This window comes from Ischnura elegans, chromosome 8, assembly GCF_921293095.1.
Source record: "Ischnura elegans chromosome 8, ioIscEleg1.1, whole genome shotgun sequence".
NCBI lineage: Eukaryota > Metazoa > Arthropoda > Insecta > Odonata > Coenagrionidae > Ischnura > Ischnura elegans.
This window is the reverse complement of record NC_060253.1, coordinates 32056324-32200502: the sequence shown is the minus strand read 5'-3', so window position 1 is coordinate 32200502 and position 144179 is coordinate 32056324. Positions and strand designations below refer to the sequence as shown.

The 144179-nt window shown below is 38.0% G+C and overlaps 5 protein-coding genes and 1 long non-coding RNA gene across 12 annotated transcripts; 3 read left to right on the top strand and 3 right to left on the bottom strand.

Moving 5' to 3' along the window:
• Positions 1-1682: 1682 nt before the first annotated feature.
• On the top strand, positions 1683-23585 carry LOC124163819. 2 transcript variants are annotated; one of them, XR_006865843.1, is made up of 4 exons: positions 1683-1763; positions 6624-7663; positions 12571-12836; positions 23182-23585. It is a non-coding gene; the product is annotated as an uncharacterized LOC124163819 (long non-coding RNA). The 2 variants fall into 2 exon arrangements; XR_006865842.1 differs by lacking the exon at positions 23182-23585 and having other exon boundaries at positions 12571-13256.
• A 5209-nt stretch (positions 23586-28794) lies between these two features.
• Positions 28795-34780, top strand: LOC124163938 (39S ribosomal protein L47, mitochondrial). Its single transcript, XM_046541058.1, has 5 exons — positions 28795-29240; positions 29328-29498; positions 29594-29808; positions 29987-30149; positions 34499-34780. The coding sequence occupies exons 1-5, from the start codon at positions 29119-29121 to the stop codon at positions 34641-34643; spliced, it is 816 nt and encodes a 271-aa protein (XP_046397014.1). The 5' UTR covers positions 28795-29118; the 3' UTR covers positions 34644-34780.
• A 2684-nt stretch (positions 34781-37464) lies between these two features.
• LOC124163290 (pleckstrin homology domain-containing family M member 2) lies at positions 37465-72169 on the bottom strand. The gene is made up of 12 exons (XM_046540090.1): positions 71955-72169; positions 71189-71405; positions 59579-59802; positions 53210-53431; positions 50768-52039; positions 49914-50132; positions 48646-48927; positions 47579-47823; positions 43711-43960; positions 41129-41359; positions 40259-40381; positions 37465-38974 (listed from the first exon to the last, which is right to left on the bottom strand). Exons 1-12 carry the CDS (start codon positions 72111-72113, stop codon positions 38819-38821), a joined length of 3600 nt encoding a protein of 1199 aa, XP_046396046.1. The 5' UTR covers positions 72114-72169; the 3' UTR covers positions 37465-38818.
• A 3011-nt stretch (positions 72170-75180) lies between these two features.
• On the bottom strand, positions 75181-93046 carry LOC124164537. Of its 5 annotated transcripts, none has more exons than XM_046541899.1 (15): positions 92597-93046; positions 92327-92519; positions 92120-92246; positions 91431-91575; positions 87164-87305; positions 86291-86387; positions 86132-86202; positions 85958-86037; positions 84731-84826; positions 84051-84429; positions 82974-83164; positions 81361-81678; positions 81011-81233; positions 75675-75842; positions 75181-75572 (listed from the first exon to the last, which is right to left on the bottom strand). In XM_046541899.1, exons 2-15 carry the CDS (start codon positions 92451-92453, stop codon positions 75406-75408), a joined length of 2331 nt encoding a protein of 776 aa, XP_046397855.1. In that variant the 5' UTR covers positions 92454-92519; positions 92597-93046; the 3' UTR covers positions 75181-75405. The 5 variants fall into 5 exon arrangements, with proteins under 5 accessions (XP_046397855.1, XP_046397857.1, XP_046397858.1 ...); XM_046541901.1 differs by having other exon boundaries at positions 92327-92504; XM_046541902.1 differs by having other exon boundaries at positions 92327-92492.
• An 874-nt stretch (positions 93047-93920) lies between these two features.
• LOC124164538 lies at positions 93921-94758 on the top strand. The gene is made up of 3 exons (XM_046541905.1): positions 93921-94100; positions 94224-94387; positions 94469-94758. Exons 1-3 carry the CDS (start codon positions 94046-94048, stop codon positions 94523-94525), a joined length of 276 nt encoding a protein of 91 aa, XP_046397861.1. The 5' UTR covers positions 93921-94045; the 3' UTR covers positions 94526-94758.
• Positions 94469-113945, bottom strand: LOC124164536 (exocyst complex component 1). Of its 2 annotated transcripts, none has more exons than XM_046541897.1 (14): positions 113422-113945; positions 113252-113347; positions 113067-113175; positions 110044-110252; positions 109700-109966; positions 108888-109130; positions 108421-108733; positions 106045-106454; positions 103662-103861; positions 102540-102780; positions 101818-101971; positions 99817-99962; positions 97689-97883; positions 94469-94950 (listed from the first exon to the last, which is right to left on the bottom strand). In XM_046541897.1, exons 1-14 carry the CDS (start codon positions 113668-113670, stop codon positions 94798-94800), a joined length of 2985 nt encoding a protein of 994 aa, XP_046397853.1. In that variant the 5' UTR covers positions 113671-113945; the 3' UTR covers positions 94469-94797. The 2 variants fall into 2 exon arrangements, with proteins under 2 accessions (XP_046397853.1, XP_046397854.1); XM_046541898.1 differs by having other exon boundaries at positions 106045-106286; positions 113422-113943.
• Between the last annotated feature and the right edge of the window lie 30234 nt (positions 113946-144179).

The window sequence follows — 144179 nt, the reverse complement described above, 5'->3', positions numbered from 1 at the left end:
CTACAAAATTTTTAGGGTTGAAATTAACTGAAAACCTTGATTGGCAATATCATATTGATGAGGATTTAGTTAGCAAAATGGCAACGGGAATATATATGATTCGCAAATTGGCTCCAACTACTTCATTAGAAATACTGAAATTGATATATTATGCCAAAATTCATTCTCACTTGGCTTATTGTATATGTAAGCCTACGAAGAAATTGTTATTCGTTGAGGTTTTCAAGAGGCTGGCAGAACACTATTCCAAGAAGAATAAAATGACTATCTTCAAAATAAATCACTTATATAAGTGGTAATATGTGGTAAATAATTATGTGGTATTGGATTGTTAAGTCGCAGGCTTTTTAGTTCACCGAACGTCTTACCATTTATAAGATACAAGTTCACCGAAGGAAATTATAGGAAACAATCGATAAAATAATATTCCGGACATTATCACTAGGCCACACGACGACTGAATGTGCAAAATAGTTTACTGATCATAAAATACTTGCTATTTAATCTGCGAAGAAATTGAACTGGTTGACATATGTTTGGATAGTTCAGTCAGATTAATTGTCATATGACAAGGATTTCCTTCAAAAGGATACTCATTCAAAGAATATTATCAAAAATCCGTAGGGTTCTTGGGATAAATATGCAGCGCTCTTGGGATACACGCCTGTTGCTTGCGCTCGTGCTTGCATCTCACGGGCGAATGCAGAACTTAATCAAAATAGTGATGCCACCTGACGGGCAAAGTCTGAACTTAATCTTAACGGTGCTGCCATCGGACGGGAAAAGAGAAAACTTAATCAGACGAGTACTGCCATCTATTATCCAAAAAACCTACCGAAATACAGAAAATTGATTTCGAAAGGCATCCGCGGAATTACAAAATATGCATTATACATGAATTCCCTTTATTACAACCCAACCCAACCCAACCCAACCCAACCCAACCCAACCCAACCCAACCCAACCCAACCCAACCCTACCCAACCCAACCCAACCCAACCCAACCCAACCCAACCCAACCCAACCCAACCCAACCCAACCCAACCCAACCCAACCCAACCCAACCCAACCCAACCCAACCCAACCCAACCATACCCAACCCAACCCAACCCAACCCAACCCCACCCCTTACCAACCATATGAAAACCGAGCGATCCGTCGTTAGTGGACAGCGCCCCTTTGGCAACATTGTAAACTGAAAACAAATGAGGTTTGTAATGCCCGCTTTTATGTCCCCTCGCGCCACCCCCGGCGACATTAGGAATTAAAAACAAATGAGTACTGAAACTCATCTTAACCCCTGGCGGCGACTTTTTAAACTTATGAAATATGAGAATCGTTTTTATTGCGCTTTAAGTGAAAAATATATTTACGACACCCAAGTACGTAACGAAGCGAATGCTATTTTCCAAAGGACGTGGATACGTAGAACCATCGTGGAACTGAGACAGTTAACACTCATCTATCAAATTTGATTTATTAAATGCGTTTAATGATAATAAATTCTGCAGAATCTTTCGACGGCTTCTTTTTTATCAAATTTTTTTTATTTTTGAAGTATGTATCATTTCTTCAAATATTTTTTTTGAAATTACTAGCAGTATTTAAAATTACGGTATTTTTTGTAGATTAAGCAGTAGAAATACTTCCATTAAATAGACATTCTTATGCATCTGGTAGATATTTAATGATACTTGCCATTCCATGTAAGATTCTTCCATGGCCACTCCAAGAAACGAGTTCCAGCCGACAGAAATTCCTAGGTGGGTTTCAAATCTTTTCTTTCATTTTGAACTCCGCTATTAATCCGGGATATCCTAGTAAATTGGTAATTTTACAAAGAGATTTCATATGTGAGCATCGATCGGTGGACGAATTAGTGTTGGTTTCTCGAAGAAATTCTTCGCGCGAGTGTATTTGGAGGTTGATTTTAATATTGTTTGTGTTATTGCTTCAATAATTAATAGTTTTAATTATTTCTCAATAAATTCTTACCATAGACTTATATGCTTTTGACATTCTCTCTCACCAACGCTAATGCAGTACACGGCGCATATCCTGGTTTGTTGTTACGAAAAGAACTTGATTTTTCGAGGGTATTAAATGAATTATTTTTGTACTTATAGTATATTGTGGAAGAATTTGAAACACTATGGATGAATAAATGACTACTTAGAAGGAAGAAAAACATGACCCGTGACTGGGTTAGCATTTTACATTGACGCTTGTTAATCTACCTACACAGCACAATAACTCGCGTATATAATGTATTTACCAAGGAAATTGATGTGTACTATACGTAATGTATTTTTTAACGTATTATTGCTGTATTACAGCGTTGTTATATGTAGGGATTTTCATTATGTATATTGGTGTATCCATACCGGTATAATGCATAAACCTGTGAGTTAATATTAGCGATCAAAAATATTCATGTAACATGTAGGAGAGTATACTGCCGAGGAAGATTATATTTGTGGATTAATATTCACTTTAAAAACTAATAATTGCCTATTTGCGCATTATCGGTTTTAATGAGTCAACTCATAAGATCATCATTGAGCGAAGTAGTCATATCCTTGAAACTACTACGTTGTGTACGAGTGAAGTTCGTTAAGTTTCACGAATTTTTAGGGATTTATGTGGTGTTAGTTGTTGAAAAGGATAGTGAATTTTCCTTTTTTCTTGAATTTCATTCGCTGGGCTTAAGAGACATGTGTTTGTGAGGTATTTTTGTGAAAAACGCCTTTAACGTGTTCAGTGCCGGTGTGCGTAGAAAACTCCAGGAGTGGACCCAAAGTTAAAGTTTTCAGCTCTCCAAAATATCTTGAGTTGGAGATCAAGTGGATTCGGCCGATCAGAAGAGACAATTCCACCTCCACGAAAAACAGTAAGGTATGTACTTACCCTTTCACGCTGTAATTATTTGGATGTAACCTCTATACTGTTTGATCACCGTGCTCTTCTTTTCTCGCTTGAGTCCTTGAACAAAACCTCTTAAAAAATCCCTCATCTTATCCATAAGAGAACTCTTGATGATGAATCAATCATTAACCTTGTAAATTCAATAGCTCTTGAAACCTGGGATGATAATTATGAAGCAGGACATGCAAAAGACAAATTTAAAAAATTCATTGATACCTTCACCATGTATTTTAATGCAGCTTTCCCCAAGAAATACCTTAGATGTAGACCGAAAGACTCCAAAAGAAAGCTCTACTCCCATGACCTAGTAGTTGAGAGTCGACGCCTACGAGAGCTTCATCAGGAAGCTAAATATGTTGATAATTGCCTAATGGCCTCTTACAAACAATCTCTTAAGGTCTTAAAAGAGCGAGTGAGGACACACCGCAAAATCAACAACGAGATGTACATCACTTCCTCGACCAATCCCATAAAATCAGCATGGGATGTTATTAAGTGCAACACCAAATCAGGTCAACATAATGCTATGCATGATAATATTAATGGTACCCTAACTACAGATCCTGTAATTATTGCTACCAATAACTCAACTTTCAGCAGAAAAACCACTGACTCCCCTCCCCCATACCCCTTACTCACCAAAAGCTCTCCATCCTTTAGGTCCTTTTTTCTTTTTCCCACTTGTCCCAAAGAGGTTCAAAAAGTCATAGAATCCTTTCCAAATACATGGTCCTCAGGTTTTGATGAAATCCCCATTCCAATCATCAAAGCAGCTAACAATTTCATATGCCATCCCTTGGCAGACATCATTAATTCCGCTTTTGACAATGGATATTTTCCCAACTATCTGAAGTTAGCCCACGTTACCCCTATTTACAAAAAGGGCTCCCGGTCAGATCCATACAACTATCGGCCTATATCCATTCTCTCATACTTCTCAAAAATTTTTGAAAAAATCTTATATAATCGTCTTGTAAGTTTTCTGGAACAACAAAAATTGCTTCATGAAAGTCAACATGGCTTCCGAAACAAAAAATCAACAATCAGTGCCATATTCCAACTACTAAACTATATCCACAAGGCTCTAGATAATAGAAATTCCACTGTTGGCATATTTTATGATCTTAGCAAAGCCTTTGACAGTATTGATCATGAAATTTTGTACTTTAAACTCTCGAGGCTGGGTATCAATGGTAATGCCTTACTCTGGATAAAATCCTTCCTTACTAACCGGCAGCAGCAAGTCAAATTTAACTATCATACTGCGAAAGGTCCCAAAATTACCCTGTCAGAGCCACTAGAAGTTCATCAAGGTGTGCCTCAAGGCTCAATACTTGGACCCCTGTTCTTCCTAATATTTGTAAATGACCTTCCCAACTCAATTACTCTTGGGAAACTGCTCCAATATGCTGATGATACGTCATGTCTGCTACAATAAAAAAACTCCACTGAACTTGGATACCTCTGCAGAACCGCTGTCTCTGAGGCCGTTTTCCAATCCACGTAGTATGCACTCATTCCCTTGATCCCTCTCTCCCTTGCACCCTGTTCCCTTACTAATGCTCTACTGGCGCCATAAAGTGTGAACGGAAATAATGCGAACTATTGGCAGTAACGAAATGTGACGCACGGGGTAGTGTTAGAATATCTGGTGGTTGATTTAAGAATCAATTTCGCCTTTATACTTATATTTTTGCATGCGAAGAGTAAGAATTCACAATGCCGATATAATATAACGTAGAAGAGCTCGAATAATAAACACACAATTACTTAAAATTCCAGTTCAAGATTTCTGAGTTTTCCATTGCCGCCATTTTGACGTCCACTTCCTACGAGGGGAAGGGAGCGAGGGAGCATCCGCGTTCCCTAGTTCACTTACCCTTCGTTCCCTTGCGCCCTCAACCGATTGGATCCACCCTTGCTGTCGTCACATCCGTAAGTTGACGATCGAAAAGTGCACGAAGGGTGAATAATTGCGAATTGGAAAACGGCCTGACATGAACGAGTGGTGCAGATCCAATGGTCTCACCATAAATTCCCTGAAATCCTTTCATCTTCAGTTCCATCACAAAAGAAGTCCTCCCTCTTCCAGCCTCCTACTCCGAGTAAGTGATAACCCCATCCTTCGTTCCCAAGCCATTAAGTTTCTTGGGTTAACAATCAATGAAAACCTGGATTGGTCTCACCATGTAAATAATGTTACAAAAAAATAACAGTTGGCATCTTCCTCATTAGAAGATTAGCTCCAATCGTCACCTTAGACACCTTGAAATTACTTTTTCAGGGTAAAATCCAATCCCACATCACCTATGAGATATTATTCTGGGGAAATGACTCTCTCTCCAGAAAGATCTTCTCTCTCCAAAAGCAAGCCCTAAAAGCTATCCTTCGCCTTCCCTCACGTACCCCTGGCAGACCCCTATTCAAAAAACTGTCAATTCTTACTGTTCCATCCCTCTACATTCTAAACTGCCCTATTTGTAAAGCAAAACCCAGAAGATTTCCCAGCTCACCACAAAGTACACTCCTACCACACTCGTAATCATAATAACATTCACTTGCCCCATTATTCTCTGTCCTCATCTCAGCACGGTCCACTTCACTCAGCTTCAGTCATCTACAATAGCTTACCACCGAGCATAAAATCCATTACATCCATATCCAATTTTAAAAAATGTCTAAAGGAGCTCCTAATTAAGAAAGCATACTACACCTTAGCAGAATATTTTGATAATGGCTGTGATTGTTGTAAAATGTGACCCTCTATTTTATGCCTTGTATATATTTATGTATGCATGTATACCTGACGATTTCTATGTTGCATAATGTAACCAACAGAAATAAAATTATATTATTATTATTATTATTATATTATGTAATTTCTAGCTAGATGTGGCTTGGGGATGTTGATGAATGTCTCCAATTCTAAAAGTGGTGATTTAAAATATTGTAGCAGCAATTTGACTGAAAATTCTTTTATTTTAATTGTTTCTTGTATTATTTCGTTCAGTAAACGTGTGGTTGAAGGAGTTACTGGGAATTATAATTTAGCAGCCAAGTTTATAGAATCGAATATTGTTTCTTAGCTTGCCCTTTGGTGTGTTATGCGTCTGAAACTCAGTACTCAGTTAAAAACACTTATTTAACTATTCATTCATAACCTAGAGTTGAAAAGCTGCTTGAATTATTTACGCCCTAAGTTATATAATCGGGTATTTTCAATGAAACTTATTGAGTCATTGTATTTTTGGCGTAGTACCGTATACTACGGGGAAAAGCACATACATTTTAAGGTATTCTTGCTTTCAAATTAACTTGAGCTTATGTATCATTTCGCAAGACCAATAATACTCACTTAATAAGTTGCATGGAAAGCAATGATGAGAAATTCATTGAGTCTCGTCAGAAACTTGTATATGTTATTAGTGTGTATGAACCGCCGTGAATGGAAATATGCGTTTTTCTATTACAATCGTGAGTGGTGCAATGAACCGGAATTTAACTGTGTCCGGCTTTCATCATCTCAAATTATCTTATGCTTATATCTAGTTTTATATAAAAAATCATTGAGGTATGTATAGTTATCTCCTATATTTGCCAGCCAAGTCATTAGATATATTTCTCGTTCAGAAATGCCTTAAATTGAAAATGAAATGACTAAGTAATTTAGTTGCTGTTTTCTTATTTATTAATTTTAGGTGTGTGAGCTGCACTTCACATCGAGTGATGTCAGAAAAGAATCTGTGGCCTTGCACGAGAAGATGGGGAGATAATTCGTGTTGAATTAAAGGTGCCGAGACTGGGGGAAGGCGCCATTTCTTCAGTTGCCAAACTATCATTCAGAAGACAGAAAGACAGTGGAATAAGTTCCATATATATAACAATGGTGGATGTGGATTTGTTTTTTTTTTTAAGTGGATGATGTGACGATGTGGCAATAGACATTCGTTGGAGAAACTATTGAAGATAGTTAGTATGGCTTCTGCCAATGCACTTAAAATAATTTTTGATCATAAGAGAAAGACAGTATTTGTTTCAGCAAAGTAGTTCATGGTAACAAGAGAGAATTGCTACTATTATTGTGATTGAATAATGACAATATAAAATATCTGTATTTTAATTCTGTGTTTTTTTCTTTCCTGCCACTAAAATTCATTGTGGTGATGTCTTCATGCATGGTAAGAGCTGAGATGTGATTTAAGAGATATCATATGCTTTATACATATTTTTATGCTGGTGATTTGGCAGGACTTTCAAATTTTTATTAGATTGATACATCTACTGAAGTGACATTGAAACTTACGGTAGTTATAACTACCGTTGTGTGCACAGAGAATCATTTAAGCCTTTTCTGGCGACATCGTTATCGGACGACGGTAATCTTCACTTGAAATACAGTTGTTTGTCTGTGTACCAATGAAATTATCTTTATTTTAAGGTGTTTATCCGGTTTTGCCTGGCTGAGGATGTGGTACATGAAACCTCCTACCTCGATGAGAAGTCAGGAAAACTAATGACCGGCCAAAAATGAAATATTACAGCCACATGCCAAGGGCCTTCCCCGTGGTGCCATATCCCAAGGGTCTTCCCCGATGTCCTTTACTTTTCCACTTCGAAGTAGACCAGGGAGGCGCCATCACTGAGGGAACAACTTCTTGAAAGTGCTGTTGTGGAAGATGCTTTAGCTGAGAGTTTGAAAACTAATGGAGCATATATGATGCTGTGGAAAAGACTTTCGGTAACGTAATTTCTATTGTGAAGTTAATAATACTCTTTATTTGCCTGGAGATCATTTCACAAAACAATTAGTTATGTACTATGGGGGAAAAAAGTATCCCGACAAAGTTTGTGCCGCCACTACCGCTCCGCGGGATAGTGGGTTCCTTTCCAGTGGGCTGTTATTCTTTGGTCAGTGAGGGAAATTCAAACAAGGCAAACCATTTCTTATCTTCGTCGTCCAAATACGCGACCGACTACCGAGTCTCCCGCAACCCAGAGCATGACTGGCGATGAACTCCGTAGAATTTGAGGCGCATTCGACGGCATCATGTGCGCGCATTGGAAACGCTCCTCTGAATTTTCCTTCGCATATCTCTTCGAAACGACAAAAATCACTATGGGCCATAGCAAGCTTTCCCTTAACGTAAACAAGGCAGTCAACGAGAATATTCGATGGGCCACGCATTTTAATGCAGTTGGTTTTGAAGAAGTTTTAGCTTTTCTGGAAGGACTGCCGTGCACATTGCCAGAACGCGTCGGAGAAGACCTCCACCTGAGAAGTGACCGGCTAGCTCCTAGGTTTACGACGGGAGATGTTGATGCGGACAATAATACATCAAACTGCTGCTGAGATTTCGAATTTAATAAAAGGAGAGACATTGTCCCAAGTGAAGTGTGAATTCATTGGAGTGTATTTTTCGTCCACATTAATTTAGATATTTTATTTGACCCTTATATATTGTCAAAAGTAATTTGACACCAACATAGCATGCAGTTTTAATTTTACAAAATTGGTTTCCCAATACAATAAAAAGAAAGTGAGGTATCAAATTGCAGAAAATAAAGTTTTTTTTACCACAGGCTAGGAAAAAATAATATGTTAATTTTGTTTTGCGATTTATGGAATTTAACTCGAAAAATTGTGTGTCTATTAAATTTGTAGCAATCATGTGCATATCATTGAGGAAATTTTCAACCGCAATTGACGCACTAAAACCTTTTAAAGTGATAATTGTCTAAGGCATATTTTTCAGATTCTTTCTATCAAAGTTAGTTTCTTTAGGACAGCTTAATGTACCGTATAAGCTTGTGTAAGAGGCGCACACGTGTAAGAGGCGCACCCCCATTTTGAGGATCGAAGCTATAAAGAAAAATAATTTTGCGACTTTTTTTATCCTATCGTGCGGTGTAGCAGACGTATGCCTGGAATTTCGACAGTTATCGAAATATCCTCTTTCAGTACTATTTGAAAAAGGAAATTTTGATAACTGCGGCGGCATAAGAAGGAGTAGAAAGAGTTCCGATCCTCTCTTTGCATACGCCATCGCTCTACGTTGCTTGTCCTACTCACGAACAATTTTGTTTAAAAGCTCTCGCAGGAGTATTGCAATAGAATTGCAGCCGTGGAAAATTTTAAGGCAAAACACGACAGGCAAATGGCATGAGCTTTCCCAAGAGATTGAACAACAATCGGGGCAATCTCAGCGCCGTAGGATAATAACCACGTCGTACATTTAAGGCCCCTTGCACACACACCGATTTTGGACGGCCGGTGAAATATCGGCCGTCCACATTCCAATAGTGAACAATGGGAGAGCATTGGAGCTTGCACACGTACCGACCACACCCCGGCACCAGCAAAATGCCGGTTAGCTGCCGGCTATTGTCACTGTGGATCGCCGGCGCCGGCTCAAAAACTTAGCAACGTATCGTTTGACCGGTAAAAATCCGGCGTGTGTGCAAGCATCGCTTCGCCGGTAAAATGTCGGCCAATATTTTACCAGCCGTCCAAAATCGGTGTGTGTGCAAGGGGCCTAACAGAACTACACTCGGCTCTCCATCAGCTAATGCCTCTGCCGTTTTTTTCCTTTCCGAGACTCCACAGCAAAATATGAAGTTACAGGGGAACAATGGAAACGTGTTTCATCCCTACCCCATTCCACCAACTGACCTTTTTCGGTCTACCAGGTTCAATTCCCCGAGTTTCTGGATGTCAAATGCTACATGAGTCACCTTCTGAGCTCAAAGATATCTCGATATCTTTCAGCAATTGTATGACACACACGAGGTTCTAAAAAGAATTAGACCTAACGCGACGTATATCTTACAGCATTTAAGTTTTTTGAGCTCTAATTGATTGACACAAAGATTTATAGCTAAAATAAGGCTACTAATATTCAACATAGTCCAAACAGCACAATTTCGGAAGAAACAAGCGTAGCATAAGCGCATTCAAACAAGACGAGACGGACTGGAAACTCAGGCAACGCAAACTGCGTATATCACATTGCTGCGCCTTCGCCCCTTCGCTTTAAAGGCAACGACGTCACATGCAAGATCGGACGTGTTCTTCCCTTGCTCCTTCGCTCGTAGCTTTAAATACGGAGGGGAGGGAGCCCTCTTCCCCTCGACCTCTCCTTCAGCGCTCTTCACTTATAAGCATTTCCGATTTCTTCTGTCCACCATTAAGTCCAACAATGAGCACACTCGTTCGAATTTTTTAAACCGCAGGTTTTGACACCAATATTACTATATGCAGTATAAATGCCGCGGGATGCCCACTCGTGTAAATACATTTAGCGCGCGCTCCGGAGCGAATCACCCCACGCGATCTTTTCAATGTTCACCTCTGGGGTACGGACGTGACGGCGCGATGCTTGCAAGAAATTCAAACAGGAGCATTTTAAAAATACGTCACTAAGGGAGAAACTCCCCTGCCTGCCGCTTGATTTTGACCCAGGGTTTCAGATGACTGACTCACGCTGAAAACCAAGGCCACTCAGTTCCCCTTGAACTTGCAACCGTGAAGGGGAGGGGGGGAAGATAAGAAGTTTGTGTAAGAGGCGCACCCCCATTTTCGGCTGCAATATCTGGGAAAAAAAGTGCGCCTCTTACACGCGCTTATACGGTATATTTTTGATTTTAAGAAAGTAGTAATTTAATTCATTTATGTATCGTGAGAAAGTGAGTGTGTATGAGAAAGTGTAAATAAAACTTTCCTGCCAAAACATGTTGTCCTACGATGTAATGCGTTCCTATTCTGTCAAGCTATGTTTAAAATTGTACTATCTTATCGTTTTGTTCAAAGCTATGCTGCATCAGCTGCAACTTCACATCAGCATGTGACCAGCTGTAGGAGCGAGAAGATGTTTGATTTCTCTTAAGGTAGTAGAAGATAGACTTTTGTTGTTCGCAAGAAATTACAGCTTATTACAACGTAATCGCTGAGAAGTGGCTTAGCTTTAATCAGAATTTAGGCATAGATAGTGCGTGAACCATCCTAATGACTTTTATTACGCATACGGTGAAATTACTTTTAAGGCTCAAAGGTGGAAAATTACTCCCTTTTTCAGACAGGACTATAAACTTTATTTTGACTGCCTGTTGGGTGGCCAAGATAAAGAATGGGATCCCCATGTGTTGTGTACCACCAATGTAGAGCTTCTTACTGGTTGGTCGAAGGGACTACGTCATAAGGAATTTGCCGTCCCCATAATTTCGCAGATCATTGTTCAGACTGTTATTTTTGTTGAAAAAATGAAAGGAATTACAGCGAAGTCAAAACACACTGTAAAAAATCCAGACGACTTTGAATCAGCGATACTACCGTTCCCTCACTCCGAAAATTTACAAGTGCCGAAACCAATGGAGTATGTTAATCCTAGAAAATATTCAGAAAGTAATCAAGAACATCATAATGAAGGATTCGGAAACTCGAAGGACCCAAATTTTGGACCGAGTAAATCTGCTGTACCTCGTTTTATGATGCAAGAGGACTTAAATGATCTACTTCACGATTTAAATTTTATCCTGAAAGCATGGTAAAATATTAGGATCACGATTTAAGGGTTGAAAATTGTTGGATCCAAATTCGAAACTTTTGATGTCCCGCTCTCGCCATGACGACTTTGATTTGGTTTCTTCACCAAAACAGATTTGCTTTTTGCAATGATGTTCTCTCTGTTATGGATACTCTTAATTTCGAATTAAACACAGATGATTAGCGTTTGCTCATTTATTCCACATAGGTTATTTTAAAGGCATACATAATGGCAATGAGCTCCCATCAATACTGTTAACTCATGAAACTGAAATGAAAGAATCTTACGAGAATATGCAGTTACTTTCAGAAAAAAATCACTACCGAAAATATACATGGAAAATTTGTGGCCACTTAAAATAATTGCAATGTTACTAGGATTACAGCTTGGCTATACGAAATGTTTTGCTTCATCTGCGAATGGGATATCAGGGACAGAAAAAATTGTTGCTTGAAAACAATGTGTCCATGGCCATTCCAAGAAACGAACTCCAGCCAACAAAAATTCCTAGGTGGGTTTCTATCCTTTTCTTTCATTTTGAACTCTGGGATTATTCAGGGATATTCTAGTAAATTGGTAATTTCAATCGTCATTAAAAGTGAATTACAAAGAGATTTCATGTAAGCATCGATCGGTGGGCGAATTGGTGTTGGTTTCTTGAAAAAATTCTACGCTCGATCGTATGTATTTGCAGGTTGATTTTAATACTGTTTGTGTTATTGCTTCAATAATTAATAGTTTTAATTATTTCTCAATAAATGTCTTACCATGGTCTGTGCACAGACTTAAATGCTTTTGAAATTCTCGCACACCAACGCTAATGCAGCACACGGCGCATATCCTGGTTTTATCAGGCGTTGTTACAAAAAGAACTTGATTTTTCGAGGGTATTAAATGAATTATTCTGGTACTTAGTATATTATGGAAGGATGTGGAACACTATGGATGAATGAATGACTTCTTATAAGGAAGAAAAACATGACCCATGACTGGGTTAGCATTTTACATTAAGCCTTTTTTCACGACATCCTTATCGGACGAAGGTAATCTTCACTTGAAATACAGTTGTTTGTCTGTGTACCAATGGAATTATCTCTATTTTAAGGTGTTCATCCGGTATTGCCTGGCTGAAGATGTGGTACATTAAAGCTCCTGCCTCGATGAGAAGTCAGGAAAACTACTGAACGGCCAAAACTGAAGGATGGTGCCATATCCCAAGGGCTTTCCCCGATGTCCTTTACCACTTCGAAGTAGACCAGGGAGGCACCATCACTGAGGGAACAACGTCTTGAAAGTGCTGTTGTGGGAGATGCTTTAGCTGAGATTTGGAAAAATAAGGGAGCATATGATGCTGAGGAAAAGACTCTTTCGGTAATGTAATTTCTATTGTGGAGTTAAATAAGCATTCAGCTATAAGGATTTTGGATGTGGTCGTTAAGGCTGCCCAGCTGAAAATTCTAACAACCGGTTTCGGTACCATCAAAGTGGGTGACTTATTGGGACAATTTTTGCATTCAAAACTCAAATTTTCTCTCCAATTTCAGTAAAAATTTTTGAAATCAGTATCATAGTGCAAGCTCTTGTCAGGAATAATTACAAACAAAATAAATTTTATTGGTCAATTATTTGCAGATTTATGAAGAAATTAGAACTGTCCCAAGTCACACCTCATGATGGGGTGACTTAATTGGGACACCCCCTGTAAATCACGTTAGATCCAAGTATGCAGTCCATTCGGGTGACTTATGTCTCTAATTTGTTTATCTTTTTAAATAAATGATTTATCAGAAAGATATAAACAAAAACTAAGTGATGTTGAATTAAAACTTGTGGGCTATGTCGCCGCGTCAGATTTTGGGTGGCCCCAACGTTTCCCGACCGATGCTGGTCGCTTTCTCAAGGGAATCTGAAGAGGTGGGATTTAAAATTGGTATATATAGGTATACGTGTCAGGTGGTGGGGGGAGGGGAGTGAGAGGTTGGAGGAGTAGGTTGTCGATTGTTTTTGCCGATTACGGGTCGCCAAGTACGGCTGATTTTAAGGCCAGTGTCTCTGTTAAAGTTGTTTTTCTCCTCTTTAGATATTTCTATTGCTTCTCTTACGAGTCTCTGTTTAAAGCCTTTCACTCTCGCCACAATTTTTGCTTCCTTAAGGTCGATTGTGTGGCCCAGCGCTGCGTGTTCGGCTACTGCGGACTTCGTTGACTGCCCCAGTCGAATTGCTCTCTCGTGCTCCTCTAGACGTGTTTTAACCGATCTGCCTGTTTCGCCGATGTAGTTCTTCCCACAGGTCTGGCAAGGAATTCGGTATACCCCTTCGACTTGTAATGGAGTTCTATCCTTGACGGTTTTCAATAGATGCTTTATCTGTACGTGAGGCGAGAATATTGTCCTTATCTGGAATTTGCGTAGGATATTTCCTATTCTGTCAGTCGTCCCCTTAATGTATGGCAGGAAGGCTTTCTTCTGGTCGCTGAGGTCATTAACAGAGGAGTTCGCTGCTTCTGCGGTGTTGATTTTGATCTCGTTGTTCTTTCTGATAACTTTATTGAATGTTCGAGAGATAACTCTGTCGTCGAATCCATTTGCCCGTAGAATGGCCTCTAGCTTCTTCCTCTCTTCGGCAAAGTTGTTCTGGTCGCTTATTTTGTAGGAGCGGTGAATTAACGTGTTGACCACTCCATTTATTTGCGCTGGATGATGGTGAGATAAGGCGTGCAGGTACCGATTTGTTGCTGTAGGTTTTCGATACACTGCATGCCCCAATGTTCCGTCCTTCTTCTTTTCCACGAGGACATCTAAGAATGGAAGTTTTCCGCCTTCCTCCACCTCCATTGTAAACTTTATGTTGCTGTTGATCCCGTTCAAATAAGTAAAAAATTCCTGAAGCTTTTCTTTGCCGTGCGTCCAAATGATAAAAGTGTCGTCGATATATCTCACCCAAATCTTCGGCTTGTAGGGGGCGTTCTGAATGGCTGTATCTTCTATGTGCTCCATGAATATATTTGCAATTGCTGGGGAGAGAGGGGAACCCATCGCTGCTCCAGACGTCTGTTGATAAAAATTATTCCTCCACCGGAAGAAAGTGCTCTTGAGGCAAATCTGCCGAAAATTCATAAGGAAGGAGTGCCCCTTAGACCCATAGTCAGCGCCATTGACTGACCAGCATATAAACTAGCGAAATATCTGGCACCGATCTTACAGCCCGCAGTAGAAGACGCTAAATCTTTCGTGAAAAACTCACAACATTTTCCTCAGATCATTAGTGGCGTCAAGGTCAAAGAAGAAGACATCCTAGTCAGCTTTGACGTAACATCGCTCTTCACAAATATTCCTTGTGACGAGGCGGTAAATATCATAAAAGACAGGTTCGGAGAAAACATCGCCAAGATGACAGAGATCCTTCCTTCTTATGACAGAGATTCTCCTTCCTTATGAATTTTCGGCAGATTTGCCTCAAGAGCACTTTCTTCCGGTGGAGGAATAATTTTTATCAACAGACGTCTGGAGCAGCGATGGGTTCCCCTCTCTCCCCAGCAATTGCAAATATATTCATGGAGCACATAGAAGATACAGCCATTCAGAACGCCCCCTACAAGCCGAAGATTTGGGTGAGATATATCGACGACACTTTTATCATTTGGACGCACGGCAAAGAAAAGCTTCAGGAATTTTTTACTTATTTGAACGGGATCAACAGCAACATAAAGTTTACAATGGAGGTGGAGGAAGGCGGAAAACTTCCATTCTTAGATGTCCTCGTGGAAAAGAAGAAGGACAGAACATTGGGGCATGCAGTGTATCGAAAACCTACAGCAACAAATCGGTACCTGCACGCCTTATCTCACCATCATCCAGCGCAAATAAATGGAGTGGTCAACACGTTAATTCACCGCTCCTACAAAATAAGCGACCAGAACAACTTTGCCGAAGAGAGGAAGAAGCTAGAGGCCATTCTACGGGCAAATGGATTCGACGACAGAGTTATCTCTCGAACATTCAATAAAGTTATCAGAAAGAACAACGAGATCAAAATCAACACCGCAGAAGCAGCGAACTCCTCTGTTAATGACCTCAGCGACCAGAAGAAAGCCTTCCTGCCATACATTAAGGGGACGACTGACAGAATAGGAAATATCCTACGCAAATTCCAGATAAGGACAATATTCTCGCCTCACGTACAGATAAAGCATCTATTGAAAACCGTCAAGGATAGAACTCCATTACAAGTCGAAGGGGTATACCGAATTCCTTGCCAGACCTGTGGGAAGAACTACATCGGCGAAACAGGCAGATCGGTTAAAACACGTCTAGAGGAGCACGAGAGAGCAATTCGACTGGGGCAGTCAACGAAGTCCGCAGTAGCCGAACACGCAGCGCTGGGCCACACAATCGACCTTAAGGAAGCAAAAATTGTGGCGAGAGTGAAAGGCTTTAAACAGAGACTCGTAAGAGAAGCAATAGAAATATCTAAAGAGGAGAAAAACAACTTTAACAGAGACACTGGCCTTAAAATCAGCCGTACTTGGCGACCCGTAATCGGCAAAAACAATCGACAACCTACTCCTCCAACCTCTCACTCCCCTCCCCCCACCACCTGACACGTATACCTATATATACCAATTTTAAATCCCACCTCTTCAGATTCCCTTGAGAAAGCGACCAGCATCGGTCGGGAAACGTTGGGGCCACCCAAAATCTGACGCGGCGACATAGCCCAAAAGTTTTAATTCAACATGACGAGCACCCGCGAAAGTTTTAACGAAGAAAAACTAAGTGACTATATGCCAATCATTTTACATTTTGATCAATTTTTTTACTATAATTTTCAAAACTTCAAACATTGAAACATAAAAGTTTCGGTAACTATAGTTACCGAAACTTTTATATATGTTTTTAGCTTATAAGCTGCTTTTTGAAACATGCTGCCGGGTTCAGTAGCTGAACCGAATGAATACTGAATTTAACTGGATTGGGTAGCTGATCCGAAAATATACTTTATTTAACTGGGTTTGACAACTGAACCGAAAACATATTGTATTTAACCGGGTTCGGTAGCTGGACTGAACATCTATAATAATAATAATAATAAATTTTTTATTTGTCCAAGGATCTTATGAATACAACATAGATATAAGACACGTCAAAGTAATCAACATAACACTTAAAAATGTAAAAATGGTCAGAGTTCATTTGTCATTTAAAAATTCATTTACACTGTAGTAGCACTTATTAATTAAAAATTTCTTTAAAGAAGATTTAAATTCCCTATTAGAATTAATCAAATTAATACTTTTGGGAAGGAAATTAAATATTTTTGATCCCATTGCAATGGGACTTTTTGCTGTTATGCGTTTTTTATGGAGGGTAACATGGATGTGGCGATGAGACCTAGTTAGGTGCTCATGTACATCATTATTAATTGGTAAATCATTAATATTCTCTTTTATCAGTAAACATAGTTGGTATATATATATACAAGGCACTGTTAACAAATTCAGTTCTTTGAATAAGGGTTTACAAGAATAAGTATAAGGCTTACTCATTATACATCTTATAATCTTTTTTTGCATCTTGAAAATTGTATCCAATAGCGTTACAGTTGATCCCCAGAATACAATACCATAAGTCACTCTACTTATAAAGTTGCAATGGTAAACTGACATCATCGCCTTGTGAGGTAAGGATGCTTTTAGGAACCTCACACTATACAGTACTCGGGACAATTTCGAACACAAGTCTTTTACATGGAAGGACCAGTTCCCAGTATTTTCAATTTGTAGCCCTAAGAATTTACAAGTTTTAGTTAGACTCAGTGTATGGTTGTTCAGTGTCAATGTTCCAAAATCTTTGGAATGATTCGGGTTAAACAGCATAGACTGAGTTTTTGCACTGTTTAATTTTAATTTGTTGGAAAGACACCAATTCCAGACTAAATCTAATATATGCTGACCATAGTGATGCACTTCATTGATGTCATTAGCTGAAATTAGGAAGTTTGTGTCATCTGCAAAGAGGACTGGTTTGACATGGATGCTATTAACAATCAAGGGCAAGTCGTTAATGAATATCAGGAAGAGTAGAGGACCCAAGATGCTACCTTGAGGGACACCTGACGTTATCTTGTTTTGGTTTGATTTACATAGTGTGTCACTAAGTCTCATTTCTACACATTGCATTCTATTGCTAAGGTATGATTTTAGCCACTCCAGTGCGACTCCTCTGATTCCATTTTGGTGACACTATACTGAACTCTACCAGTAGCTGAACCGTTCATGCAATGTATCCTGGCGGATTCAGTAGCTGAACGCTGAATAATTAGAGCAAAGCAAATGAAGTGGGGAATGTAGGACCTCGAAATACAATCCAAAGCTTGCATAAAAATGAAAAGTACTGCAAATAATCCCAAAAGAAGCTTGAAAATGCTTTCCAAATGACTCAAGAGCGCTTGCGGAACAGTGCAGTTTCATTGGCGTTCAACATATCCGTTCAGCCAACTACGGTTTGTAAACAGAGCTTCAACAGTTTCCCGATCAAACATTGGTGCTATTAAATCAACCTTTGATTGAAATTTTCATGACCTTGATTTTTTAATGATGATATAGGTCTCAGAATGAAATGCAAAATTGTTTGCCAAAGTTTTGATATATGTACTCCTTATATTTTCTACAGGGCTATGAATGATAATGGTTACATCAAATTAATACATGGCGGCATGAAAGATTATGACAAAAAATTTTACAATAGAAAATAAATAAAATAATTAAATTGTACAGAAATGGAAAATAGACGAACATTTTGTATTTCAAAACTTAATACTCTTTATATTTTATAGTATTTTATTGCAAAGAAAACATTGTTATAATCTTACATTTCTACATGATAAAATTTCATCTAGCCATTATCATACCATAGCCCTGACTAAGATATAAAGAATATATCGAAACTTCGGCAAATAATTTTGTACGTCAATCTCAGACCCACACTCCGGGAAGTTAATCATCAATGGTATTATTGTGAATGCTACCATACAGTTAGAGAATGCTTGATGAGCAGCTGGAAAACAGCTCAAGAACAGCTGGAAAATACCTCATTAACAACTTAATTGAACGGTTCATAATACGCAAATGGCCCAAAAATACAGTCTGTGAATGGTTACCTCCCTAGTAGCAATTGATAACCATACAATATCTATAATATCCAACTGCAACATCCGAACAATTTCCAACTTTTAATCCAATAATATTGCTTAGATATCCACATAATATCCGAAGTTGTCACCAAATGCCATCTATATAATATCCAACTTGGATATGTTTTTATTTAATACATTTATTAATGACCATGCGGCGGACATAGTTAAATCAAAATCATCTGGAACTCTCTTCTTCCGTCATACCTTGTGATCTGGTATTCGTCCGAAACTTTAGAGAAGCCGATAAAACCCCCAAAATAGACCACAGTGTCCTTATCAGGGTTGCTGAATAGATGACGTAGTGAGTCCAATGTGTTGTCTTGCGATGCACTCTCGTTGTCCTTTGCATTGTTGGTACAGCGGATTTCATGGTGATGCTGCTTGTGAGGTGCTGTGTTTTAAATAAATCGGAATTAGTCCACTACATTATAACATAACAAATTTACCGCTAGACTGGATAATTGCAAGCGTTACACCAATATTCAAAAAGGGAAACAGACACGACCCAGGCATCTACCGTCCAGTTTCATTAACCTCGAATGTAGGCAAGATACTTGAGCATATCGTCTTGAGCAATATCATGACTTTCTTGGACAGGGGTAACTTCCTCCATGACTGTCAGCACCGATTCCGAGAAGATAGATTGTGCGAAACACAGCTCGCGCTCTTTCTTCACTATGTTCTAAAATCTGGTTAATAGAAAAGACAAGTTGATACACTATTTCTAGATTTTAAGAAAGCTTTCGACACGGTACTTCACAGAAAATTTATAAAAATTACAGTCATGCCGATTAAACGAAACAGTGGTAAACTGGATGCGCGACTTTCTCAGTGACAGTGGCGGATACAGATGGGGGGGCGCATGGGGCGCGCGCCTTCCCCTTGCGGGTCCGGCTGTATTGCCGAACATTTCAAAACCGCAATTGTAACTTTTTTATATCATAAGATGGCATTGTCTTTTACATGTTTATAAACTTTTTAAATAAAATTTTCATATACTTTGCCTGTGACTTGATCATCTCTTATTAACGTAAAAGTTAAGACAACTCAAGATATGTTGCACCCCCCCCCTTGAGTTTTTTCTGTATCCGCCACTGCTCAGTGACCGTACACAAAAAGTAGTTCTTGACAAAATTAGCTCATGTAGTAAAGTTACATCATGTGTTCCATAAGGAAGCGTAATCGGCCCCCTTTTGTTCATTGTATACATTAATGATCTCTGCTCCCGCATTAGCAATAAAATACGTTTATTTTCTGACGACGCTGTCATCTATTGCGAAATTAGTGATCACTTTGACTGTGAAATTCTATCATCGGACTTAAGCAACGTTAATTAGTGGATCCAAGAGTGGGAACTTGAATTTCACCTGAGCAAATTCATAGCGGTACATTTCTTGCGGAATTCGTCCAACTATAGCCACGTTTATGCAGTAGACGGTATTATTATTAAGGCAGTAGACGAGGTGAAGTACCTGGGTGTTACGTCGAATCTCTCGTGGGGAACGCACATAAGGATTATTTGAGGCATAACCATGAAGAAATTAGGATTCGTCCAGCGTATTGTGGGAAGATTTTCAGATGAGAAAGTAAAAGAAAGGTGCTTTTTCGCTCTCGTCCGACCACACCTTGAATATGCAGCGAGCGCATGGGATCCAGTGCAGAAAGACATAATCCGTGAACTGAATAAAATACAACGGAATACTGCGTGTTTCGTCAAAAGCAGCTACGGGCGTACAGACAGCGTTCTGGGAGCCACTGGATATTCGGAGGCTGCGCGCTAGGCTTATATTGCGTGAACAATTGAGAATGGGTATTTTTAAGAGCGACATGGAGAACATAATATTAGAGCCACACTACATTTCCAGGTCTGATAGAAGCGATAAATTAAGAGAGATGTTTTGCCGAACGGGTAGATATGGGAATTCGTGTTTCCCCCGAACCATAAAGGACTTTAATAAATGCTAGTACCAACCTCGTTAGAGTACTTCATTTTTATGTGTAAGCGGATCCTAATCCCTACACTAACCCCCCTGCCACACGCCTCTTAGGCGGCTTGCGGGGTATTATGTAGGTGTAGATGAACACCTCTTTATGTTTGAAAAACTCGTAATTTTTGTTATAGGCAAGCTAATAATTACGCTTAGGTCATTGAGATAATTTGCAATATATATTTGAATTCAATGGTGGAGAAGAGTTCCCACAAGTTCTCATTGCCAAATCATTTTTTTAAAAGTTACACACCCGTTTTCAGGATGTAATTGAACATTAATTATGCGATTGAATCACGTATGCTCTCAACTAATGGACTTGGTAGTTAGAGAAGAAAAGAAGGACAAGATGCTGCTCAAGGAAGGTAGAAGGAGAGAAATACATGGTACCTAATGGGCGTAAGATGAAATTTATTATGATTAAATAAGGTAGGCTTTATGCTATTTCAAATTTGGAATTTTCAAAAGTATTTCATGTTATCGTATTATGCCTAGGTCGCGAAGGAATTTTCTTTCAGAAACATGTGGCAAATTCAACGATATTGAGAATGTTGGATTGATTTTGTCTCGAGTAACATAACACCCTGCATGTGATTCTAAAATGGCTTGATGTCCATTGAAGAATTACTAATAAAACATTAATTAAAACGTGTGAAAGGAAGTTACCTTAAATTTAAAGATGAAGTAGAGCTCAGATAGCCTGAGGATCATGGAATACTATCTGAAATTATAATTTGATGAAAACAAAGATTTCTCTTCATCTAAAACTTATGCAATAATAAGCGGTGATAGTAAATAATAGATAATGTAATAATGTATTGCAGTACTTGATACCACAGTTCATGGGTCAGGCCGCACACCCTCTTTCGAAATAATATGGCCGAGATAATTTACCTGTTCTAAGGCAAAGTGGCATTTTTCAAATTTTAATGAAAGTTTTGATTCCCTCAATTTTTCGAAAACTCGTCTCAATCTCTCGGAGTGTTCTGTAATTCCGCTACTGAATACAATAACATCATCTAAATATACTAAACACTGTAAGGGTTTTAATCCGCGGAGCACTCCGTCCATCATTCGCTGAAAGGTAGCTGGGGTATTTCACAAACCAAATGACATTCTAGTGTATTGGTAGTGCCCACTCTCGACTACGAAACCAGTTTAAGGCTGTGATTCAGGGTGCATTGGTATTTGATGATACCCGCTGGTCATGTCTAAGGTCGTGAAATATTTGCAACAGTACCATTCATGCCAGTTGCACCCTCAACGGTGATGGAAATGATCACATTATGGAAATCTACTCAGTATTTCTAGATCTGGTAAGAAACACCTGGGCTACGTTAGGCTTAACTCCTTATTGGAGATCCTTGCCCTAGACTCAGGAGAAGAATCCTTATGAATAGAGGTCAGCTTCAAACAGTGGTGGGCCAGCTTACCGGTAACTTTCACATAAGGAGACATCAGCACTTACTGGGAGTAATAGACTTGGATAAGGGTAGATGGGAGAAGAAACGACTTCCCGTCTAATATGCGAGTGCCCTGCAATCATGAGGACTCGATATAGACACCTGGGCTCACCTTTTATAGAGCCCAACTAGGCAAAAGATCCTTCTTCCCATTGGGGACCTCTTGTCCTTCGCTAAGGACATTGACCTCTATGGGTGATCAGTCATTGGTGGTTAGCACAGTGGACCAACAGGTCTAAGTGCCCTGGAAGCCTAGCCCCCCACTTCTTGTAATCAATCAATCAATTGACTGATCACTAAAGGACTAGTCCGTCTTCAACCCGTGTACTAGGAGTCTCGGAGACTTAATTGAGCAGTTATCAAAATGTGAATGATATATATAAAAAGTTTATAATTTTTTTCATCTACGAGAGATCAATGAGATTCTTTTGAATGATTAATTTTGGCATCCAAGCGCACAGTAATAGTGTGCCATTTTGATAAACATATGCAAATAACATTAAGCCTTACCATGTTACCATTGATACCAGCGGCATAACTAGGAATGTGCTTAGGGAGGGGGTGGAGGGTGACCCCTCCCCCCTCAGGCACAGGGGTCTGGGAAAATCTTTGAAAAGTGACTCACCTCAATGTCTCAAATGACTTCCTGCCATGATATTAATAAAAGATGTTTAACTTTCAGCATGTGCAGTTATTACATGTTAAAACTAGACAATAGTTGAAACTTTTTCTATTTTTCTGGGCTTTGGGGTGGGGGGATTCTATCCGCTCATCCTGCCCCAAACAGTTATGCCAATGATTGATACCCATAAGGTAGTATGTTGGGTCCAGAGAAGTGGCTCATGGCAAAATAGCCCCTTTTATAACGATGTTATTTAATTTTCACAAGTAAACCCCATGAGAAATTAATGCAGTTCTTACCCTTGCAATTTCGTGTCCATTGTGAGACGGTCTTTACAGTCAGAAGTGATACACTCTGTGATAAAAACAACTCAAACTTCTCTTCCGTTTGGGATCATGCCTTGTGGGTTGTGAACCTTACAATATTAGCACCTCTTCTTTCCTTTCCAGAATGGGGCGTTTGAGCCACTGCAGCTGTCCAAGGCTTCTGGCAGGATTGTCACTGATGATTTGCTCATAGAAAGAGTGCTGTTGCGACCAGTGGGGGAGTGCATTTTGGTTTTTGCAGTAGCGAGAGTCGCACAGTGCTGTGGTGATGATGTGATTGATGTTTTAGGATGGCTCATAAACATTGATCTTACGGAAAAAACTTAATTTTTCTTGATTCTCTGCAGATGAAAACATAAAGGAAATCCATTGATATGTAAATTTACATATCATTTTAATGATATATGTTAAAACCATAAATCCTCTGATTTCATTAGCAATAACATTTGACATTGTAATGTATAATTTGAGCAACAAAGGGGCCAACTTGAATATTGTTTTTCATTAAAGTTCTTCATCTGTAAAAATGTACTTTGGATAAAATTTGCAATAAGTAAGGTCCCAAAAGTACCTTAGGGTTGTATTTATATCAACGTAAATTGGGGGGATATCTTTTTATGCATAAGGAAATTGGTGAGAAGGCGAGATGAAACTGAACTTGTACGCGATTGCTTTTTTTGCGCTCAAATATATCTAATTGTAAGTTAAACCAAAACTAGTATTAACACAATAATGCTGATTCAATGCTCCAATAGTCAACGCGAGTTGATTTTGGAGCGTTTCAGTATAATATCAATATCACTTGGTTTAAAAATTAAACTGCAGGAGTGACATTAATCAACTATTTAATGGTGAATTCGAATTATTTTTGATGGCTTGTTTTATGTACCTCCACTTTTTGCAATTTGAGAAGGGCGCCACGGTTATTGAACCTTAGACCATTTAAGTAAGTAGACGTGCCATTCGGGCGGAACGCTGTGGCCAACATCGCACGGCGGGGAAGTGAGTGGGATGAGGGAGTGTGACGTCACGGTTGGGACTGCAGACGATATTCCGTATGCGCGCTTGAGATATTTTAACGCTCATTCGCTGCAAAGTCGCCGAAAAGTGACGATATTGGGCACGCAAAATGATTATACACTTAATAAATATATTTTCACGATGAACTAAGGCATTTTATAGCCTTGACTGTGCGCAAAAAGCTAAATAAATCAAGATAAAGGGAGAAGCGATCGTATTAAATAAATTGATTAAGAATGTCATATGTAAACATGGGCGTACCCAGCGAAGGCCAGGGGGAGCAGCTGTCCCCCTAGAAGCAAAAATCGCAAAAGTCTTTAAGCAAAATCGGTACTGAATTGAAACGAAAGTATTCAACAAATTTTCTTCAAACCAACGAAAAATGATGTGTATTAGTATAAGTTAAGTAACTGAAATAAAACTAGTTTTTCAAGGAAATAATCTCATAAACTAATAAAGCGCAGTTATAAGTTCTTATAATGTTGGTTTCATTAATCTTTTCCGTGCTAAAATGTCACAACTTGGCTTGCCCCCCCCTCCTAGACCATGGCTTCACCCCCTCTAGGTAAAAAGAAGGGGTTCTGGCAAGTATCACGTAATTTTTTCCGCAAAAACCAGTTTATTGCGATCTCGGTAATCTTCAATAAAAATAATTAAACAAATCGTTTTATTTATAAACCCAACAAAATGAAGCCTAGATTAACGTATTTACACTGAAAATACGCATTTTGAAAAATCCTACGTGAGATTAGAAAGAAGGCGTGGAGCAAAATCCCACGATATCTCACATAGGATGAAGGGAGGGGTCCATAAAAAGGCAAAATTATTTTAGAAATATTACTTATTACTAGTAGATTAACCTAACGGTGACATTCCTAGAAAATGAATATTAAGACTGTCCCAGCGGTCGTGTGTCATTTTTAACCCGTAATTTTAGTAACTTTGCATAGAGCAATATTCATGAAAATTGGCACACTAATATGGGGAAAGGTCCTAAGTTTTGTTGAGTTTAAGCAAAATTTTACAATTTTGACCTTTTGACCCCACAATGTGGGTCCAAACCAAAAATTTTAATTTGCCTTATGTGGTTTTAATGTAAAAAATCGAGATTGAAAAATGTCTGAATTTCATTGACCAAAATGTCAATTGTTGGGTTTTCTGACGCAAGAAACCCAAAAAAAAACACTTTCATTTACGAAAATTCAACCGTTGACCCAGTTAGGTCACAGTCAAGGTCGTAAGGGTGGCAAAAAGAATGGCATACCAACAAAGGTGTCGATCCATGGATTGTATAGGGCACCCAAGTCATTGGTATCGTCCAAAATACCCGTATTATTCACTAATTGACCTCCAAGGTTAATACGGAGGTCAAAGGTCATAGAGGTAAACGCCCGGCCATCGTGACACCCAGGTTTCGAACCATATGTTTTGAAGGGTGCCAAAGTCGATTTTTCATTTAATAGATCCGTATTGTTGATTTTTTGACCACCGAGGTCTCAATGGGGGTCAAATGTCATAGAGTTAAATGGCTGGCCATCATGACAACCAACGTGTCAAACCATAGGTTTTGAAGGGTGCCAAAGACGGTTACGCAGGTCATTCATCCGTACAACAATTTATATATAATGACCTCCGAAAGTCATAATGGGGGTCAAAGTCATAGAGATTTTAGTCGACCGCTTTGACTTTCTGACCGCTTTTGATTCAGATATTTTAAACTTCATTCGCTACTTCGATAACAAAATTTTATCACCCTCAATAACTTCAATAGCATTTTAAAAAAAGGTGATTGATTGTTTTTAAACTCTAGCTAAATTTGAGGATTCTTTTTCAAAACTCTCTTCTACAATTCTAGGACATTAAGCCCGATATAGAAAGTAGGAATTCATGGTGTAGTATAATTTAAAAACTCTATCTACAGCTGACGAAAGAGGTAACTAGCGCGTTTTACAGTAACCAAGTATTTTCTTATACATGCGACTTCCGCAGTTTCACAAAATTCTTTCAGCATTTGAAGACGCACAGTGTAATGTAGAAATAGAAATATATATTTTAATGACAAAATTTTCCACATCTGCGGGCAACAAAACAGCAGCTGTTTGAACGGTGTTGTGTATCCTGTGCGCTGCAAAACCGATTTGATAACTTGTGATGTACAGGCCTTAGATTTGAAGGAATGACTATGAAAAATGGCATGGAAAGACATCCTTCTGCTGATGCAAGTTTCTTTTCTTCGTTTTTATTATAAATCTCTGTATGTTGGAGGAAGATGCAGAAGTATTTAAATATCTTTTATGCTCTTGCGTCTCCAAGTGCTTCGAAATATCATTCCTACTGCCGTGAAAAATAGAAAATTACCCGTTACATTTCACACATTAGACAAAGTAATCGCTCCTGGATTTTTTTAATAAAATGAGATTCACTTCTTAGACGATATTTGAATTTGCATCCCCTTTTGTTACGCATTATGATAAAAATCTAAAAAATAAATCATGTCATAAATAGTTTTTAAATATTTAATTGAAAACTCTGTAAGTACATACGTACAAAATTACATAAAAAATATTTAATAAGTTATTCAATATATTAAATATAATTGATTGTTATAAAGAAAATTTATTTTTAAAATTATTTTAATCCAATCCTCTCTTTCTTTCTAATTATAAATATGTTAATAGGTATTATTTATTCCCAGAATTTTCCGTAGCGTACGTAAATCGTAGGTGTCACTTGCAAAGCCGGCGCTAGACCTTTTTCCACCATCGCAAAATTAAATAACTCGAGAGCTGTCTGCTAAGTAAAAAATTATGCATTTATGAAATAACTAAATTACTTACCTAAATAATATGAATGCAGATTTGTTGACATCGCTTTTTAGTAGTGCTAGCGCGCAGCTCAATTTGCATCGCATAATTGACCGTTTAAAAATTACTATATGCGAAGGCGTTGCCGCGTTACTTCGTGGACGACCGGCAAATTCTTTACACCATGACCCTTTTCCTCTCTAAAATTCACAACTTTAGTACAAGATTTCATGTTTTTATAACGATGTTCCGAATGATGCTAGATCGCTAACGAGATAAGAAAAAAATCTGCGGAAGTTTACAAAGGGCTTTGTCTTCATTTTACTGCCACAATATTTTTTCGTCGCTGCCAATGCCGAAAAATGCCAATCCAACAATGGCTGAGAGAATACTTCTCGTACATAACGCAATAAATATTAGTACTTTTAATTGAAAAATCGCGAAGAAAATGGTCAAAATACCGCAGTGATACAGTGAATACCCATTCGTAGCCATGCGCTACGACGATGAGCGTCCCAACCGTGACGTCACGCCGCTTTAAAAGTGGGCGGGGAAGGAAGGGAGCGGAGGGGAGATGTTGTCCACACGGCGAGACATGGGTAGGGGTGGGGAATGGCGGGTCTAAGTGCTAGCGTAAAGGAGTTTAAAGCCGTGTCCCAACTCGTTAGCCATTAGGCATCATGTATTTAGCCAGCCAGATTCTGGGCAGCCAACCACAAGGGAGCATGAATTGGGACATCCTTACGCAGGTGCTGCCATCTACTGGGCACTAGGCCAATGCAAAACAAGAGATAATCGGAATGATTTGTACAAATGATGAACAAAACCCACCCTAAATTGTTAAAATATGATGTGTCAAGTGATTTTGAGTATTAAATGTCAGAGAAGAGGATTTAATCATAATTTTAGTATCTTAGACAAACTTTTTGTAATAGTAAAGTAGGGGTATACTTTCAAATTCGTATTTTTAGTTCCGTATGGTTTTGTGAAAGAGGTTTTAGCTAAGTTTGTGGCGAAATGTTAGCGTATATTCCTTTTAATTGGTTTTTAATATTTCAATCGTCTCTCAACCAAGTACTTTTTCGAATTCCTTATATTTTAAAAATTTAATTTCTAGTTTTGTTATTATTAAGAACAGGTCTATTTCGTCTATTCAAACGGTTACCGTCTGACTTGGGAATTATTTTCAAAATTTATTTAAAGTATGGTTTACGCACATAAATCAGGTTTCGTTATCATATCTTATAATCACTATTGATTTTAAATGTTGTTACTTATTCCGATTCCAATTTCGGGACTTTGTCCAATAACATATAATAATAATTGTTTATTCTTACGGGTGTTAACCTAATGTACAAAAAGTGTTAAATAAGAATTTAGACATAGTGTTACATAATTAAGCATTATTTAACACGTTAAAAAAGTAAACGGTAGCAAAAGATAACACGTGATCGGTATAAAAAGTTATAAAATAACACATACATTCATAAGAAGCATACTAACATTAATTAGCATTAAAATTAACGCCACCTTCTCATTAACTAATTTCTCCGTAATTCTTACACTTCCATTAACGCAATTTCATTATTATAAACAAAATAAAAATTAATAATTATTCGAACAAGTCTCAAAATATCAACACTACTTGCAAACAAGTACTATCCCTTGTTGACAGCCATGATGCCCTTTCTCCTGAAGACGCTTTGCACGCTTTGAATCATGGGAAAAGTCGGGCGAAGGATGCACTCCTCGATGCCTAAATCTGGCGGCCGCGTTAGCTGCCTAAATTCCCTCCCTTATGCTGGCTAACGAGTTGGGACATCCTTCCAAGATGGCGTCATGGCTAAATCCTGGAATTGGCATAGCCAAATGGCCAATTGGGACACGGCTTTAGAGACCGTAAAGACAAATGAGTGTTGTAACGCGTTAGAGAAGAAGAGGCTGGAAACAAGCCGACAATCCTGGAAGTTATTAGTATTGTGAACCTATTTCGTATTAAATGATATGAATATGAAGAAAAAAGTTACGCGTGAATGCATCCATTTGTAAATTTTTACCAATTCGTACGGTACAACCACTGACCCGAAGTCCATTATTTCTAACCTTTGTGAATGTCTCCTTTCTTTGTGCTGTTGTTTCTCGAAGTGTGTGGTTAAAATGAAAGCCCCCACAAAAGACAATTTTGTGGTGTAAATAAAGTAGTACGGATTCTCGACCGTGGGATATCTTGGTAGTCATGGCTTTCTTAATGCGTGTGAAGACTTTGTATACCCATTCCAAGTTGGTGCTAAAGAACCATAGCTGTGATACAGTGCTTGGGAGAATATGGGAGAGACAGTTTGGAAAATCTTCAATGTTGTACGACATACGGCTTATATTCTTTGAATTGAAGAAATGTGACACTCGTTGTGATAAGCTAATAAGCTCATGTGATCCATTTTTCAGATGCAGTGACCAAACGCGTACAACAAATGTTAACTCTTCAGAGATTAATAAGAAATTGATGGAATTCTTCGATGATTCGAAGAATTGGGGGGAGGATGAAGTGAGGGTTGGCCGAGCCTGGTGCAAAGATGAATTGAGGATTAAAAGCAATTCCGATCTCCACAAATTATGGTTACTATTGGCTATAAATTGACACGGCTCTAATTTGTTCCTAGTTGTTTGTAATCTTGTGATTTAGATTTTTTTCGTAACACTGCCTTTTATAGGTTTGTTCTTCTTAAAGAAAAGAATATGCTTCTATCAATGGAGCATGAATCTAATGAAAGGATGAGGCTATTTCCAAGCCCAGAGAGGTTGGATAAAGTCCAAGAAAGTATGAATAATCTGGAAGAAGTTGTCCGTGAAAGAAACAGGGCTTATTACATGTTAGAGACGGGAGAGGACGGGGAGCGACCTGGGCGTCTTGCTATTAATCGTTTAGGTAAATGATAAAAAGTCATTTGAATTTATGTTTTAATATTTTCCTCTTATCAAGAATGACTACAAAAGCCAAATTCGGAAAATTATGATTCCGTCTTCTTTGAGCTATCTCCTTTACTGATGATGTATTCCAAAATATTTTGGTACCTTCTTAAATGGATTTTCTGTTACGCTTTTAGGATACAGGTTCTTCTACAAAATGAAGGAATATGCTGTTCCCTATCAAAGAAACCTGAGGTGGTGGAGAAGGCTTCCAATTGGATATGAAAACAGTGCATCTGTGAATAGCTTCCTGAGGCTATATAGAGAGCAACTTTACTTGTCTAAGAAGAAGCTTAGGACGTGAGTTTGATACTATATTATACTGATTTTTTCATTTCTTGGCTTCACTACGTAGTTTTATTTGCTACCTCTTAAGGTTGTAACTTTTTCTATGGCCATCATTAACATAAGTGCATAGGCGGATCCAGGGGGGGGGGGGCACGTGCCCCCTCCAGACCCTTAAAAATATGCTAGATTTTTAATACGGTCCCATTCTCATTACATTCGTTTTGTATAACGAGGTATCCTTGTGCCCCAGAACAAAATCCTGGATACGGCTGTGCTTGTGCCCCTCCCAGAAAGAAATCCTGGATCCGCCCATGCATAAGTGTGTTGGTATATGACTTCTAGCACGGCCTCAATGCACTTGTTAATGCTTCTTAAATTACAACTTTAAAATTTCGAGCTGATGTAATGTTTTTGTAAATCATGTTGAGGATATTATAAAATGACCAGCAACATGAGTAATATTCGGAGGTAAAGTTTTTCTAAAACGGATACCATTTCAATTGTGTATCTGATTGAGTTAACTTTAAGTATAGCATTTAATTAAGAAGGTAATATGATACATAATATTAAATCCTAAGGAGTGATGAAAAATTGTCGGATACCAAATCAAGTCTTCAGAATGATGTGTATTACAGTAAAACCTCTCTTAAACGAAACTCAAGGGACCGAAATTTTGCCGTTTCGTTGATCGGGAGTTCGTTCCCCGGAGGTGATGCGCACGTTGCATCATTCTAGGGGCTCGGAAATAGACGCAAGTCTGCATGCGTTATCTTCATTCTACCTTCGCATACTTCAAAACAGTGCTTATTTCTTCAGCTGCAATCAAATCGCGGGCAATAGACCACATTTAGGAAGCCTCAGTTCGTATTATTCAATCACTATGCGTGCTTTTTCATCGGTTTTCAAAAATGTATGCAACGTAGCGGTGAGTGCGAGGCCATCCCTTTATTCTTAATATTTGAAATAGAGTACATGTATTCGCGAAGTTTACACTGAAAAATTAAGAATTCGATAGATTTGACCATTACTAATATAAAGTTAAAGTAACAGCGCCAATTATAGCTGCATCATGAAATTAAGATCGCTCTACCATAACGGCGCGAGTGCGACTTTCGTCGACCCATTAAAGCTCAGTGGGTGGCAGCATTTCTTTATAGTAGTCGAATCCAGAATACTCCATAGCGATATTTGCGGTCGCGGGTTTCGTAAATAATTCATTGTACTAGCATCATTTCCATCGCATACCGGATAGACAACTGCCGATAAGAAAACATCTTGAAAGGCCCTATGCAGGAGTTCTCGAAGTAAAATACGTCACGATTTTGAAAAATGAGTTTTCGAGAAATTATATTCTGCAACCCTCAGTTCGCTGGCTTCGCGGATTACGAAATTTGAGTCTATTCTAGTTAACTCATCAAACGACCCTTCAATATTCATGACTTTTGAGAGACCCTGCCAGGATTCACGGCTTTCGTCATCACTCTCCATCGCGTGGTCGCAGTTGACTGCAAACCGGATTGACAACTCCCGATCAGAAAACAGCTTGGAAGGCCTCATGCAGGAGTTCTTGAAGTAAAATAAGTCACGATAATGATGCTGTTGACTGCAAACCCGGTTTTTGCAAAATAACTAAATATGGTGACAGGTGCGACACGCTTCCAAGCTTTGCAAAGCCCTTGCATTACCTGCAAAATGGTCCTCTTCAATTTCGCCGATCCCTTACATCCATTCGACAAACCAAAAACTCCACTAAAATCCGACGGTAATACCGCTTTGCCGCAGAAATGACCCCTCGGTCGAGAGGTCGCAACTTAGCTATTGCAGTTGGGGGGAAGAAAATAACACGCACATTTTTTATTGTTAGTCCTATGTTTGGGCCCGTGCAGCGATCGAGGAAGAAATCTACTTTCCCCATGAGTGCATCAACTCCCGCCAACCACCGCTGAATTAATCCCGCTGTCATTCATGGATTTTTGCTGCTACCACAGGGGTGAGGCATCACCATTGGCCCAGTCTAAACATGGCATGTTTAGACTGTGTCGTCTTCTTCATGCAACAATTGACGGCCGTCGCAAACCTTTTTCTCAGGAGAAAATCAACACCGCTTCACATCACGTTAGGACATCGCTACAATCGCCGACAGACAGAGACTGACCTTTAGTATAAAGCACTCAATTCAAGTAACGTCTAGATCAATGGGAAATGTTGGCTTTCGTGTCTTAAGTGCGAATATTTTTTATCCAAGATTGCGGCAAATGCAAAAGTTTCTCCTATTTTTTAGATGATGTTGAAATAAACAATGTGAATGAAACAAGAGTAACTACTGAGTCATATATTAAAGATAATTAAGAGATGCAAATTTTGGCTTTCATCTTCTAGCGCGCACATTGTATCTTCCGTAATTTAGTTATATTTTAAAGAAGTTATCCAAAATGGCGGCGAGTGAAAAAAATGCTTCTCGGAATTTACGCGTTGTAATTCTGTAAAGTATCTTAAACAACCGTCAAAAGAATGCGATCGAAGTACATAGCTCTAGATATCATATCTTTGAGCGTGTAAATATTGGGACACTGAGTTATTTACGAAAGTCAGCATTAATATTTTTCGCAATTCGCCGCGAGCCGCGAGTTGGGGTCGGCGGAAACACGCGACGGAAGGCTATGGTTACGGTTAATAATGACGATTCTGATTGGCTTATTCAGTGGAAGTCTCTGATTTGCCCTCCAACGCTACGAATATTAAATTATTCATATGAAAATAAAAATTTAACCGGAAAAATTGGTTATTGGGAGGTGAATTTCACTCGATCGCGCCGAAATTTCATTTCGTTGATCGGGAGTTTTCGTAAAAGAGGAGTTCGTTCATCGGGGTTTTTCACTAATGTGTTTACATAGGCAATTGGCCGGACCAATAGCATTTGTTCGTTGAACGGAGTTCTTCGTTTAGCGGGAGTTCGTTAAGGTGAGGTTTTACTGTATTATTTTTAAAGTATCACTATCCTAAGATTGCTCTACTGCAGTCCTCTCTTTCCTAAGCTATATCCTACAGTTCCCTGATTTTCTTCTTGTGTCCTTCTTAATGATCTGTCCCAAGATTTATATTTAGGCATTCTTCAGGGCTCTTATCTTTCCATTTTTACCTTATATACAATCCTCATGTAACTGCTATGCCTTATGACATGGCCTATCTTTCAGTGGTATATGGTACCCCACAGTTTCCTTCCTTCTCTTTGGCACACCTCTTTTCAAACTCAATCATTGCATTTGATATTGAGCACCCACTATCGGTAGTGCCAGGTCTCGAAGGCTTTAAGCATTTTCTGGTCACCTATTCTGATAGTCCAAGTCTGTGATTTGTTGGGGACCCATACGAACGTTCTCACTAAAATAGTATGTGTAGATGTTAAAAAGAACAACCAGTCCCATCGCAATACTCTGCCCTTTGGCATTAATGTGCATCTCATATCTTTGTCTTTTCCATTGCAATATAGACTGTTCTATAGTCTTTATTCTCAAGGTTCTCTGTAAAATGATGTTTCTTGATATGTCCATTCCACCATTTTTTCATATGTGCTTGTCTTCTGGAAGCTAAAACAATCTCTTAGTCTTCCTTGTGTACGTACCGATTTCATAATTTTCAGTTCTAATGGGTTGGGTATTATTTTAATCAGCTGTAAATTATCTTATCTCTGATAGAAACCATTAATTGTATTGAGGATAAATGTGGCTATATTTACGATTCCCATTGTAAGAATTCAGGTTACACCAATTACCTAAGTAATTCTTCCTTGATTCTTATTTGTATCAACTTTTTTTCCTTGATGTGGTATTTTTAAATCAAGCAACCTGAATGAGTGAACTGGAATGGCTTGGAATAAGGATATGTGTGGATGGAGTGAGCCTCTTAATTGGGTGTATTTTTGAAAACTGCTCTGACAAGGAGTGGGAAATTTCCTTTAATGAAGGATTTAGTACTACTGGTTTAGCATATGGCCTTATGATGCTGTTGTTAGCAATGGCAGTCACATAAAATCTTCCATCAGTAGGAGTTCATCCATGTGCTGCGATGAACTTACCACATCACCAAAAATCTTGATCACCCTATAAAATATATCCCCTGGCTGAATATACTAATTCCCGAGAAATAAAACTCATATATCTAAATGTGGGTTGACACAACCTTTATAATAGCAAATTTTCTCCCATCATGTTTTGTGCTGTCTTCTTTGTCATGTAACTTTAAAAAAAATATTGATTAGGCTAGATAGATCATTGTCATTCTCCAGGGAAGAATTTGCACTTCGTTTTTCCAAGTTACATCATTGTAACAGTGATTAATTGATATTTAAACCTTTTTTGCAGTCGAAATTTAAACCATGTTCAGCATTTGCTGCGAAGATTTCCTCATTTGGATTTGGAAGCAATTCGTAGGAGATATCCTGAAGTTGACATTGAGAAGGCTCGCTCACAAAGAAGAGCGGATGGTAGTCATGAGTTCAACTCCTGAATTCATATCTTCCTCTGAATTATAGTCCAGTTTACGAGTATTTTTCAGGAACTGAAATGCTGTTATTTTCCTGAGTCTCAGACAGGAGCTATGTGTGTCGCATTTTCCATTGGTTAAATAAAATGATTTATACATTATGATCTCCTTTTTTTGTATTTCGTGGTTCCTTCTACAAATTTTATTTCAGTTCATTCATTGCTGAAAATAAATTATTTAATAATGAACATCTCAATGTTGAATTCTATTGTGTAGTACGTATGATCTTTTATAGGCCACGGATAAATTTTTACAATGTGGCTGATTTTAAGTTTTTAGATGTATGTGATGGAAAGGTGTTGAATTTTCTACTTGATGTAAGATGCGAAACAAGAATAATGCTAGTGTTAAAAAAAAAACTAGCTGATTGGAGAATGGAGTGAAGAGCACAAACACAGCTTGTGTGTCGTCATGGCACACGGACTAATATTTGTGCTTCGAATATACATGTGCAGATAAATGCGTGGACAGTGTCTGCAAGCGACTGACCTTGAAATATGATAGACATTTTTTCTCATCGCGATTTTTCTCTTTTCCGTCAATCGTAGATCAACGATCAAGTTTGTGAGGTTTTTAAGGTTTTACGATGAATTTCATGGCTATTTCCAGGTTTTTTTCACGGTAGACTGCAGTCACGGTTTTAAGGTTTTCATGGTTGAGTGGGAACCTTGCAATGTTCTAATTGAGGGACCTACTCACAGCAGGGAATACATGTTGAAGTAAGGAAGAAATTCATCAGAACTTAAATCTAGAATTGCTTCTCTATGGTAATTGAGCATTGGTGATCACTGCAGCAGAGAAGTCAAGGTTGGAAGCTTTCAATATATGATGTTATGAAAGAAAAATGAAGATCAAATAGATAAATTCTGTGAGCATGCAGAAGTTTTAAGAAGAGTAGGGACAGAAGTCTTCTGAAAACCTCGGGCAACTTAATGTATCACATTCAGAGACAGGATGGCCTCGTGAAAACAAGTCTTGAAGAATACTTGGAAGGTAGGGATGGTTAAGGAAGGCCTTGGATGAGGTGTATGGGCCAGGTGATGTAAGATGTGAAACAAGAGTAATGCTAGTGTTAAAAAAAAAAAAAACTAGCGGATAGGAGAATTGAGTGAAGAGCTGAGTAAAATGAACGTATGGATTGCTGACTGATAATGATGTGGATGATAATAAATAATACATATACATGGTGTTTCAAGAGGTGGTAGGGGAGACAATTTTAAGCATTATTGTTTATAAACATATGGTCAAAACTCCTTAGTTACTGAGCTATGGCAATGCAAACATTTTTTGATGCACTTTAGAGTTACCATGAAAATGGTTTTCCTTGGGTATCCAGCCTTTGCGATATTTTATTTAATATTCTGGATTTTTAAGGAATTTTTGAATAATTAAAGTCCGATGAAAATGTGTGATTATAATTGTCTGAAACAATCTCAAAATGGGTATGATTGAGCAAGAGTACTGTTGATATTCGCTCAAAGCTCGTTTCATGGTATTGGGAAGTTCATGAAAAGTACATCCCACTCCATAACAGGCTTATGAATAACTGTACACTATTGAATATCAAAAACTTAACCTAGATTCCTGAATATTCAACCTCGAGTGAAAGTTTGGCTTCACGTTTCAACATGATAAGTCAAAACTCCAAAAATTGGTTTGATGTAGCTCTTCAACAGGGTTCCCACTCTAACTGAATGATAAAATTCACGGTTTTTCCAGGTTTTCACGGTCTATATTTCGTCAAATTCACGGTCTGTTTTTTTATTCTAGGAATAAATATTGATAATGTAAAAATCACCAGCCGCACGTTTTACTAAAAATTTAACGAACGCGATAAACGCCGGCAATGCAAATGCAGCAATGAAAGTGCTATTGTTTATATAATTGCCTATTGTTTGCATAATTTAGAGCCGGGTAAATGTTGTGGGTGAGAATGGAGGGTGACAGGGAAGTGAAGAGGTGTCTGATTTTTCGCAAAGATTAATGAGTACTTTTGTTACCAGTCTTCCAATCACAGGCAGGTCTGTGTCTCGTCATGGCACTCGGACCAATAATTGCACTTCGAATATACGTTGTAACACCTAATTTTGAGTGATTTGTTTTGGTTGTTGGTGTGACGAAATAAAAGCAATAATAAGCAGCAGAGGTGGAGTGAGGTAATTGTTGGGAAATGTTGGGCGGGAGGAGATGAAAAGGGAGGACTCGGATTGTGATAGTTATGGCGGACGGGTGTTCCCTCGCTCCCGAGTATGTATTATTTAAAGTGAAATAAAATGTTTGAAAGTAACGTGAAAACGAAGTGAAATTAATTGAAACGTTACAACGTGCACAGACAAATTCGTGGACAGTGCCTGCGAGTTACTGACCTTGAAACATGATCGATTTTTCTTTTGAACGGTCAATTGTAGTTCTACAATCAAGTTTGAGAGGATTTTAAGGTTTTATGATGAAATTCATGCCTATTTCCAGGTTTTTTCACGGTAGACGAAATTCACAGCTTATTCACGGTTAAGTGGGAACACTGTTCAATCTGCTCTTCTGTCAGATAACCTATTATTATTTGCAAATTACTTTCTTTTACATCCTGCAGGTGAAGTTACATGTCACCGGATGAGTCGCCACTGGTACTATTAGTAGCAACAGATCACAATGCGACCAAAAATCATACACTTCTACTTACTCAAATTACATCTCAACCACCTGGAAGATAAGGAAAAAAAAGACTAACAAAGGAGTTAATTTCTTTCCATGGAAAACATATGCAAATGAATAAAAAATGGTGGTATATAATATAAAAATTCATTGAAAACTTTATTGACAACTTAAATAAAAAATACTACAATAAAATATAACCAATTTATCTACAAAGTTGTATAAAATAAGCATCTATGAAAATGGTCACCTGTTAAATTCCAGGTGATGATTTAACAATTCAAGAAACAAATAACAGAGAATATCATTAAAGCTGTTGATCAGGAAAAGCTTGATTACACTATTAATGAATATGTCAAGTCATTAATGCTACACTAATGAAGTATTATGTCGAAGCCACTTTTTATAAATAACTTTTTAATTTCATAGGAAATCTACCAATAACTCAAAAACCCAGTCGAAACAGATTAGAATTCAACATGACTAGGAAACAGAGTGCTGGTAATTAGCAGCCAGTAAAAAAATGTGCTTTAGGGTAGGCTAAAGCTAAGTTACCAGGAAAGTGAGTGGTTTATATCCACCAATATGATTTCGATGATTTATATGAATTCATGATATCACAATGCAAATGTTTGATGTGATAATTAGCACATATCTGTGCTTAGGCTATGGTGTGTTAAAAATAACTGGTTACAGCACTTTTACTTATAAAATAATATGAATTGATGCAGTCAAGAATGTTGTTGATGATGAATATTTGATATAAAGGAGTATTTAATTTTTGTGCCCGGAGCTATATTAATCTCATGGTTAGATTGTATTTTATAGACATTTGTCATTAAAATTAGCACATTTTATGTTGAAATTATTGCACTGCATAATTTAATGTTAGTAATATTTTGATATAATTACGTGATTAAACTTTTAATACACAACTGTACCACTGCATAATATACACTGGACACAGACTAAATGAAGCTGCTCATAAATTATCCTACAAGACATTGGTTAATACAGCATTCCTAAAAACTTTCACATCCTCAATAAAAAAAATAATTTTACAATTTTATAAAATAAAAGATATGTGTAAAACATCACAGGGCAAGAAATATGAAATAATACTTTAAAAATGCAAGAAAATGTCTTGGCTCCATAACACGGTATTTCATAAATACTATTCACCGCAAGACAATATAAATCCCACAGTTAAGTTAAATCACAGTGGTTTGTGTACTACAGCAATCAAGTACGAACCAAATAAAACTTGGCCACAATAATATTGACACACGCTCGCACCTACTTCATTCAATAGTCAAGGGGAGAAAGAGGAACATGAATATGACTTTGTAATAGTAACTAAAACCAAAAGCACCAAAAGAAATGAGGGTAACTCAAAAGGTAGGAGGAGAGTCTCATTCACCGAGAACATATGAAGTAAGCACTGTCAGCAGCCTGGGTGTGAGTATTTGAGTGGGCTGTATATATGGCTACCTCAGCATCAGTTCGACTCTCACTTCTTCAAGGTCTCTGCTTCCATGTGGGGAGAGCAGGAGTGTGTCCCAAGAAGATGCCAAGTGGCGACTTGAGTGGGCACATCGACTAACCAATTCATCCTCATCAGCAACACTTAATGGCAAGGGCTCCTGGAAGAAACAATGAAGAATAAATCATTCTTATATTGAGAAATATCATCTGTACTCGTTCGATATGAGGAAATTAACATTGGTGACCAAAGGAATAATCCAAGGGAATTTTGTTACATGAGTGATAGTTACGTGATTAAACTTTTAATACACAACTGTACCACTGCATAATATACACTGGACACAGACTAAATGAAGCTGCTCATAAATTATCCTACAAGACATTGGTTAATACAGCATTCCTAAAAACTTTCACATCCTCAATAAAAAAAATAATTTTACAATTTTATAAAATAAAAGATATGTGTAAAACATCACAGGGCAAGAAATATGAAATAATACTTTAAAAATGCAAGAAAATGTCTACTATTACTGTCTAATCTAATGTCTAATGTCTACTGTAACTATTACCACAAAGGCATATTTACACCGCAACCAGTCGAGGACAAACTGGATTACCAATATTGTTTCATAAATAGACATTTCTTAGAAATAAGCAACCTATTTTTATTGAGCTGTGGTGAATCAAAGACATGGCATAGTTTTTTATGCAGTTTTCCACACACCATTTTAACTGTCATTGGATACCGATTTCGTTCTGTTTGCAACATGTTCTGAGTGGTAGGTAGCGGAGTTCTTTGGAAATTCTAAGTTTTTTTTCTGTGGTTTTGCTTAGTGGTTTATTTCATTTTCACATAATTATGTATTCTAGAGGAGTTTCAAGTAGGACATTAATATTAGTTATTATTATTCCCGACTGATTGCTCTAAAAATCCAACTTATGCTCGTATGACACTTTCCAATTTATTGGCCAATATACCGGCGTGCAATATTGGTTAAAATATTGGGCTTTACATATCGTGCGACACGTACCAATATTTACACCAATATTGGCCATTATGGTGTTCTAATATCCCACTAGAGAACGCCACGTAACACAAAATGACAAAAGAGCATCTCAAGGCGCAGATTGATTGCCAATGAGCTACAAAAAGGGAGGTGGTATAATAATTGTAAATTTAATAACTATTTCGAGGGGCTGCAAAGATATTCTGCGTTGCAAACCGCCACCACTGGATACCTGAATCCCTGAAGACGATGGGCGAGTTGTTCATCGAAATGTTGGAAGGAGAAATGGAGGACCTGACCCGGTGTGAAACCCGAGAAAACTTCACTGCAATTTCTTGTAATAATTATTATTGATGGCATGATAAAAAAACCCACAGTAAACCCATATTGAACGTCACACCTGATAAACCAGTAAATACCAACAAATTACCATACCTGAAAATTAAGATTTTCCCAAATATCCTTCAGAGTCTGCAGGAAAATCTGCATTTCATTAAGTGATGGGAAGTGCAGTATCCAATCACCACCTCTTTCGTGAACTTCACGACAGTCAAATTCCTGGTTCAAGAAAGGAAGGAGAAGAATTACAATTAAACTCAGTTGTACATGAAATTAGATACATTATAATTTTTCCTCTTTTTCTATTGCAAGTATCAATATTACTCCTGGTTACCCTTCCCATCCAGCACTGCCCACTCTGCCTCCATATCCAAAGTAGATACTGAGTGGAGCCACTGTGGTACAGTGGTACAGGATGCACTGTGGTGCAATTTTCCTTTTCATATCTATTGCCAGGCTGATTTAAAATATCACTTTCTGCTGTTGCAGTTTCACCTTATTTCCCAGCCTGCACACTATTATATGTTAACGTAATATATAATTAGACTGCAGATGTTAATGTATAACATCTCATATATGAATTTCATTGTGCACACGTAAATGATTTGAAATGGTGTTTACAAGCAATAACTATGATATGAAAATTATATTATCGGCAATAAAATCACAGTTTTTACCCCACATATATGTGTAAAGCTAATGCTTCTTCTCAAATGTCCTCTTTAAGTTTTAAGATGTAGTTTTAGGTACCTATTTCATTAGATGTGGAGAACATGTTTGAAGTGGATTAATGTATTACAAGAGTAGCAAGAAATAAATTCCATTATGCACCCCATGAATAATCCAACACAAAAAACACACACTAAGTTACTGAACAGATTTGTCCGAGAAATCATTCACTCTGGATTCTGAAATAAAGGAATTGGTCTTAGAAACAATAATTTCTCAGGTTATCGATGAACTTACCAAGGCACACCAGAATCCAGCTCCGTCTGGTGCCATTCGCAAAGAAGTTACATCAGACAGGTAAGCCATAGACACTGTTTGAAAATGTCCCATGACTTTCTTCCTTGATCTTTCCGTAACGTCTTCCTCTTGGCAAATAAGAACCTGGCCATTGTCGGTGAGCATCACGCTACAAGGCTGGACAAAAGGCCCCTCAACATCACCAACAAGTCCATCAGAGCAAACACTAATCTGCTCTCAAAAAATGACACAAAAATTAAAATGCATTTTATTAGAAATAAATGTACAAGTATGAATAAAAACTTTTGGGATATGTCACCACCCCAGAATTGACGCGGCGACAAAGCCCAAAAGTTTTTATTCATAATGACGAGTACCCGCAAAAGTTTTAACAAAGAATAAATGCATCAATAAGAAGTCACAGGAGGGGAGAGGAAGGGAAAGGAAAACATGTCAGAAAATTTACAATAACAATAGTAAAGTGGCAGATGGTAGGAGCCAGAAATCAGAAGGTAAAAATGTGGTCTCTCAGAAAGTCGAACCCAGAACATTCCGCTGTCTAGTCAGACGCTCAACCAATTGTGCTACCAGAATGCTTACTAATGCATACTGACACATGATGCCATAATTTGAAGATAAGTTGAGAGGGGTTCGTTCCATTTTTCAATTATGTATCAATTTCCCTGATCCTAAAATGACAAATCAGTCTTATATGTATCCGGATTTGATGGGAAAATGCACTGATATACAGTGAAATAAAGTCAAGCAGTTGTACAAGTAGAAATAAATTCAAGTAGCAACAAGCCTGCACCACCCCGTGCCATTCAGCCAAAACAGCAACATAATGCTCATCTCACAGATCGAATGCAACAACACTTTGCATGTTAAACAATGATTTTTATCTCTCTTCATAACTCTGCACCAGCCGCTGCTTTAAGCTAACATACGATAATAACTCCAGTTCAGGTTAACCCATGGGATACCTACATTTAACTGCATTGCTTCCATTTATTGTATACATACTTTGTATAAGGTGGAATAAATATTATTTTTATTCCTTTTTGCTACACCTATGGCATTTTTTCCTGACCATAAACTTATGTCCATGACTTCCCTGACTGTTGTGACAGAGTCACTTTTACTACTCCTTAACTTCTTACCAATGGAATATAAGGCAGTATAAATAATTTTATTTCAAATTGATAAATCAAATGAGGATTTTACATTAAGCATCACTTTACTTTGATTTTCATACACCCAGGAAGCCAAACACCTCTGAGATCCACAAAAACCTTAAGCTTCTGTAGCCTCAGGAATATAAACCAAACAGATTTTACGTACACATGCCCATGCTCTAGACTAGAGGCGTAGCAAAAATACCCAAATGATTGAAGAGAAATTTGAATAGAAGTCTGAGAAAATTTGGGAGAAAATATTTTTCTCCTTCATGTTTCATATTAGTAAGGCTTCATGCTTTCCATGCATATGATATAATAATAATAATAGTTTACTGACGGGAAAATTACCCAATTACAAAAATGTACAATTATCATAAGATTGAAATATTTTTAAGCTCTTAAAAATACAGGAATAATCGTATAAACTTGCTGTAAAAACCAACAATAGAAAAAATAAACACAGTAGTTAAGAATAATAGATTGAACAGTCACATATCTCTTAAATAGTGGAAACAGACATTATCATTATACACAAGAACAAATTATTTAAGTCAATGCACAAACAAAGGTAGTTTTCTCTTTAAATTCTTTGGATTTAAATTACGAAGGTCAATGTTACTACATTTGTAGTTAATGCTCCGCATAGTTCTGGTTAAGGGTGAGTGGAAGGTGTAATTTCTATTAGAATGAGGGAGTGAAAACATGAATGTTTGCCTAGTGTTTAAAATGGGGACGTGGAAAGGGATCATTTCTACCAGATGAATAGAGTCAATGTCTCCATGCAGTAGACGGTGAAGGAATGTTATGTCCAGGTGTAATCGACGGGTTGCCAAAGGTAACAGATTAAGAAGGGATAGTGTTAAGTCATAAATAATAGGGAGGATGTTAAATCTGTAGGATACTAATCTTATGAATCTGCGTTGCACACTCTCAATAGCTTTGATGTGAATGTTATAGAACGGGGACCATACAATAGAGGCATACTCAAGAATAGGGCGGATTAAAGTGCAATAGAGGATCTTATAAGTATGAATATTATCAAAATCTCTTGAAATTCTGAATATGAAACCCATTGTTTTAGTAGCTTTTATGACTATGGATTTGATATGATACTGAAATGTCAGGGATGAATCAAATGTAACACCTAAGTGGGATAAGACAATGATATGGGTGAAGTATTCTCTTTTACCACAACTCAATGTCATGAGAACAATGGCAGCAATAATCATGGAAATGTACTACATGACTAACCAACCCACCCTGAGATGTTCCTGAGAAAACTTCACACATATACATATTTGGCAAAGTCATCCCTAAGGTAGATATATAGCTTTGATCCATAATAGTAATTTAAAATATGTACTTATAGTTTAAGAACGATTGTCAAAATCTGTGAGGACTTACCCCAGACGATGCAGACTGGACAAATGCCTGTAGCCAATCGGATGCCTCATATTCATCTGCAGCAGCAAGCCTCAGGGAGCGACCTCTGCCAAGCAAAACCTCAAACGTATGAGGACGGGGTTCGTCCAAGATACGCCGAAAACCTTGGCATTCCCAGCCATGAGGACCACTCGGCTGGCCACCCTCCAGAGGAATTGCCCACGAAGGAAGACGACTCAAAGCATCGTCAAATTTGTACAGGACACCAGCCCTAAAAACACAAACAGACATAGTTGATCCCCCCTATTCAATTTGGCAATAATTCATGCGATAGTCATCAGAGGAAATTCTGACAGTGAAATTAAATCATTTGCTTTGCTACCTGAGGTAAACAATGGGGAAAAAACTGCCATGTTTCATTAATATAAATTTCATTTGATCTGTAATCAAATTTCTGCACATGCTATGTATGATTCTAAATTTATATCTAGTAGTTGTAGTGGCTCTATTTAAGATGCTACAGTGCAACCTCGATATAACGACACCCCACGGTGCACTAAAAAACACTCGCTATAGCGAATTGTCGCTTTACCGGAGGTGGAGCAAATAATAGCCAATATACCTGTTGCGAACAGATATACAGGAACAGGAGTGGTGCGGCGACAGATAAACATCTATCCGATAAACGTAAGCATAAATCCAGACGAAAGGCGATGTTTTTTTGCATCACTAAATTTCCTTACTTAAATAACGACTAACTATTCAAACAATTTATAAGCGCAGCACTGAATAAAAATCATTTAAAGCATTGTTTCGTCAATCATTATATTTATCGAACGAGAGTTTACCACATAAATATGAGACTGAGCACTCCATTAACTTCATTTCTAACAGATCGCTAGCAGTTACAAAGGTTTAGGAGTCTTGATGAAAGTCTTCCGGCGGTGAAACCCTCGCTATGGCGAGAGCCAACGCCGAAAGGGTCTCGTAAAAACGAATTTTTTAACACGCTTATTATAAGGTCATTTGACGGTACATCGGCTATCTCTCGTAATAGCGGGGGTGTCGCTATAGCCCGTACTCGCTTTAACGAGGTTCCACTGTATAACAATAATTCCACAATTAATTTTCTAAGTGCTCCATTATTTGTATTTATGTATGCATTGCTCTGCTTAATAAAAATGAAAACTTAATGTGTGTTTTCTTTGAGTGCATGACCTGAGTCATTCAACATGCATGAAGAGAGTTAGTTGGATGTGTAACCTACATATTTTTAATTGCTTTTCAAAGGTAATAATTATTCATTACCTTGGTATAATGTGTAACAGTAGAGTATCTTCTGAACTTCGGTAGCTTCAGCGTACAGCAAAACTGATAATTTATTTAGCATGGACACTTTGTGTGACAAAAAAAAAGTGTTATATCACTACCCTGGCAAAATTGTTTCTGTTCATTCCAGGTGAACAGGCATTTGATTAGACTTACTCCATGTTGTCTCTGAATGGATGAATGCATGAATTGTAAGAATGAGATAATTCAATAGCTAATAAAATGGAAAAATAATTTAAGCTACAACTTTGAGATATTATGAAACAAAATTATTTGATATTCGATTCCAAAATTTGAGGGAAAATTTGGCATTTGAGTTCAATATTCAGATCTGAAAAAATAGGTATTCCATCCATTAAAAAAATATACATGCATGATGAAGGAGAGCCTACTGTAATTTACATTCATCTCTATAACATTACAGGCGACTGTAATATTATAGAGACGAAGCCAGCCCAAGAGGATGGGGGAACTAACTCCCTCTCCCACTGTCATCTTCTTCCCATTCCCCTCCCACTGATGACTGGGCATAACAAAAGAAGACCGTAAAATGGGAGCGCACAGAGTGTATTCAAGGTCGTAAATCAAATAAATGCTTGGACGTAACTGGCTTTAGGTGTTTTAGATCTGACACACATCTTGTACTTTTTAGTTTAATAAACAAATACAGGCATCCCCTGAGGTACGTAAGAGATGCGTTCCGGCAGACTCTGCGTAAGTCGAAATTTACCTAAGTCGAACATTTTGTGTTAGTGCTTCAGAGATTACAATCGGTGGGGTGAATTCTCAGCGGAGAAATGCGCAGTAAATTCTCGGTGAAGTTTCATTCTATTTACTGCGATATTCATATTTTTTGCTAAAATTCGTATTAAAACCATGTGATTTCGGTGTTTTAGAAAATCTTGGTGGTGTTATTATAATGCTACAATTTTCCCACGTTTATAGGCGTTTTATTATTTTATGGTACACCTTTCATGAATACTTATACTTTTATTAAGCATTTTACATAACATTTAACACAATTTCGATTGTACAAAATTTATGATAAAACTACATGAAAGAAATGGTTCAACTTATATTGGTTCAAGCTATATGAATGGTTCAAGTATGTAGTCTTGGTGAATACGATCGGCAAATGGCAAATCCCCACTACCTCATTTGTGCATACATACTTCGAGAGCCATTCCAGAATTTTTGAATGGTCAAGTTTCTCTAAACTAAATAAAACCTTTAAAAATGCTTCTGTAATAGCAACAACAAGCTCCTCCTTTGCTTTCTTTGGCTGAGTGACTGTGTGTTCAAATGATAGCTGTCGTTTTGCGGGTCCCCTTTCTTTCGCATGTTTATGTGTATCACTACTGATGTGCTTTTACAAAGTGTCACATCTTTCAAATTAAAATCCTTTATCACAAACTCTGTACAGTAATACTCTGTCTTTCACATTAAATCCTTCTCCGCTGAATTTACTTGTCCTGGTATGAACATTATCACTAGCTTTTGGCATTTTAAAATTCCTATCCTTCGTTCGATATTCAAAGCTGGAACTGGGACAAAAAAACAGTCCAACCGCATAACACAACCTGTCACAGACAGTGAAAGAAGCACACTTAACAAAACATTATCAGGTTCAAAGAAACTTGAAAAATTATTTCCTATTTATCGATCCAGAAACATCTATAATGAGACGCTTTCTCATTGAAGAACCCCCTCCCCTCCTATCTTTTCTGTTCCTTCCTTCCCTTCCTCTAGTGTTAGCGCTTCGTCCTTTCAAATAACCATACGTGCCCATTTCAATCCGGCCCGGCAGTGCGCCGTCTACGGCATGAAATAAAGGCAGTGCTACATTGAGGCCGCTTTCTGACGAAACGACTTTACGCCGCCCGCCATTCACATCACGACGCCGTGAAATTAAGGCCGCTTTCAGACGAAACGACTCTCTGCCACGCTGTGGGCCGTGCCGTGAACGGTGGCCCGGTCCCAGCCAGCGGCCGTGTTTAAGTCAACGTAATTGTTACATTAGACCCACACTCAAGGTTTTCCTGAAACAAGTTATCCAATAACGCTGCCTAATGCATTGCGGTTAGTCACCAGAATTACTGCTCAGCATTGACGCATAACGGGCACGTGAGCTTGTATTTCCGCTCTTCCGCGGCTGCGTTTAATTTTTTCCGCACATTTTTAATTCATAATATCTAATTCTTCAGGTGGAAAGCGCCTCATTCAAAATATTTCAGGATTGATACATGGGAATCGAAGAGAGAGGCTGTGATAAATCTAACGGCAATTCTGGTGGAGAAATCACTTCAGTGCGTGATATTACACGGATGCGTTATGCGCGAGACTAAACGAGCCAATTGACCTTGGAATCGTAATGAAAAAGAGCAAATGAACGTCGGCAGCGTTCAACAATGAAGGCTTAGGCTTTAATAGATCATGACTCATTAGATTGATTTTTTCGCTAATCCACCTAAAATCGCATAGAATGTGAAACTTTGTTTATACTTACCGATTTCGCGATATCGAATCTTGCGAAATTCACGGACTTCTACTTATTACTCACTTTAAGAGGAAATATGCAGGCTGCCACCCAGGGGAAGAACCAGATGGGCCGGGTAAAATGCTGTGGGCATGGAACATCAAATGACCCCTTCGTGTAGGTCCAAGAGGTGTACATGGTGGTGTGGCTGGATGCTCGTCTTCCACGTGAACTAAACCATAGTGAAGCACCTTGAATGGAGACTTCGAGAAGTTGGGCTCGCCTTCCAACAATCCTATCATCCTTTTCAATGCTTCACTATCATGGCCCTATTATGATAAAAAGAAAGTTTGTCACCACTCATAACATCAAAATCATTGCATAAATGCTGAGCGCTCTATACTTTGAGTAGGTACTATATTTCCTCATGTACCATGCACAACTATTTTTCCTTTCTAATGGAGTCAAAGCCAAGGCGTACATCAAACAGAAGGGTGCACAGGTTACCCAAGTGTCTCCACTTTGAATGATAGCCATGGATAGTACAGATGACAGCAACAAACGAACTCCAGCTAAGCAAATACTTAGTTAACTTTATCTTTCCCTGTCAGTAGCTGTGTCCCAATATGGGTACACCCACCACAGTTGTAGTCATCGCTGTTCACCTCATATGCTGGATGCACAAGACAGATTCTGAGACTGGTGGCCACCAATTGTAAAAGCAAGTATGTTGTTTCTCAGGAAACAACCAAATATAGTTCCACTGTAAAAATATAAATATTGTCTCCCAAGTGACTTTGTGGAATTTTCATATCATTTTAAAATTATTACAATAACTTTGTTTTTCCACATAGATTAAATGTCTATGAATCTGTCTACATGGAGTCATTTCTACGTGACTAAATGTTTATATGACATAGAATCTATGTGGAAAAATAATGTTATTATAAATATTTTGAAAAGTAAATTCTGTTGGGTTTTAAACTTTCCACGCCCTATTTTGAGCTGATTTTTTCAAATTCATTATTTTCCTAAATTCATTGCCCAAAAAGCAAGGTGCACTGCTCAAAGGAGGACATGTGATCTGTGAGAATAAATGGTATTAGCTATGAGAGAACAATCCATTTCAGTTTCCCTAGGCCTTTCCTTACCTTTGGTTGCAACGATGCCAAGTAGCTGGATAACTTATCTAAACCTAATACAGCAATGGCAGGCCATGGTTTTGTTGAAACACTTTGCTTTTGCCTTAAGTTTAAGGCTTTCTTCAAAGACGACTGATTCCATCGTCTCATTGCAAATTCCAAATGGCTAACTATATCCATTGTGACATCTTTGTCCCCAACAGTGATGCAAAAGTGTTTTAATCTTTGGGTTGCCTTTACTTTGTTCTTAGCTCTTGTGCACATGGTCAAGGATTGATAGTTTGGCCCCACCTGTAAACAAAAATGTTCATTTACACATACTTATAAAATAATCATTAATATAACAACCAATGTATGCTTAATTATGGCGGACATGAAGTACTTAGTTGTCACAGAAAATTCACTCAAGCTGGGGAAAAAAATATCTCAGGTTAAGTTGCCTGCACAAGACAGATTATATGAATGCTTGAAAAATAGAAAATTGATCAAGAGTATAAGAGTAGATATGCAATTCTTTGGAGATTGTGAGGGGTTTCTAAGCTACATCAATTTCTTTTCCGGAGTTTACAAAATCCACATTATATATCATTCCCAGGTGTCATCTTCTATGATTCATGGTTAGAACAATCAAAACATGGTTATAAACCACATAAAAAAATGAACACGACACTGCACATTCCAAAGTTTCTTTCTAACTTCCCCTTGAAGTAAAAATCGACCATACCCCATGCCAATTTCACCAGATTCCACAACACTTTTTTAATTGAATGCCCCTATTGATGCACGGGTACTGGAATCTAACACTAAGCATGGTTAACTTATAGCTAATCTTTTACACAAAAATTCTGGCATGTCACTCCATTGCTTTCCCATATAGAACAACATGCTTTTGAAGTTATGGTACCATTATTTATACTATGTACTTTTTTACAAACAGTATTTTCAATAGGCAATATATAGCACAATTGTTAACTCCACACTAATTTCAAAGTGAACCTTCCCATAGTCTTCTGGAGTAAATATCTTAAAGTAGTAATTTTAGAATATTTCCTTTCTTACCAATGAGAGACCTCATATTTTTTTTTCTACCATGACTTCGTGAGTTGAAACATTGGTTTGGAATTTGAAAAATTTTGCGACATCATTCAATTTATAATAACACTACATTACTTACGCATTGAAAAAATGCACATTTGGTAATATAGTTGTACATATTAAGCCTACTGCAGAGGCCTCCATAATGATCACAATTAATTTATTAGACCCAAAATACTTACCACAACTGTGTCCAGGTCATCATATAAAATTTCAAATCTCTTCTCATAGGTTGCAGCACCTTTCTGAGCAAGCCAAGAGCCTGGATGAAGTTTTAGATCACCAAGGCTGCCCACTAAATACACTCCTCTTGTAGAGAGCACCACCAACAAAGGAGATCCACATGCTCTTTTAGAGCTTTGTGCTGTTTTCACAGAAAATGAACTCCTCACTTTAAAGACCTGCCAAAGAAAATTACACTTTAAAATTAATTTTATGCAGCATTAAAGGAAAATTAAACAGAAATTGCTAAGAAATTGTTTTACTTTCAAACCAAGGGTCATACTTTCTCAAATCCTGATTTTTCATAATCCATAGTTCTGATAACGACAATATTTGTGCCATTAGTATTATTACAGGGTTTATACCAACTTTCCATTTTCAATTTCCATGACTTTTACCCAATGACTTCACCCAACGGATTTTAAAAATTTTCCTGACTTTTGGCAAAGCAGTCGTAAGTAGAGGTTTCATAAATAATGTAGCACGGTGTATGGAGAATCAAAATAAAGCATTAGTAGTAATAGTAGCAGCAGACATAAAGTCTAGTGCTGCCAAGTTGGCACTACCCCTTACCACCCAACCAGAAGGGCAACAAAGTGCCTAACTCACAGCTTGAACACAGCACACTCCACATGCTCAAGCATCATTTTCCCTTTTTTGCTGCACCTCGGGTCCCCCTGTTTTCCCTGATCATAACCTAATTTCTTAAAAATTCTCATGACTTCCCTGACTGGTATGAATACGTGACTTTGAAACATGTGAGTATAATAGCTTACTGAAGTCATGAGATAAAAAAATAACAACTTGTACTCACTTTGTATACTTGATCTCCTTCAATCTGAAGCACTTCTTTCTCTAGAAGCTCCTTGACTCTCCAAGGACAATCCCCAGCTGCAAGAGCAGGTTTCTCCCTTAATCCTTGTTCGATTTCTTCTGCTAGATCTAAATCCACAGCCTTAGAAATCTCTGAATAATCAACAGATGCACTGTTCACAATTAATGGTGGCCACCACTGCCATACTTTGGCATCTTTATTTTCAGCCTTTGAGTCACAACTCTCCATGGTCTCCAACTTCTGCAGAGAGCCTATCCTGCTGAGACCATCGCACCTCCGACGTGGGCGAACGGCCGCCACTGGTTTACCTCTCAGGTGAACAGATGGGGAAATGGCTTTGCTGGACATCGAAGTCACAGCTAAATGTTTGGCAATGTTAGTTTCTGAGCAGGAGAGGTTACGGTTTGCCTGCTTATAAGGTGACCTACACGCACTGGGAGGATCTTCTTGGCCTTCAGGAACTCCTCTCTCCGTGACAGGGGGCACTGACCCTTGCAAAACAACATCTTTGGTTTCATTCTTGACAGGAGTGACTAGCTGAGAACTTTTGGTAAAACAATATCTAGCTAAATTAACCTCTGCTCCATCACTACTCCAATCATTCAAGTTGACATCAGCACCTGAGCACCAACTGTGTCGAACGTTAAGCTCAGCAGCGACCTCGGAAGTCCCAGCTGCATCTTGTAAATCTTCATGAAATGATACTCTTTTTACAGGGGCATCTTTTCGACGAGCACTTTTCCTTAAGATAACAGCGGAAGGTTCCCTAGGCTCACATTGTTCGACAGGAGTAGGTTCTTCTACTTGGTTTAAATCTCTATTTTCTTCAAGGATCCATGGGGTGGTTATTACTTCATTTTGAGGTGACTCTGCCTGAATACCAGAGTCTGTCATGGTAGGAGACTTGGGCATCATAGTGACAAGGGATTCACTATACATCCCTGTTGTGGGGGAGGGTGACTGATCATCAAACCCTTCGGCTTCATCTAAGCTACCACTCTCCCCAAGCAAAATATCCCCACATGGTCTTGGTAGACTAGGACTATAACCTACTTTATTGGTGACCTTGGATCTAATGACTTCAACTGTGTTGTATTCATTCTCTTCAGGAATAAAATCACTTTCCTCATTCTTTTTAACCTTAGTGTCTGGAGTGGAACAGACGGATTCAGGCTCATTCTTGCACTCCATTTCCATGGACAACATTCTATTGATACGATTATCTTCTATTTCACTGTAGCTGGAATCATCCTGAGGATGAAAAAAGTAATTCATTTACAAATAGTAATTTATGCTTTGCAGATTTGAAAATTTTACCAGTCACCACTTCAACGATTTAGCCAAGTAACATAAAATAACACTCAATGTTAACACTCCGTGTTACAGACTGAAGATTGATTTAGTGAAGTTGGGGATAATCTCCTCCAACTAATTGTAAGTCACATGCTTCTATTTACACAATATGGATGGGAAACTACTATATCGATGGTTAACTTTAACAACACGTATCTCAAAAATAGCAGATTTTCAGGAGAGCAAAAAAATGATTAATATTTGTTACTTGCACACTGAAATTAAAAACCAAAAGTTCATAAAATTGAAAAAGAAGCATTCATATGCAAACAAAGAGTTGTATTTTTTGCTTGCATTTTATTTTTTAAATTTAATTACGCTCTGTTTAAGATAGCTGTCTCAAACCGGCCGAATTTGAGATACATGTTGTTAGAACTTAGCCATTGATATTTCTCTGAATCAAGTCCCCCCCTTAATTTTAGAGGTTTGACTTTCGGAAATAACTGTGGGATCAAGATTAGTTTTAAGAAGGAAATGACAAACAAAGCATGGTTAGCTGAATTCTTTTTACTCTCAGAACATCGAGCTGGTTCCAAGAGTTTCTTTGATACCTGGCGACTAGAATCTGTATTTTATAGAAGCGAAAGAATCATTATGGTCACAACTCCAGTGCTTTGAATTCTTGAAATTATTCCTTCAAAATCACTGGTTAGCAAACTTAACATGACAGCAGTAGACTTTTGTTTCCAAGTGGCAATAAATCATTTTCAAAAATGACGGAATAGCAAATAACTACATCCACCACACCATAATGTATAACTTGATGTTGATGTCCAGGTGGCCTAATTAGTCCCTGAAGCAAATTGCATTCAAATACATGGTCACCCCATTAATTTTCTCCCACAGATTGTAAGCAATAAAATGGGGACTACATCTAAGGATATATGGTATATCACATATTCTTCTCTCAAGTTTCTATCCTTGGGCCACATCATACTGTAAGGGTTTTTGCTGGGAGAGAGTGAAGGCTTCAGCTGGGATCTGAACTGAGCACCTTTATCAGACCATAATGTTCCCTCTAATAAATATAATATAAAATATGGCATCAGCAAAATTAATCAAGCTTACCTCAGTGGCATCAGCATCATCACCTTCAGTAAGGAGTGCTACTCCAGAATCACCGGGTGAAGGAAGGGTCGACGAGGTAAGGGATGAGGTCATAGGGGTATTACAGCCCCCAGATCCTTGTTCAGTGCTAGAAAAAGGTTGCTCCCAAGATGCTCCCATGAAGCCTCCAATACCAACGACTGCTCCAGGGACAAAGCATGATACCTCAAAGTAGGACACATCCTGGAAAACAAACAGCCAGTAAAAATACATGCTAACATTAAAGACAGTCATCATGGATGACCTCACAAGAGCGCAAAGACTTTAAAGACAGTTTGAAAAAACTTCTATCAATAAAATTTTGACTGGAACTACTAGCATGCATTGCAGAATTTAAACAAGAGTTAATGAGTAATACCAGTGCTAAACCAAAACAGGATTTAAAATGTGTATACTCAGCATCTACATGAAATAGCCCATTGTTATACGTATAATAATTGGAACATTTAATTACCAGGTGTTAACCCTCTTAGTGCCAATCTTCCTATCTGGGCACTTCTGAGAGATGCTGAGGGCAATTTAAGAAATTGTGGCACTTGAGCAAAAAAAAAAAAAAATAAAGAGCGATGCCATTTTTACAATACCCATATGCAAGATTTTTAACATTATTAATTTATACCCAAGTGCCCCGAAAACATCAAAAACTGGTATTTACATCAGAAATTCCAACACTTATCTACTAAACTATTACAGGATCAGGATTTCCTGAAATTCATAGCACAAGTCCTGCTGTTCCTATGATCTGAACATCATGACAGATTTTCCCTGATTCCATAGACAATTCCTGCCTTTTACCTGTTTATTCTGATTTCTCTCATGTCTTACAATTCTGGTTTCATGAACTTTGGAAAGCGTGCATATTTTGCATGAGGTATCCAAAATGACCACAATGAAAAATATTTTGACCCAAGGTATCTCTCAATTATCCATTCTTGGCCCAAATTCTATTTTTATTGCATATAAATGACCTCATCAACTCTTTTCCTCAACAACTGGTATTCACCCAGTTCTATACACTGATGACGCCAACTTTATCATAACCTCCTCTACTGTGAAAGGTTTATATACAGCAGCCAAATTTGTCTCACTTTAGGTATATTAATGACATGAATCTAATTTTTTAAATCTCATTATTAACAAATCTCAATTTGTCTTCTTCTCTACTGTTAATAAATACTTGAACTTGGTTAATATTGACCTTAATAGACCTGTATTCCACAGGTTGACAACCGTATGTTTCTGGGCAAAAATATTGATGTTAACCTTTCCTGGGAAAATCATGTAATAAATGAAGCTGCTTAACTCAGCTCTAAGTGCTGGAATTGCTCTCATTATATCCACTAGGCCTAATCCCAGTGTATCCATAAATGTTCTCATAACCATTTACTATGCCGAATTGTGGATCCAGTTACTGTATACATAGCATTCTCCACTGGTGGTCCTCACCCCAAGCATTGAACCTTTTTTAGAATTCTAAAGAGAACTATACAATTAATTGCAAACAAACCAAGGAGAACCCCCTTTGTTTAAATTTCTTTGTGTGCTACCTGTTCCTCATGTTTAAATATTTACTGTTTTACTCTACGTCAAGTTAAACTTTTGTGACTTTGTTCTAATATCTGCAATTCAGAACAAGAGTACTAGGCATTATGGTGACTTGCATGTCCCATTTGTACACACCAAAAGCTACCTGTGGCTTTAGAACTATGAGCTTTAGGCTGTATAACAAGCTCCCGAAGGAGCTAAAAGCTTCTATGAGTATGATGGCATTCAAGAACAAGGTTAACGACATTTTGCTGTCCCAATGCTTTTACTCGATTTGTGAATACTTAGCATTGTAATTCCTCAAGGATCTACATGTATTTTTATTGATGTGCTTTATATTCATTCAACTTAACAGCATTTAGTGCTATTATAAATCTTAAACTTAGTAAATTCTTGACGTGCCATGTACAATGAATGTATAATACTTGTCATCTGGAAAATAAAATATACTAATATTATTAAAGCTTTACTCTTAAATTCACACGACGGGCAATGCTGTTTAGACTACTAGAAACAAAGATGAGGTAACATATTTTATTAACCCGCCGTGACTCGCGCGGGGTGTCCCAGGCACCCCAGCGTCTTGTTTTGGTTAGAGTTCGTTTCGGGTCTAGTTTTATGGCCTCATCTTTTCAGTAGCTGAGTTTAGGGATATTTCCTAGCTGTCCTGGAAAATTGGTTAGTTTCTTTCCGTTTTCGGCCGAGATCAGGCGCTTTTGTGAAGACAGTGCGCATCCCGTCGGAGCGAAATTTTCGAGTGCTGGTTTCATGCTTGAATGTGTGCCGTAAACTTTTTTGAGTTTACTTGTTTTTGTGTTCATTGGATCCTCTACTGAATACTGCCGCGAAGTATGCTTCGTTCTTTTATTTGGTGAGTCTTTTCACTTACAATTATAAAATTTATCTTATTTTTACAATCATTATTTCGATACCTAATGCTTCATCACGTTTTATAAATTTTCAACGCTTATTTCACCATTATTTTTCGTTACTTCATTATTTCAAAGGAGACTATACGCAATATTTATTTTATTTTTCCATTTTAGGGAAGAATTTCATCCCAAAATTCGTATAACTTTTTTCTCTTAGAAGTGATTGCTAGTGGAAGGCAGTGCTCAGGCAGCTGGCTTCAAGGGAAATAAGAATGATATAAATTCTCCGCTAGATTGTTTTGACATAATTTTTGATGAGAACATCTGTCACATAATTGTAAATAGTACAAATATCAGACTTGCAGAAAAGGCGCAAAATTATTCTCGAGAAAGAGATGCTAAGCCAACAGACGAATCTGAAATCAGATGTCTCATTGGTCTGCTTTTTTATTTAGGGGCAAACAAATCAGGTCGCCAGAACTTGAAATATATGTGGGATCAAGATGGTTTGGGTGTGGAGATATTTAGGGCATCAATGAATTACCAGAGGTTTAAATTGCTGCTTCAATGTCTAAGATTTGATGACATCAGAGACAGAGAAAATAGGAGAAAAACTGATAAATTGGCTCCGATAAGAAAGGTATTCGAAATGTTTATCCGTAAATTTGAACAATTTTACAACATCGGTGAGTTTGCTACAGTAGATGAGCAATTAGTTCCTTTTCGGGGTAGATGTTCTTTCCGCCAATATTTACCAAATAAACCCGCAAAGTACGGCATAAAAATATTTGCACTTGTAGATGCTACTGTGTATTACACGCAAAAAATGGAGGTTTACCTAAGTATTCAGCCAGATGGTCCTTTTAGAGTAGACAACAGCCCAAAGGAGGTTGTAAAAAGGATTGTCAGTCCAATTTTGGGAACGGGGAGGAACATTACAGTGGACAATTGGTTCATGAGTGTGCCACATCTACTTCTAAGAAAACTTACTATTGTGGGGACCATTAGGAAGAATAAGGTAGAGCTTCCCCCTGAAATTGTTTTTGTCAAAAATAGAGTTGAGTATAGTAGCATTTTTCTCTTCAGGAAAAATATGACTCTTGTGTCATATATTCCTAAAAAGAAGAAAAACGTCCTCATGATTTCGAGTATGCACAGCGATATTAGCATTGATCCGACCACAGGTGAAAAAAAGCCGGAAATGATATCCTTTTACAACTCTACGAAAGATGGTGTAGATACGGTAGATGAAATGTGCGCTACCTATAGTGTTGCCAGAAACACAAGGAGATGGCCTATGGTGGTTTTTTATCATTTGATGAATACATTGGGCATCAATGCGTTCGTTATTTTCAGGAACTTACATCCTGAAATTAAGACAAATAGAAGAACATTCCTCCGAGAAATTGCTAAAGGCTTAACAAAACCTTTTATTGCCCAGAGAAGTACACAAAAAAATTTGCCAAAAGAATTTAGGAAAACGTTAGAGAAATACGGAGAGCCATCAATATCGGAGCCACAGGAAAAGTGGAGAAGAGGAAGTGGAAGGTGTGTAATTTGCCCCAGAGCCAAAGACATAAAAACTAAATTGTTTTGTGAAATTTGTGAAAGGAATATGTGTGCATCGCACATGTTGAAAGTATGTAGTGAGTGCTTGGAAAATATTAAAAAATAGTTTCATGAAGGAATTCGTGTAAATGATTTTTTCGTGTCATTCATAAGCCCTTCCAAATGTCAACTGAGGCTATACCAACTTGCTACAATTCGTAAATATTTTCTGTCTCATTTTACACATAATAATATCTAAAGTTGATCAAAATGCAACTATCCCAAAGGAGCATATGAATATTGATCAATAATAGCGAGGATTTCGCAGGGAAATTTTTGTGGTAACTATCGTGATGTCTGCATGCACAAAGTAACGAAGACAAATCTTGTTTAGAGAAGTAAAAATTCATATTTGAATTGCCGAATGGAGAGCAAACTTCTCTTTTACTGGGATACAGAGACCGCCAGAACAAAAGGATTTATTTCAGGGTAAACCTCTCAGCAAAGAGAGTAGGGAAGACCTTCACCCAGATCCTTTCCGGCCTAAGCCCAAAACATTTCCGAAATCCGAATGACCCTGACTCAGCTGCGTACAAAGGAAAGAGAATCTTTCCCCCTCCGTCTACCGCCGCTTCATTTGTGAAACCTTTTTATTGCTTCCAGTCTTGGGTGCGTAGGGGGGTTTTCACACTTCTTGCTGCGGTATTTGCCATACCCTGTCCTTCCCCAAGCCTGGCGTGAGTCATGACGAAAATTCGAGATAGTCGGTCATAACATGACATACTAGGGCACAATGAATGGCGTGAGTAAGAACCCGAGTAGGGGGTTCTTGTGCGTGAGAAATAAACAACGGAAGGAGTGGTCCAGATTTTCCGATCGTTGGTATAGTCTATCAAAACAGGGAAGGCGGGTAAGAGATTAGGCACCGCTCGAGGTCCAACCATAGCTTCCTACCTGCCATCCGCCAAACAATAGCCGGGGTCTGGTAGACCGCTTTTGCTATAATTAGTCATGAATTGCACTCCACTCTGAAATATTACTGCATATAAATAAGCGTAATTTGTATTTTTTTACAGTTTTGATTTCTACGTGTAATTTCATGAAAAAAGAGTGTAAACAGGACGGAGCTATGTCAAGTAGTTATGCAACACTTAGTGGTTTTTTTTGCAACCGCTATGTAAGTGTTACATAACTAATGGACGTAGCTCCGTCGTATAGAGACTCTTTCTTCATGAAATTACACGTAGAAATCAAAGATATAATAAAAAATTACATATCACGCTTACTTTATGAGATAATTTTTCCGAGTGGAGTGCGATTCGTGACTCAATATATCGAGCGTGATCGACTGGACCCCGGGTAATTTTTGGCTGACGGCAGGTACGCGGTTATCGTTGGGCCCTCGATCCATGCCAAATCTCTTACCCATCCTTCCTTATTTGAACAGACTACAGGTCCACCCTCGATTTCCGAAAAGATACAGCATTTCCCAGGCAAATTTGGAATTTATAGACTAGAAGATTATTCAGAATTTTCCCACTTGAAAGAGCCAGTGATTGAGATAAAATTCTTCAAAAATACTTTTCAGAATCATTATTAACAACTTAGAATACTATTTGATCGTTATAACAAATGTAAAAAACCCTAATCATCAAATCATTTCCATCAGCTCAAAAGCAGGCAAATCGCAAGACTCGCAGCCGGTTTTTCCATCAAATAATCAAAATTCAATTCATATCAAATATCTTGTATGATGTTAGGCACGATGTGGTGGAAGTTCGTAATATTGTTGAAATGACACATTGCAATATCCAAACCCCATTCTCCATCTTACTCCCACCCTCCCCTCAAGCACCATGATATATAAGGAAAATCTTTAAGACTTTTTTCACACTTGAAAATGTCGCTGTAACGACGAAACGCGTAGTGTAAAATAAATCATATAAAATATTGAAACGAAGTAACGTATAAAATTATTTAGCCAGGTAATGCAATTTGTTAATTTATGTGAACAAAATTATTATTGCTTTAATTAGAATACAGCCAATATGTAAGAATGTTTACAAATTGTATCAACGTCCGCATCTTTTGTACTTCAAATTCTTTTGAAAATTAACAAAATTACAACAAAATATTCCTATGCGACAATTATTCATACCAAACAATTAAATATTATCAGGAGTTATGAAAGGATAGGTAAATAGCAAAAATTAAGGCAAAATACAATTAAACAATTGAAAAAAGCGAAAAAAACGAGTGGGGTGTCAGAAACACCCCACGCGAGCTCTCACGTTCGTATTTAGGGCGCGAGTCACGGAGGGTTAAGGGTGGGATGGTCAAAGAGTCACAACTGAACATGACTTACCAGTTCCAGACAAAAGTGAGCTGAACGTATTGGAAACAATGCAGCTAAGAAACGGGAAGCACGTAATGGATCCCGAAGAAGTGCGCGTGGTGTGTAATGTTTTCGAAGAAGGCAACGTGATTCTTCCAGTTCTTCCCTAGGACAGTCACCACCCTCTCTCACCAATGCACCAATGTAGCTCTCCAAGGTGCCTTCTGTGAGGGCCATGTGCAGCCAGGCACGTCCTGCCAAATCAAATACAAACAACATAGTTACAGGATTTATACCAACATTTACTTTCAATTTCAATGACTTCCATGACTAGCATGAACCCTGTGACCAAATTAACTTTACAAAGAAAACTGGGATATTTATAACCATTATTAAGTTATCAGAGGGGCATTATTGGTAAATCAGATATTGGAAAATCCTGTTATCAACTCACCTATAAATATTTTGAGTAAAAATTAGGCTATGCTCTTCAAGCAATAATGCAATTATGTTGAAATACTAAAATGAACTTATCAACCTAAGAAAATGTTATATTTTCATATTATTATGCAAAACATTATTTCTCTGCAATTGAACATCACAGGGACAATAGCAACAAAAATAAACACAAAGAAAAAAAAAACCTTATACGGGTACCCTGACTTCGGCTGATTGACATGATGATTGACCATACACATGATCGCTAGAAATGTCTGCTTTACACGATGAATGAATTTTCAAAAATTTCGGCACATTACCAATCTGTAGAGCTGCTATTATCAATAGTACATATTGATTTTAGTGATATTTCCCACCACAGACAATTGTTTTGAAAGTCAAAGAAGATGGAATTCATTTAAATTTTATCTTGAAGATGATTTTGTATTTTTTTGACCGATTTGGTTGAGTATCACAAACAAAGTTATAAAAGGGATTCAAGCAGTAGGAAATGGATAGCAGGAAACCAATTTGAGCAACTGCTACTTTCATGTGCGTTGTGGTCCCACAGCAAAGAAATAAGTTGTTTCCCTAGCAGTGCAACCATGATTATGGGTTACAGATAGTGCAGTGTGGAAAATAAACAAGTGAAAACCCACATTTCAAGTGGTTATCCAAAGTCATTTCCTATTCAATTCAGTATATAAGAAAGCAAGTAAGAACAATTTGGGGAAGAACTGTATACTGCCTTGCACAGGGATTCTTACCTACTAGGAGATAAAAATTTTAAAAGACACAGATTGATGCTGAAGTGTCAATGCTGCCAAACCATGACCTCTAAGTGGAAAAATAGACAATAAGCTCAGAGCAGCAGCCTTGCAAGAGCAAAGGCTGTTCAATATGGAGTTCTTATGTTTAGGGTGCCATCGGGTGAGTTGGAGCATAGTCCCAGCAAAGCCGTTGAACAAAGATAATTCCAATAGAAGAGAAGATAGGTAATTGGAAGGGAAAAAAGGAAGCAGGCCACTGTATTTCCAACGGAGTGGGCCACAGCATCCTTTCCATGATTGAGTTGGGTATCTCAATGCTTCCTATTTCCTAACTGCTGTCAGCAAAAATAAAGCCAGGAGGCTAATAATGCTCATAAGATATCTCATTACTAGAGGCCCGTGAAAGTGGTTTTATTTTTTGCTAAAATTCATTTTAAAACCATGCCATTTCGGTGTTATAGAAAATCGTGGCGGTGTTATTATAATGCTACAATTTTCCCACGTTTATACGCATTTTATTTTTTTATGGTACACATTTCATGAATACTTATACTTTTATTAAGCATTTTACATAACAATTAACACAATTTCGATTGTACAAAATTTATGATAAAACTACATGATAGAAATGGTTCAACTTATATTGGTTCAAGCTATATGAATGGTTCAAGTATGTAGTCTTGGTGAATACGATCGGCAAATGGCAAATCCCCACTACCTCATTTGTGTATACTTCGAGAGCCATTCCAGAATTTTTGGATTGTCAAGTTTCTCTTCATGAAATAAAGCCTTCAAAAACACTTCTGTAGTAGCAACAACAAGCTCCTCCTTTGCTTTCTTCGACTGAGTGACTGTGTTTTCAAATGATAGCTGTCGTTTTGCGGGTCCCCTTTCTTTCGCACGTTTATGTGTATCGCTACTGATGTGCTTTAACAAAGTGTCACAACTTTCAAATTAAAATCTTTTATCACAAACTTTGCACAGTAATACTCTGTCTTTCACATAAAATCCTTCTCAGCTGAATTCACTTGCCCTGGTATGAACATTATCACTAGCTTTTGGCATTTTAAAATTCCTATCCTTTGTTCGATATATAAAGCTGGAACTACGATTAAAAAACAGTCCAACAGCAAAACAACCTGTCACAATGGTGTTTTCAAACTGAGTGCTGGGTAGCTACGGTATAACCATAGTACTGTACAACTTACAAATTGGCCAAAATGTTTCATGTCATGGGTTCCCTTTCAATACCCCTCACCCAGGTGTTGAAGGAAAGTAGGAAAGCAGCTATATACAACAAAATTGCTTAGTTTTGATTACAGCTGTTGCCAATCGGTCAGGAAAGTCAGTGAAAGAAGCTTCATCTTACTTAGCCACACTTAACAAAACATAATCGTATTCAAAGAAACTTGAAAAATTACTTCCCATTTATCGATCCTGAAACATCTATAATGAGATGCTTTCTCACCCAAAGAATTAGATATTAGATTTGGCCAATGTCGAAATGATTTTTTTTGCATTATAGCTCAGTGGAGAGCTGAATATCTGACTATCCGTCCGCTAATAAGGAGAACCCCATCTCCTATCTTTTCTGTTCCTTCCTTCCCTCCCCCTATGCTAGTGCTTCTGCTTCCAAATAACCATACGTGTCTTTATGGATGTCTTTAAACGAATCGAATCTCGCAGTTGACTGTACGGCGCCATTCACGGCCGCCGTGGTCACCACGGCACCCATTTCAATCCGGCCCGGCGGTGTTCCGTCTACGGCGAGAAATACAGGCAGTGCGACATTGAGGCCGCTTTCTGACGAAATGACTTTTCGCCAGCCGCCATTCACGTCACGACGCCGTGAAATTCAGGCCGCTTTCTGCCACGCTGTGGGCCATGCCGTGAACGGCGGCCCAGTCCCAACCAGCGGCCGTGTTTAAGTCAACGAAATTGTTACATTAGACCCATACTCAAGGTTTTCCTGCAACAAGTCATCCAATAACGCTGTCTAATGCATCGCGGTGAGTCACCGGAATTGCAGCTTGGCATTGATGCGTGCTGGGCGCGTGAGCTTGTATTTCCGCTCTTCGGCGGCTGTGTTAAATTTCTTCACGCACATTTTTAATTCATAATATCTAATTCTTCAGGTTGGAAACCACATCATTCTAAATATTTAAGGATTTAAACGTGGGAATCGAAGAGAGAGGCTGCGATAAATTTAACGGCAAATTCTGGCGGAGAAATCACTACGGTGCGCGATAATATGCGGATGAGTTATGCGCGAGACCTAACGAGCCAATTGACCTTGAAATCGTAATGAGATAGAGCAAATGAACGTCGGCAGCGTTAAACAATGAAGGCTTAGGTTTTAATTAGTGATGGGTCGATTCCAAAATTTTATCGATTCCGATCCCGATTCCGATTCTGACATTTCGATTCCGATTCTACCGATACCAATTCCATCGATTCTGATGCCATAGGCTCCAAGAAAAATATCACTTAATTCCAGGCAACAAGAAAACTACTTTTAAAAATATTACTCTGTGAAAGAGTCAGTTGACAAAGGAATCTTTCATATCATTAATATGTAATTAAAATATAATAGCTAAATTTCAAAACAGAACATACCTGAAAAGTGGTGTTACATGATAGGTATTACTTTAGAATATTGGCACTCATAATATGTCGACAATATATATATATATATCCAAACTACAAGGGAGAGCCCTGAGTACAGGAATTTTCATAGCTGTAATAAAGATTACATACTACGTATATGAATAATGTAATATTTGGCCCTTTCAAATTCTCAAGCAGAAAATCCAATTATTCTACATGCTCAGCCAGCAGGTTTTGACGTCTCCATGTTACAGTATTACTGCCTGCAGAAAATTGCCTTTTGCTACACATGTGTGTTATTGGGCAAGTACTTTCCCACCAAAATTGCAAGATTTCGGAGACTTTGGAATTTTTATTAAAAATTATATCAACGATTTGTTGGATCTTGAATCTTAATGGAATTCAATTGGACGAAGCGAACAACTATAGAACTAAACTTTAGTTTTGTAGAGCCAAAAAAAATGCTATACTTCTCACGTCATTCAATCAACCTTTAAATCTCTTGCTTTTTTAAGTTCAAGAAAGAAACTAAACGCTACAAATGAATATTACATCGGACGGACGCAGTAATAGAAAAGGCTAAAAGAGCCTTGTGGTGTGAAAACTTCCCCTACCGCGCGACTCACCTCGGCGAGAGTGGAAAGGGAAAAAGGGTATCGCTTGTTGCCTTTCACGGAAACAGTTCATTTTTCTCTCTCTTAAGCATGCTGACTTAATCTCTTCACTTTACTTCAATACCCGAGCCATATTTCTTACGCCCGGGATGGTTCCGAAAAATATCCAATCCTTAGTATTTTCACTCGAGTAATGCGCTAAATGGTCTAGTCGATCTATACATAATCCTTTTTAACATCCTCAGTTTAGTGTTTTAAGTCAATGAAGACGATTATCCATGCTTTAAATGACGATTTTCAGGACTAATGTTTTAAAAAACTTGAAAAATCGGCCTCAGTTACCGAGCCTCAGAGGTCCGCGGCGTGTAGTCAGCCTTGACGCGCGATTGAAAAATCGCTCTTATTTCCTTCGTCGCAAACTTTTTTTTCAAGACTTCTACTTAGTACTCTTTAGAAATTTCTACTTAATATTGTGGTTCAAATTTTCCAAGTTATATTTTTCGTAAACGAAAGATAATGTCTACGTAATGTCAAATTTCACGTGAAAAACGGGTCGGCCATTTTGCGTTGTAAAACCAGACAGATGAGAGCCAGAATCTTCAAAAGTCATTGAAAGTATAGGCAAAGCACCAGATCAAAGGAATATTGCGTTTTTTATTCCACAAAACTCATACCAACGCAAAACCACTGGGATAAATTCAAAGATTTTTTGAGGAAAAACGATATCTCGTGTGGCATTGAAAAATTGGTCATGTTTGGGCCTCTGTATCTCACTAAAGGTTTGCATTTATGTAAAATGGCATATAAATCAATATTTGGTAATGATTTATGAGTATTTACGCTGAGTTTCAAGTCTCTATCCCCAAAAAGGTCATTTTGGACTTTATTCCAGCTTTTTCCGATTTCGGACCAGTGTGCGCGGGGTAGGAAGACGATCGGCCGCCGCGGCTGGCGTAAAGGTATTCGGCGCCCACGTCGACAACAACAATAGTGTATTCGGCAAGCTGAAACCACTGAAACTACCAGGCCAAGGCATTAGAATGACTTATCGGCTTTAAAAACTGCATTATAACATGAGTTTCATGATAGCGCTTCCTGTCGGCAGATTGCTGGACCTACTAGCCTCGAATGCTCTGTAACCTTAACTATTCGACTCGACATCCGTAATGCTACTCGAAACGCTCGAGTCGAGTACCAACTACTCGATCGACTTGAATTTTCGAGTACTCGCACATCCCAAGAAGATATGTGTTTTGTTATTACGGTTACGTGGCGCAAAAATTCAAATGACTATTGGAAATGCGGTCGTATATTTTGTTGTTTGAAGTACTGCTGGAATCGGAATCGATTTTTCCCCTTGGCAAGTACTCGTTTTCGATTCCGGTTCTTGGCCGAGAATCGAGGAATCGAAGAATCGAGGAATCGAACCGACCCATCCCTAGTTTTAATAGAATATGACTCATTAGATGTGATTTTTTCGCTAATCCACCTAAAATCGCAAAATAACGCAAAATTTCATTTCTATCTACCGATTTCGCAATATGTCGTTTTATTTCGCATTATTTTGCAATATCTACTCATTACAAATTATGCCTATTTGTAGTCAAGGTTTGGAAGTACTTAAATTAGCCACTTCAGGAGATAAAATATTGCTCAACTATTAATGTAGGGAAAGAAAACAGATTGTGAAATACATGGGCTTTATTGAGAGGTTTTTCCCTTGACTTAGGGAAGTTAGTCAGCACATCGAAGCATTCAAGTAAAAATTAGAAAATATTCTAATTTCATTTGCATGATCATGTGAACGACAGTAAATTTGCTAAATTTTCTGTCTTACATACAGAATGACATTCATGCACATGATAATTCAAACAGTCTTTATGATCGTTCTTTGTGAAAAAACGGCCTCAACAAAAAGTTATAATTGGAAGAATGTTTAGCCAACGATCTCTCTCTCCGATACTGATGGTATATATCAAAAGCTGTTTCAGCTGTCTCAAACGATTCATACATTGATAGTTGACACTTACCAGATCCTTAAAGTAATAATTTTTAATGAGTGAGTGCACAGTAAATCCTCTCCAATACTTATAATGGGGAACTTGCATGAATTTTTTTTATTTCATAGGCGGACAGAAAATTATTTTCTGAATACAACAAAGAAAACCGCATGTAAATCTGAGTTTTCCTTCGAGAGATATTTAATGATAAATATAACGAATTTTAAAGCGCGGGAAAAACTCCCTCACCCCCCAAGCCACTGCCGACGAAGCCTCGATGACGTCAAAGGTGCCTAAACATCACGCGAAGCTATTGTTGTGATTGTTTGTAATAGTTGCCAGCAGTTGTGAGAGCTTCGTTTGTTAGATGTGTTGATTATTTTATATTTTAAGATAAATATCCGACGATAGAGGCTTGGAAGCCCTCGTATTTTGCATTATTTATAATATTAATATCTGAGTAAGGCCATAAAATATAAAACTGGAGCAGTTAAACCAAAAATTTGATAATACCTAAATAACATCGTTGTAGGAGTCTGAGCCACGGCCATTGGAAGGGGGATACGTTAATTGTAAGTTGATGTTATCGACGGCATATCATTCATTTAAGTATGTAATTAGAACGATTTTGATGTTTAGTAATGCCCGCTTAGCTTTTATATACAATGACTTCATCCGTTTATTCTTAGGTACCGGAGAATTCGTCGTTTAGGACTGTCTGTGCTTGTATTATGGGGTGAATTCCAGTCAATGCAACTTTTGCTCGCTGATTGGAGACATCTAGGAACATTTTTGTGCCAAAATAGTGTTATTTTCAACGTGACATCTCCCGTTAAGCTACTGATTATAATCACAGTGCCAGTGGTTGTAATGCACAAAGTTTGGCAAGGTTGAAAAATATCGGCCAAGAGTTATCAGTGTTCCATCGTGATTGAATTGTAAAAAGTGCTATTACGTTATCGATAAATGTCTAACAGTAGTGTAAAAATTGTCAGTGGCGTGCTAATCTCCGTTGTTCACCGTAGATATGACATTTCACGATCACGCTATTGAAATAAAAACTGTGTGTGAAGTTTGTTATTCCATTATTTAAACGAGTAGTAGTGAGAAATGTCACCTGTGTCACTTGTGTGGGCTAATTTAAGGGTTTAAATCAGTGAATAAATAGTTGTATTCATCATAACGAGTTCTGTTATTGTAAGTTGTACGTGATGAATATAAGGATGTGATAGTGACATCCAGTTTTTGATAAGAGTATCCCTATGCCTATTAGTATGCCTATTTCCCACTATATTTTTATGGTATATGCTAGTATATTGTTTATGGATTTACCTATATTATTGAAATAGGTTTTAGCTTGTGTGTGTGTTGGCAGCGGAACCGATTCGCGATCTCACATGTGGATTGTGTGCAGACTGTTTTGCTGTGAATTCGTACCGTAGGGCGGATAGGACTACCTTCTCCGTTAATCCGGCGTTGCCAAATTCAACAGCACAGCTTACTCTAATGTCAACAGCACAGCTTACGATCGTTATCCTCCAGTATTACAAGTTTCTTTTACAACTCGATTTGCCGCCGACGTATAGCAATAATTTGTCTTAACAAATTCCATGAGGGTCGTGGCATCAAATTTTGGTGTCCTAAAAAAAGGCTGGTGTCCTAACACCCCATGCCACACGCCTTTTAGGCGGCTTGCGGGGTATTATGTAGACGTAGATGAATTTCAGGTGTACTATTCGAACGAGTGGCAACGTTATCATCCATTTTTCTGATAACCAAAACACACGAAGTGAAACGCTTGTACTTCATTATCCCGATGCCGCATTATTAATATCCCAAGTAATAATCTAGGCACAATAGTAATAGGAAAACTTGCCCAAGAATAACAGAACAAAATAAAGTGACGATGAGCGGCTAAATACTCCCTCAAAACAAATTTTACACCATGCGCTCAGCGTATTTCCCTACTCCCTATGGTTGTTTAGGCACCTATGACGTCACGCCTGGCCTCGGCAACGCTCGGGTGTCTTCGCGCAGTGGTCGGCTCAGAGAAATTTTTCTCGATTTTAAATGCAATTTTTTTATTTCTTCTGATGTTGAATGGAGAAACTGAAGGTATTTTTGCGAGCTAATGTATCCATTTGACTTATTCAAAATAGTTTTCAGAGCAATCTAGGACCCATGCAAGTTCCTCATTTGTCAACTCAAATATGTATACAATATCCTTGATTAATATGCAACCCACGTTGACATAGATGCAAGAAATTGCATAAACATTAAGGAGACACTGACACTATTTCATTCACCATTCCACATTAATAATTTCATATATATAGAAGTAAAATATTCCATAGAGGCAATTAGTTTTAGAAAGATGAACCTTGAAATTTTCAAATTCGAAACCATTCAAACTTAAATTGCTTTATATCCTTAAAAAACTTATAATATCATAATAACTCATAGTTCAAAACATCAGTCATATTTTAAAATGTGTCTATGTATATACATATCACTGAATACCAAACATAAATGTTATTTGTCAAAAAATAAAGTAAATAATACAATATTTTGAATGTGTTATAAGTCCCCAGCAATCCATATACATCGCGTTCAACATAATTCAATGAGCTTGCCTACTATCTACATCGTCAACTTTGTCAACATTATGTATACTCACAACTGCATTTTCAATTATACAGTAGAGATCTTTGTTGTACAGTACTTATTTACAATACCACGATCATTTTTACAATAATTAATCAAGAGAATGTATATAGAAAGTCTTCTGTATGCTTTGCTGCATGCCAAGCCTATGGACAGCATGTACGGGTGCAGTCCTACCAGGACTAGTTGAGTCAACTCTTCATTGCATCAGCAGCACATTTCTGACAGTAGGAGTTTCTGACTCGACAATTAAGTGGTATAAGAGTAACTGTGCATTCTTTTGTTGTTACAACAGGGAGTATTTTTGTTAAGAGTGGAAAACAATGGGCATGAAATTTGTTCATCACGCTACTTAGTCTCATTGAAAAGAAAATTTTCCCAGGAGTCCAATTATATAAGCCAAAATTCTTCTAGTATTCCACAAACGTCATTAAATGCTAATAAAAAGTTCTGAAATATCGCTTGAAGTCACGTGTCCTGAAACGCTTTCCGATGCCATTGTACGGTACACAATGCACTTCTTAACAAGTTGCATACGGATGGCAAGAATTCTCGTAATTTTTTTCCTGAACGTTCCGGACGGATGACGAAGATTCTCGTCATTTAGGCGCATCAACCTTAACAATTTAAAAGCGTACAATACGTATTCGTTAGTACGTTTTCAGTTGTTGTTCGCTATTCATAATGAATTGATGCATCATAAAATTTGATTGGGTAAAGTTATATTCTAAGCATTAGCTTTTTAACCATGTTTAAACCAAAGGCATTACGCCCTAATAGGCACATATTTCCAAATCGGCGTTCCTAGAAATTTAAATACCCCGGTACGCAACGTGTTAAGAGAGTAGAGCCTCGATTGCAAGAGATCGAATTAAAAATATCGTAGAGCTTTTTTGTAGTTTTTCTAAGGACAAATTGACTTAAGAGGGATTTAAGAAGGCACAATATGACAGTTTACCAATGGTTGACTCCCTTATAGCAGCTTATTTCCTGAAAAACAGTGATTGCTTCGTCACTGCCGCGATGCGTGGAGTAGAAGCAAGCAGGTAAATAATTATTTGTTTGATAAAAATTATAATACAAAGTTTTTAAATATTTATTTATTATCCAGTAAGATTTGATTGATCCATTTCTAGCTGAAAATCCATCTAGTCTTCTTACTTAATAACCTATCAATCAGAACTTAGATATTTTTCACCAATCGGACAGAGTTGAGAGCCAAATTATCGTTAAAAGGTAATAAAAAAGTATTTGATAGACACAAAAATAAGTTTCAAGTACTATTTATGCTGTATTTACTCGAGTTGCTGTTTTTGAACCAAGACCCACAGCAAAAACGAGTTGAAATTTTAGGTTTTGCATTGATATGTACTGAACGTTATAGGAATTGCAGTAATAAATTTGGAGTTTACCTAGCCAAAAGCCTCATTTTTTTCCGTATATTCCTTATTTTTACCCATGGTTTAATCGTAATCAGTATTTATTCTCAAAAATAGCGACCATCATTTGTATTTCATCCTACAATGGGCCGACTAGTAAGCACATTTCTAGGGTTGTTTACAAAGTGAAGTAAGTGATACATCCTAAATTTGGTGGCCATCCGAGAAAAACTGGCGACTCGATGAAACCCTACGGTAACCCTGATTCAAGAGTCTACTTACGTTAAGAATATCCCGTCGAAAATACACAAAGTATTTAATTCTATTCTGTATGTCATCAATCACTTTCTTCTCATACTTATGTCCTTTGGGACACAAGAAAAAACCTTCCCTGGCGAGGAAATAGAGGTACTTGAGCGATGGGGCACTATCCACAATTTACATGGTTTATAGAATATCCATGCTGCAATACACTTACTGCATAAAGCAAATGATGTAGGTGCATAAAGTATATCACAATCAACTTATTTTCATTTAATCTTCCCAAATCTTCCCGAACAATACTCTTAAATTATTTCAAAAATCCCCAGGCAACCCAACATTTTCACAATCTGCAGTTTGGCATAAAAACAGCAATCATTTTTGCCAAATTTGTATTTGAGCTCTTACTTCGACAGATTTCCTATCCACTTCCTCAGTCTGTCATCAGTGGATACCGTTCCGTTATGTCATGCGTGCACGGTGCACTCCGATGACGTAGTGTTTTCAAGCAGTTGATGCAGATTAATTTTTAAAGACTCTACACTTGGCTAAAAAACATTATTCGTCCGCAAAATTTTAGGTGAGTACCTTCTTATTCTCGTACTTTCAAAAAATTGTGCCACTTCAGCAAGTGAAGAAAAATGCAAGTATTCAGCAAAAGTTAAAAAAAGCAATCATGTATCGCACAAGCACACCTTAGAAATATTGCTGGATTATGGGTGTTCCCAGATTAAGGAATTCCGGATTCAGGGTGCTCAACTATACTGGCAACTAAGTATGAACTTCAGTCAATTACATCAAAACTTATCCTTGACTAAATTCAACCATGAAACGTGAGATTTGGTGGTATAGCATCTTGTAAATATGTAGATTTTTGAGACTGTAAGGCATTCATAATTTTACTCACCCAATCCCACAGGTGAATCTATGTGCGACAAGGTCTCGATGGCATTGATGGTGTCACTGTGGGCTAAGACTCGCATGATGGGCCAATAGCCAGCTTGCAACCGGCGCAGCCCGTGCAAGAGTGCTCTGTCTACCCATCTGCACAAGCCTTGAACGACCCATGACTCCGATCCAAGCTGTACTGGTGCTCCGGAGGAAGAGAGAGCGTGGTACTGGACCTGTCGCCGCAATAGGCGGAGAATAAATTAAGAATGATTGGCTGTAATTCTCAGGTGGTTAATTTTTGCCCCCCCCAAGACCACACCCCAATTACTTTCCGAAAAAATGTATACAGCGAAATAAATCGTCGTAAATGTCTTACAACTTAATCTGTTATTCCGAAAAGAATATTAAAAAGTGGCCTCTGCCTTTCACGCTAAATACTGTAAATAAACAATTACGGAACGTTTGCATAAAAATTTTCATTGCATTTCAACAACAACGAGAAATACTATGTCTACTTCGACAAATGATAGTCAGTATTTGTCACTCGACATCTTAGTCGATAGATCTTCACGCTATGCACATAAAATGACCTTCGCATTGATTTACTCATGTTTATTAGTTGCATGACTCATAGTGTCGCAATAGGCACAGTTTGGAAAACAAAACTTGATACGTAACAAAACCTGTAATTTTTCATTACCGTAATAAGACATTTATCCGGAAATCGGTGATGAAAATTAAATATTTCATGTAAAATAAACAAAAATCACTAAAACACTTGCCAGTTTGACAGCTTTTCCGAGTTCATCCAGGATCCGCTCCTTGACACCGTTCTTATCTTCTGAGCTGTCCATCGCACTTTCTAATTTCCTGGACTGCTCCCGAAATGCATTACTCCAGTTTATTACTGAAGCTTTACATGATAACATGTATGAACTCATTACTTCCACTAGAATCAGAAGACATTTTGCTGGAAGAATAACTGCACGATGGCGTAGAAGCGCAAGAATCGATCTAAAAAAAATAAGGGCAAAGAGCCCGCGCATTTTAAAATATCCCGTTTGATCGAAAGGGATGCGCAAATGTAGAATTTGAGTTTTTCCCGGCGAAAAATTAGAAGGAAAGTTTCTCAGATTTCCCTCCGAGCGTTGTTTGGGTATATGGTCCCAAATTTTCAACAGTGTCTGCCATCGTCTTCAGTTTAGAATGAATCAACCAAATGCCTGGTGGGAAACTATCTTGCAGAGGCGCAAAACATTAACTTTTGTTCCTTAGGAAATAATTTTTAAGAGTGGTTCATTCTAAAAATTCCTATTTTAATTCGGTTGGGCTTAGTTTTAGAATATATTTACGTGGAATTAGTTGCTTTTCACGGTCTTATTCCATTGTCATTTCAAAATGATGTAAAATGAATATCATGCCTTAGAGTTGTTAAGGAAGGAGTTCTTCCTGCCAAGGAGTTCTTCTGTGGTCTACATTAGCTATGAAGTAGAGTACACTCTGACCATTTCATAGCACATATTATGAAATGCTTAATATGCCCTGAATATACAACTACGCAAATAACAAAATACCATGTAAAAATTTCATTATCTTTTCTCGTAATCACATTTTATGCAAAATAACATGAAAAAGTCGCATGATTCCTAAACTTCCTAAACAAAAAAATTGCAGGAAATATAATAGGCAATTTCAGCTGATAAAAATAAGTACATGTCTCTGAAAAGGTTTCTTGATTGACTGAGGCGTTCATCAATGGGGAGTAGTCAGCGGTGGATACATATTGGGTGTGAGGGAGGCACACTCCCCCCCCCTTGTGAGGCTATGCAAGTCATTTCTTTCCCACACTACTCATTCATTTCTTTCATCAGTCAACTCTGAGTTGAGATATCGGGTAATGGTACTTTCTTATGTGGTGCGTGTGTTATCATCATACGTTTCTGTCTGGCACATAGATAGCTAACCTACGAGAAAAGTCGCGGCAATGGCAGTGAGCTCCACCCCTCCAGCTTTTCCTGTGCCTGCCACTCGGAGAATAACTGGTGTTAAAATGCTGAGGGCAAGGATGGATTAAGGTAACTGTTTTGGTTGGAGGCCAAAATACTTTCCATGTTACCTTATGGTGGTCTACAATACCTCTCAGTGCTATCAGGTGTTTGTGGAACAGAGGCATTAAGATGTACTTAAAAATTATTTTTAAACGTCGTTTTTTAAGCTGATTAAATTTTAAAAATCTTCAGAGTGCCACATTAAAGATTATTACCTTCTCAATTTTTCCAGACTTTACAGAGGGGAGTGGCTAGTGGAGTTAAAATGCACTGGACATTCCCATGCAAAGAAGTAGAATATATACTGGGCCTTCTTGTACAAAGTTCCCATATTGTGGTCACTCATATTGCTAATGCCACACCCTGTAAATCCTTCATGAAGCTACCAGGCATGCAATGGCACATAGTATTGGTGGTTGTGTCATATACCGGACACAATAGGGTGGTTTTCTATTACTTTTTTATTGCCTAAATCGAAAGATTAGTACTCCTAGAGTACGTATTTCACACTTTTAGATTTTTAAATGACGATATCTATTTTTCCGATTAAATGAAAAGTGAAAATTTTCAAGCGCGCGAAACCGCGACAGGTAAGTATGAATGCCGGGAAAACTACTCTGTGACGTCGTTCTGGTTCCCGCTGCCACAAGTGAGGCGACCTTGGGGCGAGGCTCTGAGCGCTGATACGACCCAGGATGCTAGCAGGTAGCAGAGTACCATTCTAGCTGGTAGCGCTTGGCTTAAATAAGGATTATTAATACCTTATTAAACGAGGAAAACTTTCTGACCTTAGCCAGTTTTAATAGGTGATTATTAAGTTGATGCGTAGTTTTCCGCGGCGTTGTCTAGATGATGTCTCCATGTTCCTGGGTTTCACCGCGTGGATTTTCTTTGTGACGACAGAAACTGTCGTCACAAAGAAAATCCACGCGGTGAAACCCAGGAACATGGAGACAGGTGATTATTAAGACATGTTTCCCTGAGCTCTGAGCCTCATGCATGCATTGGTAACCTCAGACGATGTAAAACTCCTATCTACTCTTATAGATTTAACTAGGTCCCTGTGACGTCACGTGGAGTGGCATCGCATGGGCGCCAATCCACGTGCGGTTTTTCCAATGCGGTTAAAATGTACTATTGATGAATACACTAATGGGGGGTAACGAATCGCAATCAATTTCTTTTGTTTTCTTTGATGAAGGAAACTACCCTATTGCATTAAAATACCAACAAAAGCACAGCAAAGCACCGTCATTACAATAGCCCTGCGTAGGTACTCCATACAATGATAAGGAGGGATACTGGATTTCCTTGAATAATAAGGAATTACAAAAGCTTATAATTACCCTGCCTGTGACCAAGTGATTCGTGAAGAATGATCAAATATTTTTTCAAGCACGATGGATTTGTTACCATTTCAATTCTGTTTGGTCTTCAATCACCTTCCCGTCTTCCAATGATTTCTGTCCTTAACCCTAGCAATGAGGCTCCATAATCAGCATTCAATTTACACCCTCCTCTTCCCATGTATGTACTCTCTATCTTTACTCATGCACCCCATCCAAAATTACCTTATCAAAGAGCTTGCATTAGTTGGTTTGTACCTTTAAAATGCCAATGGAATACATACATGAAACTCGCGATGGTATATTAGACTGCATAGTGTGGAACAAACGAAGTGTTTTTTAAATTTATGTTACGCTTTACAAGTGAAACCACTGCCACCACGCCAAATGGCTATCATTCAAGACATGCTGGGCACATGTGCCTTTTGGAATGGAACTCAAAATTATGTTTTGGCCAATTTTTTCATCCACCCTTGCAATCAGATTCCAGCAGAACACGACCACCATTTACATGTGTGGATACCCTGTTTCAATAGAATACAGAAGTATGATTTTAGGCAATAGTTTTCCATTAGCCTATCTCAGTGACAATCAAAAACAAATCAGAGGAAAAATAACATGACAATTACTTTATTGTCAAAAACATTTTAAAATAAGAAAGACGAACTTGAAAGTATTATGCTTTCAAGAAATTATCATCTGTGACAAGAATAGGACAAATCAAGATAAATATAGGTGAGATAACAAGTTTAAAAGGCATAGTGATGAGGATTTTAAGACAACAAGTTCACAAAGATTAACATAAACATTAAATGTTCCTTCTAAACATTAAATTCTTATTAAAACAACTTAAACATTGTTGGAGTTTTAGATTTGGTATCAAATGAAAAATTAAAAACTTCATTCTGTTTTCTTTCGTTGGGTGTGTTATTTCCAGAGCTTGCATCACCAAAAAGGGATGCTGCCGAAGACTGATGAGAGGATGGGGCAAACCCATAATTGAAACCTAATAAAACAAAGTTAAAGGAACCATAAACAATGACAAGTAATTAAAAAAATGTAGCATTTAATCACATCAACAAGTTATATCTTAAACCTAGGACTCTACCTGTCTTCTCATTGCAGGAATCGAAGATACTGGCATGCCCACCATCTCCTGGGATAAATTGCTGACTGTTGTCAATAGCTGAAGCCTCAGGAGAGAAAGTTTGGTAGGAATCTTGATATTCAATTGAATCAGCATAGCTCATTTGACTATAGTTCATAGGAGATCCATCTGTAAAAGAAGAACATTCTGAGATTGCATGAGAAATGTTAAATTGGATAAAAAAAATTTGTTTCAAGTCGTAGGCTCAACAAAGATCAGGCAAGTGAACCATTGAAATAAAAATGACCTAACCACACTCCACCAAATGATTTGAAGATTTATACGTCCGTATGAAAGCTACTTTAGATGAACTTTCTGTGAGAGAAAATAAAATAAGTACGTCCATTTATAAGGCATCTGTCTATTGGCTTTCACTTGCATAAAGCTCTTCTCAATATTTTACCCTATTGCACGTTAGTTCTTCACCAACATTTTCAACATTTATAACATCAAAAGTGGCCATAAGAAATCATCCTTAGGATGTTTGAGAGAAGAGTAGTCTCCCACCCAACTATACCATCCCTGTAACATAAGCATATTCAAATACAGTGGAACCTCGTTAAAGCGAGTACGGGCTATAGCGACACCCCCGCTATTACGAGAGATAGCCGATCCACCGTCAATTGACCCCATACTAAGCGCGTTAAAAAAATCGTTTTAACGAGACCCTTTCGGTGTTGGCTCTCGCCATAGCGAGGGTTTCACCGCCGGAAGACTTTCATCAAGACTCCTTAACCTCTGTAATTGCTAGCGATCTGTTAGAAATGAAGTTAATGGAGTGCTCAGTCTCAAATTTATACTGTCGTTCGATAAATATAATGATTGACGAAACAATGCTTTGCATGATTTTTATTCAGTGCGGCGCTTGTAAATTGTTCGAATAGTTAGTCGTTGTTTGAGTAAGGAAATTTAGTGATGCAAAAAAACATCGCCTTTCGTCTGGATTTATGCTTACGTTTATCGGATAGATGTTTATCCGTCGCCGCACCACTCCTGTTCCTGTATATCTGTTCGCAACAGGTATATTGGCTATTATTTGCTCCACCTCCGGTACAGCGACAATTCGCTATAGCGAGTGTTTATTAGAGCACCGTGGGGTGTCGTTATATCGAGGTTGCACTGTACTTTCATTTGTTGGTATAAAACCTTCATCTTATACACACCCTCATCAGAGGAAGACATAACTGGTGTCATATCACAACTGAAATACTCAAGAATCATCTTGAGAACAGTACTTCCACCCAACCAACTACTATTGCCTTTTAAGTATGCAAACACGCTTTAAAAAAAATTTATTATCATCAAAGTATTCTACCGATTAACCCCTCACGTGTGACTTTAAATGCCCGTGGTGCTTCTCTCAGCGTGTGCGACGCTCCGTCTGCATCCTCTGAATGCCATGACTCTAGAGTGCATAACACATCATAGACATCCGAAAGTTTCATCAACAATTCCTATCTCTTAAGCTTCCATGTATGTACTTTTAGTGAGTATATATGTGAGACTATCTGCCTGCTTTCTTTCTTTGCCTCCTAATTCCCTTTGTTTGTGTGCTCGTATTTTTTTCGAATATTTTTCCCAGCTGATGCAAGGATGCTTCCTCTAGTAGCCGCGCCTGGTGGATGCTTATGGAATATATTCTTCCACTCAAGCTCCGATTTATGTGCTTTCTTAGCGATTGTGTGTTCTGTGTGGGGACGCTGAATGCTTTCCTCAGTGGTTCATTATCATCTGCTTTTCTACCTCATCATTTCCTTTCTCTTTCATCGTGGCAATGATAGTGATCTGGTATCTTAATCATATGTTTGAAGCTTAGGGTTGGGGTTTTTTTCTTGCCTACGTTGCTTTGGTGGTTTTATATATATTTTTTTTTTTTTGGCCTTGGGTCCCTTCCGTATATGAACCCCTCTTTGACCATACCTTCTAGTGCTCGTGGGTTGTCCAATGAGCAAGTGCTTGATGCTCTGGAAGAAAAGAGTGCAGAATGTTCTGACACCACTTCGGAGGTTTCACTTGAATGCTCCCTTGACTTTAGGTTCAAAGATTCTCTCCATCTCATTTTTCCGTGAATTTTCAAGAACATACACCCATGTCTCGTACAGCGCAAGGGATGCGTTCCTTGGGGTCTTTGCGCTATACGAATTTGCGTTATACGAGAGCGTTTTAACATAGGGAAGATAGGGATGCGTTCCTGGTAGCATAGGTCTTTGGTATTGAATTTCCTCTAAAACATCTATATTCCCATAAAAAGCCTTAGAAAACATTATTTCTATAAATATTTATAGTTTAAAACATCTTTAAAGATAGTACTCACGCATTCAAAGACTTTTATTCACGTTAAAAAAAATTCTTACGTGCTTTCGAAATTCCATCCTGTCGTGCGGGTGGGCTAACATCTGCTATCTCAGGGGATCGTAATGCGTTGCCGGCAGTTGACGATTTTTCAAACTAGTCTAAAAACAACTGTCGTGTCTCCCAGGCCCTTTTGTCGCTCATCGAAATGACAGGAAAATGCTACTTTAAATGTCATTTCATAGCTAGCGGAGTTTATGAATGATAAATCATTTTAATTTGAAGTCCTCCGAGTCATTAGCAGCTACGTGAAACAGTCTTTAAATGCCTTGAAACCTGACCCAGGTTTTCCTTCCCTGAAAATGAATGAACGAGAATGCATTCTTTTCCAAAAGAATATCGTCTCGTCAACACTAGATCTAGTTGAGGGGGAAAGGAGCCACTTTCAATAACAGCTTGGAGTTCATCAGAAAATGTTGTGGTGGCTGCGCTATCAACACTTGCAGATTCACCTGATATCGCCGCACTGAAAATACCTGCTTGCCGTTTAAATTCTGGAACCAACCGCTTTCACTAAATGTCTCGGAGCGATTACCACTCTCGTCTTTTTGTACTGATTCGCCATGAACTTTCCGTATGTGTAGACCGCTTGGTTGAAGTTGGTGCGGCTGAGGTCACTGATATTTTAGCTTCGTCTTTATTCAGAATAAGGCATCGTGAGTTTAAACTTCCACGCAATATCGCTTTGACACTCTCCATTTTCAAAGCAATTGACCTCTCTCAAGTCCTCTTCTAGGTTTATGGTTTTTCTTGATAAGTTCTTGATTTTTCTACACGCATTCCTATTTTTTGCCATATTCTCTTGATTTTTACTCTGTATGGCTCTATCTAAATCACATTCTTCTGCTGAACTGTATTCCTGAGACGCAGAAGGCCTATGACTATGGGGAGGGAACGAAGCCATTGTGTTTGAGACTCTATAGCGGACCCTTTTATGTGTTGATGCTATTCATGCGCAACTCGGCCACCGCTCCATTTCTCCCCCGTGAATACCGATGACCTTGAAGGCTTTAGCGTAGACCCTCTACCTGGAAGTCAATCGCCCGGTAACCTACGACGGCAAAAATACGTCTCAAACCGTATTGCTGAAAAAAAACTCATTTCCACTAGCCCCACGCTTAATTAACGATCTAAATTATTTATTATCATTCTGTTAAGGAGACGAGATAAATCTTCGGTAGGCCGGCTATCTGGACCCAATGACGAGTAATACTTTTGGCAATTGCACAGCAATGAATTTCGATTAATATATAAACAAAAAAGAAGATTTGAGGCAAGAAATAATATTAATACGCGTAAATTGATAGAAATTACGTGTGTACTTAGCGCAAGTTCACGTTTTATCACGAGAGCGTTTAAAATTTTTGATTAGGCTACACTGCGTTGCAATGTTTCCCCGAGGAACGAATTTGCGCTATATCGAAATTGCGCTAATCGAAATTGCGCTATACGAGACATGGGTGTATTGGGAGGAGATTGGCAATGAAGACGCCGCCTCTAATCTGAATATTTGAATCTTAGTGAAGAAAATCATAGCAGGACAGAATTAAGAACAGCAAACACGTCAGCCCACGGATATCGATACGGTATGTGCTCGATTGACCAGGTGGCATTTTGTGCAAAAAAAAAAACCCACAAACTGAGACATTCAAGCGAGTGAGAAAAATGGAAAGAAAAATGAGAGAAGATACACATGTAAAAACTGCCCAGGAACCTTTGCAGGACCCTGTTTTAAGCAACACCACAGATAGGTTGACTACTACACACCAGATACAGGGAGCAGACAAAAGCAAACAGCTCTGAAAATTGAAAGTATGGATTAATAATTATCAAGTTCAAAAATTTTTTAATTAAATATAAAGTTTTTGAATTTTTTTTTCAGAGAGCGATTACGACACTAAAAATATTTTACTTAATGTCTGCACAAAATCTTCAGTGCCTTCGAATTAAAGCACCCTGGGCGATTTAAACACCTACGATTAAAGCACCGTACAGGAACGGAATAGCGAGGTCTCATATGCTGCGTTGCACACGCTTGAGAGGTTAAGGAAGGAGTACCTAAGTGGCATTTCATAGAGTACTTAAGAAGCATTCTGGGAGCTTCCCTATCCTTCAAGCACTTCCCTCTTCAATTCACTATAAGGCCTAAGGCCTTTTCCATTTAATTCTATCTAAAAATCCTATTCTCTTCCTTCCTCTCCCTCGTTTACCCAATATTCAACCCTCTAAAACTGTCTTCAACAACCCCTCCCTGCTAAGTATCCCCACCATCCATACCTTCCGTCTCCTATGTATCTCATCTAAAAGCTGCTCCTCACCCACCACGTCCAGCACTTTGTCGTTCCTCCTCCTTTGCATCCACTTCACCTTCTCCATTCTTTGCCACACCCACATCTTGAATGCCTCCAGTCTTCTCTAGTTCCCCTTCCTATGTGTCCATGTTTCCGCACCATAAAGACCTACACTCCAGATCAGACTTTTCACTGACCATATCTTTAAACTCTTACATAATGATCCTCTCATAATCTCCTTCCTGTTCATGAACACCTCCTATGCTTACACAACTTTAATATAACTGTTTCAAATAAACAATTAACATAAATGTTTTATAATTTGAAGACCATTGCTTACCTCTAAACCTATTCAGACAGAGCCCAAATTTTTAGGTAAGGTTTTGGATTGGATTGGAACCAATGTCACAAAAAACCTGGTATTATTTTGAAAATATGTGATTTTGTAATCACCCTATACTACGGTATTCCTCAATCAATAAGTGAATGAAATAATTCAGGCTTTTAAATTAACTGAAGAAAGGATATCATTTACTTCCATATTAGGGCTTTCAAGTGGTTACTTGGGTCCAAATCAAAAATGACCATAAGGGTCTTTGGGCCGCACACTGCATAAGAGACAATAACATTGTAATGTACGTGGTTTTTACTCACAAGAAATATTTAAATCATCATGCATTTGTGAAGGCTGAGGAGATGCCACTTCAGCAACACTTTCAAATTGTTTCTGTTCCCCATAAATTGGATTGCCTTCATGGAATTTTTTAACTTCAGTTTCTTCATTAGGGGTAGGCAAATGTTTATTGCTGGCATTTGCTCCATGACTTGAATTATCCACTTGACTTACAACTCTACTCCCTCTTTCCATATCTTGTTCCTGAATTTGTAATACAAATAGACACAACTTCAACTAAATAAGTAATTTAATACCATTTTCACTAACACAAATTAGATGGAAATCCACAGATATGGAAAAAATAATGTGCTTACTACTGATAACTTACACAATGTTTCAAAGGCGTAGATTTAATCTCTCCAGAAGTAGAGAGCTGTATTCCGGGATACTCCTTCCCACTATTAGGAACAGTCTTTTGAACACTAGGCTCCACGCACTGTTCTTTGCTCTCTTCAACTGAACCACTGTCTAAATCATTGACAGTGATTTCTTCCTTGGCATCACCCTGCAATTTTTTATCCTTTCCCCTCAGTGTACTTCCCTTGTCAACATGTTTGACTATTTCCTTGGGTACATCCATGAAATTCAGGTATGAAGATTCAGCAAAGTAAGGGGAGGTAGTCACTGGAGCTGGCTCTTGTTCCAACTAAAAGAAAAAAAATAGAAGAGAATACATTAGGAATTGTTTAGTGTGGCTCACCGCGGTTCCACTGATTCTTAAGGCTAGGACCGGGATGGATGCCAAAAGGAACCGATACATGAGTATAAGGTGGGCAAACCTGTTTGAACCCTGATCACTCATTGAAAGGAAAGGTTTAGCAAAGACATTATGAAATGACATACTATTGAAGATCTTTAATTAAGAAATATAAACTACTAAGGTAACTACTAATACTAACCACTTGCTAGCATTTTATAATCTTTATTTTTTCATGTTGTCCCAAAAGAATGACAGAAATGAGCCATTAAAAAGCTTCCTCCTGGCACAGTTTGGCTTTCATGATCAACCAAAAAAGAATCTTATATCTATAGTGTGCAAATAAAATCCCTAGTAGTTGTACATGATGGCAACAGCAGCATGTTCCCAAGTTCTACAACCTCTCTCTGCACGACAAATGAAGGTGGGGGAGTTAAAGGTCTTAATCAAAACTGACTTGGGATCTGGGGTTAAATGAAACAAGTGTGGAAATTGAATAACTATCAGCTAAACTCTACAAAGAGAATATTTTTTTCTATAACAAACTGGGAGTTCTGGGAAAATGGTTCAAGCTATACTAAAGAACTCTTGCTGAGCTTTTATTTTACCCTATGCTCTTCCATTTTATCTTCAGAAGACGAATTAATAGTACAGTTTATTTTCATATTGAGTGGTGGAACAGTTGTGGGATGCTTAACTATGTGAAGCTGCACAGTGAGACTGAAATATATGTCACTCAATGGGTCTCATCAAAAAGTAAGGGGAGCCATGTAGACAGATCTTGCAGTGTGTAGCATCTAGCCATTATAAAATCTGACTGTTTTCTTTTGGAAATTTTTACTTAAATTTTGCTGCAACGGACTAGCTGATACCTTAGTAAACCTGTCTATCCTCCAATGATTATTTTATCTGATGATGATGAGAAAAAGTAGACACCCAGCTGGGTACAAATACCGTATGTGTCTGAATATAGTCCCTCCTTTCTTTCCATAAATGCCCGTGGTAAAAGTAAAGGGGGGGACTATATTCAAACGCATTTTTTAACTTTTCCCGAAACTGAAGCCTCAAAATTAGGGGGGGGACTATATATTCAGAGGGGGAATATATTCGGAGAAATACGTTAACTTCATGAAAAGAACTGGAAAATTACCTTTATCTTCAGACATCAATTAAGGATATGAATATTTAAAATTGAGTTAATGAAAATAATCAAGTTATACTTAAAAATTCATAAGGAAACTCACCTTTGAAGGTACAGCTACTCTTGGTTTATAGGTAAATTCAGGAGAATCTGATATTATATTATGCTCCTTCAATACATTTTGCATCTCATCAACATTTTCTTCAGGTTCAGGTAGAATGATAGCTTCAGCTTCTTTTTGACCTTCTTCATTTTGCAATTGAAGGGAGCTCAAGGGCTTAGTTTCTTGAAGGCCTAGCAGAAGATCGAGAGCCTTTTACATTAAAGAAACTGTGAATTCCAAGACTCCTTCATACACAAAATTTTTAGTTAACTGAATGAATTTTTAAGTCAGTTTGCAGTCAGCAAACATGAAATGGCAATAGTGACCACACAGCAAGACCCAAGGATACATAAAATATTCAATATGGACGATCAAATGAGGTAGAGGGCAGAAAGGATAAAAATTTTGAGAGAGAAAGCAGTAGAATTTTGCTTGAGAAACAAATATTAATCACAAACACACACCTGGTTAAAACATCATCAATTGCTAAGGAAGGATATGGGTAAATATCAAATAGAGCAGGTCAAAGGATGAATATAGGGAAATATATACATAATTGATTAAGGAGGGTTACCAAGAGGGAAAGGAAATTTGGTGGAAGAGACAGTGTGAGGTAATGGAAAAGTTTCAGAAGGAAGGAAAGGTGGGCATGCTGTACGCCAAGGTGAAGTCGCTATTGGGCAGAAAAAGAGGACAAGCCATGTCAAAAATTAAGGCTAAGGGGGCATCCATTAATTAATTATGTGAGGCGATTTTGGAAATTTTTGGACCCCCAATTCCCCCCAGTGAGATATCGTGAGATTTGACTGGATCCCTTCCCTCTATCTCATGTAAGATACTTTCAAATCCGTATTTTCAGTGTAAATACCTTGTTCAGCTGTTTTTTTTTTCAAAAGAAACCCTGCATTGTATTGCTTCGCAGATTCTTATAAGTAATTATGGAACTGGTTTCGTTTAGAACACTGATTAACAGCCATCTTAATATCATTTAATATTATAAAATTAGAAACCAAAATTCCATCCATGCTTAGCTGACATGAAAAAGCACATTTATGAAAGGTATAAAACAATGAAAACCTTCATATTTAAAGCTGGAACTTATTCCTTTATCACTCTCATCCAACTCATCCGTTTCCATGGGTATTTCCACCTCTGGATACTTCATTTTATCTTTAGTTGCAGTGTCATTTCCAAGGGGATGAGATTTAGGGCATTCAGATTTAGGCAAATCCACATCCATACCAGTAGGGATGGAATCGAGTTCTTTGGTTATTAGTTCATTTGCATCACTACCACAACTTAGAGTCAAATTGTTTGATACTGATTCAGTCGGGTGCAAAGATTTCACCTCTGCTTCATAATCATGCTCTCTCGTCCACTCTTTTAGAGGACTCATGAGATTCCCAACACTTCGTATTTTTCTTGGCGGAGAATCAAAAACTGGCAAAGGTATAAGCTGCATTGGATTGAATATAAGAAGACTTAGACATGAGTAAAAACACCAAAAACATAATAGAACATCTACTATTTAAGCAAGCAAATTATTACATAGCATATATGTATGTACAAGATTATCATAATATAGCCATAAATGCATTTGGAATTCATGTTAAATCACCCAAGGAATGCTAAAAATCATTTAGAAAAACAATAGGAAGAACTTGGTAATAAACAATTATCTTGAAAAAATTTGAATTTTAACCAATTTTATAAATTTACAAATACACCAATCAAGATTTTCACAATTTTTGTCATACCTTTTCTTCAGATATTCCTCTTTTATAGGGTGAGTCACTACTCGGATAAGACCAATGCAGTTTATCTAAACTCCTTTCTTTGTCAATAAAAGGTGCCTGTCCATTTGTTATGAAGAACAGAATTGATATAACAATTAAGCTCAATTAATTTATGAAAAATCATAAAGAAATGATTTTACTATTATGGTGCTTATCTGTTGTTAATGCAGAATATAATCTATTAATTATCGAATATAATGCAGAATTATAATCTATTCAAATTATGTCTACGGGTGAGCTTTCATGAGAGCCCGCACACTCTCGGAAGACTTCGCTAAAGGGGTAGGGAAATTACCAAGAGAGATAGGAGGAGCAAACTTAACATTGCCAAATGTACATAGCTGCCCTAGTTTGCCACTGAAAACGTCAACACCGAGACAATATACCAACTCATTTGGAAGGTATTAAGGATAATCCTTTCACAGAAGCCCATGACATTGTCAGCTACTCACTGTTGGTGAAAGGCATACTTGAAGACATACAAGGAGAATGTGTGAGGTTTGGCAACACTGGTCCACGAGCAGATTCACGATGTTAACTCAACGTAGATTTGAGAGCGACTGAATGAGGCCACGCCTACTGTCTGCTGATTTGTCAAGGCAAAGTCACGTGTCGAGAAACTTTCCCTCTCCTCACCCCAACTTGTTGTAGCCACACCAGCTCACCCACAAATATAAAATGAACAGAGAATAACAGCAAAAATTTAGAGCCTAAGTGTTGATTTCAAAATCAGAGTAATTACATACAGTGCTATTGCTATATTTAACATTTTTACAAGAAGAAACAACTGAATCTCATAAAAAGGTTCTCTTAATTACTTCTAGGAAAGAGAACATACAAAAATTTATTTATCATAATTCATAACTTAGAAATTCTATAAAAAATTTGATAGGCACTTGACATGCGAAAACGGGTTAGAGTGTCCTTTTCTATAATTAAGTTTTGTGCCATTACTCCTGTTTTTCTGGAAGTGACTGTGAATCAAGGAATTACACTGAAGAGAGAATATTATGTGAGCAAGAGAAGTGAATTTATACAAAAACCACATGCATTATGACAGAAAAATCAGCTCATTATATCATCAACAACCATATAGGTACATGGCTATGTTGGATGCAGAACAATCTTAAAAAAAATGGACTACTGCTTTCAAATGATATCAACCATCATTTCAACATGTTAACAAACCTTTTCCTTTGCTAACTCCATTATAAAATTATCCATCAAAACTGAGACTGTGTCTGTAACGAGCTTCTCTTCATTAGAACCTGGAATAAAAAGATAAGGAATTCTTTTAAGTCTAATAAAATAAGAATGAATGAATATTTGGAGACAACAAAAAGATAATTCATTAGTACTTACTTGCGCTAGACATAAATGACAGCATTTGAGGTTTTTGAAGCTTTTCATTTTCAATGTGGCTTCTTTTTAACCTGCGGATATTGTACGATTATACATGTAAAACAAAAGCACTGAAAAGGAAAAGGGTTCCTCCATAGATAAAGGGCCTAAGACACTTACTTGATGTTCCTTTCAAGGTCGTCTCTTTCCTTCTTAAGACTTTCTCGAAAGATATATTTTTCTGCCACTTTTAAGATTAGAGATTTCTCCTTTTTATCTGAAAGAGTTTGAGTATGCATAACCATATGAAATACCTGTTTCAGCATAGTAAAGAACTGCAAGGGGTTACCAGTAATATTTGTACATATTTAGAACATGACTACTGAATATGTACATTCGAATAATTTGGTATATGTATTTTCATGTTTTAACTCACAGGAACAATCTTGCATGTAGATCACTGATTACATAGTATTACAACACATAGAAGGCTGATTCTTGGTGAGTTCTCAGTGTAGTGTTGTGGCAACAATAATAATTTATTTCCTCGGTGGAAGGAGTATATTTATTCCCTGAGTTACATGGCTCAACCTCTAATATACCCCGGGGTGAGAAGTAAAGGGGAAGTTTGGGAAAGTACTTGAATACGACAAAACGGGAACCAGCAGTGATATAAGCAGCAGCAATGTATGATAATGAATATTCATTTGAACATACAAGGCAAAGACAGAATGCCCTTCCCCCAAAGATGCACAGAAGTCTTTCTTGGGTATACCTTCAGAAGAGGGTTTTCAGTCTCTAAGATAGCAATTGTCACCGATGCTGTTGTCATTACAGAGAGCAGTGAAATTCAAAATCATTGTTTTAAAAAATTCATTGCCCAAAAACAAGGTCTGACATGAGGGCACGTGGTACATGAGAATACACGGTACCTATTTCATGAATACATATTATGAAACATTTGGACTCATGAACTCAAGCATGAATTTAGATTTAAAAAATGAGGCCTTTTTTATGTATTGAATGAATCATTTAATAAGTTTTAAAAATTACCTTGAATGCTAATTAACTGAGATATATTTCTGCCAATATCTTTAAATTCTTTCTCCAGAATCGAGAGCTGAATGCTTTCCAATTTAAATTTTAGCTGAGCTGCATGCAAGTCTGACACCAGGGGAAACTTTTGATATATATCCTGAAATATAGACAACAAACAGCTTCCAATAAGTTTTTCACATTTCAATCCTTTAATTTAGCACTAGAATTATCCATACAAGACTGACAGACACAAAAATAAAAGGAAAAAAGTAAAAAAAAAAAAAGAAAAACTAGAGTTATCAACTTAAGTCACATCTGAATGACTATTTAAATTGGATTCGAATATAATCTAGAAATTCACGATCCACAGAGATACTGAATTTCTCACAAAGCCCTAAAGTAGATACAAACTGGAATATATTACTGTACAGTGTATTGTAACAATTTTGTTGAAGACGTCAAAAAACAATGAGTCATGTGATATGGGACACCCATTCTTGTTGACGACTCGAAACAAACAAAGGGGAACTATTGTGATAAACATAGTGGCAGTCGGTTGTATTTGCCATCACTTCTGATGATTCGCTGGAAGTATTTATTAATTGTGTTTGCAATATGTAAGTATAGTAATTTTTGAAGTAAAAATGTAATGGAATGTTAATGTAATTCATGGTTTCATTCTTGAATTATGTTACTTGGATTCTATGCAAGTAATTAATTATATATCATAAGCACTTTGAATAATTTTACATTTTTATAGCATCAATCATTTACTTATTAATACCATATATATTTTGAAGGTATCATCATGCATAGCAAACTTCTGTTAAGCGCCTAAATTTTTTATATCAATTGAATCAAAAGTGGTGATCTCAATGCAGTAGACTCTCGTTATTACGAAGTTCACGGGACCGAAACTCCGGAGGTTCGTAATAACGAAGTTCGTATGAACGTTTCGTTTAGGAATCGTCGAAAAAACCGGAAGAGATAAATGCAATTAAATTACGCGGAAATATATATAAACAGGAAAATTCGTTTTAGTTTCGGCATGCGGCATGACGTAATCGAGGGTTGATATCCTCCCGAGTACAGTAAGTGCGATTTACGAACTAGATGCATTCCAAGACCTTGTTCCTAAGTTGATAAACCTACGGCCGCCGAGAGTTGTCCGATGACAGGCAGAATAGTCTAGTTCGGGGCAGCGTTGCCGGGTGAGAAAGATAAACGCCAATAAAGGCCTCCGCGAAGAAAGGAGACGGAAAGGACGTCGAGCGTGAAGGACCCAGTGGAAGAATCACTTGTTTTTGGGATTCGAAGAAAGGGCATGTTTTAGTGGATCAGGCTTATTTCTCTGCTCTTCATGCATTTGACAACGTTGTATGCCAAGGCGATGGTGTGAGGTGCGTTTGGGAGACAGCGATTGGCTGCAAACCGTGCTGGCGAAGGGTTATCCGCACCTCCTACTGCGCCGTCATCGGACAGGTCGTACTGTATGCAAGGTATCGAGGAGTACGGTTATTCTGCAGAATGCAACACTTCACAACAATCGTGCGCTAACTCACGATTGTGACGAATTGATGTAGCTGGGCGTGCAACGCAGCCGGAGCCGATAAAAATTGCTCTCCGCGGCAAGGAACAACGGGCGAAATGCTGAAAAGTTCCCAACTACACGCCGGAATGAATGATATTTTATTCAAATTATGCCCAGAGTACGATTTCCTCTACGCCGCACGGCGTAGCAACGGCCAAATCAAAAGGCGCCAAATTCGAAATTTTGAATGCTGTCTTCTCTGAAAGTTCGTAAATCGAATGTGCGTAGGAAGAGAACTAACTGAACATCAAATTTACGAGCTGTAATGAGTCTGTCACCATGATTCCCCAGGAATGAAGCTTATTATGTGACGTTGCGCGAATGGTGAAGAAATAACCATAAATGACGCTATTGGTCACAGTACACGAGGACAACTTAAACGTGGCGAGATTATTAAAACTTAGCGTAGTGAATATCCATTTAAATGCCATAGCTTATGCATGGAACTTCGTAATAAAGTTCATTTAAATAACCGCCAGGACCGGGACTGAGGTTCGTAATTTCGTAAGAACGAAAATTTCGTAATAACGTTTCTTTTCCTATAGCTTGGATAGGCCTTTTCGTCTGGACCAATGATTTGCTTCGTAAAAACGAGGACTTCATAATAACGTTGTTCGCATTAACGAGTCTACTGTATTTGGAAAATAAAGGTTGATGGTATTTGGAGGTGATGCATTATTTCAGGCAACGTAAGAGAAATGACTTTGGATATCAGAGACATATGGTGAACAAGTACATTACTAAAATGTACAAAATTCAAGTATGAAATGAGCTGAACAGGACACTGGATTTTGTTTGAAACTTCATTGAGTTCATAATCAATATGAAGGTCAATTAGGGTTAGGCTGCAGGCAGTAAGGTGAGTAAGTTGTTACTGAACCAAGTAGAGGTTGTTGCTGAAAAGGAAATACATACACTAAAACCTCTACATTGAGCATTCGATGGGACTGGGACACTGGAGAGTTTGCTGTTAGGGGAGGGAGCTTGGTAGCCTAGAGGGTAGAGCATTTGGCTGCTGACAGAGGGGTCCCAGGTTCAAAACCTGGCTGAAGCCTTTGGACGCCCCCAAACATAAATCCCTGAAGTGCAAGTTGGCGCAGGGAAAGGAGCTGGCCCCCCTACAATGAATGTGTGAACTTCATTCACTAGTAACCTTGTCCAGGGTGAGCTTTACCCTGTCCTAAGTACATAAATCTTTGGATTGAATCACTGGGTGAGTGAGGTGTTAACCATTTTGTGCCAGAGCCTCACGGAGGGAAATCCTTCCGCGTTATGAGTTCCTTTAAAATTTTTTGCACTCCCTTGTACAAAGCTCTCTTGCATCGATGGAAGGCAGAGGTTTGCACCTGTCCTAAGGCTAGGACCCAACTCAGTGGGATGCCAAATCTTTCCTCAGCTGCTGTCCAAGACCCTAGAATTATTAAAAGACTCCTTAACAGCACGAGTCCATGGTCAACTGAATGAAATAGTCGTGCTTTATATAAACAAATACTTGTTATTCCCATCAATTTTTGAATAGATAAAATGATTTCCCTGCGTTCTTCTAAGACTGAAGAAATTTTAAACTAAGTTCTAACATTCATTTTGACATATTTAGTGTATCTCTTTTCCTTATCGGCTGTTTAGGAACCGATCTGAACTCAGTTGATATTAAAGGTACAACTTCATTTGAAATTTCCATGTGATAAGAAAAAAAATCATTTCTAACTTTAGATTTATAAGATAAGCAACAAAGATACTTTTGAAAAAAAAAAACACTGCCAATAGCAGTGGGTGGCTGCATGGAGGGGATAGGAAAGGGTTGATCTGTGCTGCCGAGGAAGGGCCTGTGCTGATGCTAAGCTGGGTCTCGAGGGGTGACTACGTAGCTGGGTCTATTGTGTCCACTTTACTCCACCCATGCTGCATAGATGTGGCTTTCGTTCATTTGCATAAAAAAATTGATGCCACACATATGCAGCTTCCATTCTTTTGCAAAGAAAATCCTTGCTGCGTTTGGGTGGCATTCGACACGAAAGGGTTAGAGGGTTCCCAATACAGAAATGCTCACTGTGTTGCGTTTATGCAGGATGATCAAAGGGTTCAGGTAGAATGAAGACGCAATAGCTTACGTCACAAGTGTAGCAGCTGCAGTGGATTCTTGCAGGGACGCTTTTGAAGGGATGACAATTAAGCATTAATTATTGATTAAAATTAATAATGAAGGGATTTGTATTAAGCCCAGTGCCAGTTAATGACTATTATTCATACTATATGTTAGAGCCACCTCACCTCAGCAATCAAAAAATGGGGATGCCAAACTCAAATATTTTAAGTACCCTACTGGCGAAACTGGTAATTACGTAATAGGTTTTGATTTGGCCCATCATAAGCAGCTAAAACTAAGAAAATATACGAATGGATTTAAGGTTCCCTTACAAATTTACCCTCAAGATACTATATCCAAGAGCTTATATATCCCATTTAGTTATATTTTAGAGCAACATTTAGTTCATTTTTAAAAAGTTAAAGCAAAAATGAACCACAACCAGGTCTATTCTTCAACATAAAAAGCATATAATTGATGAAATGGCATTTACTGATTCTGGGAGCCATTGATTTTGATGACTAATCAAGGAAAGTTAAAGTTATAAAAAACAGAAATATAAGTGTACCACCAGTTATAGACAAAGGAAGGTAAGTATACCAAACCTTATAATGCTTCCACATGTCTTCATACTTGTTCACAGTGGATTCAAATTTAATATTCTGCTCTGAAGTTCTTATTTCCTCAAGCTGAAGCTGTTTCAATAAATCTCTCTTCAACATTTCTACCATGGAATGAGAACGGTTCAGACTGAAAAGTATAAGAATAAATCAATGGTAATGAGCATTAAGAAAATAACCAAACATTAAACCAATTAATATTCTAATTAATTATGTAAGTGCATTGCCAAAGGTTGAGATACAGTTGGGCTTGGGTCACACTTGACTGTTAGACCATAAAATGGTGGACAAAATGCCCATAAAGGGCAATCGACTATTGAATCTAAGCATTTCCCAAAAAGCCCAACCACTGTCACTTCACATCACTCACTTTTACAAGACTACAAAATACCTAACAAGGATCCATTGACACCTCAGTAATCAAGAATTGGCTGACAGTGGAATGACAAACTTCATCTTTAGACAACACACAGATGAACATCCGAAATTCACAAACAACTTGTAAGACTAAACAAATAACATAACCTTGGAATAAGTACAAACTTTCAGGCAATAATTTTGTTTAATAAAAGCTTTGTTGAAATTGAAACTTAATAGTAGTTGCATCTAATGTTCTACATTACTGATTAGCAATATTTCTCATCTCGCGGAATGACAAAATTCAGATCGAATACCTTTCCATGCTTGACTCAAGTAATGATCCCCGATTAGTGATATCATCAAGCTTGCATTTAATCTTCGACGTTTCATTTTCACAATTATTTATTTCTTCTTGAGATGACTTAATCAAAGCGTCGAGAGCTGAAAGAGTGGATGAGTAAAATCAGAAAGGAGCACAACATTCCATCTCAGAAGCCTAGATTTCATATATGAATACTTACTGGCACAATATTCTTTTTCCCTGGTTATTAGCCTTTGAACATTAATGGCTTCCAGAGTCACACTATCAATAACTTTAAATTCTTCTCCCATCGTGATGGCAAGTTTTGTCAAAGCGCTGTAGTCCATTGTTCTACAATTTATTTTCCGATTATAATCCTATAATTCCTATAGGAACAACTAAAGAAATATTTTCTAGATTCAGGGCCTAACACCGCAAAGGTCAAATTCAACAACGAGAAAATCAGCACAACTTCAATAGCTTTACTCACAAAAAAATTCAGTAGATCAATCTGGATCAATCAAAAGTTGGAAATTAGTTTGGATTCAACGGTTTGTACTAGTTTAAGCAATTCTTCAGAACCGCGTGTTTACGAAGACAGCGACCTCGGCGATTGTCCGCGAAAATGAAATAACAGCACACTACTGAATATTTATAAACAATTGATTTAGCGATCGCAACCTCACTACAAATGGATCGCACTACATGATCACTATTATAGCAATAGCTTAGTTTCATTTGATTCATATTTATAATTGTTTCTCCTTATTTATTAGTTCGCATATTGAAAATCTGATCTATGTGGTATATGCGTACGCGGCATTTTCTGGAAGGTACTTACTAAACTGATAGTTCCAACAGTGCATATCGGTAAAAATAGTTCTTTTGTGGTATATGAAAGTCATAGAATGAAGTCTGAGCCACTGTGGAAGCTACCACCCTTTAATTAAAATTGGTCGGAAGGTTTGAATTGATTCAAACCTTGCGCCAGACGTAATCTCGCATCGTACGTGGTCGTTGCCGGCTGTGTTCAAAATTTCCAAAATATGCCTTGGTAAATGTGCATGCTCAATCATTTGATATCGTGTATAGTATATGTTGTTACCTATTTTGTTTTTAAGTGCCCCTTTATGAAAGTGACGTCATTTGGCAAAATGAGCCACGATGGAATTGGAAATACTTATTCCCAATTACAACAATTCGTTAATTTCCCGACGAAAATATTGTAAAGCGCCAAAGCGGTGAAGGAGATGAATATCAACAATGTGCAATAGAAAACTAGGTAACATCGCTAAGAAACCGATTCAAACAAACGACCTTTGTTTCACAATTGATCGACCATCAATATGGGAACGGGAATTCCGGAAGTCTCAACAGTAGGATTATGGCATGTCATCTCAAAAGAGCGCTGTGAGCGGAAAATGGTCCGCCAGGGATAAAAATTTAAATTTGATTGATTAAAAAATGTTCAAAGAAAATATCCTCTCGTACATGTATTGATCGAAAATAATTTTATAAAATTATTTTCTTTTAATACGTTATGACCTAAAAATAGCATCCATACCCCGCCCTTCAATTGTTAAGAGGGACATAATTGAATAAAGGATAATCTTTGTTAGGTTTATTTACGGCAAAAAATGAGCTATCAAATCCCCTATGAAAAAATTGTATAAAAATTTGAAACAGGTTTATAAAAATTTTTCATAGGGGATATATCAGGAAATAAAATCGACTTTGCCATAAAATTTAAATACACAATTTTACGCAGTACAATCTTCCCGCGCGAATAAATGAGGGTCGGACTCCGCCGTAATATCGATTTTACGGTTATCGGAAGTGCGGAATTCTGGGAAGCTTCCTTCTGCAACATCTACCTCGGTGCTCCTGAGTGGTGTCTTTTTGTTGCTGTTGAACTGAAGGCTTTTGGTTGTTGTTCACCATGATGCTCAGCAGGGTTATTCAGCCGAGCTTTAGGCGGGCCCTTGGTGCTAGCTGTGAGTATTTTTTGTTGAACTTGGCGTATTCAATTGATTTTTGTATAGTGAATGTCGGATGGGTACTATCATTTCGTGCTACCATAGTGCTCTGCAACTAAGGTCTTTTGAAACTCCTTTTAGGCGGAGTGAGGTCGTATCATGCCCCCAGCGACTTCAAAGAGGCCACCTATAACGATTTGCCTGTCCCGGAAGGTAGCTGGCAAATGCACAACGATGCCGTGCAGAGGAAACATAATATGCGCTTGTTGATGGGAGTAGGATTTTTTGCTTTCACACTTATTGTTGTAAGTACAATTTGTTACTTTAAAGTACTACGATTGTTTTCTTATGTACGATTTGATACTATTTGTGACTTCTCGTTTCAGAGCAAGATGTCAGGAGCCTTCCAATTTAACTGGGCGCCACCAATGAAAAATAAGTGATAAGGGAGCACTTAAAAACCCCAATTGTAGATATTATTTTGATGGAATGGTTGGTTACATGTGGTCCATTGATGAGTATTGTTTGCAGTGAAGATATATTTTTATTCTTTTCAAGCCGATTATCTCGATGTGATGCATTAATGGAGACCAGTTGATAATAATGAAAATAGTGGCAATTTATTTCTTGTGTAGCTAATGTACAGTTATAACACAATAAATAACGTTGCAGAGAGTATCTTTCTTCATTTTATAGCGGGGAATGGTGGTAATAATCAATGTGATCTTGCAATTTCTGAAAAAAATTCAAGGATATCTGAAATTGTGAAGTCCAGGGTGATCATTGACCCAGGGTAGCAGCGCTGAATAAGTTCCTCTATTGATTTGTACTGCTGTATAAATTCCTCTTGCATTGCTCGCCAAACGACCTGCGAAGAAAAATTCACATGTAAGAATTAGAGTACGTATGTGATCAACCCAAAGGAGACCATCCACAGAGAATTTAAGAATTCACTTTGGCATGGGAGACAATTCAGCCAGTATTTTGATGTCTTAATTGCGGCACAAGTAGCTTTTACCTCTGAATGAACCCTCAGAGTTTTACCTCGTCACGTAATACAAAAAAATTGTACTAACAAAAGGTTTACTATGCGTAACTAGTGTTAGAAATATCAAGTCAAAAGAATATGTACTATGCAATGATGAATAATAATACTTGAAGGACGTTATATAAAACAGGCTTTACCTTGCTGTTGCCTTAGGTGTCTGTTACCACATTAATTATTTTGTATGTAATTGCACATTTTTAAGTAATTTAGTGCTTTTCCTACTATTTCTTTAAATTTAATGTGATGTTGTAATTATTATGAAATGAAAAAAATTAGAACATTTCACATTTATATTCTATAATTTCAAACATGATTTCGCAGAAGCACATCATCATCTGGCACAGAAAAAGGAAATGTGCACTCTTCAATGCCGTTCCTCACTTAATCACTATCCTTCTAAGTTATTTACCTTCCTTAAGACCAATTGAATTTAGAGGTCGTTTCACACAAGGCATGTCACTGCGCAATTTGACGTATGTATGAAGGTGCAGTCAAAACTGCATTGTGTAAAGCAGTGAATTGCTAGAATACATGCAAAATGGCAAAATAGCCCCTGCTCTAACTCTGAGCTTGCATTCTCGCAATTTCAAATCTCACCTGCTTCACTTCAACAACAGAGGCAGTCAAAATGTCTCTTGCTCATGTCACCTCTTTAGGAACAAAAGAAAAGCAAAATAGTATGACAGCATAATTTACTTAAATATATATTTGAAGTATTTATTATATTACAAAAAAATAATATGCAATTGTTTGGACTGACTGATTGTAACTGTATTGAAGCTCTAGAATGTAAAATAATCAACAAATGCAAAATTAAAAAATAGGCTCAATAATGTAGAGTTAACTAACAATAAATGTGTATGACTTTCCACGCCTTTAAAGTCTACTAAGAAGTATTGATGAAAATTGCATCAATTCACCCAAAGAATACCCTTGAATGAGGCCCAAAGTGTAAGGCATACTATCCACAATGCACCTGTCGCTGCCAAGAAATTCGCTGAACACAAGGCTTTTTAGGAAAATATCTCTAGTATTAAGCAAGGGATATCTGTACCAATCTAAAGCCTTGTGGGGCTATTTATAAAAGATGTGAGTGAGCAGTACCCCTAAGAACAGTTTTTCAGACATACTCCTTGTCTGAGGATGACTTGTAGTCATTAAGAGATGAATCAATGCAGTTTCCAACAGGTCACTTGCACAAGTACTGTCAATTCAAAACCCTCCCAATGCTTTTCCTTGCTCTTGGTCTCAATAGCCTAGATGATAACTGCTACATTTGATTTGTGTCAATAAAAATGATGCTCTCTAGAATATTTTAGTGATGGGATATAAAAATAGTAAACTGAGTATGTAATAATGTAATTTTACTTAATTACCCACTATGCATCATTAATGGACAGGACTTGGATTTAATTGCATAGTTACATCATAAGTCACAGTCCTGTATCCATCAGTGTGCCACTAACATATCCCTAGTAATTCTTAACATCTCTGTGTAATGGGCAACAATTCCCTGAATCAAAAATAACAAGGACCCATGAACTACAATCAACAACTGATTACACTTTCCAGTAAAACATGCAGAAATTATATGTCTCCCCTAATCCTTCCTGCTTCCCATCTGCACAAAATTCACGCCAAATCTTCCACCCTCCAACCTTCCTCACAATTTCACTCTCAGATTTCCCCAATCCCTGCACTATGCACAAAATTTTGTAAAGATATGGATGTAATGCTGATAAGACACTTAGCGATGTTACTACATTACGAAATAGGGCTCATTTCCATTAAACATAATTGGTGAACCATACTGAGTGAAATATTTTTGTTTTTCATAGTGGAAAGGTATGATACAGTGAAGTCAGAAGTTATCAGCAAAATTTATCTATGTTTATGTCAATACCGATGACCGTACATTTAAAAGGCAAATATTAATTTGACCCAAACCCCCAGCTGCCTGATTCTGCAGGCAATGACTCACCCTGTCAAACGGAAGACAATCTCTTCTGAGATGAAAGGAGGTCCAGTAAGTCATTTGGATGTAAGAGGATAAACGGCGAAACCAAATGTTTCAGACACCCCAACAGGAATGGGTGTCTGAGAGGTCTGGGTAATAACTCCTACGGAATGTACCCCATTAAGCTCCCTTCCCCTCTCTTGCACCTCACTACTGCCATGACATATGCTAGCCCACCATTTCAGCATGCTCATGTCCTAACGATTGATGCTGACAATAATTTTCCACACTCCCCAGAACTTCTTTTTATACATTCATTGCGGTTAACATATCAATTTACATATGTATACGTGGTCTGACAGAAGGAGTGGAGTTTTGCTTCTCAAGTTACAACTCACCAAATTCAAATCAAACTTAGCTGCAGCTAACGTGTTAAATTCATTGTTTTGCAGTTAAATATTACAACTCTTATTTCTCGGCTGCTGAAAAGAGCAGCACAAGGTGCTGATTTGATTCAAAGGTGAGGGATCCATTTATAACTTAATTGCCCACTATCGGTTACAACATTTTACACCCAAATGACAAGTTGCTCGTTACTAACCTGAAGCAAATTTTCCTCCTCACAGAGATGCTTCTCGACTTTACGGTAGAGACTTTCCAAACCTCGTTTTACCTCTCGAGCAGGGTATTCCCTAATAACTCGCCTCAATTCTTGCTTACTAAATGCCATCTGGAAACTAATTTCGGATTCTTTGACTCCTTGAGACACTTTGGCTTGAACTCCCTCAAAGAATTGCTGCAAAAGAAAATTTCAACATCAACAGCATCAACATTTACAGCACAACAGACAGCAGAAGAACTATTGCAAAATTGATATTTTATCTGATTCTCCATTGACAAAGATGATCACGTTTGGCAATCCAATTTATTCCTAAAAGAATTCCATTCAAACTAAATCATCTCTCTAGGAGACACAGAGTGAAGATGGGAAGTATTCTTCACTTTGGAATAAAACTTATGCATTCATAAAGTTAGTTTATAAGTGTTTTACCAAAGTTTCCAATATAATGATGCCATTATTAAGAGACAGAGACTGAGGAGTAATACGTTCTTTTTCTCACAATGACAATACTGTAAACCACGACATATTGTTGAAATGCCTCTTAAATTATGGTATTACAGGAGTAGCTTATTCTTGGTTAAATTCTTACCTAACTAACAGACACCAAATTGTCCAAATTTCTTACTTGGACTCAAACACAAAATATATAAATAATTGCTCCTCTACTATGAAAAAAGTCAAATATGGTGTACCCCAAGGGTCAATCCTAGGGCCGTTATTGTTCACTTTGTATATTAACGACCTTCCTGAATATCTCCAGGAAGCAAAAACAATCTTATTCGCTGATGACACTAGTATATTGTTGCAAGCCCCAAATTCGCAAGAATTACAGATTAAGGTAAACTCTACAGTTCAAAGTATTCAAATGTGGCTAAAAAATAGTATGTTGGCAGTTAACCTAGAAAAAACTGTATGTATGAACTTAAATTGTAAATTGCCACCAACAGTGGAACTATTCAACTCTGAAATAACTTATGTAAATAATATTTCTTTCCTTGGAATCACACTAGACAAATCCTTGAAGTGGTCTAGACATGTCGAAATCTTAACCACCAAACTGTCACATATTATGTATCAACTGCGCTATTTACGATCAAGTGTTTCTTTGAGTGTTTTAAAATATGTGTACTATGCTAATTTTCAATCCTTAATCTCTTATGGCATTATTTTATGGGGTGACAGTGGCAATAGCACTGAGGTATTCACTATGCAAAAGAAAGCTGTAAGAATTATGCTAAACCTAAAATATAGAGAATCCTGTCGACCTCACTTTGAGGCACACAAAATTTTAACTCTAACATCCATTTATATTCTGAACTTAATGCTATTCATAAAAAAACGTATAAATTCTCTCCCAAAAAATTCTGACTTCCATTCACATATGACCAGAACCAAAGACTGTTTACATGTGCTACCCAGGAAAACAAAAAGGAGTAGTAATGGTCCTCTACATAAGGGTACAAAACTATATAACCTTTTACCAGAAAAATTGAGAAGTTTGTCTTCTGTAAATAATTTTAAAGTAAATCTGAAAAGATACCTGACTGGAAAGGCATTGTATAGTGTTGATGAATTTATTAACTATTGTAAAGAAAGTATGTAGTTTGATGTGTTAACCTATTAAATGAGAATTGTATACCTGTGCTTAAGGTTTTGTGCTGTGAAGTAAGTGTTGAAGTATACATGGCTGTTGTTCAGCTTTCACTATTGTGTGCTTGAAATTTGTAATGTAACTTTTTTATTTTAGGAAGATGTCTTTGTTTTTTTGAGTGAACATTATCTAAAATACCAATTATGTATTATACTTGACGAAGCCTATACCATTTACTTACTTGTATTGGTTCTTTTGGCTAATAAAACTATTATTATTATTATTATTAATGGTATGGGCCAATTGAAAATTCAATAAATAATTCACAGAAATCATGTCTCTGGGATTACTGGCATGTACTTCAGGCCAACAATTAAGTTCCCATACATAATTTTCATTAATAATCCATATGTATGAACTTTAGACTGATAAAATAAAAGTGACAAATTAAAGTTGGAAGTGTTTACTGAACCTTCCACAACTTGAAAATTGACTGCTTTTTAAAGGCTTACTTACATTGAGTTTCTCTAAAGGTCTACCAAAGTACTGGGTCACATAAGCTTTCAGTGCTTCACTGTATTTCTGTTTGGCATCCTTGCGAAGAGAATCCAGAACAGCTATCTTAAGTTGCGAAAGGAGGGCATATAAATGATGGAAATTCTCTGGAAAACAAGAATAAATATTATTAAAATAAATGAAAACTTGAAGACTCAAAATTTAAGTTTTCTAGGGTACCATCTCAGGGTGAAGAAAGACTTTGAAAACCAACAGGGACATCATGTGGAATACACCACCACAGTAAGATGAAATGTTCAGCATGGTCTCTCATTCACAAAATGTTTTAAATTGCCAATTGTGACAGAGTTTGAAAACTAATGAAACATGTATTTTTCTGTATTGTTCATTGCCAACTTCTCAAGCTGTTTGAGGCGAACAATCCAAAACTTTCAACCTGGCATCGATTAGTTGATGAAGTCATTATTTCCTCCAAAGCAGGTTACTACTTCTCAAATAGTACAGTAAAAACCCTTACAAATGAAAACCTCCTCAATACACAATTTTATGAAAACCTCCTTATAACAAAGTGCTAGCACTGGTCCAAGACCTTTCCCATTAAAAATGTATGGAGGAAAACCTCCTGCAAATAAACCTCAATGCTGGAGCTCTCACTGAAACATCCCTTCACTGCTTTGGTGATAGGGCCGAATTCCTGTGGAAACTGTTAACCAGCCAACAAATAAAATTTCAAAAGGGAATGTTTGGCAAAGGAATGTTATTTTCAGAAATAATTTGGTGCTATTCGGAATGGTAACAAGTACAAAACCTCCTTATTACAAAGTCTGTACGTGGGGTCCAATTAGGAAAACGAACTCTGAATAGAAAAATTTATCACTTTAAAATTATTTTACCACATGTCTACATGCTTTTTCACTTCCAATTTCCACATTATCCTGAGAGCCTCTCTTCATTTTGACCTAGAGACATACTTTCACACACCTAATTTGGCATGTCCATGAGCTGTTAGGCTTATCATATGCAGGAGCGCCAGCATGGCTAACAATGCCTTTAATTCACAGCCTAACACAGACATCGAATCTTGCAGCGGGCTAACATTGTGTTATCAGGTATTTACTCATTCTTTATCCCACAAAATTCATAGTTTAGGCCTAAGTGTACATGAACCAAAGATGTCAGCAGAGAAATTTTCTTCCCTTAAGACACCAAATGCAAAGGAATACCCGGAGTCAAATACGATGCATACTTTCAGTGTAACAGGCCATCAACAAATAAGGAGTACACATATCCATATGGATACATGGATATCATGGGATGAACTCATTTTGAATGCTTATGGGGGTAGTCAAGATTTTCCCATGAGGAAAATCTGGTTGGAAGTTTTACCTGGTATACCAAATTTCCATTGGGAAATGAATTTATTGGAAAAAATTTCCATAGTTTAGTAGCTCTGTTGCAAACACCTGTAGGATGCTTGGGTGGACCATTGTAGTTCAGGTTCAAAGACTCATTTCTCCAGATTCAAATACTCAATGGAAATAAAAAGCTCACCAAACGAAGTACCACTCGTCCAACTACCTGACTTACTAACAAAGGTTAAGAACCCCCAAGTACACTAGGCGTTGGAGACTGTTAATCTGAGGCGGGTGCAGTCAATCCAGAATTTACGCCATTTTTTCATTTATCCAATCGGAAGGGATCAGAAAGTAATGATTTCCATAATTTTTTATTATGCAGAATATGCATAATAAATAAATTTCTCCTATTTATATTAATACTCTTGACTAACCTTACGTCAATATGTAAACTTATAGAAATAATAAAGTTTAATTTTTATTTTTTCAACCAATGGATTGTAACAATAGCCTTCAAAAACTGGCTGGAATGCTGACTGAATAATCAATAAAAACCAATCACCCAAGTGAAATAAAACGGGAAAAAACTTAAATTCCTAACAAATTATGATCTTATAACTTGAATGAAAAGAATTAGAATTTTTACCCATTTTAACAACTTCAGCAGGAGTTCTATGTTGCTCAGCAGCAGTTCTTGGAATAGCTTCAAACATTGCACAAACAAGCTTTGCATACCATTTGTCTAAATCAGCTCTTCTCACAGAACCCTTGAATATAGATTCTGCAGTTTTTGCAAAATCCTGAAAGAGGCCAGAAAAAAATAGTGATTAATAGAGGTAAAACAAATAGCTTATGACATTTTTCTTTCAAATTACGTATGTAACTATACCTTCAAGTTGGAGGGCATATTTATTATTATATCATTATAAGTGATGGACACTCAGAGAAGTCAAGAGTGGAAAGCATTCAAAATGTGGTGCCACTGGAGATGGATGAAGATAAAATGGATCAAAAGAGCGAGCAAAGAGAATCATAAGAACAGGAGAGAGGAGAATCCTTGTAAAAGCATAAGAAAACAATGAGACAACTCAATAGTCCACATCATAATGGTCTGATAAAAACAATCGTGGAAGGATAAGATGATTGCAATAAAGGCAAATGAAGGCCCAAAATAAGTTGCAATTATTAAAACCACAAAATAGAAAAAAGACGCAAGTATGAAAAGTTTAGCTGAAGGAAGAGTGGATAAAAAGCTGAAACCAACTTCGGATCGTTGACTGCTGATGGTGATACTGCATATTCAGACTACTCCACATAATGCAATAAATGCACAATAGAATTTAATACACAACAATTAGGTGTAGATACCTCAAAGTTAGCCACAAATGGTAGTATTCCAGTGGTACGGTTAGACGAACGCCTCATAGCACTTGCACCACCGCCTGGTGGACGTGCTTCTTGAATAGATCGCAACTGAGCCTGCATCAGGCGATCAAAGCTTCGCTTAGCGTGCACTAGGGCTGTTCCAAAAGTTACAGTCAGGAATGATCCCGCATCCTGAGCAGACATTACATGCTGTCCCAAACGAACCAGAACAGACATGCAATAACTGGAAACAAAATAAAAATCTATGAACTCATCCTGAAATCATTTTTTGTAAAAAATATATTTTGAGAATCGTGTACTGTCCTGGGCAGAAAAATCTTACCACCCAGGAGCCATATCGTAATGACATGCCATATATCAGTTATAGAGTTTCTGCTGTATCTGATCCATCATGAAATATGTAATATATGTACTTATTGTAACTACAGTAGATTCCGTTTAATGGGTCCACCGGTTACTTGGGGCAGCTGCTTAATTGGGGCAGATCTTGAATAACAGAACCCAATAGAGGGGTATCCCAGAGTATTCTCTGCTTAATTGGGAGAGCATGCCGCTTTATTGGGCCATGAGTCGGCGATATACTCTATACTCGCGAAGAAATTAAAATTTTTTGCTTTCAGAGTACTATTTTTTTAAATATTTTTCTCCTTTGCTTTACTCTCATTTTTCACAAATGTTCCTATTGTTGCCCTATTTTGAAAGCACTTCTTGTTATACTATCTGCAAAAGGATAGGACTTTTCTTTAATAGGACTTAGTAAAAGACATTCATTCAGCGTCGACCGAGGCTGTGAAAAATATTTTTAACTAAATTGTTATACATAATTCTTAAAAATGATAATGAATTAACTAAACTCACTGCTTTATTAATGAAATTAATAGTTTAATAAACTTATGTTGCATCATAAACATTCTTTAGTCTTCTTTCTATCATTTCAACCTTTTTTTATGCCCCTATACAGGATAGTTCGTCTAATTTGGGCAGCCGCATAATTGGGGCAAAGTGCACAAGTCCCGATATGCCTCAATAAACCGGAATCTACTGTATTATTGCAGAAATTATCCAATACGAAAGCCAAAAAATATAGAATGAACCTTAACTTACAAGCTGTCCACTTTTTCATAGTGGGCGACAAAAGAGATGAGCTCAGACTCGAGGGATGCAAACAGCTCGCCCATCATCTTGCGCACCTCCTCGTTCATCTGCTTCTCGGCCCTTTTCTGAGGAATGGGTATTGGATTCGGGCTCGATGAAACCTCTTCCACGGCCTCAGAGGATGGTGCATCTAGAGTTGTTTGGGTATTCTAAGGCGGATGAAATAGGAAAAGGCTGGACTCAAGGTGAATTGTAGCAAGACCCAGCAGATGTTCTCTTCTTTGATAAGTTAAATAGTGAAAGATAAATTTATAGAATGAAATGGGAACAATTATGAAATGAGTAGTCAGCACGAGTATTTAGGAGTACTGGTGTCAGAAAACAATGAAGTAAAAGCCAAAATAGCAACAAGCAATAGGTCTTATAGAGCATAATAATAAAAGGTGCTGAAATCAGATAATCTTTCAAGTACATATAATAAATAATTATTATTATTAATAATTGTATGGTTCTGAAACATGGACCATGACCTCTGCAGAAGAAGAGCCACTTAATAGATGGGAAAGGAAATCTTTGAGGAGTAGCACGAAGGAAGCCAGACAGAAGAAAATATGGAAGAACAGATAGATAGAAGAACTCATTAACCACCCCAATATAGTGACAGAAATAAAGAGTAACAAGTTAAGGTGGTTAGGTAATCCAATGAAAATGCCTGTGAGTTGAGTGGTTAAGAAGGATAAAAAGAGCATCCAGGTGGTAGACGATTGAGAAGAAGACTAAAGAAAAGATGGCTGGATGACGCAAGAGATAATTTTATGAGAATGGAAGCTAAGAGATTAATGCATAGAGTCACAGCGACTGGTCAATATTATCGTAATAGCCAAAGCCTCACAAGGGTTTGAGTGCTGAGGAGTAAGTACATATACACGTAGAGGAGTAGGGAGAATGGAATACACAAAATAATCTGCTGCAATACAGAAAATTTACATCAATAAGTAAAAAAATGTATTAGCATGATTCTAAAATGAATGTGATTTTACTATCAACCACCTCATTTGGATATCCTGGAAGAATAAAATTACTTTGGAATAATGATTGAATATTAAAAAAAGTAAAATTCTTCAGGATACAGTTTTTACCAATATTTCAGTTTATGTACCAGTTAAAATTCTGAAAAGTCACTAGCAACAGTCACAAGTATATTCGCAGTTACTTTTCGAATTTTTTTTCAATCACCAATGAGGAAAATACATCACCATCAGATGAGTCATGTCAAGCTAAAATTAAAAACTCTTTGTGCTAAAAAATATTGTGTTAAAACATGGCATTTTACTCACAATCCATAGCAATCAATGAACTAAAGAGTAGAGAAAAATATGATTATTATGGTTATATTACTATATTTTCACTTTCTCATATCCTCTTACTATTAGCACTGCGACAACAACACTCATTTGCACAGAATGGACCATTTGAACTATGTGATTTGTAAGGATAAGTACTGAAAAGTTGCAATTATTATAAGAAAACATGGGTTGATTACAAGCAATAGTTACATTATTTATATGTAACATTTACAGTTGAAAAGTAAATTAAATTCAATTGTCACCAGTAACTCCCCAACTCTGTGTAAGAAATTATAATAAAATCACAAATGTATCTCTAATTTCAGGGTAAAATATCCCATAAAATGAACTTTTTACTGCCTCCAAAATTTCATCATCACTTCTCCCATGGGTACTCTAGCCAACCGCAATATCACAGAGAGAGAGACAGAGTGAGAAAAATTATTACATAGTTTAAATTTTACAGCTTCGACTGAAAGACAGACTTCGACTGAAGAAAAGCATATAACGTACATACGTATTTCTAAATTGAGCTCATAATGACTCATTTCTACAACCTTTGCTATGCTTTGCTGTTGCCTTTTCAGGCATACATTAATTCACACGAATCTAGGACCAGATGTTAAAACAAATAGAAATCTGTGTGCAGAACAATAAATAAAATAAAATTTTGACTTGCATGGGCAGGCATTTTTCATTTCATCAGACAACTTGTCATGCTCATGGAAAAAAAAACCTTATCTTCCAAAGCACTGCATATAACAGTGCCGCTGTAAACAGCCAAGTGCACAGGTGCTAATTTTCACAATAGGTGACATTTGCCATAAAAAATTGAATGGAATTGCGATAGCAGATTTAGTAGGCCTACTTAAGATTTTCTCTTCGATAGTGGCTAAGTAAACAGATTTTTGTCTTCCATACCGCGATGAGGAATTAAGAAGACAACACTTTATTCGGTGAACTCAGTCTGAAATTTGCCTTGAGGGAAGATGGCTTAAGCCAAATTATTATTTCATGCTCAGTTCCACACTTGGTGGGAACCTCACCTTGTCATTGTCTGGAGTGGCCACATCTAGATGAAAGAATCGAACACAGAACTTTTGTTCAGAGAGACAAACTGGTTCGAGGGCAGCAAGAGCCCTCTCGAGGACCTCATCAAAGCGACGGCAATCTGTAACACCCCCTCCAGCAGCCCCGTGTGCTGAAGACGACCCGTCAGCTGTCCACGTCTCCCTGTCGGAGCCCAAGAGGGGACCTCCAGTGGTGTGGCCAGGGGCGGCCGAGGATGCTGTGGACGAGGCAGAAGAGGCAGAAGAGGATGAAGGGGAGGGACTGGGGGCAGATGCACTCCCGCCCCCACTGCTTCCTCCCCCTTTCCCCCCCACGACCATCCCTAGCTGCTGCGTCGTTTGCTTCAATTTGCTGCTTATCTCTTGAGCTGATGGGATGACCTTAACTGGGGTGAGTTTCAAAGGAATTCACTCTAATTACACTCCTCTAGAACATCCTCAAGTAATATAACAAAATTTCAACAAACATTCGTCAACATGCCCTCAAGACTCATGCTCTTGCAATGAACCAAGCGAATGAATTTCCTGAGAATGTGTACAATGTGTCAAAAATTAAAAGGCGATTGAAAGTGATGGCACTATGTTGCATAGAGTGCAAAAGTTTGAAATTTATAATTCTTGTAGCAAGGTTTAACAATGCCTTACCATCGACTTCAGGAATCAAAACAGGCTGATGAATTAAAAAAAAAGAAGCGATTGCTAATTTTTCTTGGTTCAAGATGCTAACAGATGAAGGTATGAGCAATTAGCTATTGAATCAACCATAAGTGATTATGCACTAGGCCATCAAAATATGGGCACATCAATCAATGAAAGCTTCATCAAGAGAAATAAAGGGGTCAGTTGACATGATTGAAGTCCATAAGCACTACAATTTCCAATACAGTGCAATTGTTACCAATATAAATCGTGCACACCAAGAATCGTGAATGCAAGGCAAATAAAAAATTCTTCCACGCAAACTGAAATGTTAGCAACTGATACTGACCATATCATGATACTCCCTAGATGTATCAATAGGTCAAGATTCTTAGCACAAAATTAATGAGGACCTGGACTGGTCCCCCATATGAATTCTAGCATGAAAAATATTTATATAGTATTCCGAAGCATTCCATATCTACCTCCTATGGAAGTTAGCATTCACTGTCTCCCTTAAAATTAGCCTTTCATGCAAAAATCCAATCCCACTTATCACACAGCATTCTGTTTTGGGGATGGGACAATTTTGCCAAGAGGACATTTTCCCTACAAAAGCAGGCTCTAAAGGCCAGGCTGCACCTTCCCCTTCTCTTCTACTGGCAGACCCTTATTTCAAAAGCAAGCAATACTCATGCTTCCCTCACACTACCTCTTCAACTGTGCTTTCTTATCAAATTTAAACCTAAACTCTTCCTCAAACATGACCAAATACACTCATACACAACAGTAATGATACTCACGTCAATCATAATTCCCTCTCAATCATTCAGAAAGGTGCTCACTAAGATGCACCAGCAATTTGTATTCAAATGTAACAAAATCCCTCCTTTATTATAATTAATCATGATATATTACGTAATTTTATTATTGCTCAGGTAAATTCCTCTCATGTGTCTCATTGTATCATATTATTTTGGAATTGAAAATTTCTATGTTACTTTATAACCTTACAGAAATAAAATTATTATCATGATGTAGACAACTGTTGAAGAGAATGAATTATAAATAATCATTTCACCTATCACCATTAAGCAAAAATATGCCTGAGGCATGAGTAAACATTAGGAAAAAACTGTACCTATTAGCTGGCAGTATTTGAAACATAACATTTCAACAAATATTTTCTCCATGAAAGAAACAAGAGCAAATGTTTCAATAGTAAATTTATAAATAATGGCAGCAATTGAGGAGAAATATTAAACCCAAGTACTTCATTCATTTGAAGAAACCTATCACCAAAGTTGCTTCACGTTGCTGTGGATTAAAATTTACCCTCTTCTACAGCCATTCCTTACCGGAAATATTCCAGAATAAGTAGCAAACATTAAGAAAAATAAGCACAAGCAGTTAAGTGACTTAACCAAATTCATAGTGCCTCCATCAACCAGGTGAGATAATCAACAGACCATTCAAATGCTAGCTCTCATCATGATATGGGGGTACATCAACACACGAGGAAGAATAACCTAAATTTAAATAAGAAAAATGAAGTGAATGCATTATACATAAGCAGCAATAAAAATTTCAACCAAAACCCAAAATAATATGAGATAGTGATAACTTTCAGATATCCATGCAATTTTACGTCAATAATAATTCTAATAAAGTGAAGCCTGACAGCACTCCGGCATGCTCATATTCAGTACACACTTTTCTTCTCACTCCCAGCAGCTCCAGTTGCTGGCCCTGTGGTCCCAAGGGGTGTGTCACATGCTTGGACCCTTGCCTCCTCGAAGAGACGACGGAGATCACGCTCGTAAAGCTTCCCAAGGGAAGAGGAATAGACACGTGCGAGGGCTGTGTATGCACGTCGATCCATGGCCCGGGCCCAGCCAAGTAGAGGCCCGTAAGGGGCCAACTGGGCGTGATGCTTGGGTGGCACATGAGCAGAAGGACCTGGGGGCCATGGGCGCGTGAATATTTCATCGATTGGTGGGCTGAACGTTTCTGCAGTGTCATTTCCCTGAAAGTATTTCAGGAGGAGGAGAAGATGGAGTACAGACAGAGACCTCCAAGCATAATAGCATGAAACAACAAAATTTTCAACAATGCTGTGCGGTTAACCCATGAACATTGAGGCAATATGGCCAAAAGAAAAGGGTGAGAATTATAATCACCAGGTGGATGAACAAGTTGTTAAGGTGCCGGGAAAGATTTTGTGAAAATTTTCCTTTGAGCTTCTCGAGTCGCCGTCTTTGACCTTGTACAGCTCCCAAGCGCACGAGTGCAGGGTGGATTTGGGCATTGAGAGCTGCACGCAGTGCTTCCGATGCCTGGAGTGCATCTTCCAGTCCACGTGGCTGCGAAAGATCAGCTTCCATGAGGGCATTCTGATGGTGATGATGGAGGTCCAACTGATTCTGCCAAAGATAAAGATGGTGATTTTTATTGGTTATCAGAGGAGTCCAGTCAATTCTACATTATGTATGTATTAGTAAATTCATAAGATAAATAATTTATACAATTAAAAATCACAGCTACCTCAGTAAGGCATTGAGTCAAATGGGGTGTCCAGCAGATGGGCATTTGAAAATTCCCAAGATTTCATGGTTTTCCAAATATAATTTTTTCCAGAAGAAATGATGAATTTCTTTTCTTGTTAATTATAAGTCTATATAAGACTTGATATGATTTTTGGAAGATTGTAGTTAAGGATTCCAAAGTACGGCATATAATATTTGACTTCATAGGCAGTCATGTGCATGGGTGAATATTAACACCAAGGATAGAATTCACCATGGAAAAATCATTGCCAAAAATCATCATCATGCACCTTGTTAACTTAAAATACAATCAAACTAGACTTTGCTAGAATCTTTGGGTTCCATACTCTCAAGATACTGACACCAAAATATTGCAGACAAAATAATTTTATGAAAATAAATGTACGTACAAGATGGAAGAAAAATGATAAACCTGACATACTTACAATCACGTTCTCCAATTCAGCAAGTAGACTACGAGCATTTCTGTCAGCTAATTCAATGAGGGCATTTTTCTGCTCTACTTCTTGAATTGCACGACGCACACCAGACAAAGCCTGTTCATAGTCTTCCAGACGCTTTTCAATTTTATCAGTTTCTTGAATCGCTTCATCAAGGGGCCCACCAGACCCTGTGAGAAGCCACTTTTTGCTTTCACCTTTCTCAGATCTACAAAACATACCTTCAGTGGCAAGAACACTATGAACGTTTTCCTAAATACAATAAGACATACAATGTTAAAATGCTTCTTCACAAACACAATCAACATCAACACTTAAAAAAAGCTTACCCCATCAAGAATAGAAAGATCTCTTGCTAAAACTTCCATGAAAGCCTCTGCATTGCTAATGGCAAACTCATACTGAGAAACCATTTTCTCAAGATCTGCTTGTTCCTTTTCTGTCAGACTTCTATAATTTCCGGCATCTTCATCAGTTTCTTCGCTAACAACACCTTCACTGCCAACAGTGGTAGCATTCTGGCTGACAGGTAGACCAGCTATGAAAGAAAAGAGGCCATTGACATAAGATTAAAACCGTTATTTATTACTATTATTTTTTACACCTGAGATTTGGATATAAGTAGATTGAAATTTTTATTCACCATAGAAAAAATAGGTATTACCACTGCATGGGCTTTATCTAACAATAAATTAACAAAAAATACTCCAATAAAATTTATGTGCCATCTGGGGGCTGACATATTTTTTTATTATTTTGGATAGCTTTCACCACTATCTGCATCACATGATCGACAAAACTATATTAAAAAAAAAAAAAAATCAGTCAGTAGGTCGTGTTTGCATACAAACAAGCAAATTTGATAGTATGCATAGTCCTTGTTGGACATATAATAACTCCCATAGTGGCATTGAGGGATTTTATCTCAAATCAGGCAGAGGGGTGTCAGGTGACCATCACTGATTTCTCTGACATTTATATATGTGAAAGCAGTATCCTTATGATGAATAATGATGCCTTTATCTCAGCTCAGAACCGAACCGTCATATAGTTACCGTCCTTTGAACATTGCAGTGTCAGGCCTCAGAGTAAAAAATGAAAAATCACATAAATGCTGATTACTAAGGGACCATGGCCTGTAATGCAGTGGTAATTGTTTTATTTTGAAGATAATTCATTTATGCACATTATGACATAACTTGCAAGTCATTTGAAGCAATAATAAACAAATAGGACATGTTTAAACAATAAAAATTAGTCATTATTTAACAATTTATTACTAAAAAAGGCCACCTTTTATTTTATTTAAAATTTCTAAGGGGGTAGTTTAAATGTCCTGCTTTCAATTAAAAAAATAAAAAAAGGTAGTATTTTTATACTTTTTGTTTTAAGGCATGTCAAAGTTAGGCATGTTTTCGACTCTTTTACACCAAGATTGCATACCTACAAGGGAAAACAAAATGCCATTTCATTCTACTTATCATTGATAACAGTGAAAAGTTCATATCTGAATGATTGGTTACATCTATTTAGTGAAAGCAAGTTCAATCTTGTTTACTTCCATGGCATCCAATGTGTGCAAACACCCACTGCTACTGGCTGGAAACTGTGAATGAGTCGCAATTTGCACAGAGTATTTTTCAATGGCACTTTACATAAGTCTTCTACTTTGGGCCATGTGGAACGTTTTAATGGACCATGTGGATGCATAAACGAGACACTAATGCCATTCTCTTCCAAACACACTGCTGTGATTTTATAAATTCACCAGGTTTTTCGGAAGCACACAATGAAGTCATTCATGGTGAGATTTTGAGTACTGTATGTCTTTATATCTGATTTTGTTAGTGTCACAGCCTGTTTGATTGTGTCGACTACAGAGAGAGCTATAGTTGTCCCGTGTCTGTTAACTACCAATATTTTTATTCGGTGGGGGTTTGTTAAGCATTTGTGCAGTGGAGGTATCGAAAATGCATGCCAGCGTAGATGACTGACTGACAGCGTAGTCTGATGACTCGCCCTTCCCCGACCACCTTAATTATTAGGAAGACTTAATTAGAGGAAATAGGCAAAAATATTATCCTTATTTGAAACGCAGTCGTAGGTTTTGTTTAATGGTTGCCATCCCTGGAGATTTATGTTTAATTTTCAATATTCTGTTAGCCAATGAAGTATGTATTCAATGTTTTTAATCTCTTAGGTTATTATGATTCTATTGCAGTGTATTATGCTATGGCATCTTGTCTAAACCACTTGCCCATAAGGACTCTCGGACACCGCCCCTCCCAAAGATTTGAAAAAGGAAAAAAAAATTAAATACCCATTCAATTATAATTACATATACATGTAATTAACCAGAGTGTTTTTTCAATTGCATGCATTGAAAAAGTAGGAAAAACACGCAAAAATAGAGCGAGAAGTTTGCATTTGTAGCCGCGGGGCGCTGGCCAGAACATCCCAATCCATCACCATGCAGTTTTATGAGGAGTGGTAGTGGTGGGAGCTGCTGGTGCTATGACGCATCTAAGCTTGTGCCTTATGGAAGTCTTGGGACACCGCCCGAGCATGCGCAGAGCATCGTATCTACTGAGTTGACATCCCCATGCCGCCCGGCGGCCGTATAATTTTGGTGTTGCACTGTTGCAGAATACATTGTTTTGGTGACCAGTTGACTTATTATGTGTAAATTGTTTTAAAGTAAATAGGCCTAGTTTTAGTTGAGTTAATCGAGTTAGCAATTGTTAGTGTTTTAATGCTAGTGATTGTTTTGTGTATTAGTGAGTCGTAATGGTCTTTAGATTGCCTTAAAAACTCACTAAAATACACAAAATATTAAAAAATGTTGACCCCCTTTGGAGTGTGCCCCTCCCAGCATTTGACTAACAAGCTGCCACTGGTCTAAACAAGTACGATTACGAGAAGTTGGTAGTGCAGAGCAGTTCAGATGTTGCTGAGGACATATTAAGGTGAGAGTATAAAGATGTTACTATACATCGTAGCTTGTTGAAAAGAAATGACCCTCCACAAAACTGTTCACTTTATCTTGAACTTGAAATTGCAAAAAAATAATGAAAATGAAAATGGAGGAAGGATAGGTGCCAAAACTACCTTGTGAAGACAAGCATGCAACAAATTTTACAGTGAATTGAATATCCACATTTGGTCAAAATGAGAGCTCAATGAAGATCTCAAAGTATTTCCAATATTTTTAGAAACAAGGCAGTTAAGTAAAAGCATTATCAAAACGTAACATTTAAAATACAGTTTTACATGATTCAATCCCACAGCTGTATAGTGTATTTAATTACAACTTTTACTTCTTTTAGATGCTGTGGATATAAAAAAACCTTACATGTTGATACTGGTGAACCTTGATCAATTGATGGATTCACACTGGCGATCCAATCCTCTGGAAGATTTCTAAATGGAGACTTTTGCTTGGGCATGTGCTTGCACCATAGCTGAAACGAAAGAGCCCAAGTTAGTAAGAGTGTTACCAGGGAGGAAAGTTTACTCATAAGGTACTCTCAAAATTACCTTCCACAATGTTGTAAGGAATTTCTTTTTCTCCAGTAGATTAATGGCATACCACCTGTAATTCTTATCAAACTGCAAGTCGAACTCGTGGCTTTCCTGGAAGAAACTCAAAGTTAATGAAGGCGAACATACTAAATGAGATCACACACCACATAGAAGAGCTGAATTACCTCCGCTGGGGTCTTGATATCTACAGATATTAGTTCACCCAATATCCACGAATTTTTCTTTTTGTAACTCTTGTCTGTCTTTTTCACTTGGTATACATGGATGGTGGTAGGTTTTTGGCTTGTAGAAGTGATACATAGAAAACTAGTTTTCTTTTTCTTAAGAACCTTGGAAACGTTGACAAAAGACTCAAGAGACTCTTCTAGAGGTTTAAATACTTCACGTTGCAACTCATGTCTAATTGTGGCCATTATTGCGAGGTGTCGAAAATTATTAGCTAGAAGCGGTGGGCGTGCCAATGTTTCAATGTTTCATGACACTTATCGAAGACGACGATTAACATAGCCGAGAAATAAATAATAATAAAGCAACCGCAATTTACACCAAGAAGTTTAATTACAGATACTCAAATTAATTGCAGACGGCATCCAGGAGTTTTCACAGCAAAATTAAAGAAATAAACACCAACAGGAGCATTACAATATCACTGACAATGAATGCTAACAAACAGGATTGTCAAACATGTAACATACGTGCTGTCATCCACTGAGCATTTAAATGGGTTTACAACAGTAGTCACTAACGCCGCTGACAAACAAAGCGATCCGAATTGGACAGAGAATTACGTTATAATTAGAACTACTAACCAAAATTTATGCTTGATGTTGTGATCTATCTTATACTTTGTTTTATCAATAGTAAAACTGGAGATTGTAACTATTTTCAGTGAATTAGGAATATAAGTGGATCGCTCTCACGTCATTGCCACGCTGCGGGAAATTTTGAAAACCAATTGGATGCGCCCAAAGTGGCGACCAATATCTAGAACACCTCCTATTGACGGAGGTCTCCTTTACTCACTCTCCCATATCCCCGATATGACCGAAATACGTACTTCTTTTGTTAACTAATCCGCCCGCCTTTTTCAAACGAAGAGCTTGGGGCCCCCTAAGTTGAGCTTATAAACCACAGTGAAGATTCCATTTAAAAGAGTTAAATATTCTTTATTATCTCTCCAAACAATTATAACTCTGTGAAGCTGTTGCTGAGGCAAATTTTTGGTGGCATTTTTCAGTCGAGTCGCATGTTGTGGTTTTAGAATTGGCATGTGTAATTTAGCAAAATTGGTCTAGTATAAGCGGCCATTTCAGAAAATGTGGCTAAAAATTTTATTTATTTAAGAGGTAATTTATCTTTTGAGAAAGTTATTAGGACACTAAGCAAACACGAGGACTTCGTATTTGAACTAAAAGTATAGGAGAGTGTGACAAATTAAAAAAAAAACTGATATTGCTTTTGGTTAACTGCATAAAAGGTTGCCAATTTTGTTGAAGAGTCAAGCCTCGTGAACTGGTCCAGGAAAGGTCCAGCATCCCACCGAGCTGGGCCCTAAGATGTGCGACGGGGAAACTAAATGATTTTACGCCTCTTGAGAGCTCTGCACAGAGAAGTAAAAAAGTTTGCCTGTAATTGGGATTGAATTTTCCTCAGCATACTCCAGTGCACTATGTTTAACACTTTGAGTGCCGGCTGCTAAATTTAAAGCCCTACTGAAAAATCCAGCCATTTTTACTATATTCGTAATTTTTTTTTAAAACATTAGCATCAAAAATATATTTATATCGATGTGCATTTCAATAAAAATGGACTTTGCTCTTCTTTATGAATGAGTTGAATAACATTTACTGCTAATTTTTAAATATATAATTAAACAATGAAAACCTGCTGTTTTTGAAAAATAAAAAAGTTGCAACATATAATGTACCGCCATAACATGCATAATAATTTTTTTAATACTCTCAATTTGAACTATTTAAAGCATGGAAATCATAAAAAAGCATTGTTCCACGCAAAGCATTAAAAATCCTGGATGAAAAAAAGGGTCAGTGCACCCTCAACGAATGGTCCATTGGCCCAAAGAATTTTCACACTAAGTGGCCTAAGATGAGGATGCCGGATATAGCTACGGAGGACTTTTCGTCCTCAAGACATAATGTGAACTCTTTTTCCATCGAGCAGTTGATTTTTGAAAAAAAAACAGAACCACTAAGCAGTAAACTGGAAAAATACCACGGGCGAAATATTACAGCTTCACGCATACAAAGCCAATTAAATGGAAAGACGTAATATTACGTCCATGGCAATCCTCAGAAGGATTAGCAGGACGTAATATTACGTCCATGGCACGGAAAGTGTTAAATAGGTGCTGTGGTCCAAAGTAAGCCTTATTCCTCTCATTCACCCTTTCTTAGACTCATGGGCTATTATCACTAATTGACATCTGTGTGCCTAAATTGTAGGCACCATCAAAAAATGGTATCCATCTCCTAGAAAATGTAATTTTGCATTCTTTCTATAACCATGGCTGTCATGCATAATCCTAGTTTTTTTCTTTGTTTATGATAAGGCAGCCCTTCCTTATTCTTCATCCATTTGCTGAATGACATCTCTCATTCTCTGCTTAATTCTGCTAATTAACCCTTTTTAACCCAGAGCTGTTTCTGGGAGAAATCAAATTTCAAGATTTTTCATTTTGAAAACTTGAAAATTTTTCACTCGATCCTAATATTTGTGGCAGCCAAATATGTCGCCATTACAATTTACACCGCAAAATAATACATAGTTCAAACATTTCCTAAATAGAGCAGAAAATTTATACCTATTTGATGCTGATTAGAAGCAACATTGGGTTTTAATGGGTTAAGTGAACATCATCTTCATGCACCAGATTATGAATTGTCCTGTTTAATAATGCTTCTCGCACCTTCTTATAGTCAATTTACATCAGATATGTGGGGAAATTGAATTCATGACATATTTCCATATGCTTCCTTATACTTGCCAGCTGTGGCAAATATAATTTTAAAGATATGATCAGTAGAGCGCGGAAAAAAAGTCTTTCGACTTTTTGTAAAAGTGGGACTTATGTGGTTTTAAATACAAATCTTCACCAATCTCATCAAATAAAACCGTTTTTAATGACTTTCTTAGAGACTTTTTTGCTGTGGCGGGACTTTTTCGACTAAAAGCGACTTTTCTAGGACTTTTTATTGAAAATACCTGCCTAAGTTAATATTTGGCCTTTGTGACCACACTTGTTCATTTTTGTGTTGGACAAATCTTGTTTTTTATCCGGTGCATACTACACGGAGCAGATATTTACCGTAAAATGTAAGCTACTAACAATTGCTAATACGGAATTTTATTAATAGCTCCGGAAACTGCAATGAATTCTTTCGATTACTCTACCGTTCATGAAGGTGGTTTGGATATGTGAGGGTAGAGCTCACCACGTACTTATCCAATTGCATGTTAAATTCACATATTGTTTCTTTACCTGGGCCACCTCACCCTTTCTTTTTGCTAAGGGTGTCCAAAGACTTAACAAAGGGACATTATTTGAACCCGGGTGGTCTGCTCACAAGGGGACAGCGCTACACTGTATGCACTGGCACTCTGCTTTTTTGCAGGAGATTAATGGAAAAATGATACAAATATATGAAAGGTTATCTAGAATTTCCGACGAAGTGAATGTTTCACGTCGTGTGTAGATGGTTACGAAATGAGCCTACATTGTAGAGAGGCAAACAACGCGCTCTTGGCACTTGGTCGAAGGGGAAAAATGAAGGCTCAACAAGGACTGGTGAATGTATACACATTGTATAAACACAAGTCTATATAATCGAGTAAGTTGCGTAAAGTTTAAGTCATTTGCTGAGGTCCCCAAGCGTTGCAAGACCATCGTCCGCTCGTTTGTGCAGCCCAGCCAAAGAAAATGTACTACGTGAAAGGACAGGCATCTTCAGAAGCCAAGCTGACTGCGTATGCTTCACTATGCAAGTATGTACTGAGCAATAGTATTTACTGCAATGCTTGAGAAAAAACCGTGAGTATCAATACCCAGACTACCGCTCCGTCGCTTTTCGTCAATGGATACTATCTGCATACGAATTAGATACGGAGGGTTCTGTGCCGCCTGGGATACAACTTTTGAATCTGACAAATTCAAGAATTATAATTAGGTATTATCTTAAGAATTTTTTGTCATTCCCGAATAAGTCAAAATTGTGAGATAAATGTTTAACTGTACATTGTGTGTGTTTTTAATTATAATTCTTTATAAAAATACAAAGACCTATTTTGAGATATGCTGAATAATTAACTTTAAAAGTAATTCTCATAATAATTTATCTTTCTCATTATTTTTCAAGATATCATCGGACAAAAATTCACATGTGAAACAGCACATTGACAGCTCATCGCATCTATCTCAAGTGAAATTAAAGGAGACCGTGAGCTTGCAGAGTTTACGACAGAGCCAACTATCGTTTGCAGCCACCGGCGATGAGTTTGCTTTGGACTTGTGCGAGATATTTGTGGCATTGAACATTCCTACTCACAAATCAAAACACCCTCTATTCACATCGTTTATGGAAAAATATTTAAGAAGGACAGTGCATTTGCGAAGAAATTCGCAAAAGATTTCCCACTGCAAAAAGTGGGTCTCTACCATTAATAAGGTAGGTACTTGCCGTTAATAAAACTAAAAATAAATTTTCCAATATATTACTGCAGAACTAATATTTAATATTTTCGTAAGTATTTTTGAAAGCCCCATCGCGTGTGGAAATATACAAAACATTTTGCTGTGATCTGCCATTGTCTCCGGATCCAGTCCTCACGAAATTTGGAATATGGCTGGAAGCTTGCGTGTTCAATGCACAACACTTCGAGAAAATTAAGAATGTAAGTAATTATTTGTAGTTATTATTGTGACTGATGAATCAATTTCATTGTGTGAAATAGAATTCCTGCAATTTTGCTCAGTTAAAAATAACTACAACTGCACGTTCTAAATTAAAGAGGAAGACTGTATTTTAATTTTTTACTTATAGGTTATAGAGAATAATGACCCTGAAGACGATGCAGAATGTATAGAAAATGCACGAGAACTCTTAGAAGATAGCACACTCCCACTGGAAATGATATGTATTTCAGCATCCTTTGGGTTTTTGGTAGAAAAAATCAATCTTCCAAAAATCAATGAATCTTCCATCCTCAGCCTAAGTGATTCGGTGTGACAATAATGGATGTGAAGAAGAAACTTGAATGTGTAAAGGGTGAACAAGCTGTAAATGTTTATGGAAAATTGTGCAAAGTTTTGGATAAAAACGAAAGCTTCAAGTTAATGACTGATATAGCTCAGATTCTCAACGGAGAGGTCAAGGGGCAGACATCTAATGTTTTACAAAAACTCACCTTAAGTGAAGTGGCTACGCTGCGATATGCTCCTATCACAACATGTGAAGTTGAGCGATCGTTTCCGACGTATAAACTTATTTTGACCGAACGTCGCACAACATTTACCATGGAAATTATAGAAAAATACCTTATCTGTCATTACTTCATTAAATAATTTTTTGGCAATACAACTCAAAGTGAATGAAAATAGGTTTTTTTCCTTTATTTTATATCATGCAATTAATAAATAAAATCTGTTATCCATAGCCTGTAATTTGACTTTAATTTCCCTATTTCAAAATAAAGATAGATATTGATCAGCCAAAAAAATTACAGGGGTCAACTATATTCTTAAAAAATTGCTGATCATCAAAGAAAGTGTTATTCAGAATTTAAAAAAACTATTTTGTAAATTATGGTGATCTCCTGTCTTAAAAGTCCATAAAATAACACGTAAACCCACGAATCCGCATCTCTACCCTCTTTTCTCCATCAATTCAATTAAATTCAGCCACTTTCTCATGGAAATAACACAGACTTTTAAACAGACTTTTTTAAAAAATATTGACGACTTTTTAGGCGACTTTTTTTGAAAAATTGGAGACTTTTTTTCCGCACTCTAATGATCAGCAGTGGATCTTCCTGGTGAGATACCACATTGATCATCTCCTAATATGTTTTCTGCCCATGCTTCCAACCCTCCAGCTATATTCTTCATGGGCACTTTGCATATGACGTTATGTAGTGATATGCCCCAGAAATTTGCCCATTCTAGCTTTGCACTTTTTTAAATGAATTATTAGGTATATAAGTGCTCGTGACCTTTCCTTGGGCACCTTTTCATCTTATATTTACTGTATTATGTTGCATCCTTCCTGCTGGAGTCTATCCCTCCATGTTTGAGAATCTTAACGATTATTAGGCCATCCTTTGGAGCTTTATCATTCTTCATTGCTCTAGTTGGTTATTCAGTCTGAAGTCTTTTTGGTTGTGGTGTTTCAACTTCTTCTTACACTTCGCTCATATTTCACGTCTTCAGCTTCCTCTACTGCAAGTAAGTCAGTGTCTTCAAAATGCTCTGCCCACCTATCCAGCTCTCTCTGCTCATCTTCAATTAAATTAACCTCACTCTTATTAGTTATGAATTCTCTTGTCTGAAAACCTTTCTTTTACTCTTTTATCTAGCTGTAAATCTCATAGGGTTTTCCATTCAGCGACCAATTCTTCAACTTTTAGAGCCTTTGCATTTTCCCATGCTATCTTTTTGCACCTATGTAGATGAGACACTGCTTTTCTAGTTCTCGTATATTCTTTGGTTGATGCCCATGTCCCTCTCTGCAGTGTGTTTCAATGCCCATTTTACACTCCTTGCCAAAGCAGCCCAATTTTTTTGGTTGGTTATGAAAACCAGGTACATACATCCTTTGCTGTATTAGTGATTTAATAATTTCCTATTCTCCCTTGATGTCATCTCTACCATGCCCTCCTTGGGTGTCAAGAAGTTTTTCTACGCTTTGGGCAAAAGTATGTCTAACTACCAGATCCTCTTTAAGCTTCGTGTCATCAAACTTTCTCATTCTTGGATTTGCTTACATGTTGACATTTGATATCCGTAGTTGGTATTTTATTATCATAATGGTCAGATATAATGTCTGCACCTATCATGCTTTTTACATCTGTGATGTCGCTTCCATATCTGGTGTCAATAATCACATGGTCTATATGCTTATTGGTGACTCCATCAGAAGAGTGCCAAGGCACTATTTTTTGGGGAAATTTGCACTTGTCACTGTCATGCTTTTGCTCACAGCAAAATCTATCTTCCTAGTACCATTATAAATAGATTTCTCTCTTTGGCTTGGACTCCATTGTAACTCATTTACTGGGTTAAATTTTTTTACATGATTGACAATGCTGTTACCTTCAGCCAGGGGCGCAGCTAGGAATTGAGGCTGGGGGGTTTAGGTGCAACTAATACTGGGGTGTGTGGGGGTATGGAATATCCACCAGGATAAATGGTAGGAGCAAGATTTATGAATTGCGGAATTTTAAGATAAACAGTTCAAAATGGTGAGTTTTATGGCTTTCTGAGGGATATTTTATTAATCCTTACACGATTCTATTAGTAATATCAATCCAATCAAGTAAAATGGATTAAACTTAACAATTTCTCTGAGCTCTGGGGGGGTTTTAACCCCCAAAACCCCCCAAAACCCCCCCCCCCCCTCGCTGCACCACTGCCTTCTGCAAAAGCAGTCCCAAAAGTATTTCTGAGATAGCTGCTATAAAAAATTGAGTAATCTCTAGTTTTAATCATGTTGTTTCCTTTCACCTTACCTCATTAGGTGTCAATATTTCCTTGTTATACATGAGGAGGTTAGCTTGATGCGAAATCTCCAACCTGGAGGACCAAGTTTTTGATATTAGGGTGTTCTTCCTCTTGTCATATTGCCTTATTGGCAGCTTATGTGTCCTGCCTACCCTCACCAGGGGCGCAGCTAAGAATTAAGGCTAAGGGGGGTTTTAGATGCAACTAATACTTAGGGGTGTAGGGTGTATTGCATATCCGCCAGGGTAAGTTGGAGTTGCAGGGGCCCTCTTCCAGAATATTTTGAAGATTAATGGTTCAAAATGGCAGGTTTTACGGCTTTCTGAGGGATATTTGATTAATCCTAACACTATTATATAAATAATACTAATCCAATTAAGTAAAATGGATTAAACTTAAATATTTATCTGAGCTCTGGGGGGGTTTTATCCCCAAAATCCCCCTCACTGCACCACTGACCCTCACAGCTCATCTGATATTCTACCATCTTCCACCTCTGCCAGTTTATCTTTATTTTGGCCCAGAGCTTAATTTATAAAAATTTAGGTACCGGAAAGCATGCTCACACATGGTTTTCAAATATAAGCTACTACCCCCCCCCTAAAACTCCCCCCCCCTTAAAATCCCCCCCCTCCTACCCCCCCCCCCCCCCAAATACCACTCCAAATACCCCCCCCCCCCATAAAACTCCCGATTTTTTAAACTTATAACAAAAGTCACAACAAAGAATCATGTTTTACCAAATATTTAAAATAATGACAACTTTGACATAACCCAATTTTCTCTGTCTATTGCCGGAACTCAATTTTGGTGTTTCTGCAGAAATTAAGCACTTTTAAGGGCCTCTCCTGACAATTGTCATTGGCTCGATTCCAGCATTCCAGTACTGGCAACGCTGCTGCACATTACAAGGGATGTATGTCCAACACTTAGCCTAAATAATCTGTGTTAATTTGTGTTCGATTAAAGCCGGGCAACCTCATGTAGGGTGTGTTTCATCAACATGCTGTAGTGCTGGTTCTCACTTCAGCCCTTCTTCGCAGATGATTTTGGGAATAGTGTCATCAAAGTGGCTTGGCCTCCCCTTTGGCTATACCCCTGAGGTCATGTTAAGTCTAGGGTCACATCATCCCTGACAAAAGTACTACTACAATAAAATAAATATAACTGATTTAATGAAATATATGATTTTCTGATGCATGCAAATTGACCACAATATGTATATCTGTACAGGCAACTGCATACTGCCCAAGCTACTCTCAAAGCAAATGTCTAGCTACGTGCATGGTAGCTTGACACATCATTGTTGAAGAACCATGGTATGGAACACTTGAGAATGCTTAATTTTTTGTGTCTTGGTTATCGATGTTATTTAAGCCTAATTTGGTAACTATTTGCACGGTGCATTCAAGGAAAATGGATACAACAGTAACCAGGGGTGGATCCAGGAGTTTTTTTTTCTGGGGGCACAAGGGTCTGGCAGGCTAACGGTCTTCTCATATTTGAGATTAAAAACAACATGCAGCAATTACTGTACAAAATATTATCTTTATTTTGATATGAAAGTTGTTAATATGAAATTAAATGATTGAGGTTCTATAATACATAAAAAAAATGAACGTAATGATAGCCATATTTAAAATCTTGTCTAGTGTCTTAAGCGTCCTGGGGGGCATGTGCCCCTGTGCCACCCCCACTAAATCCTAAGTGTTAGCCAAGAAGGCATAAATAGATAGAGTAGAGGTGATGAATCAGAGTTGATGGAATTGAGTCAGAGTGTACAGAAAAGGTTCTAATCTGGTATGTAGAGATTTAAGATGAGGAAATGTGGACGCTGAGGACAGAGGACTGCAAATGACTGGAGGTATTGGCAATGTGGATGCAGAAGTGAATGTTGAAGGGGAAATGAGCAGATTAGAGAAGGAACGAAGAAGTTCTTTGAATGCTAAATGAGGAGAAGAGCTATGAAAGAGACTGAGGGTCTAGAACATGATGTCAACCTCAAGGACCTTGCCAACCGTATACCATGAACTAAACCCACCCTTAAGGGATAGGTGCTGTTCAATGAACGATAATTAATAATGGAATTCTAAGAATTATTTAATTTCAGGGGCAGTTTGAACAAAAAAACAGAACATCCCCCCTTTGTTTTTTGCAGCCTTATTTTTGGTATATTCATGAATAGGAGTGCTATTTTTCAAGGCTCGTTCAATGTCGTTGGGTTTTTTTGTAAGAGCATTATTTTCTGCAGCACATTTGCGATAGCAATAGTCCTTTGCCATAATGCCTCTGCTTGCATATAAGAGGCAATTCGTTTTCCAACTATCTTTAAACATTGTTTGAGGAACTGGTTGAATAAATTGAGGAAATGCGCGAGTGTACTATCTAACAATAAGTGCAAAATTTCCGTGGAGGAAAAAGCTAATTGGCATGACCAGTGTTCGAACCCGAATCTCCCGAATTGAAGAGCCACCTTAATGATTACCATTAGTGGCTGTCTGGGGTAATGGAGGGCCCTCGACCAGATCTTATATGGGCTCAGATGGGGTCCTCCTTACGGGGTTCCTCCCCCAGAAAATTTTTGGAAATTACATGCCCAGAAATGGATTTTGACGCTATTCTAGCTCTTCAAAATTAGATAAAAGTTCATAAAAATTTCGTTAGAAAATGTAATATGAAAAGTGAGAATTTCACAGCTTCTGAATTTCAATAATGCATCATGATTCTATATTCTATTTTGTAATTTTTTTGAAAAATTAAAACCTCTGAAATAACCTTTTCGAATAACACTCTCAAAAAGTATCAGGTTTTTTATCTTATAATCTCTTTTATCTTATAACAAGTTTATGGTGTTTATTTTTTGTATAATATTTTTTTCTAGAGTACGATGTAAATAAAACAATTTATGAAAACGTTGATTTTTATAATAGCAGAAAAACTTTGGTTCAGATAATCTGAGTCTTTTTAGTACACCTTTCACGAGACGCGAGCGTTGTGGGCCCCCCCTAGGCACGGGGCCCTCGGCAATTGCCGACCTGGCAAGACCGCCCCTGATATTTCCCCTTTTTCCTGAATGGGAGGTGGCGGTCGCTATCTTCTCTACCCCTTGGTAATCCGCCTCTAGAATTAACGGAGGATTTACCAGTGGCGACATAAAATGCCTTAGCGTGGAAATGCGCGAGTGTACTATCTAACAATAAGCGCAAAATTTCTGTGGAGGAAAAAGCTAATTGGCATGACCAGTGTTCGAACCCGAATCTCCCGAATCCGTACCAGGTGTTCTACCACCTGAAATACCAAGACATCTTCTTTTTGTTCCTCTGCCGAGTTTAATTGACTTTTGAGGACCGTTTATTGACTTTACCTATATGCCTGGCAGCAGAAACCATCTTATCCATTAGAGCCAAGAAAAGCCTCAGAGGAAAAAAATAGACGTCTTGATTATTCAAGTTTCAGTACTAGTGCGAATTTTAACCAAAAGCATGCTCACGATTCTAGTTTCCGGACTCAGAGGTATCTCAACTATAGTAAAATTCGCTTACGCTTACGAGGTCAACGATTACGCTTACCTCACCACGTTACCACTCAATTGTAACGATATCCCGCCGTGGTGAGGTGAGTTCCGGTCCCTTGTGTTTTCTTATGATCACCAATGTTAATAATAACATTAACAATAGTTTGCACTTCATTATATGATATAGTATTAAAATGCAATTCATTAGGCGTGAGCACCATTTGAATACATCCTGCGGGACGATGGTTTTAAGTTGTTAAGGATCTGTTGCTTAAATAAAGACGATGTACGGAATATTAGCCGGCAATCCTGTGATATATTGGGCAAAATCATCTATAAAGATATAACGAAATTCTGTTTATAGCAAAATAGAACAATGGTCCTCTGAAATTCGTCAAGCGAATTTTACTGTACTTTATTATGGAACGTTTTTAAATTTTTCTTATAAATTTAAAGGGTAGGTACATATGTTCGCCATATATATTAATGTTTAAAATACGTATGCGCTAGTGTTTATGACTGTTGTTATCTTTCTTTTTAAGCAGCCTAACATTTTAGCCACCAGTAATCCTCACCAGTACCTCATCTACGATATTGATTACTTTTTCTAAAAATTAATATGGTAATATTAATGTAGTATTATTTGAAAAAAGGTTACAAAAATTTTAAATGCGGATAACTTGAGTTAAAGGGTTTTGTTGGTTTTTCTTGAGGAAATACGAGTGGGAATAGCAATTTTCTCTCATTTCATACTTAGTCTTTAAGTAGCACGTTTTTCCAGAGAAGTTTACGCGAGAGTATTAAAAAAAAATTCAACCTAGTTTCCATTAAATATTAATCCTCCTTAAATCCATCTCCTTGGTCCTTAACATGGCCGGAAAAAAATACCCTGAAAATTTCAGTTTTCGAGAAGGATATTCTGGAAAGAAAAGTGTCGCCAGCATTTGTCCTTTTTGTAGTTTTGTGAAGACGCTGGCTTGAAATAGGGTAGTTTCCTTCATCAAAGAAAACGAAAGGCATTAATTGCGATTCGTTACCCACCATTAGTGTATTCATAATATACAAATTATTTGGTTTTAGAAATACCAGTTCAGACGAATGGAAATGGTCAATTGTAACCGCATTTGAAAAAGGCCAGATTGGCGCCCATGCGATGCCACTCCACGTGACGTCACAGGGACCTAGTTTCTATACGAGTAGATAGGAGTTTTACATCGTTTGAGATTACCAATGCATGCATGAGGCACAGAGCTCAGGGAAACGTCTCATAATACATAATCACCCATCAAAATTACTTAAGTTCGGAAAGTTTCCTTCGTTTGATGGGGTAATAATAATCCTTATTTAAGCCAAGCGCTACCAGCTAGCAGGGTACTCTGCTACCTGCTAGCATCCTGCGTCGTATCAGCGCTCAGAGCCTCGCCCCAAGGTCACATCAGATGGCGGCAGCGGGAACCAGCACGACGTCACACGGAGTTTTCCCAACATTCATACTTAATCCGTCGCGTTTTCACGCGCTTGAAAAATGTTCACTTTTCATTTAATCGCGAAAAATAGATATCGTTATTCAAAAATCTAAAAGCGTGAAAAACGTACTCCAGGAGTAATAATCTTTCGATTTAGGCATTAAAAAAATAATAGGAAACCCTATTGGTGCGAGTGCAGAGGTTGCGGATGGTTTAGAGAATCTTTGACTGGCTCAATGATTATCAGGTCAGGTAATGGTAAATGCGGACGATTTTTCATCATGAATAAATCGAGAAATAGTCTCCGGATCGAAAACAAAAAATACACCCTTCTTAATTTCCACAGTTAATTGAATTATCTATATATCTTGATAATTATTCATATGGATTAGTCTATCCTGAGGTTTGGTCTGTAATAGTTTCTTTTTAGTACTTCACCAACGTTTCGCCAAATATTTATGTGGAACTTCATGCGGAAATTCGAGATAAAAAAAACAACCATTTACAAATTATGTATCAATACAATTATCCGCAAAATTTCCTCGGATTCACGAATTCACTAAATGCACGCTGCTTTATCAAGACCAGAGGCGCCGACTCCATGGGGCCTGAGGGTGCCCGAGCCCCCTCAAAAAATTGGTCATGGGTGAGATGAAAAAATGTGTCAGGCTTGTCGATTTTCCCCGGAGTGTCCAGATATCGAGATTCGAGTTATCAGGGTTCTAATATTGATCATATTACTCTTCTAAAATGCTTAAAAACTCACTACTGATAAAATTTCCTGGGGCAGGATCCCCGGTGTGGCCCCCCCAATATTTTTTGTAAGTCGGCACCCCTGATCAAGACTGTAGCGAAGATACAAGTGCAAGAATTCTGACGGGATATTGAGATTCTCTTCTGTTTGTTCTTCGCATGGAATGATTGAGTGGACATGTTTTTGTTTTATGTTTTCTCTCTTTGTCCTCGCGCGGTTACAAGGGCGCATGCGCGTAAGACTTCTAAACAAGGAGGTGTCTTGTTCCTTTCAGGACACGGTGTGGGGCTTCTGGTTTCCAGTTACGCGGGTGGAATGAGCGGATATCTATCAGAGGATCACCGCTGGTGACCGTCGCTAAAACATTTTCGTTTCGATGAGAGAATGATTTGATTTAAGTGAAACCCATGGTTAACGGCGATTTGTGGCGAGGAAAATGCTAAATTATTTGCAAAATAGTGCTGTGGATACACGAAGACAATAGCACCCCTGGATACTCAGTCTTCTCGCGCTTGTTTTCGGAGCATTTGAACGAGAGGTGCCGACGGATATTCTTCTCCCATTAAGTTTGCTGTTTTTTTGGGAAATAAGCGTTTGGATTTTGACTGTTGAGTGCTCGTTCACTCAGTGATTCGACCCAAAGGTTGGTTTCGATTGGTGAAGTTAGAGCTCATCCCAGACCAACAGTTACTGGCGTGCGAATATCACACATTCAGGGGATACACACTTTTCCCTGGGCCACCTCGCACTTCGAGGGGTTTTGTTTGCAAGTGATTGAAGGCTTCACTCGGGATTTGATCCTGGTATTCCTCGATTGGAAATCAAACATTCTTCCCACTATTCCATTGCGCTCTCCGCTATGATAAATATTAAAATCAAAACTTAAAGAGTGTTTACCGAAAATACCATCTCCATGATAAGTGGGCCACAATACGAGCTAAAACCATATTAAGTATTATTACGCATTTTTGATTTGTGAACCTTGTGGAAGTACTCTGAAGATAACTTGTGGAGGGCGCGAGTGAGGTGGCTTTACGAGAACCCTTTAGTGGGCATATCCTTCGACTGAAAACCCTCGGCCGGTGCACGACGGGACCTCTCGCGAGGAGCAGCTCTACGCACTAGGCTACCACGCCCCCTGTCACCTATTCAGTTGGCTCTTTGTAGAGAATCAACGTTTGACTCTGGACTGTTGAATGCTGGTGTGTGAAAATCCAGTACATGGCATTTTTCAAAATAGAAAAGGGGGAGATACTATCACACCCGGATATTCGATCTGCTCGTTTAAGTTTTCGAAAAAGAGGCCCCGCTATCTATTCTTCTCCTATTAAGGTTGCTGTTTTATGGAGAATCAGTTTGATTCTGGATTGTTCAGCGTTCGTGTCAGTGTGACTCCAGCACATGGGATTTCTTACGAACGAGGGGAGACATTGGAGTTTTTACAAACAAAGGGTTAAAAAATATTAAGATAGAATGCAGTTCCTCGTCCTGCTGTTCTTTTCTCTGTTCGCCATCGAATGTTTCTCCTTGCACTGCGACGAGCTGATGACGATGGCCGACTCGTCCGCTGCCGCCTCTTTCACGGGGAAGGTGGAGGCGCTGGTCGGCGGCGTGGCTTGGGTGCAGATCAAGAGGATTTATAGTGGTGCGGAGGTGCTGGACGACGTGATGGTGCGGGGGGAACGGCGGCTCCCGGTCCACCTGCCCGAGGCGCCGCAGAGGAGGCGCCTCAGGCGCCAGCCCTGTCCCCTACACCCTACGCTGAGGGTCCGCGACACCAAGTTGTTCCTCGTGGTGGCCAAGGTGGAGAAGGAAGACAGGAGGCAACGGCGAGTGCACGTCTTCCTTCCCGACTATGGACACGTCTTGCCCATCACGCTGGAGGTCCTCGAGAGAGCCGCGGCAACCGCAGCTAAAGGTAATTAATATATCTTCAAAATTAGTGATAGGAGACCCAAATCAGTGATCAGTTTGGACAGGCGGGGAACTTGGGCGAGCCAGAGGGGGCACATGCCCCTGGTGGCAGATTTCAGGAAGCGGCAAAATTTGGAAACTTTATTTGAAAAAGTTATTTAATTTTTATAATTCATTTATTTTACAATAACATTAATAAAGTATTGGGAAATAACTATTGGGAAACTTACGGAGTATAATTTCAACTACTGCATTTCAAAAAATATATTACGGAGGTATTATATTATAGTGGTGGCGAAGGAGGGTTGGGGATCAGGGGAGGAGGCGGCAAACTGATCTTTGCCCTCCCTGACAAAACTCCTAATTTCGGCCCTGAGTCTGGGATGCATAATATTTGATGACAATCGATTTTAGCATTCCTCCTTGCAAAAATAAAATATATTTCCATTACATTTTGCAATAGTTCTGCTATTGCTACTGGTGCGTTCTGGCAACCGCTTTTTCCATAAGTAGTGGCTTTATAGTGAAATTTCTTCTTTCACCTATGATACCTTGCTGATATTTTTGTCTTGCGTTTTTAACAACAATAATGAATGAGGGTGAACAAAACCCTTTTCAAAATTCAATGCAGGATACAATTCAATCTCACTTTTAAGGATCGATATGCTATAATGCCTTTAGCTTCCGGTTGTTCCTCAGTTTTATTTTTTCCATTTTTTGATGACAGCAACGAATAAGTTTTCATTTATTAAATAACAAATCTGTATTGTAAGCGTCAGTAATTCTCTAACTCACTTCCAATCGCGTAATAGGTGTTCAGTGGTTTATGTCGCGAGTATATCAAGAGGTAATCGAAGTACAACCTTTATAGCCTCAATTACGAGAAAGGTGGTTAGAATGACTCGAAAAGAATGCTAACTGGAAAGGTCACAGGCGACGGTGCTTGTCTATAGGTTATCAGTTCTAGCAACTGTGGAACTGCGACGAGCCTGAGGATATGACTAAGGTCGGTTTTTTCGCACCATAGCGTCCCTAGGCAGCAGAAATTACTACTTCCTCGGCTTGAGTCGAATCGCTTCCAAGCAATACCCACTTGACGGGGCGGAATATGTGCCCTGTGCTCTCGCTCCCGAATATACCCAGGCCACTTCTCCTTCCCAATCTAACTTGCGCTCCTCTTGTCGCGTCTGATTTCAAACGCAATGCTAACTGAAGATAAGGAATTTGACATGGCTTGCTCTAGCTCGGAGTGGTGTCTCGTCCGACTTGCACATTTGCTTCTGTGACTCTCTGCCAGGGGGGGATTACGGTCGTTTTTTTGGGTTTAAATATTTCAATGTTATATTTTCCTGCACAGCCGTCAACATGATATATATGATAATTCGTGAGAAGTTTCACATCCTGATCCTTTTGGAGGGGAATTTGTCTATTGACATTATGGCTGAATATTACTTACGTGATTCGCCTTTCACTGCACATTACGATCGCTAAAGGATGATCTTCATCGACCATTTATTTCATTATCGTCCTCGAACGGATGGCATAGCGGAGAGACTCGTCGAGTGAAATACTGCGTCATAATTTCACCGGGAAAATATGCCCGGGGTTGGACGTAGGTAATACGCGACGCACGGGCTCTGAGGCGTGCCAAACGGATCCGGTAGTCAATGGTAACGCGAATAAAGTGCGATGCTGATGTGTGTGGTCGCAAAATACACGCCCTTGCTCGCAACATGGCATCCCGTCGAGAGGCGTCCCGCTGTTGCCTTCGCGTCACGACCAAAAAATAAAGGCAACATTTTATCAGATAGCATCAAAGGGTCGACTTGCCACCTACGCATATTTGTCCTTTAGGAAAGATACGCACATTGCACGCGACGATGGAAGCTTCGAAACGGTCGAATGAAATCCAAAGACCATGTATGGTTAAATAATTGGCATAACCTGCTTGGCGGGAAAATTCAACAAGACGTGAGGAAGTCGAGGAATTATCACTTGAAAGTGAAAGTCATTTGAGTGTCAATTAAAACCATCTTCATTAAAAAGCTGTATTTTTGGAAATATTTGTGCTGCACTTAATTATTTAATACGTTTTTTTTACTGTTTAATTGAGACGTTTTTTGCTTCTTCGATTCCCTGTACAATTCTTCATGGAGATTTCGACGCGTGCATGCTAGTGTAGGGTGGTAAAATATAACATTTTTGTGAAAGTTGCAATTGCGAATTTTTTTTGTTGTGCTTTTATAAAAAACAAGGTAAAGGAAAAAAAGCAGTTTGATTCAATATTTTTAGACCATGCCGAATAGCGTTTGAAATTATAAGGTGTATTTGTAAGGTAGGCAATTTTATAAAATTGCCTAACTTACATATGCGACCTTCGAGTTTGACAGGTTTCTACGACTGACGTTGCGGTTATGTCACGAAACCAACTTTTGCATTTAAATATTACTCTTTCCAACGATTGCATTAAATGTGATTAGGGTGAAAGTGTTTGTAGTTACTTAAACCCCACCTCAACCTCAATATTCCCATGATTGAGAAATATTTCCGTACGACTGACAATGAGTCAGAATAAATCACTGCTGTCTTTCACGGTCACTATTCGCATGCGTTATCTTTAGAATAAAGTCTCTGAAAGGAGGAATGCATTTCTGAGCGGTTAATTGGCAATGTCATTGAATTTCATGATACTTTTAATCTTACTGGTGGACCTTACCTGTCACCGTGAGATCAATTCTAAAAATCTTGAAACAATATAGCTCAGCTTGAGCCTGCAGTGTTGAGGAATGATGGATATTTACTCATATTTGCTATGCCTTGTAAAAATATTGCTAATTCCTAGGCAACTTTGGGCATATTGGCTTCATCAAAAGTTAATATCGTAGCTAATAACCTTAATGGCTGCCATAGAAACCTGGAAAAACCCGTGTGTCGCCCATGTGAGGTAGGCGATTATTGACTTATACATCTGGAATTTTTCTAATGCGATTTTCAGGGTTGAATATTGTGGGATGTAGCTGGTTTTATTCATTGGTTTGTTTTCTAATTAAACCGCGCCAAAAATTCATACTCGCTTGCATCTTTAAAAAAATGTATTTTTTTGGATCACTCTAAAGCAAGTAGTACCTACGTTTGAAACGACTGGTTCATTTAATTATCACGTCTCCTTTTTTATCTCCCAGTCAGCGGCTTTGCATTTACGGTCGGAGGGAGCAGTGGTTTCATGTGAGACGATTCTTGCGTCGACTCTTCCTTTGGTACGATGGTTGTTGAGCGAGTCGTTTGGGAGACAGGAGGAAGGGGGGGGGGGGTTGTCTCCCGGAGAACTGCTTCCCCGAAAGGAAATCGCCGTTGAAGAAGGGAGGCTGGAATTTGCGCATTTATGGCCGTGAAAACCATGAGAGGCAATGGCTTCACGAGTTCGGTTCGCAGAGAGAGGAACTTGGGTGGAATGGGCGCGATTTTAAAATTTATAGACAGCACATGGAGTACTAAGTATCCTAGTGGGTAGGGCGCTTGGCTGTTGATATAGGAGTCTTGGGTTCTAATCCAGGGTAAATCCCTCGGGCGCCCCAATCCAGGGCACCCCTAAAAAATCCTCGAAGTGCCAGGTTGCCCAGGAAAAGGAATTGACCGATACGGATACGGATTTCAGTGATCGACCCTAACATTACAGTTAGTATCACACGATTGACATATTTTTGACCGATAAATATTTATATGCTTCGCTCCAGCCACAGTTTGAATTTGCCCCCGTACCTTCATAGCCCTTCACAAAGTACTTCATTTACTCCGACCAAGGCGTCTCGATTATTGCTTAGTTTTATTAAGTTTCGTTAGTTCACTCTCTCTATAGACACAAAATCATCAGAAACTTAAATAAGAGTTTATAATTTCCATATCAAGACATTGCTAGAATATTGGGGTGAGACAGATTAAATAAAAATTGAGGTAAATAAGGCAATTGAAAAAGTGCCTTGGCGCTGGTCCCAGCTATGAGGTCAACCTTTAAAGCGGAACCAGGCTGAATGGGATATTATCCGCCACATACTGGAAAACTCTCCGAGTGTCTAGAAAAAAATCGCAATTAATGAAAAGAAATCGGCCGGTAGAGGGGAAAGACATTTTACGACGAAAAAAATCCTCTACACTTAGCCACACTCTTTTAAGTGTAAAATTAGAGCACGTGAAAGTTGCCGCCCATTTTTCACGAGTTGATGACGACGTTAGAGATCTGGCTCGTTCACGGAGAATTTAGTTTTGACATAAGACATCGCCCACCGGGGCATAACTAGCAACGAACCACACGAAACCCATGCACACGAACACGAGTGACTGAGAAACGGAGACACACTTGACATGCGCTGGTGACGTCATCAAATTATTAGCTAAAGGGTTGAAGTAGTCGATTTTACGTTGCGAATAATTCGAGAAGTAGGCGAAGGATCTAAAATGGCAAAAATTTGGTCTCTTTACTTTCCAAGCTCTATCACATTCGGCAATACAATAAATTTGATAAAATATCCCATTCTACCAAGTCACACCTGAAGCAACTACTTGTACCAACGTGGGTGAAGTAGGCAGCTAGCTTCACCAATGATTATTTTTCAGTTTTTTGCAGCTAGTGCTCAATGGCATTTAATGATCAGCTATGCCGCCCCGCCAGAGGTCTGAACTTTCTTAGGGACATGTTTTGTTACTCATAAAGTGCGATCCTCGTAATTGCTCTGTTTTGGCATTGTGCCCTTATTTGGGAATAAGGCTTGACGCGAAAGTTGCGTGTAAAGAAGAACACTTTAATGGCGACCCTTTGGCGCAAAAAGGCTTATTCTTTTTCACCGGAAACCCACTGCTTGTGTCTTACCTCGTGAAAGAGGAAAGGGTAGCAGCATTATTTTACGACCTTGTCACACCGCGAAACTCGAAGAAGCGTTTATGGCATGCACATTTTTTTGTTGTTGTCACTTCATTTCTTGTCGGCTAGTATTTGGTTTGCGTACGCTTTCAACGAATAAAATATTCGAAGGCCGTCCATCTGGATTCAGTATTTAACTACTCTCCGTCCAGGCGTGTTTTCCTCAAAAGTACAAAGAGATAAGAACAATATCTTCCATTTTTCCTTCCGGGGACACACTGAATGTGACATTTTTAACTTCGCGACTGGGAATCGTGCCATCGTTGCTGAAAATGAAAAGTCACTTAGAGCGTCAAACGAACAAAGGAAATTTTTAGCATATTATCAGTTATTCTTTGCTCTTTAATTGGTTGTACAATGAAGAAGAAGAGAGTGGTGCCTTTCATTGAGTAGGAGACTATCATTTCGGCCATGAACGTGAAGTGATTTCGTCGTTGTCAACGCGACGGATTCCTTCTGCTTCACCGTAGCAGCATTTCACGTTGCAGTGTCTTTCTCCTTTGCCTCCTCCACTGATCCCATAGTCCCCCACCCGATTCAAGACAACTCGCCACCATTTAGGAGTCGGACAAAATGAAAATATTCCAATTTTGGATTTATTCTGAGCCGCTAAATTCATATCATGCTGAGTAATTGCAATTTAAAAAGTTCTACTATAGTGAATTCCATGAACATTTCCCAATTTGAGGCCATATTCCCTCGTATTCCATCTGAGGCCGCAAGGATGACGATATAAATGAGGATTCAAGTTAGTAAACGGGAATTATTGCATCACGAAGGAAATAATCTCATTTCATATTACTTATCATAAAACTTTAGTAAAAAGTTAAATAAAAACCTTGCCCTTTAGCATACATTTATTTGCCAAATACATGTCAAATATATAGTGAATTGTTAAGATTTGTGTAACTTAGAAGCCAGTGAGATCCTTGGCCTTGTCAGTTAAGCCACACTGATGGCAAAAGATATAATTTTCTCTTATCGCCGTATTCTCCTCTTTACTGTTTAAAAGACATGAAAGTATGTCAAAAAAGCTGTCAAAACAGGCAGAGGATGGAGAGCATTACAGAAAGCAAATGGTTGATAATATTTTCATAATAATGTTTGTCTCCCATTATTTGAATCTTCTATTTTATTTCCAACTCTAACTACGCAAACATTTTTGTTACATGCATGTTGATAATTAATATAAGAATGAAAGTGATTAATATAAGAGTTAAACGAGCAATTTTTTAGAAGAGTAGTAAGTGATGATTGATCCCGTGTTCTCTCAGTGACGCAACCATGAGAAATTTTCGAGGGCTTTCATTTTTAAGGAGAGCTTATTCTGGGGGAAATTTATTGGTAGGGAATTCTTTAAAAACTTCATGGGGTTAACTCTCACCCTATGACATTCCTGATTGGGTTACATCGTCGCTACAATCCTTAGCCAAAAATTGATTTGAAAATTTGAATGTGTTATAAATTTATCAATTCGTTAAACACTTGTGAAATGACGCATTAATTATATTTCTTAATGCAAGGTCTCAAAAATGAGCCATGAGATGTATTTTTATCTTCCGTATTAATGGATCTATTGCGTCTAATGCATAAGGCCAGACGTCGCTGCGGCGGGAGGCCAGCGTTACGCCTTCACTGAACTTATTTTTCTAATGTTTTAGGGGAGGGTTTGATCTACAAGCACATGAAACATGAGAACATTAATTATCTTCCTTAGTGTCAAAAGTCTGACCTCAAAAGTCTGAGTGAGTCTGCTACACTGAACATTTTCGAAAATTATCGGAAATAATATCAAATTGTTAAAACTTTGTAGCACAATCCATTAGTTGTCTTCTTTCAATTCAATGCCTTTCAGACGAGAGATTGGATGTTTTTATACCTTCCTTATTTTCGGAAAAATGGCGCCAAATGCAAAGACGCTTTCGTAAAAATTCCGATTTTACATCAACGCGATATTTTGTGGATACAAAGGCTTCACGGTTTCCGATTTCTAATGAAATGAAGACGATTTCCTGAATTTGGCCGAAATCGGTGGCTCAAGGGTAAAACAACTGGCTGAATTTCGGTAGAATGACCCCTAAAATTTCACTCAAAGCCTTGAGATAGGCGGATGAGGTTTATTTGGAAAAATAAACAGATTACTTGCGTCATTTGACGTCACGACAATTCCAGTTCATTGTGAGCAGTGCTTGGTCGTTGGAATTGTTTGGCGGCGTGGAAGCTGTGATAAGCGTAGCACCAAATGGTGAGGCCTTTGGGTGATCGTAAAAATAGCCTTACAACTGTTGACAGTGAATATGAAGATCCTTTACAACCGGCCGCAGCGATTCTATCTCATTCTTTTTTAACCACCCCGACAGCGTTTCGGTCTTAAAAGAACCTTCTCGTATATTTTTTTCTAAAACTCTTACTCGACGTGAGACATTTTTATTTCATGGATGTAATCCCCAAAACCAATCAGCATTTTGATGAGGGAATGATTTATATCCTTGAATCTCCATTAAGTGTTTATTACAAATCGCTTTCTATTCACTCTTCCTTAAAAATACTCAGCCATTCCTTGTATTAATGTGAGCTTGTGTAAGTATTTTATTATTTATTTTCGGCCGATTTTATTCCATTAGAGATCTTCTGTTGCTACAATTTTTTAGGCTGTTAACACACATCGTAAAAAGTTCGGCGGAAAAACGTTTCTTTGTCACAGTTTTCACTCGTTATTTATAGATACACCCTCACCGTTTAAGTCAGTGAAAAATATGTGATGGGAATGTGGATATAGTTAAAGGAAGGCCTCTTTTCTTCTTCTTCTCACGTGAGTCACAGCAATAGACTGAAACGCTCTTGGTTGAATGTTGCATTGAGGCTAAAAATCAAATTACACGGATTTTAGACGAATTAGGCAGGGAGCCGCTAGAGACTCGGAGGCTATGTACCAGGCTTAGAATGATTGAATGATTAAGAAGTAATAACATTCAGAGTAACTTGGAGAACATATCTATGAACCACACTTTTTTAAAGGTCCCACAGAATTATAAGAGAGATATTATGATCGACTGATAGGTATTGGAATTCGTTTTGCCTTCGAGCAGTGAAGCACTTATGCCAGGTGGTAATCACCTGTCAAAATACTCATCTTATTTGCATTTATTTTTGTTTTGTAAACGACTGGAGGCTTATAACCCGCCACCATACACCTCACCTATTTAAGAGCTATGCGGTGTAGTATGTAGATATAGATGACCATATACTCTGCAGATGTGAAAAATAACTTTGAGTCCTAATTACTTCTCGATAAAGCCTGAATCACACTATCATTTTATCCGTCATTTCCTAGTGATCACTGGAGTGATCACTCGCTAATGATCGTCGCCGGCAATTGTTTTTCGCTATCACAATCGCGATGAGGATTACCATCACTGTTTTTCATCACTCTTCCGGTCGCTTTTTCCCCATGTTTTTTCCGTCGCTAAAACTCACTAAAACCCCGTATCAGCCAATCAGAACGCATTCCCGTTTGGAGCGATTGCAGCGCAACATTTGACAAACGTTGGAACGACATAGATAAACGCGCTATATATTTCCGTGATGCGGGTCCTATGAAAACGAGCTGTGATATCGAAAGTGATGAGAAAGGCGACGGCGGGAGGGACCGTGTGATTCAGAAAAATGATCACTAGAGCGATCGCTTCTCCCGTCGCGAAAAGCGATCGCTCTAGTGATCACTTTTCGTGACGGAAGATAATGATCGTGTGATTCAGGCTTAAGGAAATATGATTACAGGCTGGTATGGTACATTTGATATGGTGAGGATTTTTGCCTAGATCCACTTATCCTAAAGTTTATCTCTTTGCATCATATAATTTTTAAAAAGTTTATTGATAGATAAGATTTTAATTTTTGGGCGGGATTCCAATGAAGTCTGCAACAAGTAAATTTAATATAAGTAATCGTTTCCGGAAACTCACTTTTTCTCAGTCACCTCCCCACCTCAGGTATTGGTTTTATCCATTTTAAATACGTTTCTGGCATACCTTAATCTTTTATCAGCCGTTTACCTTGCATGGGTCTACACATTTTAAAATCCGTATTTTATTTTTGTGGCATACGATTTTTGACTGATGTAACTAACGTATTTAATGCGGTATGTAGTTTGACTGGTGCATTTTAAAGCTTAAGCTTCTTAGATGTATTTTAAGGGCGCAGAAGCTGCCACAACTTAATCGGTAACGTCGTGAGACAAAACGGCATGATAAAAATATTCGTTGAAGAGCAAGTGGATGGGAATAAAGGCAAAGGAATGGCTCAATTTAATTAAATAGCTCAAGTTATTGAGGGTCTTAAGGAGGGAAAAGTATTATTGAATATTAGCTATTACTTATGCCACTTCTTTTTTAAATAGCGCGACTCGGGTTTCGATGAATCATCATCATCTTCAGGCGCAAATCATGATCAGGTTAGCATATACGGGAGCGGAAAGAAGAGCTGCGTTAGAATAACCTTAAAATTGTTGACCTATGATGACAATGATGAATGGACAGTAGGTCTAATAGCACTACACGAAAAAGTAACTTCGTGCATAGTCACTCGCACGATTGCTAACAAATGAACAGCAAAGGAAGAAATTTACTGCGAAAAAATATACTGGACTAGAGTAAGATACCAAAATTGCAGGCTCATATGATACCAGTTGAGCGGGCAGGTGTTTTTTCTGACAGTTTTCTGCTGGAAATAAGGGTCAACTCAAATGATTATCCCGTACGAATTTCTTATTTCGGTATTTATAAAAACACAGCATTTATTATACATGGAACAACTGTTGTGTACAATGTATAATATGTATACTAAATACTCTAAAGCTGTATTATGCATGTATCTATGACGTATTATACACATTGCTTATTTATATGAGTCACTGTTAATTTACTGTTATGTATTGTGCTTATGATGATGATGATGAGCTTTTTGGAAGATTGAACGTGTTTTGCATCCATTTTTCATTCTGTAAAATATTTTTGGCTCTGCGTAGTTCATAAAGCATTTGTGGCGCCTTGATGCAGTGTATAAATCTTTTGAGGGAGCACTTTCAGGACGAGGAAGAAACACGTCTTCCCACGTATGTACACCTGTTGCGTGTCTTCGGAAGGAAGATTTGTAGAGCATTGGATTCGGAAAGTGAAGGGGAAACTGCGAGTACTTCAGTCGCTAAGAAAGGCTTCTCTCAAGGTGCATCGGGGCTGCAGAAGTGAAGCAGGGTGTCCAGCAATTCTTCCCTAAAAATCCCGGGTTTTACTATGTTGGTTTAAAACTCTTGGCAATAGGTCTCGCGGCATACACAATCGATCTGACGAAAACAATGCACTCATCGCATTGTAAAGTCATAAGTTTTGAACACGCACAGTACTCCCTCTATAATCCGACACTTCACTTCTCCGGTCCTGCCAGCGAGCCGGTGTTTTTATACAGCTAGCCAGCAAGCGGGTAGCCCGGTAATTTCGAGTAGTCTACTTTAAATATACTTTCCAGCTCAGAAAATAGGGGAAGTAGTGTTTACGGAGAGGGAAGTCTTCCACTTCAATGGAATAATGTGGACTATTGAAACGAAACAATACAGTAATGTAATGTAAGTTTAATTTTTGTTTATTGGAGTTATACTTCACGATAACACTTCCATTGCGTGTATGTACTAATTTAGTGAATAATACAATTTAATGTTTGCTTAAATGTATGCAATAAAACATAGCTTCTACCGTTTAATTGCGTCATTATCAGTGTTGTTAAAAGTACCGATTAAAAGTAACTGAGCTCAATTACAGTTACTTCATAAGCAAAGTAATCAATTACGAGTACAAACTACTAACTTTATGAGTAATCAGTTAAATTACAGTGACAATAACAATTACTTCTCGTAGGATTGCCCATTTAAGAGACCACCTCGAAAATGTCGAATAGTGAAGTAAATATGTGGAATAATAGAGCCATAGAAATGACTAAAGTTGCAATTTCATTCACGATGCATACAATACCATGTTCCATTCCATGCACCCTTCATAAGTAGACTAAAACACAAGGGTGGCTGACCCTAAACAAGCTAATTATGGTTCTCAGGGATTCGAAGTGATACATTGGCCCAGGTTAATTAGCGAAATCAGTAAAGTAATCTTTGATTAACGATTACAACGAAAGTAACGATTTATCTTTCACCTTAAGGTTAAAATTACGAGTAAAAATTACATTTCGTAAAAAGTAATCGTTATTAGTATCCGAATACTTTTACTCGATTATTCACCAGCACTGGTAATTATTAGTGATTTCCAGTAATCCGTCGTTTTCCGTTATCCGGCTATGCTCTGGCCCAATGCCTGTCGGATTACTGAGAGACCACTGCACTCGTCAAAGAACACAACGGAGAATTGTTAAGATAGGCAAGGACAATTTTGACTGGGACATCGGCCTCAAGTTAAGCCACGCGCGGCAATCTGTAATCCCGAGAAACAACATAAAGGTCACTCACCGACCCCTCCCCCCACGTGCCACTCCTCCTTCCTCTGCCTTATGACAGAGAAAACATATAAATATGAATAAAGAAGCCTTGCCTTTCCAGATTCCCTTGAAAAAGTGACCAGCATCAGTCGTATAGCGTTGGGGCCACCCAAAGAGAGAGGCAGAGACACATCCTGATAGTTTTAACTTAATGAAGTTGTCTAGCTCTCTGAAAATTCGGTTATGCCAGGAATTCTCAGGTTATTTCATTTTCACTGGGAACATCAAGAAAATCTCAGTGGTTTATCAAATATATTCTGTAATTTTATGCTGTGTCTACTAACTAACGGCAGCGGAAGCAATATGCTCTTTTTCGGCATAGTTCCTTACTCATATTGCCCTTGTGTTGATGCGATTTGTAATACAATAATGATTGAAAATTGGGAAAATGTTTTCTATGCTGGTAGGTGCATTGTGTTCTTATTAGTCATGGTCTGTAAATTGTCTGATGGGTTATCAGTGTTTGCGTATACCGTGCCTGTATCGTCAATTTGCGAAGTTAAATTTCCCCTGCGTTGAAGTAATTTAATCATCCAAAAACTCTATTAATTTACGAAAAAATCAATTTTCTTCAGGAATTATTGAAACAATTGCATGAAATATCTGGAAACTCAGGGAATTCTCTAATTCCCCGCTGTTGGACATCATTTGAATGGTACAAGTTCTCGTAAGCGGAGTTTTACCTTTCTGAAGTCTCCTTCAGAGAATGCTTCGAACTTGGCTTCTTGTAACATGCTTCTGGCGCCTTAAGCCATAATTTTTAAAATTAAGTTTATTATTTTTTCATAAGGGGACATCAATCGTAAAACACACGCGGGAAAAAATCAACAAAAGAGGAGGTATCTCCATCACTAACATAACCTACATAAATCCGACCTAAAGTCTCCTCCAAAGCCAAATGCCGACGATGGGGACCATCTCTTCACCTTTTCGCACACAACCTTTCCTCATGACGAAAATGACTTGAGTTGTGGGTTGCCTCCTCCAAATACCAGGCAAGAATTCACTACTTCTTGTCCACTATCGCATAAACACCTCAGACGACACCACATGCTCAAGTTGAGAATAGTTTTAATGTTTCGGCAACTCTTTAAGTGAAGTCATCGCTCATATCCCGACAATTCAAGTCTACGTCCTCACTCACTCTCGATAGAACTAAATAGACTCTAAATAGAACAACGGTTGGTGCTATTAATAATGTTATAAAGCGCCATATACGATTTTGAAGGAATTATGGGCAATTTTCCTGCAAGTAGGGCTGGGCGTCGTCTGAAAATTGTTGCTGATTTTCCAAACGATATTTCGTCATCCCAAACGTCGCGGGCAATAACCGGTCGAAAATTTGACCGCCACTTGGAAACCGTACACCACAGATAGAATCGCAGGGACGATCAATCATAAACGTTAGGTGAATTAAATTAAAGAACAACACATGGCCAATAGTAATTGAGTGCGTATAAAGAGAAGAAAATCATTATTGATTCATACCACGAGTTCAAACTCGGAGAAGACGAATAAACCATTTCTTACCCTTAAAAAATATACTACTGATGACAGGATTTCGGCCATGAATTTACCGGGCTATACAAACGAGCTTGTAAAAGGTGATATATGGTTTTCTTGTCTCCGCAAATCCAAGAGTGATTTAAGACATCATCGAGCCATTCACTTTGACTAGAACACACCAAGAAAAAATCTTTAAAAAAATCCTCTCATTTGGGATAAGGTATAAAAAGCTCAAGGATGAAATAATGGCACGAGCAAACGGTAACTAAGGGGTCGAAGCAGAGGAGCTCGGCGATTGGTCCTGCAACCGGACGCTATTCTAAATATGGGAAGGGTCGAGAGATTTGGCGAGTGTCCGCATTTGGGAGCGGAGCCTTTAGTTGGAGGGCATGCCAACCAACCACTTACGAAGTAACGAGGGCGGTGCAGGGAAGCGAGTGAAAGATTCAGATGTAGGAAATTGGGGCGAGACGAAATATACGATGGCTTGAGATGAGGGCAACAGGAAAGGATTAGTATCCTAACCTCCCACATATTATTGGGTGGAGCTCTCATTGGCCCTGGGTCAGAATATATCAGTCTCTGTTCCCAAAGAGAGATCATCCCATAAAACTGAGAGCTACAATTACCTACCTTCCCTAAGATAAGATAAAAGTCCTGAATTGCGAAAGAGTGGGATGAAAGATAGGAGTACAGCCATTTTCCTGTTCCGTCCGTGGAGGGTAGCCCTTAAATTGGAGTTCGTTTCACTCTTGAATTCGTTTTTGTGCAAGCGTCGTAAAAAGAGTGAAATAAAGGCTCCGTTGGTCGATGCGATGCTGAGAATTAATGGTACATCACAGATGCAAGACATTCCTTCTATATGGCAATGGGCTCATATACCATTTTTTTCGATTTCAGTTGTGATGGAGTTTCAAAAATAAAAATTCCGGTCTGCTTTGGGTGTGCAAGTAACCATCGAATTCATTTATTCTACAATAAATATATCTATAATTACGCATCTTCCAATGTTTAAACCTCATTAGAAAGGAGTGATTAATGAGAAATTAATGTGTTAGTAAAATTGAACAATAGGGTGGTTTCCTATCATTTTTTATTGCCTAAATCGAAAGATTATTACTCCTGGAGTACGTATTTCACGCTTTTAGATTTTTACATGACGATATCTATTTTTCGCGATTAAATGAAAAGTGGAAAATTTCAAGCGCGCGAAAACGCGACGCGTAAGTATGAACGCCGGGAAATCTCTCCGTGTGACGTATTTCTGGTTCCCGCTGCCGCCCTGTGAGGTGGCCTTGAGTCGAGTTGAGCGCTGATACGATGCAGGCTGCTAGCGGGTAACTGAGTACCCTGCTGGCTGGTAGCGCTTGGCTTAAATAAGGATTATTAATACCTTATCAAACGAAGAAAACTTTCCGACCTTAGCCAGTTTTAATAAGTGATTATTAAGACATGTTTCCCTGAGCTCTGCGCCTCATGCATGCATTGGTAACCTCAGACGATGTATAACTCCTTTCTTCTCGTATAGAAACTAGGTCCCTGTGACGTCACGTGGAGTGGCATCGCATGGGCGCCAATCTGGCCGTTTTCAAATGAGGATAAAAATGGACCATTGCCATTCGTCTAAACCGGTATTTCTAAAACGAAATAATTTGTATATTATGAATACAGTAATGGTGGGTAACGAATCGCAATCAATTCCTTTCGTTTTCTTTGATGAAGAAAACTACCCTATTAAATAGAATTGATGTTGACATCGATGTATAGTATCGGAAAATTAATAATTTTAAGCATGGAAATGGGCATTAAAGAAACTATATGAAATGAGCGCTGAGGGGGAATATATATATAACACAGAATATTTAGCAAAAAATGCGAATCTGCTGGAAATTATATGATTATCATATAAAATCTGTCCCCTATCAGTGCATCATACATGAGATAACCAAAATGGCAACACTCAGTGGGTACAATCCTATTTGCTGGTTCACCAATTTTTAAATAGCGCCGTTTGTGATAGAGCTTGAAAAATGAAGATCCCCGTATTTTTCCATGCATATGAGAAGAATTTCCTAAAACTCTAAGTCTACGATTGCAAATCAAAATTCTCCGCTCCGAAAAAGGGAAACTTATCTTTCTTCTCAACAGCTCATAGCATTGGCTCATCGTTCACCAATTTCCTCTCCTTGTAGACTCTGATATAATTTGAAAAATGAAGAGAACAGTATTATACCATTTTCCAATACGTAGCCTACTTCTTGAGTAATCTGCGACGAAAAAATAACGGCCTTAACCCTTTCACAGAAAAGTTGAAGACGTCACGATTTAATGCGGAGCGGTTCATTGTATCTCTGCTTTTCCTCGGCCTTTTGTATTATCGGGCCTCAGGTCGTTGTCTACACTCTTGCGATCTGCTCTCTTTCTCAAAGAGCGGTTCTTTCTTAACGTTTTGATGAGTCGATACACTTGAAGAAGAGAAGTCAACTCATAAAAAATGGCCATAAAATTTTACTAGTTTTAATTATAACTTAATAAGAGCATGTCGAATGAGGTGATTTTTTTCGTCGTAGCTTACGCTTCC

Coding starts and splice junctions, on each gene's coding strand:
- LOC124163290 (XM_046540090.1), bottom strand. CDS start 72,113: ATGAGTTCATACATGTTATCATGTAAAGCTTCAGTAATAAACTGGAGT. Junction 48,928..49,913: donor ATGACCTGGACACAGTTGTG/GTAAGTATTTTG, acceptor TTTTGTTTACAG/GTGGGGCCAAACTATCAATC. Junction 43,961..47,578: donor CCTGCATATTTCCTCTTAAA/GTGAGTAATAAG, acceptor TTGTGTTTTTAG/GGCTGGTGTCCTGTACAAAT.
- LOC124163938 (XM_046541058.1), top strand. CDS start 29,119: ATGGCTTTCTTAATGCGTGTGAAGACTTTGTATACCCATTCCAAGTTG. Junction 29,241..29,327: donor TTTGGAAAATCTTCAATGTT/GTACGACATACG, acceptor TCCATTTTTCAG/ATGCAGTGACCAAACGCGTA. Junction 29,499..29,593: donor TCCGATCTCCACAAATTATG/GTTACTATTGGC, acceptor TGCCTTTTATAG/GTTTGTTCTTCTTAAAGAAA.
- LOC124164536 (XM_046541897.1), bottom strand. CDS start 113,670: ATGGCCACAATTAGACATGAGTTGCAACGTGAAGTATTTAAACCTCTA. Junction 110,253..113,066: donor AGGTTCACCAGTATCAACAT/GTAAGGTTTTTT, acceptor TTTCTTTCATAG/CTGGTCTACCTGTCAGCCAG. Junction 106,455..108,420: donor TGCTGGGAGTGAGAAGAAAA/GTGTGTACTGAA, acceptor AACTCACCCCAG/TTAAGGTCATCCCATCAGCT.
- LOC124164538 (XM_046541905.1), top strand. CDS start 94,046: ATGATGCTCAGCAGGGTTATTCAGCCGAGCTTTAGGCGGGCCCTTGGT. Junction 94,101..94,223: donor GCGGGCCCTTGGTGCTAGCT/GTGAGTATTTTT, acceptor AACTCCTTTTAG/GCGGAGTGAGGTCGTATCAT. Junction 94,388..94,468: donor TTGCTTTCACACTTATTGTT/GTAAGTACAATT, acceptor TTCTCGTTTCAG/AGCAAGATGTCAGGAGCCTT.
- LOC124164537 (XM_046541899.1), bottom strand. CDS start 92,453: ATGGACTACAGCGCTTTGACAAAACTTGCCATCACGATGGGAGAAGAA. Junction 91,576..92,119: donor CTTGAGTCAAGCATGGAAAG/GTATTCGATCTG, acceptor TATACTTTTCAG/TCTGAACCGTTCTCATTCCA. Junction 84,430..84,730: donor GAGGAATATCTGAAGAAAAG/GTATGACAAAAA, acceptor AATCCAATGCAG/CTTATACCTTTGCCAGTTTT.